At 46.7% G+C, this 106,972-nt stretch overlaps 5 protein-coding genes and 2 non-coding genes across 22 annotated transcripts; 5 read left to right on the forward strand and 2 right to left on the reverse strand.

The window, feature by feature from the left end:
* The first annotated feature begins 1,829 nt into the window (after positions 1-1,829).
* On the forward strand, positions 1,830-24,880 carry PWWP3A (PWWP domain containing 3A, DNA repair factor). Of its 9 annotated transcripts, none has more exons than XM_075902679.1 (16): positions 1,853-1,977; positions 3,711-3,742; positions 4,711-4,768; positions 5,021-5,131; positions 7,008-7,099; positions 8,779-8,849; positions 9,455-10,495; positions 12,707-12,829; positions 13,521-13,591; positions 15,282-15,361; positions 16,014-16,074; positions 16,561-16,636; positions 18,728-18,778; positions 19,464-19,891; positions 20,821-20,909; positions 22,086-24,880. In XM_075902679.1, exons 4-16 carry the CDS (start codon positions 5,075-5,077, stop codon positions 22,171-22,173), a joined length of 2,328 nt encoding a protein of 775 aa, XP_075758794.1. In that variant the 5' UTR covers positions 1,853-1,977; positions 3,711-3,742; positions 4,711-4,768; positions 5,021-5,074; the 3' UTR covers positions 22,174-24,880. The 9 variants fall into 9 exon arrangements, with proteins under 9 accessions (XP_075758798.1, XP_075758794.1, XP_075758799.1 ...); XM_075902678.1 differs by lacking the exon at positions 1,853-1,977 and adding an exon at positions 2,128-2,168; XM_075902684.1 differs by lacking the exon at positions 4,711-4,768.
* A 1,980-nt stretch (positions 24,881-26,860) lies between these two features.
* Positions 26,861-26,933, reverse strand: TRNAF-GAA (transfer RNA phenylalanine (anticodon GAA)). The gene has a single exon. It is a non-coding gene; the product is annotated as a tRNA-Phe (tRNA).
* Positions 26,934-27,550: 617 nt separating this feature from the next.
* Positions 27,551-27,624, forward strand: TRNAN-GUU (transfer RNA asparagine (anticodon GUU)). Its single transcript has one exon. It is a non-coding gene; the product is annotated as a tRNA-Asn (tRNA).
* Positions 27,625-28,130: 506 nt separating this feature from the next.
* On the forward strand, positions 28,131-36,538 carry NDUFS7 (NADH:ubiquinone oxidoreductase core subunit S7). The gene is made up of 8 exons (XM_075902687.1): positions 28,131-28,249; positions 31,394-31,430; positions 31,956-32,024; positions 33,363-33,480; positions 34,212-34,391; positions 34,472-34,518; positions 35,180-35,268; positions 36,348-36,538. The coding sequence occupies exons 1-8, from the start codon at positions 28,234-28,236 to the stop codon at positions 36,443-36,445; spliced, it is 654 nt and encodes a 217-aa protein (XP_075758802.1). The 5' UTR covers positions 28,131-28,233; the 3' UTR covers positions 36,446-36,538.
* Positions 36,539-38,420: 1,882 nt separating this feature from the next.
* GAMT (guanidinoacetate N-methyltransferase) lies at positions 38,421-48,101 on the reverse strand. Its single transcript, XM_075902686.1, has 6 exons — positions 47,799-48,101; positions 44,931-45,076; positions 42,531-42,594; positions 42,291-42,358; positions 40,213-40,323; positions 38,421-39,490 (listed from the first exon to the last, which is right to left on the reverse strand). The coding sequence occupies exons 1-6, from the start codon at positions 47,980-47,982 to the stop codon at positions 39,350-39,352; spliced, it is 714 nt and encodes a 237-aa protein (XP_075758801.1). The 5' UTR covers positions 47,983-48,101; the 3' UTR covers positions 38,421-39,349.
* A 6,561-nt stretch (positions 48,102-54,662) lies between these two features.
* On the forward strand, positions 54,663-92,739 carry DAZAP1 (DAZ associated protein 1). Of its 8 annotated transcripts, XM_075902692.1 has the most exons (14): positions 54,663-54,889; positions 66,462-66,502; positions 67,073-67,239; positions 67,506-67,571; positions 70,316-70,426; positions 74,707-74,755; positions 79,731-79,813; positions 83,604-83,757; positions 85,167-85,196; positions 85,652-85,792; positions 86,651-86,833; positions 87,302-87,364; positions 89,361-89,450; positions 91,744-91,881. In XM_075902692.1, the coding sequence occupies exons 1-13, from the start codon at positions 54,858-54,860 to the stop codon at positions 89,438-89,440; spliced, it is 1,200 nt and encodes a 399-aa protein (XP_075758807.1). In that variant the 5' UTR covers positions 54,663-54,857; the 3' UTR covers positions 89,441-89,450; positions 91,744-91,881. The 8 variants fall into 8 exon arrangements, with proteins under 8 accessions (XP_075758807.1, XP_075758803.1, XP_075758804.1 ...); XM_075902688.1 differs by lacking the exon at positions 89,361-89,450 and having other exon boundaries at positions 91,744-92,739; XM_075902689.1 differs by lacking the exon at positions 89,361-89,450 and having other exon boundaries at positions 70,319-70,426; positions 91,744-92,739.
* Positions 92,740-97,115: 4,376 nt separating this feature from the next.
* RPS15 (ribosomal protein S15) lies at positions 97,116-102,877 on the forward strand. The gene is made up of 4 exons (XM_075902696.1): positions 97,116-97,188; positions 98,635-98,720; positions 100,289-100,523; positions 102,709-102,877. The coding sequence occupies exons 1-4, from the start codon at positions 97,186-97,188 to the stop codon at positions 102,820-102,822; spliced, it is 438 nt and encodes a 145-aa protein (XP_075758811.1). The 5' UTR covers positions 97,116-97,185; the 3' UTR covers positions 102,823-102,877.
* Positions 102,878-106,972: the final 4,095 nt, after the last annotated feature.

The following is a 106,972-nucleotide window of genomic DNA, read 5'->3' on the forward strand; positions in this document are numbered from 1 at the left end:
CTCTCCTGTCACCCATTTCCAGACTCTAACAAACAGGACACCATTCCTGCCCATCCTAATAAGAATTGATGGACCTGTCCTCCATGAATTTATCTAGCTCTTTTCTCAACCCTGTTAAAGTCCTGGCCTTCACAGCATTCTCTGGCATCCTGACATAGACTTGGTAGGCCAGTAATAGAAATGTAGCTGTGTTAGTCTGGTCTAGCTAAAACAAAAAACAGGACTATGTAGCACTTTAAAGACTAACAAGATGGTTTATCAGGTGATGAGCTTTCGTGGGCCAGACCCACTTCCTCAGATCAAATAGTGGAAGAAAATTGGTATGACCATATATACCAAAGGAAACAATCAAAAAAAATGAACACATATGAAAAGGACAAATCAAATTTCAAAACAGAGGGGGCTGGGGTGGGGTGGGGGGGAGGTAAATCCCAGGCCAGAAGTTCTGGGATGGGTTTCCAGGATCCCTGGGGCATTCTGGAAATGGATGACTGAAATTGACTTGATTCTTGTCAGTTTCCTGGCTGCCCACCCCAAAGGTGTGGGATGGGAAATGACCACTCTGGTAAGTTTCATGGGGGGGAGGGAAGAGAGGGAATGGTCATGAAACTGACAAAAAAGGTGTAATTTTCATTAATCTAGTCCATCCTGCTGGTGGAGGGTAAAAAACACGAAACTGACAAGTACTGTGACAATTTCAAGAGTCTAATTTACAGGGAGGCATGAAATTGATAAGGACTGTGTCAGTTTCAGCCTAGCAGGAACATGAAACTGACAAGAATTGCATCAGTTTCACAGTCTATTGCCTGGGGAAGCATGAAACTCTATTAGCCTCATTTCGCATGGGCTCTTTAATTGACAGGGCTTTTTTCCCTTCCCCTCTCCCTTTTTTGTCTGCTTTATATTTGTCCCTCTGTGCCTCTTGCTCCATTCAGCTGTCATCTCAAGAAGTGGGCTATGCCCAGTCTATTCCCTGAGGTGAAGCATGAAACTGACAAGGACCATGTCAGTCTCACTGTCTAGTGGGGAAGCTTGAAACTGTGCCAGTTTACATAAGAACAGTCACACTGGGTCAGACCAAACTTCCATCCAGCCCAGTATCCTGTTGGCTGATAGTGGCCAATACCAGATGCCCTAGAGGGAGGGACATAACATGTCATCCTCACATGATCCTCTCCTGTCATTCATTTCCACATAAACAGAGGCTACAGACACCATCCCTACCCATCCTGATTAATAGCCATTGATGGACCTAACCTCCATGACTCTATACAGCTCTTTTTTGAACCCTGTTAAAGTCCTACTCTTCACCACATCCTCCGGCGAGGAGTTCCACAGGTTGCCGGTGCGCTGAGTGAAGAAAATCTTCCTTTGGTTCGATTTAAGCCTATTGCCTATTCATTTCATTTGGTGACCCCTGGTCCTTCTATTACGGGAACAAGTCAATAACTTTTCCTTATTTACTTTTCCCACACCAGTCGGGATTTTAGAGCCCTCTGGCTCCCCCCCAGCCCCCTCTTTCCTCAAATCCCCATCTTTTTCATCTCTCTTCATACGGGACCGGATCCAAACCCCTCATCGATTTTGTTGCCAAGGCATCTTTTTTGAGAGGAGGCGACCCCATCTGCCCCAGTGCGCAAGATGGCGGCCCCATGGATTTCGACAGAGGCAGTGAGAGCGCACAGCCCACTGGGGACCCGCCCCTCACACCCCCCCCCCCAGCCCATCGCCTCAGGACAGCGCCTCGTGACGCAGCCTCCCAACCGTCCTTTTATCCAGGCACAGTCAGGCGCTGCTGCGTCACTTCCGGACGTGCTGACACCACGACGAGTGGGGAGGGGGGGGGTAGGGCGAGGCGGACCGGAGCCCAAGTCCAGCGGAGGAGGGGCGGGCTCAAAGGAAGACCCGCCTTCTGATTGGCCGCCCGCGCTTTTCCCCGCCTCTCCTCTCCTCGCCGCCTCCGCCCGCGAGCGCCAGGTTGGAAAGCGGACGGGCCCTGGGGTGGGCGGGGCCGCGGCGTGGCGCGCGGAAGAGCTGTTGGGGCGGGGCCAGAACGAGGCTGGATAGGGTGGGCGGGGCCCGGGCGGCTGCGTCCTGCTCACGCTCGCGCGCGGCGGGCGAAGTGGGCGGGGCTGGGTCGCTGAGTCCTGGCTGCGTAGAGCTCTGAGGTAACAGAGGGGGGGGCGGCTTGGTCCTGGGGGGTCTCCAGCTTCCGGGTGGGGTCGCCCGCGGGAGAGGGGCCCTGCAGGGGGGCCCCTCCCCCTTCTCCCGCGCACCCCCAGGGTCCCCCCCAGCATGGGGGTCTGGAGGAATTTGGGGGGGGGCAAACTGCTCATCTTAGGGGGTGTCCCTGACACCCCCTTCTCCTGTGCACCCCCAGGGTCCCCCCCCAGCATGGGGGTCTGGAGGAATTTGGGGGGGGGCAAACTGCTCATCTTAGGGGGTGTCCCTGACCCCCCCTTCTCCTGTGCACCCCCAGGGTCCCCCCCAGCATGGGGGTCTGGAGGAATTTGGGGGGGGCAAACTGCTCATCTTAGGGGGTGTCCCTGACCCCCCCTTCTCCTGTGCACCCCCAGGGTCCCCCCCCAGCATGGGGGTCTGGAGGAATTTGGGGGGGCAAACTGCTCATCTTAGGGGGTGTCCCTGACCCCCCCTTCTCCTGTGCACCCCCAGGGTCCCCCCCCAGCATGGGGGTCTGGAGGAATTGGGGAGGGATGGGGCCCTTCTGAAGGGGGGGGGTCAAATGAGTCAGCCCACCTCAGGAGGTGTCATGGCACTGCCCTCACCCCCCCCTTGCCTGCACCCTCACAAAGGGGGTGTCAGTGGGGGCTCAGCCCCTCTTCCTAGTAAAGCTGGGCTGGGCTGTATGAAGTTTAAAACCCTCCCCTTTCCCTGGGGGGGGGAGACTTTAAAGGGCCCTTTTGTTTTCTCTCCCCTCCCCTCCCCCCAGCTGTCTGACATCAGCTGTCATTCCCTCCCTTAGCCCCCCCCCCCCCCCATCCCCAGGCATTAATTTTCCTGAGGATGGGTTGGGACTTGTGGGGAGGGGTGTCTCTTCTGGCTTGGCACTGTGTTTCCGGGGGGCCAGATTCTGTGCTGGACTCTCGCTCTGCACATGCTCGTCTGGCACTGATGAGGTATATTTGTGGTAGACTGCTGGGCTGAACCTTGTTTCTGTGCAGTAGCCCATGTTTCCTGTGGCAGCTTTTTGGCATGAGTGAAATTTCACTGGAGTACAGCAAAACAAAGGGAGGCAGAATAAAAGTGGAAGCGGCATGTTTGGGTTGTTCTGAGCTAGGAATTAAAGTGCTATTTCTGCTCTAATGTAATGAATATAAAAACAACAAGGAGTCTTGTGGCATCTTAAAGACTTAACAGATTGGGGCATAAGCTTTTGTGGATAAAAACCACTTAGATGCATAGAGTGAATCTGACATGGTTTGTTTTTACCCATGAAAGCTTATGCCTAAATAAATGTTAGTCTGTATCTGCAAGAAAAAAGACATACACGTCTAACCCTCTGAGTCTCGTATGTAGCAATTATATCTTAATTTTTTAGCAAGACTAAAAATAATATAACTTGTTTAGTGCTGATAAGGTGCCTGTGTTTGAGTTAAGAAGTAGGATGTAATCTATCCAAAGGGCAAAATTGCCTCCAGAAAGGGAACACAAAACACAAGGGAGTTATTTGTAAATATCTCACATTTCAGATTACAGTGGCGTTTGTCCTAACTTAAACAAGGTAAGAAGTACAGTATGGTCTCCTTTAGGTTTTACATTTTAAATATGGTAATTACACTTTACTTTTCACTCTTAGCCTTTCACCTGTAGGACCAAAGAACAATATTTCATGTAAATTAAGTCTTCAGCCTTGTAAGTATGTGAACATTCTGGCTCTTAATATGTAATTGATTGAATTTTTCAAGTCTCTAACTAACATGTAAAACATTTTTAATCTGAAAAATTCATATTCTCTAAATAAGCCTCAAAAAAGATTGCCAATTTTGACACAAGTTGCAGGATGTAACAATTTACCTAGAGAAACCTGGGAAGCACTCACTTTGCAATGCTATAAATTAGACTATTTGGGTATTTTGTAGAAATGCTGATTATCAGAATTTGGTAAAAAATCCTTTCCAAATAAGTCAATGGACAAACTAAACAGGTACGCTGTTATCCTCTAGCATGCACTGGACTGCACTGATAATGTTTCCTCTTAATTTTTTTCATCCATGTGCAGAGTAAATGTTATGTGCACCAAGGCATGTGTGCCCACCAGAAGAAACACATGCTCTCAACTGTGGGCGCATTGTTAATCAACGGGGCAGCATTTGAATCTTTCCTGTGTGGCCACCCAAGTGCACAACTTCAGGCTACGTCTAGACTGCAAGCCTCTTTCAAAAAAGAGCATCTAGACTACAGCCAGTCTGGATGCTCTCTTTCAAAAAAGCACAGTTTGCATTACATAGCACCTTTTTTCGAAACAGCACTTTCGAAAAAAGGCGTTATTCCTCGTAAAATGTGGTTTTCCGCGGTCGAAAAAACTGCCGCATTCTTTCGATTTACTTTCGAAAGAATGTAGCAGCAGTCTAGATGCAGGTAAAGATTTTTCGAAAAACGGCCACTTTTTTTCGAAAAATCCCTGAAGTCTAGACACACCCACAGAGAACACTGATAATTGAAATGCCGTTATTTTGTTCTCATTTGTAGGTTCTCACTATTAGATTCCTCAGTACAACAGGACCACTCTAGCAACCTAAAAAACATGGTTAGTGTGTTGCACTAGTCTAGAATGATTTGTACTTTGTACATTAGTATTATCAAGGATAGCTATTAATTCTGAGAAGTGTATGTACAAAGCAAATGGGTGAAATGTAACAGAAATCTACAATATTCAAAAAGCGATAATTGTGTAAGAGTAAATTGTTTTGAGATATTACATGACTCTTACTTCATAAAGTAAATTGAGTTGTAAAAAGACTTATACTTAGAGATCCATGTAATATCAATCGTGTTTCAGAATACACTGAGCCTGGCAGAAGTTACCTTGGGTCATTCTACATGAAGCACGATAATGACAGATCAAGAATATATCCTGTGCAAATGGAAGAACCGTTTATGGCCAGCAAAGGTGAGAGCATTATGCTTACAATATGAATAGGTATAGTAACGAGGAGAAACGTTGTGCAGGTTTTTCTCCCACCCTCAAGATATACAGAAAAGATCATGTGATCATAAGATATGTGATCAAAACCAAAGCAACTTACTCTATTTGAAACTCGCTGTTTGGCGATCACACCAGAAATGAATTACCTAGGCCAAAAGAATTTGGACTGAGAGCAACAAATCTTCCTTAGAAATTATGATTTCCTAGCAGATTTGGGTATAAAAATCAGAAGGATACTCATAAGATGTATTGTTATTAACCTTGTATTCAACAAGAGAGATTTTAATTTGTTCGCTCCTGTCATATCAAGTTTTGCAGGAACTGTGTATGTGCCAAAATAAAGACACTAACATGCCACCATAGTACATGTGATATAAATACAAAATTTTTGTGCACGTTTTCTTTTTAGAGTTTTATTGGGCATAGAAACGGGTTGAGGAAAGGAATACCAGCACTGTTGCATTAGCAAACATATTCTGTGAAATAGTTTTCTTGTATTCACAAGATGCTCCAGACCTATTCACTTCAGATTTCATTCAAAGAGCATGAATCAAAACCAAATGATGATTGGGACAACGAGGAAGAGAAGTTGGCGTCGTGAATATAAAATGCACCTTTTGTGTTGATCTGCTGCAGAAAAGAGCAGACTAAAATAATGTATCAAAATACGCTAAATCAAAGAAAGCGAGTACATTTATCTTAACCTCAATTAGTTTGACCAATCCAAATCTCTGGACTTTCTATGAGTTAGTTGTGGCAGCACAGTTTTCTCTGTGGCTTAGCTGAAATTTCTTTCCAGGCTGATATAAACACATACTATTTTTATTTGAAAATGGTTCAGTCTCTAGACAGGTTAGAAAGCAAATTGGTTCTGTCTGTTTTCAGTTCAGCAAGTGTGAGAAATAACAAGAATAGAAAAAGGCCTTCAGAGGAAAAATATGAAACTTTATGGCCTTTTGACTCTGTTAAAGCTTATACCCTGCTAGGGGACAGACTTGATTGAATAGAATCTTTTCTACGTCCACCTTCTGTGAAATTAGTTTTCTTAAAATAGCCTCTTACAACATTCGTGGAACGTTTGTTTCCATGGGGTGATATGGCATCTTCTAATCAAACATAATTTTTATAAAGTAGGTCCAAATCTATAAACTTTAGCAAATGCTCCTTAAAAAAACAATTACAATTTGAGACAATGCTATCTGTTTTAAGTAAAAGCTAAGACTGATTTTTGGATGCTACTTTGCAAGGCTTCAGGGACATTAGTGCACAGAAGTGGTGCTGCTCTGTTAAATCAGAGGTGGGGAACCTCAGGCACAAGGGCCAGATGCAGCCTCCAGCTAGCCTGGATCTGGCCCTCCTGGCTCAGAGTTCCCCCCAGATTGGGGATCCCATGCTGGTGCTCCAGTTCTCCTGCTGCCCTACTGTGGGGCTGGAGCACACGTCTGCTAGGCTGGGTGCCCTCGGCTCTGGTGTGCGAGAGGCATGTTGGAGTGTCTTTTCCCTTCTCAGGCGAGAGACACGTCACTGAGTGTTTGGAATTTTTGTTTTGCTTCTAAGTTGGGCGTGGCCCCCAACCCCAAGAAGGTGCCCCACCCCTGTGTTAAATGGCTTGACATGCAAATAATGTTAAAAATTACGTGGAGAGGAGGAATACTTAATGTAAAATGGATTTAATTGCATATTATATCAGCTATAGCTAGGACTAGATTCTTCCTTATATCATAGCTATCTGAGTTTCTCCCCATGCTTTCACTTGGAGTGCATGTTCTATCTATGCCATCTTTACTCATATGAAAAATTGTGTGCATGGCTGTAAAAAATGATGCTTTTCTTCATTTAGGTTTTATCCAAAATCAGAACATCCAGAAAACCAGTTGTTTCTAAAGCAAAAGCAGCCTCTTTCAAAGTTGAAATACTTGGCCTGGAAGAACAGTTAAGTACCCTTGTCATTACAGGCAGTCCCTGGGTTATGTACAAGATAGGGACTGTAGGTTTGTTCTTAAGTTGAATTTGTATGTAAGTCGGAACTGGTACATATTGTAGGGGAAACTCTAGCCAAACATTTCTCCAGAGCTCAGTTTTATTCTCCCACACCTCACTTCCCTCAGTCCTTTATTCTCAAGCTGAGGTGTCTGCTGAGAAAAGCCTCTCCACGTCTCCCTACTCTGCTGGGAGGGGTTCTAGCTTTGCGTCTCCCTGGTCTGCTGGGGGGAAGCAGCTAGTGCGGGGTTGCCTCACCACGTTTGTAAGTAGGGATCTGATGTAAGTCGGATCCATGTAACCCGGGGACTGCCTGTAATCCTCTTTTATTTAAGAGTGAAAATGTGGCAAATCTATAATCACTGGTTCCTGAAACTGTCTCTAAAACAAGATAATTGATTTTTAAAGTGTCTTGTGGGATAGGTTTTAAGTGCATAAAACCTTATGACTGTTGAAGAATTGTACTAACATGCCATTCTTAATGTGTTCTAGACTTGGTTTTGAAACCTGTTTCATGATCATTTAAAAGTACCAAAGTCTCCTGATATTTCAGAAGGCAAAAGATAAAGTTTCTTATTTTGTTTACTGCAGAATATATATAATCATTGAAATATTTTAGATTGTGGACTTGATGTATTCTACCTTACCAGTCAAGATCTTCATTCTATTACAGTAAAACTCCATTAGTCCGGCATCCAGTGCTCCGGGACTCCTGATGGTCTGGCACCATCAGGAACCCGGAAGTCCTGGGGCAGCCGGACAGGCTTCCCTCATTCTGCTGCTGCTGAAACTGACCAGCAGCTGAATCGGGGAAGCCAGGAGCAGAGCAGCTGGGGTGCTGCCGGGTTGGTCTCGTAGCGCTGCCCCTCGGGGCTGCGGGACCAACCTGGCAGCACCCCGGCTACTCTTGGGGACGCCTGGGGCAGAGCAGCTGGAGTGCTGCCGGCTTGGTCCCACAGCACCGAGGGGTGGCGCTACGGCACCAACCCAGCAGCACTCCAGCTGCTCTTGGGGACGCCTGGGACAGAGCAGCTGGGGTACTGCCGGGTTGGTCCCGTAGCGCCGTCCTTTGACGCTGCGTGACCAACCCGGCAGTACCCCAGCTGCTCTGTCCCACGTATCCCCAAGAGAAGCTGGAGTGCCGCTGGGTTGGTGCCGTAGCGCCACCCCTCGGCGCTGCAGGACCAACCCGGCAGCACCCTAGCTGCTCTATTGCAGGCATCCCCGGTTCAGCTGCTGCTGAAACTGATCAGCAGCGGCTGAATCAGGGACGCCTGGGGCAGAGCCGGACTATCGTAAGGGGGGGCTATGAGGGGTCTGGGGTGGCATCCCCTTCCACCCCACTCCAGACCCCTCATAGCCCCCCCTTCTGATAGTCCGGCATATCTGATAATCCGGCACCCCCTGGGTCCTAAAGGTGCCGGATTATCGGAAGTTTACTGTATTGTCTTTACGGTCCACGCTAATCAGCAAATTATGCTGGTTTTTTCCTCTCAATGTGATAGTTGTGTTCTGCTAATCAATATCGGTTCCTCAGTATTTTGATTTCTTATGGCCTAAAGAAAACAAAACTTCTTAATGTAATGTCATTACCAATTTAATACTCTAGAATAATTTTACTGTATTTTCAGGACTAATGTGAACAGTACCGACACTGAGCCATTGGAGAAAGAGCACATACAAAGAATTGCCTCTGAATTAGGTGGAGTAATTTTAAAGCTTTAATAATTTTCATGACCAGTAGGAAAGGGTGAAATAGATGGGTGGATAGCTACATACCTGACTCATGCAATTCCCAGTGAGGCTTCCAAAATCAGCAGTGCCGTAACTAGCTAATTTTGCGCCCGAGGTAAGAATATAAAATTGCGCCCCCTCATGATTACATATTCATAGTAGTTATTTTGTAGAAAAAGGGAAAATACATTATTATTATTACCGTATTTTCCGGCGTATAAGACGACTTTTTATGCTAAAAAACATCCCCAAAAAATCGGGGGTCGTCTTATACGCCGGGTATACAGGCAGTCCCCGACTTCCAGGTACTAACGGGGCTTTTCTCGCCCCGGAGGACACGGACTGCAGGACCTCGCGGTCCCGCCGCCCGTGTACTCCGGGGCGAGAAAAGCTGCTCCGCGTCTCCCTGGTCTGCAGACCAGGAAGACGCGGAGTAAAGCCGCAGAGGGGCTCCGGCAGCGGGGCAGCCCAGGCGCTCTGTGATGCACCATGCAAGAGACACTAGAAAAACAGTATGTTATCTTTTTAATACACAAAGGAAAAGTCATTACTTCTTGATATCTCTTTAAGCAGATCAGAAGAATAAGCCTAGGCATCCTGTGGAAGAACTGAAGTATCGCAAAGCTCTTAAAATCGCTCTAGATATTTTGAGTAACTTTCCGAAACAAGTACGGTCTTCAGATGATAGACAGACTACTCGATCAACACAGAAAGAGAATAAAATAACTTCATTACCTTCTTCTGTGACTAGATGTCCAGTATTTTCCCCAAAAATAGAATTGGAAGGAGGTGAATCCTTGAAGGAAAAAAGGGAACAAAAGACACCCAGTCCACAAACTGATACAGAAAAAAACAAACAAAAATGTCAGCTCAGTTCAGAGGAGGCAGCTAAAACATGTGGAAATGGAACAAAATCGTCAGTATCTGAATCTGGGGACTTTTCTAGGACATGGCAGTCAGAAAGCCAGCACTGCAAGACATTTAAATCAAAAGTAAAAACGTTAAAAAAACAGAAAAAAGTAAATTCCGAATTGTTGCAAAAGTCCAAAACAGGAAAAAACGTCTCCCCATTGCTAAAAAAGAATGAGAAAAGTACAAAAGGAAGAAAGAGACCAAGAGATGCGGGTGAACCTTCATCTCCTCGTACTGAATTCCCAGATGATACAGCACGTGCTTTTGTTAGTGAGAGTACCCCAATATCTTCTTCCTGTAATTCTGCCACTTTAATATCAGTTGGAAAAAGACCAAATGTTAGGCGGCTACCCAGAAAGAGATTGCTGGATTTTTCTATTACGTGTGCCTCACCTGAATTGGGGAATAACATCAGTGGCAAGAGTGACTCTCCAGCAAAGAAAATCAAAATTTTAGATGGGAGCAGAGAAACAGTGAATTCAAAGTGTGCTAGCTGGAAACAAAAGACTACTGCAGTTTCACCAACATGCAGAAAAAGGGGATGTATAAGTGGTCCTGAACCTTTATCTGGTGCTTCTGAACACAAAGATTCTTTGGATAGTCCTCTTTCTGAGCTTGAAAAAGAGAATCAGGCTATTTCACACAATCCTGTGAATAAAGCTAAAAACTGTCAGCTACCTGATTTTGATGAAGACGAAGAAGGTAAATGTTTCATTGGGGGAACTAGGACCTTTATGTGACTTGATGCTCAAATACTACCTATTTTTGTGGGAAGTTGCAATAGCTTGGGGAAGGCGTTAACTGAATATGCAGTTTATACCAACATCCACCATGGCCAGTGCCTCTACCCAACCTTTTTATTTAGTTTCCCTGAAATTTAAATATTGGCTAGAAGGAAGGTAGTCCCCTTTGGGGGAAACATCATTTTCTCCATTTAAGCAGTGTTTAGGTTTGAGAGTTATAATGCAGAATCATATACCAGTACTAGCTGTGATTCACCAAATTTTATTTTTTATTTAGCTGTTTTTATTTAGGAAGCTTACAACTCCTATCCATGTAAATATCAGACATAAAACAATAATCATTACAACAGTGAGATTTTAAGAAAAACGTACAGTGGTATAATAATTGGATCTCCCTATTAATAAGCTGTTAAGATGTTCACTGTTGTACCCTTTCAGTACTCGTGATGTCATTTCTACTTCAGTAAATGTTTTAACTTTTAGCTGTGCCAGACAGCTCTCTGTTTTGCAGTTTAGCGTTATAGTGGGAACTTCCAAACCTTCCATTAATTGATAGGATTTTACTGCCCTTTAGTGTTCTGATAGTAACTGATAAGTTTCTTAACACATTTGTTTTGAAGGTTTTAGTTCTTTCGCTGAACAGTTCATATGAAAATCACGCAAGCTTATATTTTAATGCCTAGTCAATTCCTCCTGTAATTCTTCAGTGTTAATTCTTGACTTGTCTCCCATCCTTTTACTTGATGTTTTACTCTTTGAATATCTACAGTTTCTACATCCATTGACAAGTGTACTATTATAAAGAGGCAGATAATACTTGTATCTTGAGCACTCAATTTCACATCTTGCCTTGCTCGCCACTCCTTCGGATTTTGTTTGAATTCCATTTTTCCAGAATTCACAGCTCTAAAGAGCATTAATAAGCCTGTTCTATTTCCAGTTACGAAGTTCATTAAATTAGTGACAAGTGCTTAGATGCTTCCTTCCAATTGCATTTTTTTTCATAGATGGTCTTGGTCAAAGCTGAAGCATAGCTTGCTGTTTTTTTTAAATTTTTTGTACTGTGCAAAAAAGCTGGCTAGTACATGCTTATAGATATATTATCTCTCTCCAGTGTGTGAATCATCACTGAACTTCTTACTTATGGATTAATCTGTATAGATCATGTTGTGTGTTGTAGTAGAATTATGATGCAGATAAGTAGCCACCTCATGGCATCTCCTTATGGCCTCAGGGCGGTCCCTCATGTAGCTCTTCACCTCAGTTTGCCTTCTTGGATCCCCAAATCCACTCTGCACAGGGTTTTTCCCAGTATGGTTGCCATTGGCTTCTGTAGGGTTTAATTTATAAAGTTAAAAACAAAATGCAAAAGTTCTCTCTCCAGCATCTAGTTACAGACAAGACTCCCTTGGTCTGTTCAGAGTCCCTTCTGCTTCTGCAGGCTGCTCCCAGTTCTTCCTAAATGTAGCATTTCCTTTGCGCTCAGGGTCTTCCCTGTAGGTACTCCTCTGTAGTCTTCCATGCTTCCCCCTTATTGCAGCCACTTTCTGCCTGACCCTTCATAGAGAATTGGCAGTCCGCATCCGCTTGGTCCCAGGCTCTTCAGCCCAAGGGCAAGCCATGCTGTATAATATGGCTAAATACCCATGAACTAATTTGCATGCATTTTATATTTGAATAATTATTTCTTCAATACTCATATTGCTACTAGCTTGTCTGTCTAAAATGAGATTAGCTTGTCTGTCTAAAATGTATTCTGTTTCCTTCAATTTAGGCAGCTCATGTGTTTTGACTTTCTCCCTTTCTCTGAGCCATAAGGATTCTTCCTTAGCAAAAGTCCCTCCCCCCTTTCTTTCTTAAAGACTTTTATTGTTTCCAGATACTTGTTTAGAGAAATCTGCTCCTCTCCCCTTCCTAATTTCTTAGGCTCTTAACTCTATTCACTGGCTAGCCTCTGATTTTACACCAATATAAGTTTGATAACTCCATTTGAATTTAATAGAATTATGCCGGTGTGCCTAGGGTAGAATGCACAAGGGCAAATTTTCATAGCTTAATGAATGAAGGTAATGAACTCAGTCATTCAAAACAATCTGAAAAATATCCTAATAGTAATTCTTAATGACCCGAAAAACATGATAAAACAATTCTTATCTCACTTCACTGACAGGATTGGAATCCTCTGATCTGTCTTTGAAGTTTTGCTCTCCAGGAAGTGTGTCTCTTGACTCAACTTTAGTAGATGAGGATGAAGAGGAAGATGAAGAACTTCCTAGTATTCTTTTACGTCAAGGTAAGAAGAGAATGTAACTAGTCTTTGGAAAGAGCTGCTAGTGATGCGATGACTTTTGTCTTTTCCCCTTTCACTGCAGATGTGAGTGAATGTCAGAGGATGTGTATGTTACCCAGTCCCACCATGGAGCTGGAAGTATATACTTTGCGTACTATGCTTCCCTTTAGGCATAGTTCACAAAAAACTTCTATACTTGTTGCTTTGGCTCCCTCATTTAGCCTCGCCAAATCTTTTTCTCTATCTGATCCATATTCCAAAAAATTATAATGTCATTATATAATCAGTGGGGCACTTTGTTCTTGAATACAAAGAACAAAGATTAGGTTACCCATCTTAATTTAAGGCTATTGTATAGGCATTAAGAGAAGGGTGATGAGTGATTTAGGGCCATGGAAAAAAACTCTTATACAAACAGAGATGGAAATGTTAGGCTATTTTACCTTAAAGGTGTAACAACAAAAGGGCATGGTGATAACATACAGAATAATGACCAGTGTAGAGACTAGCTCAGATGCATCTATTCTCCTTGTCTCATAACACAGAAACAATACACAGCACAAAGATATCCTGTTTCTTACTGTAACTTACAAGGTGGTACTTTAGAGACTTACTTGTTCGTGTAGCATCGCTGATGTTCAAATATGACTTGTCTAATTATGTAGTCCAATTAATTTTATTTTTTTTGCCATAGAACCATGTTCAATTGAGCCAGGGATGTTAGTCTGGTGCAAATTGCCAAGATACCCATATTGGCCGGCAGTGGTAAGAACAGCACATTGCTTCTATTTTGAAAATGGGATCTGAGAGTCTGATTCTGAAACCTAAATGGCTTATACTGAGTAATGTTCAGCCCCAACTGACTTCAGGGCGAGTTGAGAACACTCAGTCCTCTTCCCCATGTTGTGTTTGTTCAAAATAAATGCTACCTGAAAGCAGGATAGACTTTTGCTTTCACATGGCAAGGATTGCGGTGCAGATCTGAGCTTGCTAAATGAACTGTGAAGGATTTGTATGCCCCTCTTGTGTATAGAGACCACCTAAAAGAAATTTATCTTTTAAAATATCAAGAATGTCAAAGCTAGACTTCTTTAGTTTAGCTGGAAGAATTTCTTTTGGATGTGTGTGCAGAAGGGTGTTGTGTCAAATGTTTCATTAGTGCTCACTTCCACTAAGTTAAATAGGGCTATGGACAAAAGATGCCACTATTATAGATTCAAAGTGCTCATTAGGCATTTGAATTAAATATTTTGTAATAGAAAACAACCCACTTCCCAAGGCTTTATCTCCCTAGTGAAAATTAATGCTTTGCTAAGCTGCTTATCGGTCTTGATTCTTGTGATGTTTTCCCTCATCCACTAATCACTGTAATATTTCAGGGTAAAGAGAACTTAAATTTTGAATGCAAAAGTGAGCAGGGGCAAAACTATTTTTGTAAAATCTTCTAACACAATCTTTAAATCCCATAAAGTAGAAAAAGGGCAGAACTCCAATATTTTTTTCCCAGAGGTCACCTTTAAGTAAGAGACCGATGTTAAGGATGAAAACTCTTTAGCTGCAAGTTTTGGTCTCTAAAAATAGAGCAATTGCTACAGATTCCTAGAAGGTGATAGTCACATAGGGTACATCTACACTGCGGCACTATTTCAGGATATTTCTGGTATCCTGAAATAGCTATTCCTCATCTTGACAATGCGCCTGTTATTTGAAATCTTTTGAAGTAACGGGTGTGCTATTCCAACGTCCCTGTAAGCCTTGTTCCATGAGGATTAAGGAATGTTTTGGAATAGTGGTTTATTTCAAAATTTGGTGCTGTGTAGACAAATTATCTCAAAATAAGATACACAATTTGCCTAGCTCAAAGTGAGTAGCTTATTTCAAGCAAAGAGTGCAGTGTAGGCTCACCCTCAGAATTTTGTAACGTACGATAAATTCTCCATTGAAACCCATTCTATTAGGTAGTAAAATCTGAGTTCCTCCTTATTCATTGTACTGTTATGTTGCCACTTGTCAAACAGCCAGTATATGGTCCCTCTTATGGCTGTTAATGTCACACTATTCTAATGAAGAAAGAATGACTCATGTACATCATGATGCAGTGTTAACAGTAGCATCCAAAGACAAATAATTCTAAATGATCAGTTACCTACTCTTTAATTTGTAACTTTGATCATGCTACTATACTTTTTTCCAGTGTAAGGCAATAAGGGAATATACTCAGTTAAAAAACCAAACAAACAGGGCCGTGTGCACTCATGCTATTCTTAATGTACACTCATGCTATTCTTAATGTACACATTGTGTTAGCTTTGTTTGCCTATTGGACACTGAGAGTCAAGTTGAATCTGCTTTCTGTAACAGTAATGAAGCAGTGTATAAGGATGCAAGTGGGAATAATGTGATTGCTTTAAGCAATCAAGTTTCTAGTATGTTAACACATCTTTATTTTCAACAGATAAAAAGCGTGAAGCGGAAATATAAGAAAGCAAACGTGCTGCTAATAGAAGGTGGTATGAATGCCAAGAAGGCAAAGGGGTATTTGTTGTTTATATATGTTGATTCTGATTGATTAGTTTCCTAACTTCATTTACCATTTGTTAGAAATTTGCTGTCTTAACCAGAATAGAGGGATTCAGAACATGAATCCTTTTTCTAATACTGAAGCTCAGGGTGGCCAACCATAAAGTAGTTATTAGTTGGTCCATCCTGTTACAACTGCCAACAATCTTTACAGATTTCCATCCCCCCCCCCCTTAAAATGTGCATGGCTTTGTTCAGTGTGTTGCAGAGCATACAGAAGGATACTCAACTTTACAAAAACGCATATGTTGAGTAAAGGTGGATGTACCTGTCCTTATGGATTGGCTTAATTCTGCAAAGCAGCTTCACACTTGCACTTCAGTCTTCATGTGGCCATCTTTATCTCTGGGAGGACCACTAAATATAGCAGTTCTTAAAGCTTGTCAACGTCTCTCCTAAATCGGTTGTCTTGTGCCTAATACGATTTGGTAGCAAACAGTTCTTTGAATATAAACTGGTAGCTCACAAGGATTAAAACTGGTGCAAATTCTATTCTCAAGCTAGTTCTGATTCCTAACATACAGGAAGATGTAGAATTTGAGGGGAAGGAGGGAATATAAGCTTGTCTGCATGCACTGACTATGTTCCTCTTGTTTTGCTCATGCAGTTTCTCAACAGGTCTCAAAAATCTAAAGCACTTTGACTGTGAAGAAAAGCAGAAGCTAACAGTAAGTACAGTAATAAGAAGCAGACTTCACATTTACTTTGTTCAAGACTGCATTCCAGCTGAAAAAAGTTATACAAACAATAGATTTGCAAAAGGACATTTTCATGAAACTGTATTATGGAATAAAGAACAGATAAAAGCCAATGAGTAGTGATTCAGTTTTATTACATCTCTACTAGTTGCAGGATGGGAGAGATCAAAGCTCAGACCATGTTGGCTTTGACTTCTGCAAGCCTTAAGAAATCTTAGGATTCCTCTGTAAAGCAATCCCAAAACCTGGGAACCATTTCTCCCCTTGGAAATAGAAACAAGCAATTTCCTAAGCAAGGTTCATCCATTTTATGATGGCAATGGACACATTAATCAGTTGCAGAATATCACTGACACAATGTCTCCACATTGTTTTTGATTGGATAGGAGAGGAGGAATTATTGAGTTTTTAAAAAAAATCCAACCCCTTGACTTTTTTTATATATATATATTGTAGGACAAAGCCAAAGAGGACTACAGCCAGGAAATCGAGTGGTGCATTAAACTGATTGCTGACTACAGAATTAGAGTAGGTAAGGAAATGGATCAAGGATGCCAGTCATGTCTGTTGGTGTAGCTGAAGCCTTTATTCTTACAGGACACTGTGGTAGAGTAGAAAACTTGAGACCTGGAATTTATTGCCGGCTGAACTTAACTCTTTCTTTTTGAACAGCATTTTGTCCCCCATGTGATAACTATACCTCACTAGATGCTGAGTCTTGACTAATTAGGTGCTTTGTATCCTCAGAAGAAACATATACACCTGATTTTTTTTTTCTAGTTTCTATAATACTAGCAGATTTATTTAGCGTTGCTCAAGACCTTAACTCAATTAAGGTTTTGGGGGAGGGGGTTGGAAAATAAAAGGAAAATGTACGTGCTTAATTTAAATGATTGTATTATTTAAAAATACAGTATTACGTTATGAAGTTAATGTTTGTTGCAGTTTTCTTTAAAAAGGGATTGTTAAAATTTGTCTACTTTTTTTAGTAAATTTTAAAAATGTGAATTTTTATCAAGTGTGTTTTATTTTCTTCATCCCTATAAAATCTTATGATTTGCTATGTTTTAACAAAAAAGGACTATGGTCAGTTTGGTTTCCAATAACATTTTCTTCTAGTTTTCAGACCTTAAGCATTGATTTAGCTGTGCTAAAACAGAGCAGTACTCCAATGTTCTCCATTTTATCTCTTTCCTGTTAGGTTTATTGACAAGTAATCCTATTCCAGGTTCATCCTATTTTTGTGGCTCATTTTGGTTCAATCTTTCAACATTTGCTCATTTGTGTCACTTTTAAGGCCTGTACTTGATTTGGTGATTCTGTCTCTTTTCTGTTTGGTTTTCTGGGATGCAATCCCATTTTCCTGGCACAACCAAACCCTATGTTACTTTATCTTATGATAGAGGGAGCTATATACCAAATTTAGTGGTCCTAACTCTTGCATATAAACGCTCTAAAATATATAGTAGGTAGTAGAACACTTACCTGGCATTGCTTGGATCCTTCAGGGCAAGGGGCTGGAGGGTGCGGGGGGGGGGGGGGGGTGCAGGAGTCAGGATTGGGCACAGGGGGGGCACATGAAAGGAGGCTGAGAGTGTAACGTGTGCAGGAGCTGGCGGGGGCCACCACTGACTGGGTGGGAAACTTATTTCCACTGCTGTTCCTTGCTACCTCAATGGGGTATAGTTGTCCCAGTTCCCATCTCTGGCCATTGGCTGCTCTCCTGTGATTATTACACAATATAACTGTCCCTGCTAGCAGCCCCCTTCCTTTCCATGTCATGGAAAACAATTGCATTCCAGGCATATCCCATTGTCCTAGCACAAGCAAACCCTGATCTTGCTTTGAAGTTATGATAAAAGGAAGCTGCCTAGTAAATGTGATGGTCCTAGCTCTTGCTGTTTAGGAGGAGTTCTTGAACAAATAGATGGACTGGCTCCCTCACTCAGAAAAACTCTCTAATATAGAGTAAATGAAGTCTGCAAGAGAAAATGTACAAAGATTAAAACATTCCTGTTTTGCTCCCCTCCCCACAGTTGTCAGCTGTGTGAGGGTTCTAATTTTGTGGCACCATGTTTTGTGGGCTTCACATGGGCTACTTGTTGTGGGCTGAATACCATGGGACCTGAAAAAATACTTACATAGTCCATCAGAGACCGGCAGATCTTCACAGTGCCTCTTTGAAAAGTAGGTTTCCCCATCGTATCGATGGGGAAGAAGTTGAGGCAAGTGACGTGCTCATGGCTCTCTGCTTTGGCAGTAGACCATTAGGCCACATCCTCAAACAAGTAAGTATTTAAGCTTTGAAATGCTCTGTTGAAAGGTGCTGTGTTACGGGCCATGTGGTGGTTAAATATGTTGAATGTCTTTCATAGGTTGAGGAAGATTAATCTGATAAATATCGTTAGTATCTCCTCAGTTTTAAAATTGGCACACTGTATGGGTATTTCACCAAAATATTTTAATGGTTGAATCATGTCTTGATTTATAGCACCTTAACTTGAGCATATTTCCCTAAAAGCTGTAAAGTTCCTTTAGGTGCAGCCTTTACATAGAAAATCTCAAAAGTTGATTTTTCAGAGGTTCCGATTGGATTGACAAAGATGCCTTTATTTTTTTTCAGGATGTCGTTCTTTTACAGGATCCTTCTTGGAATACTGTGCTGATGATATCAGTAAGTATTGACATGGTGAGGCTGGGTTTTTTCCTCATGTCAGCCAGGTAGAAGTCTTCCTAGACAATCTACCTAATTCTTCAAGTTTTTCTGACAACATGCCGATACTTCAGGGATGCCTAAAACTTATGCTGTTAACTTGCCTTAATTTAACTTCATTTTGGCAATGAAAATCTATTGGTCAGTTTTTATAGCACGTTTTTCAATGCTTATGCAAATGAATAATAGTTGTTTAATGTTGTAGATCAGAAATACCCCATTGCCTCCATCTCTTCCCTTCGGTACGGCCCCCAGAGAAAGGGATGGGGCGTGGGGAAATCCATACTACTCTTGCTAGGCATAGATTGTTCATGTGGTATGTGTTTTTTACTTCACCCAGCCCCACCTCACTGACATCCAGAATCGCACAAACAACATTGTGCTTTATGGGGTGCCTTCATTCTTTGTCAATCTAACAACTGCAGATGAAAACTTGATGCCACAGTAGATTAACCAGTGGCTCACTTCATCATGGGAACTCCTAGGTTCGGAGAACGAATTAATTTCCAAACCACTTCTATCCACATTTCAATTCTTTAGTTTCTTTTCTGGCATAGTAAAGGTTTCTCTTCCTGAATCAGATATTTTTATTTTTCTTCTTTGCATTTATTTGGGTGCAGTTACTTAAGACTGGCTTTTCTTTCAGGCTATCCCGTTAGAAAAGAAGTTAATCAAGGTAGAGTACCAATGTCCTTCCCAAACATCGCAGAAGAAGACCTTGAAGAATCTGTGTCAGAAACTACACCTATCTTGCCTTCCAAGAAAGTTCTTCCTGATAGAACAAGAGCTGCCAGAGACAAAGCCAACTCAAAGATCGTTGACTTCATAGTAAAGACAAAGGGGGCAGAAGAGCATCTTGTGGCTATTCTGAAAAGCAAAAAGCAGTCCAGGTGGCTAAGAGAATTTCTGAATTCAAGTCAGTATATGACCTGTGAGACCTACCTTGAGGATGAAGAACAGTTGGACCTCGTGGTGAATTATTTGCAAGAAGTCTGTCATGAAATAGACACTAGGAAGTTGGATGTAAAAAATGGGGATAGAATAAAATTTATTTTGGATGTCCTTTTACCTGAAGTAAGTAAACATCTTACTACTGTTAGATCTTGGTTCAGAGACTTGCTTAATGTTCTACAGTCATTGAGTGACATTTGAGCAAGGCAAGTTTAAAATCTTAGGTTCTTCGAATTAAGTGCCTGACTCTGGATTTAGGCAACTAAGATTAAAAGTTTCAAAATTATTATTAAATCATGTGTCTGTGCCTTAGCCTTCGGAAGTCAAAACTGTACATTTGGTTCAGCACAGCAATCTGAAAGCTTATATGTATATATTGTAAATATTATTTGAATTTTTTTTCAAATTAGCATTATAGGCTGTCTCCTCGGTGTTGCTATCTTATGGAAAAGTGAGTATGCACACCAGCGTAACGGCAGCACGTTCCATTTTAAAATCATTGTCCAGCATGATTTATTCTGAAACTTCATGTAAGCCCCAATTTAAGTATCAAACACTAAGGTTGTTTTTGACAAACCGTTGATGCATAATAAGAGCACTATGCAATAGCTTCCCTGAGCTTATGTATTTCTGGTGTCTGTGAGAGACACTACTGTCTTCCCTAAAGGTAACAGAATAATGCTAATTATAATTTATTTCTGGAATATTTTTATTCTAATCTGTGCATTTTTAAAAAACTACACAACACAATGTTTCCTAAACTCTTTGAATACATCTATTATGTAGCTTATAAAAAATACTTGAAAATTCCCCTTAAGGAACTTTTCCAACTTCTATAGAAACTAAAGCGTTTCTTTTAAAAGTAAATTTAAACTTCTAGCTCTATGGCTGCAAAAGGTCCATCCACGTGTGTTACAGGAAAGTTTATTTCCTGAATTTGATACCTTTAAATATATACTTGTCAAAAACAGGATGAGCAAAGTTTACTAAATAGGATATAACTTTAAACTGTAATGTTCCACTGGCGTCAATAAACTAAAGTTTTCTTACAGGCCATCATTTATGCAATTTCTGCTGTGGATGATATAGACTACAAGAAAGCAGAGGAAAAGTACATAAAGGGACCATCTGTCAGCAAAAGGTATGGTGGTTTAGTGTAATCTCCAGAATTTTACTTGTCAGATTTTTTGCCTAGAAATTAGCCTGATTTGCTTACTTTTGCACACAAAAAATAGCGCATAGCCCCAACTTCTAGTTCATAAGGAAATAGTAGTCATTAGGTTTTACCTTGCTATTCCCTCAACTTTTGGGGAAAAAATTGCAGTATATTCAGATTTAAAGTAAGATTTTTATGCTCAGCAATTATAACTCAATTTGTCAGTAATTGTAACTCTTTAAAAACCTTAGCCTTTGGCTTTTCATCTGTAACTTAAAAAAAAGGGGGGTGGGGGGGCTGGAGTCTCTGACCCGCTTCACTCCCCTTTGTGCTGAGTGACATAGAAGTTGTAATGTTGCTGCAGCTGTCCAGTTGTGAACTCTGATGGTAGAGCATAATTATTAATTGACATAGCGCCAGTGGAGTGTGCCTTTGCCAGCCTCCTCCCTGGCATAAAGGGACATACCATGGGAGGAAGTGAATTTGGCATGGGGAGGGGACGGAATGAAGCCTCCCTAGGCCAATTCTCTGCTGACATGTGGGCTTTTAGGGACCATATCCCTCTGTCTGACGTTAGAGCAATCTATAGGCTGCTCTAATTTCAGTTGACCATAGGACAGCTTAAGAAGTAGGTTGCGGTAACAGGCTCTGTGGTGCATGATTATCCCTCATGGTGCTGAGTGGATATTGTTGCAGGAAAGAGTGGCCTAAGTGAAATTTCAAAGCCGTCCATATTCAGTTGCAAACTTTTGAAAGAGAAACCGCAACATTTTGTTGAGTACTATGAACATTTCAGAGTTACAAACCACCTCCTTTCCCTAGGTGTTCATAACTGTAATCTGTTTTTAATTACGAAGTAGTTTGTATTTTTACCACATAAAAAAAACCTAAACTTCTAGACAAAATGAAGGCCCAAGATTGCAGGCATTCAAAAATAACTTAGATTCCTATTCTAAATTGCCTACATTTTTAAAATGTGCTTTGACTGACCACTTATGATAGTGAAGCTAGCTTCTTTCATTGTCCAGCTGTTGAAATGATTACATGTTGGAAATATTCCTATTGACAAATGGGTATTTTGTCCTCTGATGTCTTTAAGAAGAAGGTAAGTGTATTTTTAATGAGAGTCTCCGTGCAATGTTCTGTTTCTTTTTCTTTCAGGGAAAGAGAAATATTTGACACAGAGATACTAGAAAAAAAGAAACGGGAACTGCGGAAGACTGATCTCACCCCTGAAGACAGCGTCTAGAAACAGCAGTAGGGATCTTTCAAGTCTGCACTGGGGCTGAATGTATATCATGGAGAACCAATCAATTTTTTTATATAAAATGTGAAATATTTTTACTTTTTTATCAGCATGTAAATATCTTTAGTGGATGGGCTGAGTCTTCAGAATGCTGCGTTCTTCCATATGTTGTACTTTCACACCTTTTGTAAGTTGTGGTTTTTTTGGGGGGGGGTTTCTTCTTTCCCAGTGGAACCTACGGTTGCTTTCCTCAGAGAGGTGTAATGCTGAACTCCCTTTAACATTAGTTTTACATTTTTTATGGACAGATTGCTAGTCAGTTTGACTTCACCCTACCGTACTTGAAATGTACTTTAGAACAGTCTAAGAGAATACATGGTAAATACTTTGTAAGGCTTTTGACATAATTATGTAACTTGTATTTGATTTTTTTTTTTCTGGATTAGCCTTTCAGAATATCTTTGGAAACAAAGGTCATCTCTCAGAGGAACCTGTGGTGATAGAAATGCAGTGTTACAAAATTTAATATAGCCAAGTATTCTTTGGTAGTTTCTTGACTGCTAAATATACCGGGTTTCCGGTATTAAAATGATCAGAGGCTGATTGGCTTTGCTCTACTTTTTAAAACTCGGGGGGAAATAAGAATGCCACGCATTAAAGAGAGCTTCTGTGCTTTGGGTTTCTTTAAGAAGCCAACTTTGAGCTTTTGTGTAAGAGAAGGATTTCCAACACACTAGCATTATTTTGTAATACAACCTGCTCCGTCTCATTTAGAAAGATGAAGGAGTAACTCAATGTGAAGGAATAACTCAATGTGTCCTTGTTTAGCATATTGTGGGTTAATGGAAAGAAACACTTTCTAGGCACACATTGGGTATTTTTATGTCTAACAAATTCAGAAATCAAATCTGCATGAGGTTGTGCCAGCATTAGAGGCAGTTCACATCATGGTATCATAAATTCTTTAGTGTGTGGCAAATAGATTACTGTTGGCTGGCCTACAGTGAAGCTGGCAGATATCCATATTCATTGACAGGATGCTTGTTAATTTGGGATGAGCCAGTCAAAAGATTAGCTATGTATATTCTAGTGATGGTGAGAATCTCTGATCAGGGTGTGGTGTACAGTCTGAACTGATGCATAGTTTGATCCTTGTGAGAAAATGGAATGTAAAATGGAATATTGATTGTGTGTGTGTGTATGTATTATACTCATCTGAATCATTTTTCAAATGACACTAACTGTACTGTATTTTGGGAGTCTATCCTCATTATAGTATAGTGACCTATTTAATAGGTGTATTAAGAATATGAATGTAACAAATGAATGTAAGGATATCATACTAAAATATTACAACTTTTTTTGAAAAAGGGGGTAATGCAGTTTCTATAAACTTTGTCATGGTGTAAAACCTTTAATTACAAACCAGTTGTATAAACATACCTTCAACCTTGCAAAGATCTTGAAAGCTGCTTTTGGCAGACATTAATTACAGATGGAGATTTCTGAGACTTGGTGCTTTCTCCTTACAATGTGCAAACTTCTTATTCAGAAGTGAGATGTAAAAAACCCTAATACAGTCACTGTTACCAGAGAAAATGGGCTACACCAGATGTAGATTTCTTAAAGTTGGAGGGAAGGCTTCTATCACAATGTGATCTTCATTTCCTCTTCTGAAATAAATCATAACCACACATGCACTTTTTATCACTGTTGCCATATTTATAGGACTTCTAAACAATGCTACAATAACTAAAATTCTCGTGTTCTTGAATTACAATCTGAGGAGATGTAACCTCAACAATTCTGATGCCTTATTTTGATGCCTTATTTATATATATCACGCTCTTTCCCCTGTTCATTTTTCCTCTCTCCTTGTCTAATCACATCTTGCAGTAAGATTTTTTTTAAAGTACAAACTAGTACTAATGTCCAGTCTAACTGCACTTTAACCAAGAGTGGATTGTCCTAAAGTAGTGTGTAATGTTGGAGTTTCTTATTTTAATGTGCCTAAGACAATTTAGCCTTGAAAATAATTAAAAACAAAATGGAAACATGATTACATTCAAGAAATCAAAGGCTAGATCGGTTTTTTACTACTATTTTTTTTGGGGGGGGGAAGGGTTATGAGTATGTTAAGGCTGAATTCTGTTCCCGGACCCACATTTGGCTGTTACAGACTTCAGTGAGTGCTGCACATATGTATCCAAAGGGTTAATTGTGTCAGTAGATTTCATTGTGATAACACATTTTTCACTCATGTAGAAAGCACATAGACCACTTCTGTACAATACAGATAAATCTGAAGACCACACTTTAACTTCCATGCTAAGATAGTATATTACATTTAACAGTATACATTCAGTATTCATTTTCTTTTGTGTAGCGTATTTACCTTTCTGTGCTATTCTGTGTGACTTCAGTTTCTTAAATACTAATAAACTGGTACCTGATGAGAGATGAACTCTACAACACTTATTAAAATTAAATTCATGTGTGTCAAATACAGCTGATTGTGCTCAGTAAACAAATTTCTAGGAGCATGTTGTATTGTCCGAAGGTTCCAGCTATGAGTATATCCAATACCATTAAATGTATTTGATACAGTATTTGAGATTAAATATTTTGTTGATATTGTAAGATAAATTGGGTGAATGTCAGAAAGTAGTGACCTCTACTGCAATTTTTAATAAAGCAGAATAACCAAAAATCCTGAATTTTAATGAGCTTATTCATTATAGGTGGGTACAGTTGCAAGCTATCTTGTATTAATAAGTGCACCTTTTGTGAGAATTGAAATATAGCCCTTCCACTATTCTTTCAGAAAAATGATTTCTTTTGAAGTTCCTGAGGACAGGACAAGAATCAATGGGTTTAAATTGCAGCAAGGGAGGTTTAGGTTGGACATTAGGAAAAACTCCCTTAGGGTATGTCTACACTACCCCCCCTAGTCCGAACTAGGGGGGGTAATGTAGTCATACGGAGTTGCAAATGAAGCCCGGGATTTGAATTTCCCGGGCTTCATTTGCATAAAGCCGGACGGCTTAGGCTTCCTAATCCGAACTAGCTAGTCCATGCCGCGTGTAGCCGTGCGGCACGGGGTCCGAACTAGCCGGCATTTAAAAATGGCGCCGTCCGGCTTTATGCAAATGAAGTCCAGGAATTTAACTACTAAAGCGTATATCAACAGAAGACCATTATATTGACTCCTTTTTTTGTTTTGGCTTCACAATTTTAACAAATCAAACAAAAACTGCCACTACAGCACTGGAGTTTACTGAGGTATAAGTACAATCAATGTGAAGATTGTATCTGCAAACTTTTCACCAGCTATTTCAGATCAGGCTCAGATCAGGCTTGTATTCTGTTGTAGCAGCCGGGAGACAGTTAGTCACATGCCCACAAGGCTAAGGAGCCAGCACCTCTGCCCTGGGAGCTAGAAACACTGACACCCTGTACCCGCCTGTTCTGGCCAGCCCATCTGCTTGTGTCTTTCAATGCTTGACACGTTGTGGAGGCCATGTTCAAAGGATCCCATCCCTGGGCCGCCTGTTGAGCCCCACGCAGGGCCGGATGGAGGCAGGGGCGAGCTGGGCAGCTGCCCAGAGCGCCAACCCACAGGGGGCGCCTGATGGCAGCTGTAAGGGGTGCACGGCGTCCCTTACAGCTGCCATCAGGAGCTGCGCGCCTGGCTCCTGCAGTGCCCTTGCCCCCCCGGCTGTGGGGCCCTGCATGACCTGGCACTTGCACCAGCAGCCCAGGCCGGGCTGGGCAGCGTATGCGCTGTGCGTCCCGGGGGTGGGCCCCGGGCTGCATGCCAGCGACCGTGATCGGCCTGCGCATGTGCCGAGCATCCCAGGGGCGCCCGGGCTTTGCGCCAGTGGCTGTGGCTGGCGCGTGTGTGTGCCCTGCACCCCAGAGGCATGCCCATGCACACTGGAGGGGTGGGCCTGCGTATGCACCCTGCGCCCGGGGGCGGTGCCGCATGCCTGGATCGGCTGGCAATGCTCCTAATGCAACTTAATATGCCATTAGCCTTCTTGGCTACAAGGGCACACAGTTGACTCATCCAGCTTCTCATCCACTGTAATCCCCAGGTCCTTTTCTGCAGAACTACTACTTAGCCAGTTGGGCCCCAGCCTGTAACAGTGCACTTGTCCTTGTTGAACCTCAAACCCAAACCACATGGCGGCCGCAAACAAACAGGCTGCAGGCCATGTGTTGAGTAGCCCTAGACTCTAGGGGAAGGTGCCTGTGGCTTTTGGACAGCTCCTGGAGCCCCTGCACCCATCCTCATTCTCTTGGGCTTCTGGCCCTAACCCTAAAGTTCCAAGTGTTCCCAACAACCTAAAGATATTTTATTTCATCTGATGTGTTTTTGCAGAGAGGGGGGATTAACTGCTACAAGTTTTAAGAAAAAGGAGGTGGGTGGTTTTTTTAATCCTTCCCCCCAAAAATCCAACCTCTGGCATGTGTGGCCCTGAGCCAATTTCTGATCTGCAGAAGCCGAACTCAAAGGGGAAATTGCAACAGCCTCTTAGCTTGTGGGGATCAGCAGGTGAAACATTACCTGGGAGCAAACAGCCCCCCAAAACCGCCTGGCCACTCAGCCGGGAACTGGATGAAGTGCATCCGCCCAGCGATATGGAAACTCTAGTAAAACTAATCTCCTAGAAGTAAGGAAAACATCTGCCGAAACCCGGGATCGAACCAGGGACCTTTAGATCTTCAGTCTAACGCTCTCCCAACTGAGCTATTTCGGCTGCTTGTTCTGTGTGCTTGTTCTGCCTTGCCCTGAAATTGAAGATTGATTCTCGTTGGCTTCAGATCATGGGGTTTTGGCTAGAGGGCTCTGGTGTCCGTGCAGCTCATTGCCCGTGTACACAAGGCGGCACGTCCTCCCTGTTACCCCCAGCCATCAGCCTAGCTGTACCAAACACAGGAAGACACTGGCCAGGCCCCCAAGGACCTTAGCCCGGGGAAGCCATGCAGGGCAGGGATGCCTCTGTCCCCGCAGAAAAACGTCAGTGGAATTGACGTGATTACAGATTAATTGAACTGGAGCAACTGCTGTCCTGAAACACGTCAGTGACACCGGCCTCCAGGGTGGGTGGAGAGCGGGTGAGCCTGTCTGCTTGGCTTCGGCAGACCCCTCGGTATTAGCTGCATGGCCCTGCAAGATGCAAGCTCTCTGAGTCGGGGGGGGGGGGCAGCCGAGGTGTCACCTTCAACACCCCCCTCCCCCCCAGCCCTGGAATCAGGCGTGTTGCCTTGTTCTCCAAAATCCCTGAATTCCCAGTCTCTCTCTCTCTCTCTCTCTCTCCCCCCCCTCCCCCCCTTGAAGTTCTTAAGGTGTTGCAGAAATCTCCCGAACAGCTGGGTCTCTGTGGCGCAATCGGTTAGCGCGTTCGGCTGTTAACCGAAAGGTTGGTGGTTCGAGCCCACCCAGGGACGCGGCCGGGATCTTTTTTTGGCTGGGGGAGGCGAGGGAAGAGGGGGGCTGGGGCTGGGGAAGAGGGGGGCTGGGGCTGGGGCGGGGGAAGAGGGGGGCTGGGGCGGGGGAAGAGGGGGGCGGGGGCGGGGCTGGGGCTGGGGAAGAGGGGGGCTGGGGCGGGGCTGGGGAAGAGGGGGGCTGGGGCGATGCAGAGGGAACGGCCGAGGTTGCAAGTGGGGAGCTGGGATTCGGGCAAAGGAAAGAAAAGCCGCTCCCAGGCGGGGGGGGGGGGGGGGGGGCAGGCAGGAGCTGCCCCTGCTCCACGTGGAGCAGGAAAAGGGGCAAATCCCCCCCCCCCCGCAGCCCCGCCCTAGCGCCTTTGCTTTGCACCGCCAGCCCCGCCGGGAAAGCCCCGGGCCCCTTCGTTGCAGGGGCCTGCCCCACCGCCAGTCCGCGCACCCGGCACCCCCACATTTATCCTCCCCCACCCGCCAGGTCCCCTGGGCCCGGCGGAACCCGAGGGGCGGCCCGTGTTTCCCGGCGGGCGGGGACCGGAAGTGGCTGCACCGGGCCCGGGCGGACGGTTTAGGCGGCGCGCGGCCCGGGCGGGCAGAGGTTGGCTGAAGGGGATGGCGGCGCTGGCTGGTGCGTGGGGGCTGCGGCGGGACAGCGCCCCCTGGGGCATGGGGAGCCCGGGCCCGGCTTCTTGCCTGGGAATGGGGGGCGGGGCCAGGCTTCTTGCCTGGGGGGGCCTGGGAATGGGGGGGCGGGGCCAGGCTTCTTGCCTGGGGGGGGCCTGGGAATGGGGGGGCGGGGCCAGGCTTCTTGCCTGGGGGGGGCCTGGGAATGGGGGGGCGGGGCCAGGCTTCTTGCCTGGGGGGGGCCTGGGAATGGGGGGGCGGGGCCAGGCTTCTTGCCTGGGGGGCCTGGGAATGGGGAGCCCGGGCCCGGCTTCTTGCCTGGGAATGGGGGGGCGGGGCCAGGCTTCTTGCCTGGGGGGGCCTGGGAATGGGGGGGCGGGGCCAGGCTTCTTGCCTGGGGGGGGCCTGGGAATGGGGGGCGGGGCCAGGCTTCTTGCCTGGGGGGGGCCTGGGAATGGAGGGGGCGGGGCCAGGCTTCTTGCCTGGGGGGGGCCTGGGAATGGAGGGGGCGGGGCCAGGCTTCTTGCCTGGGGGGGGCCTGGGAATGGAGGGGGCGGGGCCAGGCTTCTTGCCTGGGGGGGGCCTGGGAATGGAGGGGGCGGGGCCAGGCTTCTTGCCTGGGGGGGGCCTGGGAATGGGGGGGTGGGGCCAGGCTTCTTGCCTGGGGGGGGCCTGGGAATGGGGGGGCGGGGCCAGGCTTCTTGCCTGGGGGGGGCTGGGAATATGGGAGGGCGGGGCCAGGCTTCTTGCCTGGGGGGCCTGGGAATGGGGTGCGGGGCCAGGCTTCCTGCCTCGGGGTGGGGCTGGGAATGGGGTACCGGGCAGGGCCAGGCTCTGAAGAAGGGGGGGTGCTCCCTTTTCTCATGGGGGGGAGGGTCCCCCTGTCCAGTGGGCTCGGCCCAACTCTGTGGTGGAAAGATCCCTCCCCTGGCCCCCCAGCTGAGGGGTCTGGGTGGCGGGTCTCCCCGGTGGGGTGTCTGTGTTTGCAGCGGGGAGGACACGGGGAGGGACGGTACCATCTAATCGTCCTTCCATGAGGGCAGGGGACTGGACTTGATCTCCCGAGGTCTCTTCTGGTTCTAATATTCTATGTCTGGGTGACGCGCATTGCAGGACCCGCTTATAAAGAGCCTTGGAACTAGCTCGCCCCTCCCTCCAGCCTGCCTGTGGATTTTGGCAGCGTGACCCACTGGGATCTCGTGGGCACCAGTGCCAGGGACCGCTCGGTGGGGCTTGTCTGACAAACTCACACAGGTGGCAAGTCCTGGGCTGTGGATCAACAGGCTGCAGGGTGCTGCGCAAACCCAGAAAGGCTCTGAACTAGATTGGAGGGAGGGGTGAATGCCAAGCCGGGCTGGGGTTTTCCTACCCCCTCGCTGCACCCATGGGCTTGTAGCTACTTGCATGAGATTATAAACCTCTCATTAGTATACCACTGCAAAGCAAGAGTGTAATGATTCCAGCACAGCCATGCCAAAACTCATATTTTCTCAATAAATTAAACCCTTCCCTTGGTTACTACTCGGTTAAAACAGCAGGGCCCTCAAACATTTATTTATTTGCCATTTCTGCTTTTGCCCTTTAAGGGTTATGGCTTTGCTGCTTGAAATAGGCTCTTGGATTTGTCCCCCACCCCTCAAAAAAACCCAGGCTGTCATCTTTTATCTACTGAGGCCGTGTTTAAAAGTTTTGTGGCCTCCTCCCAGTCTAGCCCTAGAAAAAGGGGGAGTGTTGTGTTACCCTGACACCTATTTGTGACCCCCTAACCCAACTCCCCATTGTAAAACCCAGGCTGAAAAGCCCTGCTTTTGGCCCCGTGTTTGGTTTTGGTGGCAAATGCTTTGAAGAATGGCCACACTTAAATGACTGCTTTAATTTATTTTCATGCTAATAGGGTTATCTTTGTTAAAGTTATTTCTAAACGATCTCCTGCTCTGAGCTTATATTTGGGGGCTAAAGTGCCAGCTTTAAACGGCTCCAAAATATAGGAGATTAGGCACATCAGGGTCGACTAGGAGAATAGTTTGTATCTGTTTTTTTTATTTGTACTGCTGAAGTATCTAGGAGCGCAGTCATGAACCAGGCTGCACTGAACTAGGCCCTGCAGAAACACAGAACAAAAAGAGCTTCCCAGCCTAGAGAGCTGGCAGTCAAAGTCCAAAAGACAAGAAGACTGGGGAGCGCAGAGACCCGATATAACAGTGCTGGCCAGCACGATCAGTGGTAGTTTCCGCAGCCTGGCTCTTGTCAATTTTTTGTAGGGATATGGCAAAGGGGATTTTTCAGGAGGGATTTGAAAGAGCAGAATGAGGTCGCTTTGGTGACGTTTACAGGGAGCGCCTCCCATGAGGGAGGGCCAAATGGATAGGGATACACAGAGACAGAGGCACAATTCACAAAAACAAAATAACAAAACCCAGTTGCTCCACCGTCCCCAAATATTACGCTGCTGTCCCAATCCTGTCGGGGTACTAGGTTGCTGACTTCCACGCATGCTAGTGCTACCTGCTGGCTGTCAGCGTGTGAGGCAGTTTGACCGTGCCAAGGTGGGTAAGCGAGTAATTTTTATTGAACCAGCCTCTGTGGGTGAAAGAGAGAAGCTTTCGCGCTCCACAGAGATCTTCCTCTGGTCTGGGAAACCAGCTAACGAACTGAGTGGGTCACAAGGGAACAAACTGTATAGCATCAGTGGTTAACGCATTTCAAGGGACCGTATAAGTCACTAACCAGTGAATTGTAGGGCATACCGTCGTTTAATGACACTTTGTATTTGGACAGAGGCATGGTATGATTTGCTTCAAGTGCATTGCTCTTCACACACCATTCTGTGTGCGTTTGTTTATCGCTTTGTGTGGTTTCAGGGCTAATGTAGTGGATGAATATGACTTTGGGGAAAATACAGGGGAATGGGTTAGAGTTTGGTGCCTGAAAGATCTGCTTAGTTTTCCAATCCCTGTAGAATTATACCCATTTGAGAATAATGAGGTATGTGGTCAGTTTTAAACCTTCTCTCTGGGGGCTTAGACATGGATGGACACACACAACTGCCTCCACACCCAGTTATCCGCCACTCTGGGTCTTGTGGAGTCCTGTTGCTGCTTTCTTTGAGATTCTGGCTGTTAAACTGCCCTGTGGGTTTTGTTCACAGCTCCTCGCCTGGCCCGGGTTGGGATATTGCTTTTGCGGTAAGTAGCTCCTGGTTGCTTGAGCAGCCGCAGAGATGAAACTTACGTGCATGGGGGGAGAGGGGCGCGATGGATTTAATTATTTTGCTGCTTGAAGCCCTCTACCTGCCATTCTCATACTTCCTGCCAACCCTCTGTCGCTACAGCCCTCTCCCTTCTCTGTATTTCTCCTCAAGTGTGAGTGAGTGGCACAGCTCTGTACGAACAGCAGCGACTGAGGCACAGAGACAGTAAAGCCACGTTCTTAACAGACATTCAGGGAAACAAGCCTGACTTGTCTGATTGTGGTAGGGTTGCTGGAAAATGTTGCCCTGCAGTTAGATGACAGCCCTGGAAGTCAGGGCCCTGTGTCCATTCTCACTCCGCCATGGGCGTTGGGTCATTTCTCCTTTTGTCCATTTACCTGTCTGCCTGGCGCGTTATGCTTCCTGGGGCTGAGCGAGTATCTGTAAGGCAGTGAGGTCTAGGATGGGAAGGACAGTGTTGCTGCCGCACCATGATACTCGGCTGTATTGATTTTTACAGGCCCAGTGCCGGGGCTTCCATTCATGCGCAGTCGCTCCATCAGACGCCAGCGACCGATCATGCTGACAGGTAACCCGGCGCTGCCAGCTGCGTTCTTTAGCTGAGTGGGAGATGGCAGGTGATACACGAAAGGGAGGTTCGTCTGTGGCAGCACATTGCAGTGTATGGACGAAGGAGGCCTGGTTTCTCTCTCTTCCCTTAGCCGGCAGTATTACCTGGCGAGGCGCAGTGTCCTAGAGATGAGCCTGCTGAGTAACCCGAGTGTAATGAAGATCCCAGGGACGTTTCCCTGCCTGGATAGCAGTTTCCATGATATTTGGACTTCTCCCCCTTGTGGAGAGTCTGCTCGTCCGAATAGCATAGAACTCCCTTGGCACTTGGCCGGCTGGGCTCTTCTTAATGGTTAGAACTCTCCAAAACAAAGCTCCATGCCAGTGACGCAAAACCCTCCCCGTCGTGGGTGACAGGAGAGATCACGTGAGGATTACCCATTGTGATCCCTCCCTCTGGGGCCGCTGTCGGCAGACAGGACACTGGGCTAGATGGACCTTTGGACTGTCCCCGTCTGACCGTTCTTATGTCAGCCTCCTGCCTCTCGAGGCAGCTGAGTGATACTTACCAATGTTCTGTGTTTGTGCTACTTTCCCTAAGCCCCTGGACTCCTGGTCTTTAATTTGGGGGTGACCTCTGAGGCTTGTGAAACCGTGGGGGAAAGGGGGGAGGGACAGCTGTGGTATCTGAGCCAGGCATAGTAAGTCCTTTCCCATCCTTCCTTCTGCCCGAGCCAGCAGTATCCCTTGCTCTACCAGGCTGCCTGGATCCCATGCACAGGTCTGCCGGTGCATCCCTGCCCGAACAGTGCCGGTCCCTGCCTTTCCAGCCGTGCCCAGACAGGCTGAGATTTCCTGTGGCTTTTAAACCGGTTTGTCCCAGGGATATAAAATCCCGTTTTATTGGTTAACTGGTTCAGAGCGCCACCCCCCCCCTTCCTGCCCGTTGCAGGTGAGCTGGAGTGACCCCCACCGCTGCCACAGACAAGGGCTGCTCCAGCCGGCCAGCTCGAGCAGCCCCCTGCCTGCAGTGGGATGCAGAAGCCCCTGCCTGGGGCAAGCAGGGAGCTGCTCCAGGCCCTAGTAGTTAATTGGAACTGGTAATCCTCACTCATTAAGGGTGAGGTTAACTGGATAACCATTCACACCCTAGTTGGTCCAGAGGTGACCGCTGAGCCTACCCTCACCCTGATGTGCCGTATTCAGCAGCAGCCACTGGTGTTGAATTGACTCTGAGCAGCTTATTCCAGCCTCTCGGGGGGATCGAGTGTCCTCAAAGCGGGGAGACCTTAATCCGCGACTCTCTTGCTAACGGGAGAGAGCGTAAGCTGGCGTTGTCCGTGCTGTCTGTCCACAGCGCATCCCAGGTCCAGCAAAAGAAGCCGGCCACAGTCCAGAAAACCCCCCTCGTCCCCACCAGCCGGGGAGAGTACGTTGTCACCAAGCTCGATGACCTGATCAACTGGGTGCGGCGGGTGAGTGGTCGGGAGGCCCTTGGCCTGTGAACGGGAACGGGAACGGGTGACTACGGCTCTGGAGTGCTCGCGGGAGGCGGATGGGACAGAGCGGAGGTCACCTTGGAAACATGCGCTGCCCTGCGATGAAATAGGCCAAGTTCCTGCGCTGGAGCCGGGGGGGGGGAGGGGGGGTTGGGCTTCAGAGAGAGGCCCGGCGGGTTTATCTGAGGGCGCTAGAAACTTCCAACGAGTGTCCCCGTGTTCCTCTGTGGTTCCCCTCCTGCCCTGTGTGATCCAGCGACTGTGGCTCTTTATCCATATCCCAGCTATGCCGGCTTGGTTGCCAGCAGGGCTCTTCGGGCGACTCCTTACGCTGAGGTGTCCCTGCTCTGAAGAGTAAGGCTTTGTCCAGCCAAGACTGCGTTGCTCCCTTCTCCCGGGTCCTTGGGCAGTTGATTGTGCACTGGCACCTGCCGCTCTGCCCCAGAAGTGGCTGCATTTCAGTGGTGCTGAGGGTACAGCTTGGGCAGGCTGAGCACCCTGAGTTTGGAAGGATGCGTGTGTAGGCCTTGGAGCAGAGGCCTTGCCTTTCCCTTTGTATGTAAACCCCGCCGCCATCTCTCCCGCTACATGCATAATACACCACGCCCCTTTCCCCCGCAGACCCGCATCCCTTGAAATGCGCCACGCAGCCTGTGCCAGCTCAGTGCCTTTCTGAGCGTTGTTCACTCAGCTCTCTTCCATCTCAGAGCTCCCTGTGGCCGATGACTTTTGGGCTGGCGTGCTGCGCCGTGGAGATGATGCACATGGCGGCGCCTCGCTACGACATGGACCGTTTCGGGGTGGTATTCCGGGCCAGCCCTCGGCAGGCAGACGTCATGATTGTGGCCGGCACCCTGACCAACAAAATGGCCCCCGCCCTTCGAAAGGTATGTCGGGCACCTTGGCACGGGCAGCTTCGTCACTGGGGTGCCAAAGGCCTTCACTGGGAAATCTCTCTCTCCGCCAGGTGTACGAGCAGATGCCTGAACCACGCTACGTGATCTCCATGGGAAGGTAAACTCCAGAGACTTCCCTAGCATCTGACAACTGGCCGGTAGGAAATCTCTTGCCGTTGTCTGTGAACGAAGGGCCCGTTTTGCGCTGAGGTGCTGCGTCGAGACGCCGCACCGTGAATGCAGAAGACTCGAGGCTCTCTCTTGAGGGCCAGGGAACGGTAGAACGTCTCTTCGTCGTAGGGCTCCTCTCTGGGAGTCAGAACTCCAAACGGGGAGCTTTATTTTTACAAGGGAGGGGAGGAGCCACCCGATTCTCCTACCAAACAACCCAAAGGTGGGAAAAAGTGTCCCGCTAGTGTCGCTAATATGTCACTAGCGAAACATGAGCCCGTTCCACCTTCTGCAGAGCCTGAGCGGTGGATCAGAGCTGGCTCTGCCAGTGCAAATAACCACAGTGAGGAGGACGCAGCGATGTCCCCGCCTGTCAGAGAAACCAGGGGTGCAGCATCCCAGGCTCGTCGGGAGGCAGATGCTGGGCTAATGCTGTTAGTTAGGCCACGCTTGGGGTAACTGCTCATGGGACTACTCTGTGCTGCAGCTTTGCTGCTCCAGGACCCCAGCAGGGCCGGCCCACAACATTTGGCACCTGAGGCAGGGAGCTCAATTGATGCTCCCGAGTGGCCTGTCGGATGACACTGAACCCTTCCTCTCTCCTGCAGCTGTGCGAATGGCGGCGGATACTACCACTACTCCTACTCCGTGGTGAGGGGCTGCGACCGCATCGTGCCAGTGGACATCTACGTGCCAGGTAAAAAGCAACTCTCCTCGCCCCCATAGGGTCCCGGAACGCGCCTCAAGCTGGAGCAACCCTTGGCCTAGGATTCTAATCCCTTATGACGCCTGTCCAGTGTGTAGCTGTTTAAGGCCCCTTTGTTTAAGTTTGAAGCTGCCCCACTTAAATGTTCAGGCTTTCGTTACATTGTGCTCCCACAATGACTTGGAAGGGAAATCAAACCCTTGCAGCTTCTCTACAGGCAATTGCAGCCAGTCCAGTCTTTGCAGGGCACAGGGGTATGCCTTGGTCCCCAAGGAAGGCTTTTTCTGTGTCCAGATACCAAGTTATTTAGCAGAAGCAGTTCTGAAATTCATCCAACTTTTCCCAGTGCCTCTCAGTTCTAATGTCTTAGGCCAGGCCTACACTAAAAGGGAAGGTCAAATCAAGATACACAACTCCAGCTCCGTTAATTCCGCAGCTGGAGTCAGCGTACTTTGATTTGAGTTTCCCCTCAGCGGGAGGTCGACGGGAGAAAACGCTGCTATTGGCTTCCCTTACTCCTCACAAGGAGCAGGAGAGTACCGGCTCCTGATGGGGGCGCCCTCTGAGTTCGATTTAGTGGGTCTTAACTAGGCCCACTAAATCAAACTCTGGCAAATCAACCACAGCAGCGTTGATCTTCCGCTGAGAGAAGACATGGCCTTAAAAATACAGGCCTGTCGTCTGTGACGGCTGCTTTTTTTAATGCAGGAGAAAAACGCACGCCCCATTTCTAATTTAACTGTGAGGGCAGTGATGCCCTGGAGCAAACCAGCGCTGTACATCTTCAGAACAAGGCCAGCAGCCTTTCTGGGAGAGATGTTCTCATCAGACACCCCTTACTGGGTTCAGTGCAGGGGTAACTGCCGGCAATTCGCCTACATGATCTCATGGGTCCCTTCACGCCTTAAAACATATTTATTTATGCAGCCTCTGTCTGAGTGGCTCTGCTGCATGTCAGCAACAGCACTGGTGTCTTTAGCCCACCCAGCACAGCTGGCCAGCTGTTCGTTACGTGCGCTAAGGGAGCCCTAGACTGCGCCCAGTTCTTATACTCCATCTCTGTCCCTCAGGCTGCCCGCCCACCGCGGAAGCGTTGCTGTACGGGGTCCTGCAGCTGCAGAAGAAAATCAAGCGGGAGAAGAGAATTCAAATCTGGTACAGGAAATAGCCTCCCTTATTTATGAGCTAGATATTCGCTATTCACTGACAGAGCAATGTATTTGTATCCCCACGCACACGCAATAAAACATGATCCGTTTCATGTGCTCTCTTGGCTTTACCTATTTAAACCCGGGGAGTGAGGGGGGGGGCTGGGGACACTTTGTATTTAGCGTGTCACACCCCCTTGCAACTCACCCAATCTGCTGCCTTCCAGGGATTCTGTGCACCCCCATTAGACCCGATAGGATTCCAAGGACTCTGTTTCTGGGGTTGAACGGTTCATGTGGAGGGGAGAGCATGCCCGCTAGATTATCTGCTGTCGCAAAACAAGTATCTTCTGCCGTCTCCCTCTCTGGCAGGCTCTGGATTTTGACCCATTGGTTGCAGTGGGAATTGCAGGTTCTGGAAATTGGACCCTGTTACATAGTGATGATTTTTGGGTAAAACAGAGTTAACTGTGCAAGCAGGCAAACAAATCAGTGCAAACCAGTTTCTTACCCTGGAGAAGTGGAGGCAGAGACACGGGTGAGTTTCAAATGTGTCACTGAGTCCTGGCTTGATTTCAGCTGGGGGAAGCCCCTCTAAACTCCCGCCTCTTGGACAAGAACAAGATTCAGTTTGCAGAGATGAGATTGCTGCGGGGCGCTTTACCCCTCCGTGCAGATCAGGACTGAGACGTGTCCCCAGCTTTGCCACAAACGGGGTGGTTCATAAATCAGTCCTGAGCCTGTTCTAAACCCAGCGGCCTCCTCTCTATTTCTGTGTATGCGAAATTCGGAGCTTGCGTTGTAGTCAGCAAGTGCACAGAAGCTGACACGGTGCGGCGTAGTGGGGCGGGGGGTCTGCTCTGTAACCTGGGGTTCCCTGCGCTGTGATGTGAGATTCCCACTGACTCACCCTCATGTGGATTGGCCCAGACACCTAGGCCCAGCCTGAGCAGATAACGAGGCTCTTCCCAGGGGGAGAGACGAAGGAAGGGAGGCGGAGACGGCCACCTGGCTGGGGGGCAGGGACTGGGAGCTGGGCAGTTTTTGGCTGGGATGACATGAAGAGAAGAGACTAAGCTAAGTACTGGGCGTTGAGGGGCCTGTGGTCCCCTACCCCAAGGGGTCTAAGGCTGCCCGCCCCTGACTCCTGTAACCACATCACGTCTGTGCTGTGCTGTATCCTGGAGAAACAGTAAATCCCTCTTTATTCTACTGGCTGGCGGAGTCTGTTCTTGCTGCTGCAGGATCAGGGGAACCCCGACTCACCGTCACACCCACCCCTGTTCTAGACCTACCCTTGCCACCCTACATCTCTTCTGCCTTGGCGGTTTACACCTTTCCTGTCTGAGAGCTGAACGTCAGTGGTCACGTCGGCCAACTCGTTAACTCCTGCCCCTTTGATCATCTTTGCTGCTAAGTTCATCCCTCCGGCCTTCAGATTGGTTTTGTGGCTTTTCTCTGAACAACCAGCTCCTCCTAATACTCATGCCTGGAACGGCATCCCAGATGCTGCAGCACCAGAGCCATACAGAGGCTTTACCTCCCCGTCTTGTAGCTATGCCACCGGGGGGCCCTCGGCACTTCTCATGCCTGGCGGTGTCCGTGTTACCTCTTGTCTCAGATTGGAAGCGCAGTGGGGCAGGGACTCTCTTTGCTGTGTGTTTGTGCAGCCCCTAACGCAGTGGGGTCTTGCTCTGTGGGGGGGCTCATAGGCATCCCTGTAACATGCAGGGTTTAGAAGTCTGCATTTATACCCCAGCTTCATTTAGAACCCTGCCCAGTGATTTTATTAAAAGGCCGAAGCCTCTGAAAACGGGACAGGAGCAGAAAGCATCGAGCCAGCTCACACCGCCTACCATCAGGCCCATGGGAGCTGCTGAGGTGTAAATCGATCAGTTGGCTACGCGCACGCCAAGCCATTGGTCAGGAGGAGCAGAGCGCCATTGCAGGGGGATAGAATGGGCATGGAAATAAATTATTGGGACGCCTCGGCTGTAGGTTTCAATCAATTTAATGTCTTTAGTGTTTGCATTAATAGCAAGTCCACCGCATCAGTGTAGATTCATGTGCTGGTAAACTTCCAGGAAAGTCATAAGAATTCATTAGTAAAATCTTAAGAACAGGCTCTTAGCCCTAAAGGTGAGCAGAGATTCCCCTGGGCGTTATCTGAATCTTATTTAATTACACAAATACAAATGTCCGGCGTCCAGAATTAAACTGGGTTGGAGCGAACTTTACGCAGCTTGGCGTGGAGGGTGTTGATTTGGCCTCTGACAAGGCCACTGTTCCACAGGCAACCTCTGGATTTGGAAATCCCTCGGTCAAGTTACCGGCAGCTCCCTCCTGAATTTTACTTGAAGCGACCGTAAAAATAATCTTAAAAATGAAGGTGAAATGCGTCAGATCGCCGCATAGGCCATCTCACAAGGGATCTGCCCTTGGGGCAGGCTTCTTGAACCGAATAGCAGCCTCTTACAGCCATTGATCTCAAAGTATTGGGAGGGTGGGGGCAGGAATGGGATAATTTATGCATTGTAGATGGGGGGAAGTGAGGCACGGAGGGGCAGTGACTTGCTTATAGGCACGGAGGGGCAGAGACTTGCTTATAGGCACGGAGGGGCAGTGACTTGCTTATAGGCACCAGCAGCTCCGTGACAGAGCTGGAAATAGAAGGCAGGAGTCCTGAATTCTAGCACTATACTACAGACCCTCGTTCTAACTTGTCAGCTATACTTCCCCACCACCACCAAAAAAAAAGTCAAATCGATATGTTAATCTTCCCTCCTTAGTACCAACCGCGCGACGAATATTCCCTCCCCTCCCTGGATTGTAAAGTCAGTCCTTGATGGAGTTTTCCCTCCTGCGGGCCGGATTTCTTCTCTCTCTGGCGCAGCAGCGGAGCCGGCGGGCGCGGGGGCGGCGGCTCACTCTTTGAGGATGGTGGGCGTGATCATCTTGTGGAAGGAGTAGTAGCGGCAGTCCTCGGGCGGGATCAGATCCATCACGCTGGTGCTTATGTTCTCCTTCTTGAACCCGGCCTCCATCAGGCGCGGGACTTGAGTCTCCTAAGGTGGGGGAGGGTAAGAGAGCGGTGAGGCCGGAACACCCGGTCCGTCCCGCCGTGACCCTCGATCAACGCGACGCCAGCCCTCCGCGTAACCAGTCTGGTTAAGCTAAAATGACTCTGCCCAGCCACTAAGGTGGCGGCAGCTTTAGAACTGGCCTGGAAAAACACCCATGGACCTCGCGGTGTTGCTGAAGTCAGGCCTGCTAGTGGGGGGGTAAAGGGGGCAACTGCCCCATAGCCTGGAAATTCAAAAGGGCCTGGAGCTCCCGGCCACTGCTACTGGCGCCCCGGGTCCTTTAAGTCTCCACCGGAGCCCTGCGTGGCGCACTCCTGATGGGGCTGAGGGCTGCCTGGGGGAAGCTCGCTCCAGCCCCGCCCTTTCTGCCCGAGGCCCTGCTCCTCCTGGAGGGGCAGAGCTGTTCCTCTGCCTTGCCCATGGGCCCAGTGACTGTCGGCCCCACTAGCTGAAGTACGCCCTTAATTGGGTCCGGCCGAGCACTGATCCTGCCCGCATTACCCCTGCCTGCTAGCTAGCCCGGCCGTCTCGTGGGGGGCATTTCCCAAGGGCTAAGGACCGGCCTGCTCGTAGGTGGCTCTGCACCGGGCCCGCAGACTCCTCTCTGTGTCTGCAAAGCAAATGGCAGGCGCAAAGCTGCGGAGCAGGGACTGCCCCTGCGGCCGCGTTTCCCGGGGGCTTTCCGGGCCTCGGCCCCGCCTCACCTCAAACATCGTCTCGATGTCCGTGTACGTGGTCTTGAGCAGCTCCCCCCAGGAGGTCAGGTTGCAGTAAGTGAGCACACCCCCGGCTTTCAGCAAGCGGAAAGCATGGCCCTGCGGGAGAGGGAGAAAAACGGGAGGCCAAAGGGATTTAGGAGCTTCCCAAACACCGTGCGCCTCTCGGCCCCTCTCTGGGGCAGGAGCCTTCCCTCTGTAGTAGCGGGTTGCCAACCTGGTAATATCCCCAAACCGGACACTGCAGGAGTGTCACACCCTGCCCCGCCTCTTCCCCCAAACCCCCACCTCTGTCCTACCTCTCTCCCTGGGGCCTGCCCCAGCCACGCCGCTCCTCCCCCATCACTCGCTGCTTTTCCCCTCCCCGTCCACAGAGACCAGCCTGCAGAGGGGCTGGGAGCTGCGGCTGCCGGGTGCAGGCAGGAGGTGGCCCCAGCTGAGCGAGTGAACGACAAGCCTTTGGGAGTTCGGTCAGTAGATCCGACTGGCCGCCGTCAGGTCCCCTTTTCGGCTGGACTGTCCAGGCACCTGGCCCTGCTAAGGCCGGGCCTGCGGCCTGGAACAACCTCTCCCAGGTCTCCCCTCGCCCACGCTCCACCTCCTGGAGAGTCTCGCAAAGCTAGGGTGGGCCCCTCTCCCACCTAGCTCTGGCCAAACACGTCGTGCGTGGGAAAGGTGCCGGAGGAGACTGATGCGGGCTTTGTGCAAACTCTCCTACGTCCATGAAACTCTGCGCCCGAAGCAGCCATGGAGAAGCTAATGGCTAATGCAGCGGTGGGGAACCTACAGCCGGGGACCAGACCTGTTGCAGGGAGGAGCCCCGAGCCGCAAGCTGGGGCCAGATCTGACCCACAGGCTCTGCCTGGTATGGGAAGGAAACGGTGCCGCATGCTGCTACTTCCCCAGCCTCTGGAGGCTTTACCCCCACTGCGCCGATTGGCCATAATTGCGGCCAATAGGAGCAGCAGGGGGTGGGGCCTGAAAGCGGCAGGAGCCACGGAGTCATGTGCGCCCCTAGGAGCTGCACCAGGTAAGCAGCCGCCTCATCACCCAGACTCCCACCCCCAGCGCGATCCTGCTCCTACAACACCCACATCCCCACTTCGCTCCTGCCCCCTTCCACTCTCCCAGACCCCCCAACCCGCTCCTGCCCCCTTCCTCCCACCCAGACCCCCCAACCCGCTCCTGCACCCTTCCACTCTCCCAGACCCCCCACCCCGCTCCTGCACCCTTCCTCCCACCCAGACCCCCCAACCCGCTCCTGCCCCCTTCCACTCTCCCAGACCCCCCACCCCGCTCCTGCACCCTTCCTCCCACCCAGACCCCCCAACCCGCTCCTGCACCCTTCCACTCTCCCAGACCCCCCACCCCGCTCCTGCACCCTTCCTCCCACCCAGACCCCCCAACCCGCTCCTGCCCCCTTCCACTCTCCCAGACCCCCAACCCGCTCCTGCCCCCTTCCACTCTCCCAGACCCCCCAACCCGCTCCTGCACCCTTCCTCCCACCCAGACCCCACACACTAAACCTGCTTCCCGGCAGCCCCCTCCCACACCGAACCCCTCGTTTTTTGCTCCCTTAGAGACTGGGGGCCCACAAAATCTACCAGCCTGGGACCCCCTAGGCTTGGGTGTGTAAGGGGAATGTGGGGAGGGTCTTTCTCCTCACTCAGAGGCCATGTCAGTGAGGTATGGGGTGGATTGTTTGCAGTGGGTTTTGCGTCTCTCTTTTGTGCGACTGATTTTTCTGTGGGGCAGCAGCCCCCAACCCAGAAAACGTTCCCCTTCCCAGCCTAGTAAATCTCTTGGGCTGGCTGCCATCCCCGATGAGTCCCGTGTGACTTTGGACGTGGGCTCCAGAGCTATCCTCCCAGCCGCGAGAGGCTGCCTCTGCCTCTGGGGAAGTAACATCCCGACCTGGCCAGGCGACATGTCCTCGGCTGCCAGCGAAAGCCGAGCCGAGAGGGCTCACCCCTGGCCTGAGGAGCCCCAAAAGCCTGGCGCTGCTGCGGGGGCTGGCCACGGGCCGGCAGTGAGAGGGGAGGAGAGCGGCCGCCGCGTCGTCGTACCTGGATAAAGCTGAACTGGTGGGTGTGCCAGGTTTCTGCGGACAGGGGGTAGGTGTCATAGAGGATGCCTGTGCAGGAAACGGATGGAAAGGAGGCATGAGCTGCGCTGGGCTGTTTGGTTGGGCTACAATGCCACCCGGTAGCTGGCCGCCAGATCCAGGGGTGCTCTGGAGGCCTCCTTCCCCACCCCCGGGGTTGCAAAGATCCCTTTGCATTGTCATAGGCATCGGCCTCCCTTACCACTGAAGTGTCCATCCGGCAGAGTCGGCGCCACGTCCTCCCACAGCCCCTTCAAGGGCACGACCTGCGGGGGAGAGAGATGAGAAGAGAGAGAGAGAGAGAGAGAGAGTGAGTGTGTGTGTGTGTGTGTGTGTGTGAGAGAGAGAGAGAGTGAGTGAGTGTGTGTGTGTGTGTGTGAGAGAGAGAGAGAGAGGGGGGGGGGGCTCAAATCCCTCCCTGGTGCAATTTGAGCCCATTTGCTGCAGTGAAAGTTACAAGGGAAGAATCTGGCCTAGGAAAAGTGTGTGGCCGGGGGGGCCAAGGAATCCACACATCAAACTCAGCCCTTGCCTGAGGGACACCCCAGAGCCTCAGGGCGGACGCGGTGCCCCCGTGTGTTAGATTAACTAGAAGCCTCTCCTCCATCAAGAGGACTCTGCTACCTTGTGACTCCTTTTAAAAATGGGTTTATGGTGCAAATTAATGAACAACCTGAGCCGAGGGAACTGGAGCAGCATGGAGCCAGCCTCGCCTGGCTGAGAGTGAATGCTTGGCCTCGCAGGGGGGTGGGGTGCGGCTGGCCTTTTCCTCCGCTTCCAGCTCGGGGAAGTTCTGGGGCTTTTTAACTCGCCAGAGGTCTCCTCTTTGAGCTCAGGGAAATCTAGAGCCGCGTTTCTCAACCAGAGATACGAGTCCCCTTAGGGGTACGCGAGAGAAGTCGGGGGGGGCTTCGTCAACACAACTGAAACTTGGAGAAAACTGAATTTTTGTGTTGTTTTACAGCACTTGATTCTTTTTGTACTTTTTACACCCAAAAATGTCACCCCCTGCCCGGCTACGATTAAGTTGTTGAAACCAGGCCTGCACAACATACGGCCCGAGGGGGAAGAGCGGCTCCGGCGCAAGGAGGTGGGGCGCGAGCCAGAGAGCGGGACGCCGGGAGAAGCCAGGATGCTGGCGTGACGTGGTGTCGTGATGTCACGGCCGGCGACCGCCGGATTCAAAAAGGCTCCGGCAGCCCTGCAACCTGGAAGGCAGAAGCCAGGTAGGAGAGGAGAAGGAGTTTGTGCTGAGGGGAGAGGGCAGGTCAGGAGAATCATAGAATAATAGGACTGGAAGGGACCTCGAGAGGTCATCGAGTCCAGCCCCCCGCCCTCAAGGCAGGACCAAGCTCCACCTACACCATCCCTGACAGATGTCTATCTAACCTGTTCTTAAATATCTCCAGAGAGGGAGATTCCACCACCTCCCTTGGCAATTTATTCCAATATTTGACCACCCTGACAGTTAGGAATTTTTTCCTAATGTCCAATCTAAACCTCCCCTGCTGCACTTTAAGCCCATTACTCCTTGTCCTGTCCTCAGAAACCAAGAGGAACAAATTTTCTCCTTCCTCCTTGTGACACCCTTTTAGATATTTGAAAACCGCTATCATGTCCCCCCTTAATCTTCTTTTTTCCAAACTAAACAAGCCCAGTTCATGAAGCCTGGCTTCATAGGTCATGTTCTCTAGACCTTTAATCATTCTTGTCGCTCTTCTCTGTACCCTTTCCAAGGGGCAGGGTGCAGGAGAGACAAATGCCAGGAGGCCAAGTGGAGAGGTTTGTGTGTGGGGGGGGGGGGTTTGCTCGCCAAAAATGTGTAGCCTGCGTGTTCGCAGAGCCTCCCTACTTGCGACCCGCAGCTGTTTTCTTTGGAGTAATATGGCCCTCGCCGCTTTCCCAGTTGTGCAGGCCTGGTTTAAACAAACGTGTTGCAAAGGTAGAAAAAACTGTGTGTGTCTGAAAACTGTAGGTACTGGGGGAACTTATAATTTTTAAAGGGGTACAGCCACTCCCCGACTTATGAACACACCGACTTACAACCATCCATACTAACAACCAACCTCCCATTAACCCCATTGTACGTATTTTCGAGCTGAGAGCCATCTATGTCAAGTTTTTCGACCAGCGCAGGCAGCGCATTTAAGGGTATTTCCGACTTAAGACCAAATCGAGTTTCGACCAGGTGCTCGGAACGTAACCCGTTCGTAAGTCGGGGACTGCCTGTACTTTATTAAAAAAGGTTGGGAAACACAGATCTAGAGGGTAGGAAGCCTGGCCTAGCCTACAGGCCACCGGGGCAAATCTGTGACCAGGCGCTGACACAGCCTTCTTGTGGGGCTTGGGCAAACCACAGTTCAAACCCGGGCAAACCCACGGCCCAGTGCTTCGGGGAGGGGGAAAAGACAAATCTCTGTAACAGCTGGCTGGCGCGTGGAGTGCGGTGATAAGGGCTGCCAAAGGACACAGCTGCACAGCCAGAGATTAGGAAAAGCTCTTCCCACCCCAGGCCATAGTGTGGCCCTTTGATGCTCCTCTCCCGCCCCCAGTATGAGCGGTAGCTACAAGAATGCTCAGCATCCTTGTCTACAGCTGGTACCTTGTGCGGCTGGCTGGCGGCCCACTCCTGCAGCCGCTGGAAGACGCCCTCGTTGCATTCGATGACCCAGTGCTCCTCGATGTCGAACTCTTCCAGTTTGGTAGCCGCGATGGCCATGCCGAACCCCACTTCCAGCACCCGGCCACCTGGGGAGCAACAGAGTTACAGCTGGCGCTAGCTGGATCCCCTCTCCTGGCACACTTGGCCATGGAGACTGAAAAAGTCTCTCTTACCCCTAGAGGGAACCCTTCCAGGTCAGGGCTGGGTCCTGTTGGTAGCATGTAGAGCAGGACTGGGTGGAATGTGGCCCGGGGGCCGGTTACAGCCCACCTAACGCTTTGATCCGGCTCACCAACTGCATCTGGCCACTTTCTGTTTATTTCCTGCTTCCCTAGCCACCGAATTTCCAGGCGGTGGCTCAGGCAGCAGGATCCTCTTTGAACGGCTCCCGGCTGTGGTGCTACCTCGGCCGGGGTCGAAGCTGCAAGCCTTTTAAATAGCCAGGTGGCTGCCAGGCTACGTGGTCGCGGCGGGGCCTGGCACTGCGAATTCTTTGCTGTGCTTTTAATTCAAAGCCTCCAGCCCCAGAAAACCCGGGGGGAGGGGCTAGTCCTCAGCCCCGCCCCTTCTTCCCAGGCCCCGCCCCTTCCGGGGGGGGAGCCAGCCCACAACCAGGTACCAAAATTCATGAAGTGGCCCCCCTGTGAAAATTATTGCCCACCGCTGAACCTGTCCCATGTCTGCGTGATGCATCCATTCTCAAGCCGGGGAATTAGCAATACGTGAACTTAGAAAAATAAAGGAAGGTCAAGGCGAGCCACGAATCACCACCCAGGGGCCGGCCTAGCCAGCTAACGTAAAGCTGCCTTGGAAAACGGGGTGCAATGATTTGTTAGTCTGGTTTTGTCTGCTCTGGCTCTAACCACATCTCTCCTTCTTCCTCTCCCTTAAGCCCTGCCTCCCGGTTCCTGGGGGCCCGGCCTAGCAGGGTAGAAAACCCAGCAACTGCCCAGGAGGAGAAATGGAGAGGAGGAATCTGAGAACCTCTGGAAGGTTCATGATCCGCATGGACCTCGTAGGATGGACTCAGTGCCCTTGCGTGGGGGGTATAAACTCCTGCCTCTGACCCCCTTTTGCTGGGAAGGGGATGGGCAGTCCTTCCTCCAGCAACCTGCCACCCTGTAAAACCAATGAACCTCTGCCTTCTTTCTCGGGTAACAATTCACTGCTCGTAGAAATGCCCCTAAACCTCCCTCCCGCGCCCCCGTCTGAGAGTTTCGAGCCTCTGCCCTGGTTTCCTGCAGCCTGTGTGAGTCTGTCGTTGGTTTCAATCAGCTTTGGCTCAGACACATTTTTTTCTTAAAGAGTCCAAAGATCAAGACGAGCACTTGAGATCTTTGTAACATCAGCCTCCCCCACACCCCGCCCAGCGCCACCCTGAAGAGCTCCCTTCCCCCTCTCTTGCCCTTCGGGGGACTCAAGCTATTTGGAAACGTCTCTTCTGCACAGCTGCTTACTGCGGCTACTGTTACAGTAGTGCTATTCTTAACCTGGGCTCGAATGGAGCACGTGGGTTTGCCTGGTGCCCGCAGTGAAAATGAGAGAGAAGAGCGAACCCGAAGGAAAACGGACAGATGATTCATGCACCATTGGTGATCTCTTGACTTGAGATTAAAAAGTGACCACAGGCCTGACTTCTCCCCCTGAACCTTATCTTTGAGGCTGTGCTAAATTCACATACAATAGAGGCCTCGGTGTAGCATGAAAGCCCAAAGCCATAATCTGAAATCTCCCTCTCTTGAGACTAACTATTTCGTTAAGTGACCTGGCACACTGTAGTGATGTGCTCAAAACACACGTTTCCCTCTGACTTCCATCTCTCTTTGAATCCCGCAGAGAATCCATTCATAAAGCACGGACCAAGACTCGCTCTAAGTCCCGCTAACCACACAGGAGCAAAGACTTCAGCGGAACTTGCGAAAACCGACATGCTTTCGGCGCGGCGCTCATTGCAAAGAGCTACCGGCTTTCTGCTACGCCGGGAGGAAACGCTTGTTACGTTCTCAGTTCCTTTCGGGGGCTGCAAAGCCCGGCTCCTCTTGATAGAGAAAACAGTTTTCAATTTCTAACAGGCAGCAGCTATCTTTGAACACACTCAGTTGGTGCTGTGAAAACGACAAGGGGACTGTCGACTGAAGCAAGATCCCAACACCCCCCTGCTTCCCGCACATCCCCAGCCATGTCCGCAAACTGCTCTCTATCTCGTGGCTGAGGTGCCCCAGGGGGGTGACCGTTTAACGGATTAACCGGTAACCCTCCCCCTTAATGGGTGAAGTTTACCAGTTAAGGTTAACCGGTGGGGGCTGGAGCAGCGCTCCACTTGCTGCGGGCAGGGGGCTACTCCTGAGACACCCCACTCTCTGGCCGTTAACCAGTTGAACAATATGTCGAACCATATTTAAGACATGAACAGATATTGAAGAGCAGGTTAGACTGGCATCTATCAGGGATGCTGGGTCCGGCCGGGAGGCAGGGGACCGGACTCCATAACCTCTCGAGAGCCCGTCTAGTTCTAGTGTTCTCACCCGTTAGCCGGTAACACAGTGTTTTGCATGCCGGAGCTGCACGCTACCCGGAACGCCGCGCCGCATGGAGTCCCAGCTCCGCTTGCTCACTGGGGCGCCTCTTGGTTCCCAACTGCACCGAAACGTGAGGCTGTTTCACCTTTGGGAAGCTCATCTCGGCAGAGAACAACCAGCAGCCCCGAGAAGGGCAGAAACCGCCTGCAGATAGAATCCCCCCATGGACCCCCAAACTGCTAGCACCTGTCAATGCCCCCGTGCAGACAGCTGGGAGGGACCTACTTACCTTTGGATGCTGCGACCGTAGCCAGAGAGTGCATGTAAGGGGTCTCCCATCTCTCCATCACCGGCTTGCCTAAGATCTCTAAGTGGGTGTCCGTCTGATTGAAGCCAGCTGCTGCCTCCTTCCATGACGGCTTGCAGTTCTCTCCCTGGAGGAAAATAGGCCGAGCCGCCTCCGCGGAGCTCATGGTGCTGCTAGGAGAGTCCCGGCGGAGGAGGGGAGAGGGCGGAAAGGGACCCGGTGAGCGCGCTGGCTTTATATAGGCGAGCCAAGAACAGCTGCGTGTGCAAAGAAGAGCAGAGGCGACTTCTGGGTCAAAGGGATCCCTTTTCTGGGCTCTGAGGCCTGAGCATGCCCAGTGCGTGGGGAGAGGAGATGGGCCGAGATGTGAACCGGGGGGGACATCTGCTGACGCCTGGGAGAAATGCACTGACCCAGGTGGCAAGAAAATCTGTGAGAGCAGGGCGGGCAGGGCCCTTGCTGGACCGCTCTGCCTGGCACATGGGGCTGGCTTGCGCTAGCTGCCCCACGGGGCAGGCAAGGTGCAGGCCACGCCAAAGGAGCCGGAACGCGAACGGCATCCCCGAAACCTGCAGCAAAACCCCTTGGCGCCGAAGCCGGAGGCTACACGGCGTGTCCTAAAGGAGGTACCTGCCTCCGGAGCCAGAGGTCAAGCGTTCTAGCCCCCACCCCACCCCACAAGCTTGGCAGTGGATGGACCTGGCACCCTTGGAACAAATGGGGGGCCCAGCGGGAAAAGTGTGGGCTGACGGGTGGGTAAAAGGCAGCTGAAATTAATGGCTTGAGAGCTGGGGTCTCAAACTCAATTAATCTCAGGGCCGGTGTCAGTCCTCAAAAGCAGGCCACTGGGTACCCCTTTCTGGCAGGGCTATGGGGGGACAGGGGTTTTCAGGCATACCCCTATGTCTCCTGGCCCCAGCCTGGGCTGCTGGCCCACACTCCCCCTGCCCTGGGCACCTCCCCAGCCCTACCAACTGCCCCTGGATGATTTAACACCCCCACCCCACCTCCGGCCATGCAGCAGGGCCAGAGTGGTTTCTGGCTGCTAGCTCCAGCATGTGCCTGGGGCCTGGGGCCTGGGGGAGGTGTGAGCTGTGAAACTTGTAACTCATTTTGTGAAACTGACTAGCGAGCAGTGATGTCAACTCTCACAAGCCTTCTAATAACGGGGGCTTCCCCTCGTCCCTCCCCTCCCCCCCGGAAAGCCCCAGCCATGTTATTAGAATTAACCCAGATCTGAGAACGTCATTCCCTGATGCCTCCTGCCCCACTATCAACGGTGATCGCGCTGACTTAGCAGACTGTGCTTATTTGTTGGTGCCTGGCGCTAGAAGAGCGCGCCAGCCGCCTTCCTCTTTTAAAGGAAGACGTTCTCTCGCGCGGTTTGTGGAGAGCCAAATACAAAGATCCCCAAGTGTTTTTCTTTGATTTCAAGAAGCCATTGTCTGTTGGGCGCTGGGGGAGCTGATGCATGTGTCTTGGGCAAGGGTGGGCAATAATTTCCACAAAGCAGCCACTTAATGAATTTTGGTACCATCACGGGCTAGCTCCACACACCCCCTCCCTGGAAGGGGCGGGGCCTGGAGACTAGCGTTCCCCGGAGTTGTCTGGGGCCAGAGGCTTTGAATTAAAACACAACAAAGGACTCGCAGCTCCCGGCCCCACTGCTATCGCGCTGCCTGGCTGCCGCCTGGGTTTGCGGCTGCTATTTGAAGGGCTCACGGCTCCAGCCCCAGCACCGTGGGCAGGAGCCATTTAAATCGGATCCTGCTGCCCGAGCCACCGCCTGGAAATTCAGTGGCTCGGGCAGCAGGATATACATAGAAAGCGGCCAGGTGCTGTCCGCGGGCTGGATCAAAGTGTTCGGTGGGCCGGATCCAGACCCTGGGCCACATCTTGCTCTGCCCAGGTCTTGGGGTTGGCAGTACAGTGCATGCAAGTTGATAGTGTCTTCCCCTGTGGCCAGGAGCCCAGACACAAACCAGGATCCTACAAAAGAAAGGCAACTGAGTCTTCCCCCTGACATCCCCATGTCCCCCCCTGGGGATGCCCCACCCGCTTACATTGGTGTCCTCATGCTGGGATCCCCCATCCCCATCTGGGGTAACAGAAAGCGGAAGCCAACAGTCCCACATTGAGGGATACCCGCTGTGGCTGGGACCGTGTGGATGCTGGGGGCCTACGTGTCACCGGGAGCCACATGTGTGGGTGAGTCCCTGTGCCCTCCCCTCCACACACACACACATCCGCGTGGGCCTGATTAAATAACTTTTTCAAAATGCTTCACAAGCCAGACTGGGGAAGGGCTCCGTCCGTAGATGTGGCATTTACCAAGGAAATTCCTGTCTCTTCCCCACTCCCATCAGCCACCTTTAACATTGCAGCTTGGTTGGGTAGCACTTCCCTGCCCAGCACATGGACTTATTATCTGTACTGTGTCCAGTGGGCTATGGGCAATTCTCCTCTCTCAAAGCAGAGCTCTCTGTTAGCCTAACCTTACGCCAGGTGCACCTCTTATGCAGTCGTCAGTTTTGTGCAAGAAGTACTACATCAGTTGCAAGCTGGGTGTCTCTGGGCATTGGTCTTTCTCTGTCGCTGTGTCTAGACTGGCATGATTTTCCGGAAATGCTTTTAATGGAAAAGTTTTCCGTTAAAAGCATTTTCAGAACAGAGCATCTAGATTGGCACTGACGCTTTTCTGCAAAAGCACTTTTTCAGCCATTTTCGCGATCGGGGCTTTTTTGTGGAAAACAAATCTGAGCTGTCTACACTGGCCCTTTTGCGCAAAAGGACTTTTGCCTGAACGGGAGCAGAATAGTATTTCCGCAAGAAGCACTGATTTCTTACAGTAGGAAGTCAGTGCTTTTGCAGAAATTCAAGAGGCCAGTGTAGACAGCTGGCAAGTTTTTCTGGAAAAACTGGCCAGTCTAGACACAGCCAGGATGTTTTCATTCTCTTTGCCCTCGCCCATGAGATAAAGTCTGTCCTGCCAGCGTTTACAGAGCTGCTTAACTTTACTACTTGGCAAAGTGAATTCTATGAGCACATCTTTCCAGGATCAGGGATCTGATTTTCATAAGTGCTAAGTACCACAACGCCCCCTAAAACCAGCCAGCGTTTTGGGTGCACAACCCTTCTGCAAATCAAACCCTTAAATATCTTTCTGGGGTTCTGCTAGATGCCCCCACTTTTCTATTATCAGGAGGGCTAGCGGGGCATCCGTGCTGTGTGATTACTTCAGCAGGTGGACAGCTAGATTTCCAAAAGCAAAAAAACCCCACCCTATGTGTGAAATTTCAAATGTCTCACTGTAACCCTCACAAGCAAAATCCTTCCTCCCAAAAGGGAACCGTTTTCACATAAAACTGCCTTAGACTTAATCCAAAACAAGGCAGGGTTCCTCCCAATGATAAGATGTGGCAGGTGTGTGCCAGAGTGTTCAGACAGCTGGGTAGAAATAAATCTGCAGGAATAAAACACTATTACCTAATTGTACAGTGTGTGGGCTTAAATTGCCTTTACTGCCCTCTACGGCCTGAGAGCATGTGTAATTCCATGGGCAAATTAGCAATAAAAAGAGGGGTCTCATTTGATTCATAACCGTCTACAGGCTCCTACTGCTCCCAGACTGGTTGGCTATGTCTAGACTGGCTCCAAATTCCGGAAAAGGGATGCAAAGCAGGTAAGTCAGCATAGGGAAATCCGCGGGGGATTTAAATATCCCCCGCGGATTTAAATAAACATGTCCGACGCTTTTTTTCCGGCCTTGAAAGTAGGAATAAGAGATCCTCTGGAAAAGGGCTTTATTCCGGAGGATCGCACCAGTCTAGACGCTTTTTTTCCGGCTTTTCCCCAAGCCGGAAAAAAAGTGGCGGACATGTTTATTGAAATCCGTGGGGGATATTTAAATCCCCCGCGGATTTCCCTATGCTGACTTACCTGCTTTGCATCCCTTTTCCGGAATTTGGAGCCAGTCTAGACGTAGCCCTAGGGTTCTAATACACAGCAATGGTGCTATATAAATAAAATACTAATACTAAAGTCTAGTTAACAAGGGCAAGGCATGCTTCTGACACTGAAATAAAACCACTTGCTGTCCGCTACCACACCATTAGTTTATTATGCTTTTCCCTTGTGCTACACAGCACACAAGGGCTGTATCTAGACTGCATCCCTTTTCCGTAAAAGGGATGCAAATTAGACTCATGGCAATTGCAAATGAAGCGGGGATTTAAATCCCCCTCGCTTCATTTGCATAAACATGGCTGCCGCTTTTTTCCGGCTCGGAGCTTTGCTGGCAAAAAGCGCCAGTCTAGACGGGGATCTTTCGGAAAATAAAGCCTTTTCCGAAAGATCCCTTATTCCTCTTAAAATAAGGAATATTGTGGCTGCACTGCTGTAGTGCCAGATGCCCTATGCTGACAGAGGGCTTCTCCCACTGGCTTAGTAGTTCACCTCCCCAAGAGACAGTAGGTAAATGGTCGGAAGAATTCTTCTGTCGACCTTTCGCTGTCTACAGGGGGATTAGGTCAATTTAAGTGTGGCACTCAGGGGTGTGGATTTTTCACACACCTGACCGGTGTAGTTCCATTAGTTAGGGATGTAAAATCCCGGTTAATCACTTAATCGTTAGGTTAGCCTAATGTTTAACCAGTTAAGCGGGATCCAGGCTGGGAACCTCTCCAGTCCGGCTGGAGCAGCCCTCAGTCCACAGGGCTCCACTCCATGCTGTAGCTGCAGCTGCCACAGGCTCCTGGCACCCAGGCCCCGCCGGAGTAGCCCTTGTCCATGACACACCCGGGCTCCCCACAGATAGGCTGCTCCAGACGCCCTTCTAGAAAGAGAGATGAGCTGTACCATGTAAGGCATCTTTCATACCAGTGTAACTGTTCCCTCTAGAGAGTGTGCTGGTGCAGTTTGGTTAAAGTTCACACCTCTTTGTGACATAGTGATACCAGGCAGCACAAAAAGTGTGTAGACCAGGCAAAGCCACAGCCACAGCCACACTTACTAACCCAAAGGTCATTCCTGCTCCGCATACAACGCACACCCCCATCACATACCCCATACTAGGCACACGCTCTACACTGCAACTGTGGTGGGGTATCCAGGCACTTCCTACCCTGGGTTTTTTCCCCATTGATGGAGTTAATCCACCTCTCTGAGAAGCTGGAGGCAGGCTGATAGATAGCTAAATGTGCCAACTGTGGATGTCAAGCTGACCTAACAATGGAATTATTATGCAATTTTTTCAAGTCCCTGAGCAGCCTACCTAGACTCAGGACCAGTCTTGGGGGTGGTCCAGGAGGGCCATTTAGCTTGGGTCTCCCACTAAAGAGGGCCTCAAATTTAGACATTTGTTAATCTTTCAACATGTGATAAGTTTCGCAACTTGTTTTTATGCACATCCCTATGAAAGTGACACACTCTCTCAGCTTAGTGGTAGAAAGGTAGCTGTGTTAGTCTGGTGCAGCTGAAACAAAAAACAGGACTGTGTAGCACTTTAAAGACTAACAAGATGGTTTAATAGGTGATGAGCTTTCGTGGGCCAGATCTGAGGAAGTGGGTCTGAGGAAGTGGCTCTGGCCCACGAAAGCTCATCACCTATTAAACCATCTTGTTAGTCTTTACAGTGCTACACAGTCCTGGTTTTTTCCCCTCTCAGCTTAGAGCTCCAGATTCAAGCAAATAGGAGATGTGGTTTGGTAAAAGGCATTTTTGTTCAGTTAACTGATATAGATTTTATCCCACAAAAGAGTTCAAAATGTTCATAAAATATTTAACACAAACAGAGCCGTTCTGATAGCACAGATGATGAAATGTGCTCCCAGCTCCGCTGATGATATAAACACACTGCTGCTGTTGCCGGATCAGCGTCATAGAATCACAGAAGCGTAGAGCCGGAAGAGACCTCAGGAGGTCATCAAGTCCAGGCCCCTGCCCCAAGGCAGGACCAATCTCAACTAAATCAACCCAGCCAGGGCTTTGTCAAGCCTAAACACCTCTAGGGATGGAGACTCTACTACTTGCCTAGGGAACCCATCCCAGTGCTTCACCACCCTCCTAGTGAAATAGTTTTTCCTAATATCCAACCTGGACCTCCCCCACTGCAACTTGTCCTCATTTGTTTTATTTTTACTCTGGCTGATGACCTCCAAAGCTGGAAGTGGCCTCGGGGCTCCTCTTCCTTGCCCAGAATGGTGCATTTTTATGGTGCAATGGGTTTGTTTAGTTTAGAAAAGAGAAGACTGAGGGGGGGACATGAGAGGAGTTTTCAGGCATCTAAAGAGTGTCATAAGGAGGAGGGAGTAAACTTGTTCATCTTGGCCTCTGGGGATAGAACAAGAAGCAATGGGCTTAAACTGCAGCAAGGGAGGGTTAGGTTGCACGTTAGGAAAAGGTTCCTGACTGTCAGGGTGGTGAAACACTGGAATAAATTGCCCAGGGAGGTTGTGGAATCCCCGTCTCTGGAGATATTGAAGAGCAGGTTAGATAAATGTCTATCAGGGATGGTCTAGATGGTGTTTGGTCCTGCCATGAGGGCAGGGGGCTGGACTCGATGACCTCTCGAGGTCCCTTCCAGTCCTAGTGTTCTCTGATTCTCAGACCTGCCCTTGCTGTGCACACCCCCAAGGCTCTCTCCCCTGCATTGGCCTGCTCCCCTTGCACTTGCACCACGCTAACCCACCAGCCGTTCACACCCAAGGCCTCTGGCGCATGCGCTCTTTAGCACTCGCTATTGCGCGTGGCCGGACTACGTTTCCCGGGGTGCGCCGCGCCGACCCGCGCAGGCGCGTCAGCCCGTTTTGCCCGCTCGTGGGGCGCGGCCGCGGAGACCCCGTAGCGGGGCGGGGGGAGGGCGGCGAGGCGGTGCACGCGCAGCGGCGGTTGGCGGGCGGCGCTGAGGGGACGCGGGGGGCCAGGCGCCGCCGTTGCGCAGCTCGGGGAGGGACGCGCAGCCCGTGACCTTCCGCTGCCTGGAGCCGCCGCCTGGGCCTGAGGGAGCCGGGCCCGGCCCGGACGCTGCCACGAGCCGCCGCCATGAACAGCGTGGGAGGCGCCGACGAGATCGGGTGAGGCGGGGGGGGGGGCACCGGCCGTTGGGCGCCCCCGCGGCCGGGCAGTTCCGGGGGGGGCTGGGATACCCGCGGCCGCGCGCCTCTCGGTGGGGGGGGGGGCTCCCCCCCACGTGCCCCCCCCCCCCGCGCCGCAAGGTCACGGGCTCGGAAACCCCGTTCCCGCGGGGGGGGGGGGGGAGCAACCGCTACCTCGTGGGGGGGGGGCGCTTCTCTCGGGGCGTGCGGGCCCCCCCCCAGGCCCGCGCCGCGGGGGATCATGGGACCAGAGCGACTGCGGCAGCCCCGGGCCTGGCTCGGCCTCGCGCGGCCCGAGCAGGAAGGGGGGGGGGAATCTGGCCCGGGCAGCGCGAGGCCTGCGGCCCCCCCCCCGGGGTGAGCGAGACGCCCCCCCCCCCCCAAGGATGGGCTGGTCGGACAAAGACGGAAACGCAAAGTGTCCTTATCCCCCCCCCCCCCGCGCCGGGCCTGCCTGGGAAACTTCCCCGCCACTGACAGCCCCCCCCCCCCCCCCCGCTGCATTGAAAAAAGGAAGCGGGGGGGGGGGGGAGCGAAGTGCCACTGGCCAGGGCTGCTCGGCCTCGTGCTGCGCCGCACATGGCTCCCCCTCTGGAAGATGACCCTTTGTGTTTCCGTTGCTGGGGTAGCGACCGTGTTAAGAATTGCTGGTGAATGGGAGACTGGACAGCAAACCGGAGACTATTTTTACCCCGCACCAGGTTGCCAAGTGTTTCGTTGTAGTCGCCACGTGTGACGGTGGATTTTTCTACCCTCGTAAAGTGTTTGTCCTTGTAAAAACGAAAATAAACATTTAATCATAAATTAAAACCTTACACTACATTGTCCAGAAGTATGCTCCATGACTGGTTCAGCTATTGTAACAAGCATCAAAGGGTTAGCTGTGGTAGTCTGAATCGGCAAGAACAATGAGAAGTCCTGTGGCACCTTATAGACTAATAGATATATTGGAGCATAAGCTTTTGTGGGCAAAGACCCACTTCGTCAGCTATTGTGTGTTTAAGTTCTAAACTATCTCAGAAGTGCAAGAGATGTAATAGTACTGAATGTCTTGAAAATAACATCTAAGTGAATGGCGTTTGCCCCTTGGGTTACGTTTACTGCATTTTCCTGTTCTGAAAGTAGTATTTGTGTGTCCTAAGCCCTATTACTGAAACTAATTTATGAAATGCCCTCCCATGGGAGAGCATTAACAGCTGCCTTTCTCAAAATGTGACTCATTTGTTGCTGTGGAGTTGCATGTTTAAAACAGGCTTATCAATACTGGGCAAAATATTATGCTAACTTACATTCTGGATCATGGGCTTGTTGTGGATTGTAAATTGCTCATAATTTCACTCCTTAATCTTATATTTAAGTGTGGAAGGATCAGATTTTAGTTGGTAAAAATAGTAATCATTAATTTCTTCATCCACTCAAAATGCTTCGGTGAAACAGTTTTAGACCACTTTTTTTCTATCTGCATGTTTCCAACAGATCAACTGTGAAAGTTGGTATGTGTCAATAATTCTGTTGAAAGTTTGAAATACTTATGGTATCACAATATAGAAGTATAAAGAAGTAGGATCAGAAGGATGTTTTGGGTCTGCTGGACTCAAAACATCTAATTTGAGAGTCTGAGAAAGGAGTAGTAGAGTGCTGTTGCGTGTCTTTTGATTATTCTCTTTGACATAGTTTCTATTTTCAAATCTTTTTGCTACTCCTTGTGTCTTGAGATTTATTACTTTAGCTACCTAAACTTCAAACTTACTACCAAATCGTACAGTTCTGATATTCATAGAAGCCTGGCAACCTCACATCTTAAAATAAGACTTCAAATAGTTCACTGTCTTCCCACTGTATTGAGAAAAAGGGTAAGGATAATGAAGAGAGGTGGATTTATACCATACATCATATAGCATTTTAGTTTTGTGAATTGGGATTTGTGGTTGAAAAATATTTAATACCTGAGTCTCTAGTTTCATACTGCTAATAGCCCCCAAGACTCTCCTGACTAATGGTGAAACCTGCTTCTGTTACTTCATACCTTAGTTGTTTTGATTGCCTATATAATTGAAGGAATATGAATGAGTAGTTGACCAGTCAGTTAACTGATAAGCCTAGGCTTATTGGTTAATCTGGTTGACTGCTCAGTTTCCCCCCCCTTATTCCATCTGTATCAGAGGCAGTGGGGTGGAGAGCAGGAGCTGGTGCTGTGAAGCAGCCCCTGTCTGCGGGGGGTCCAGCCCCCTGTGGACAGGGGCTACTGCCAGAGCAGCCTCTGTCCATGGCCAGCATGGGTCACCATGGACAGAGGCTGCTTCAGGGCAGCCTCCCCCCTTCCCCAGCAGCCTGTGTGTCCATGGGGAGCTTGGACCTCCGCAGACAGGGACTGCCGCCAGTCTGTGCTGCTGCCTCTTTATCAGAGGCAATAGCGCTGAGTGTCAGGCAGCCAGTCTGCGGGGGGAGCTGGTTTTTAAACTGGCTCCTCTTGTGAACTGGCTCCCTCCTGGCACCCCATGCTGCTGCCTCTGATACAGAGACAGCAGTACGGGATGGCATGGAGCTCCCTGGGAGTAGGGCTGGATTACATTGGCTGCCAGCCCTGCTCCCAGGGACTATGGAATGGTTGACTACCCGCTAAGAATTCATGCGGTAATCAACTATTCTGTTAACTGATAGCTAACATCTCTAAACTGAAGGGAAAACGACATGGGATTCCATGGCAAATCACATATGTGGATGATATGTTATATACATAAAGCCTGTAATCCCTTGCACTAGCTGGGGCACATAGAGGTTTTATGGACTTTATTCACTGCAGTTACTACTTAAACCACTGAGTCACAGAAAAATGGTGTACTCCTGGAGGACTTTGCAGTCTGCTGAAACTGCATTGAATACATGTCAGCTGTTTTCATCAGCTAGGGTATTAATTGGAGATTATTTAGTTTAATTGTCTTTCAGTTATTATTCAAAGCTTTCACATTTTTGAAAGCTTCAACTGTTGTGTAATATTTCTGTGCATGATTACATAGTTAACACGTTGACTCCAGAGGTGGCTGCCTTTCAGTTGTGGGATGCAGCTGCTGTGTTTGTTATATATTCCTCCTCCACTTATATTGGCCCCATGCAAACTACTGTGGGGTGAGAGATGGAACATGCAAAACTTCAGCTTTGTTTGGGAGCGGTTAGCTTCCTATGGGTTGACTACAGCAGCTCCGTAATGTAAATTGTGGGTTTTTGTGTGTGTTTGAGAAGTACACTTGCACAAGACTTGAACTGATGACAAGAGTTTTACTAACTAATACTCCTTAAATGTTTGTTCAAGCAAACCTGTAAATGGCCAAGCCTCAGCTTGTATGAGACTCATGAGAACAGGTTGATGATGATGTTACAAGCTGAACTTTGCAAGATGAGCAATCCTCTTGCACTATACTTATAAATATTTTGCTTCCATCAGCTTTCTTTTATACGGTCCTTGTATCCTTGTTTTAGGCAGGTTGTTTAACTAGGGTTTACTTTTGCTTAGTATATTAATCCATCCATCACAGAGCCAAAGGGTAAGATTGTCTTGACTTTTGCTGTTCTGTAGTATGCATATAAATAGAAGTACTCTATTTACATACAGCTGCTGTAGTTGACCTTAGGCAACCCTCCTTTTTTGTTTGAATATTTGTCTGAGGTGACTAGAAATAATTTATAATGGAGCTGAAAGGTTTCAGTGGTCATTATCAAGAAGGGGTGCTCCCCGCAGTCAAACAACTAGATTGTCTATCAGAAACCCACAGATGGTATCTTTTTTTTATATTTGATAACTGACCTATAATGGCTGTTGTGTATGGCTGAGAAAAAGCATATTGCAAAGCCAGGGTCCTTAGTTAAAATCATTAGCTTTTCATTTATAGAGGAATTTAATTGTGAATATTTTATTATATAGAACTATCTGATTTCTTTTATCCCCTGTTTCTTTTTATTCCTATTAGGCAGTTTTAGAAATGTTCTTTTCCCAGAATGGGTAGAGCATAGAAAAGAGCAGCGAAAGCTGTTGTGTGTGTCTGTCCCTGTTGAGGGTCCAACTCTAAGGAAGAGTATAGTTCTCATTTTGGCTGCTTTGAAGAGACTGCTAGCAAAACTTTTTGTATTTGCCAATGGACACTTAGATGGAGACAAATTTGCTTCGCCCAGATAACCAAATAGATCAGGGGAGTCTCAACCTTTTTCTTTCTGAGCTTCCCCTTCTTTCCCAACATGCTATAAAAACTCCATAGCCCATGTGTGCCACAATAACTGTGTTTTTGTTGGGTGTTTTTTTGGGGGGGGGTGGGGGTTGTATATAAAAGCCAGCACCAGTGTTATAGGGTAGAAAATAGGTCAACTGCCTGGGTCTAAAGATGCAAATATTCCTTAAAGTTAACTGGTTAAACAATATAATTTTAATCATTTAACCAGTTAACTGGGTCTGGACAGCCACTGTGGGCAGGGACTCCTCCAGCCCTCCACAGGGGTGGGGCTGCTCCAGCTCCGAATATCTGAGTGTAAACGACCTACCATTTAACTGATAAGCAGGGACTCTTAGGTTAACGATGTCAGTTACACTCAACTAAGCCTCCACCATGGCAGTGGAACGGGGCAGACAAGGGCTGGTGGCCCTGCCTCCCGGGGAGACTTAACTGCAGGCCCTGTAATGCAGCTTTGCTGGTGGTAACAAATGGTGGGCATGCCCACTCATTTTTTTCTTATATATACTTTAGACCAGCTTTTCAGCAAGTTGGGGTTTATGGCTATACATACATACATACATACATATGTAAAAACATAGAGAGACTCTCTCTCTCTCTGAGTCTGGCAGGGATATGCTAATTATGGGATCATTCCCACAAACCACTTGAGGTGTGGACATAGTGCTTTCTCTCATAGTCCTGAAAATTATTGTCCTTTGTACACTGGTACTCATTTTCTGGACTGGTTCATGTGAGCTCACCAACAACTGTTCTCCACAACAGATAAGTTTTCTAATGCAGATAAGATTTATATTATTGCTGATCTAGTCCATCAACAAAGCAGTGACTTAAGTCAAATCCCAGATCAATCTAGGTAAATTTTATAATACTGTAAAATTAAATTTTTTTCAATATGTTAATTATTTTTAGACTCTAAACCTAATTTTTAAAGCATTTTTCTTTTGTCATTTGCTGAATGCGTGAGGTAAGCTTGTGAACACGTCAGTGTAAAGTGCATAAAAATACCTAACACAAGAAAAATTAAAATTATAGCTTCAGGAATCAAATTTTAGATTTTTAAGGTTGCAGTCAAGCCTCTTCCTAAACTACAGGCAGTCCCCGGGTTACGTACAAGATAGGGACTGTAGGTTTGTTCTTAAGTTGAATTTGTACTTAAGTCGGAACTGGTGTCCAGATTCAGCTGCTGCTGAAACTGACCAGTGGCTGATTACAGGAAGCCCGAGGCAGAGTTTCTCTGCCCCGGGCTTCCTGGAATCAGCCGCTGATCAGTTTCAACAGCAGCTGAATCTGGACGCCTGGGACAGAGCAACTGGGGCGTTGCCGGGTAGGTCCCCGCAGCACCGCACCTCGGCGCTGCGGGGACCAACCCGGCAGCACCCCAGCTGCTCTGCCCCAGGCGTCCTGATTCAGCTGCTACTGAAACTGACCAGCAGCGGCTGAATCAGGACGCCTGGGGCAGAGCAGCTGGGGTGCTGCCAGGTTGGTCCAGTAGCGCCGCTCCTTGGCTCTGCGGGACTAACTGGCAGCGCCCCAGCTGCTCTACCACAGGCGTCGGCGAGAAAAGCCTGGTCTGCTGGGGGGGGAGCGGGGGTGCACTAGCTGTGCCCCCCCCCCCCAGCAAACCAGGGAGACGTGGGCGGCGGGACCGAGACACGCCGCGGTCCCGCTGCCCGCATCCTCCACGGCTTTGCTCCGCGTCTCCCTGGTCTGCTGGGGGGTGTCCCCCCCCCCCCAGCAGACCAGGGAGACGCGGAGCAAAGCCGTGGAGGATGCGGGCAGCGGGACCGCAGCACGTCTGGGCTGTTCCGCCGCCCGCGTCCTCTGGGGCGAGAAAAGCCCCGTTCGTAAGTACGGATCCGACATAAGTCAGATCCGCGTAACCCGGGGACTGCCTGTACCATACGTCCTTGGAGCTTCTATGTCAAGTGAAATTTGTGCTACTGCTGCTGGTCTTCTCTACAGTAAATTATCCAAAATTCCTGCTACACCTACAACTCTGTAAATTAGCCGCAGCTGAGCTGTTTGGTGCCTTATGGTAGCCATTGTTAGGGAGTAGCTGTTTAATAGAACTAGTTTCTTCTTCATGAAGCATGTGAGAAGGGAGTTGCAACATTTTCTTCTAGGACGGGTGGGGAGCCTCAGTCCTGGGGGCCAGATGTGGCCCCTGGCTTGCCTTGCTGTCCCAGATCAGGCCCCCAAGACTCAGGACCCCCCTCCAGCATTGGGGAGCCTGTGCTGGTATGCCAGCCCCCCCCCCCACCATACCATGGGTCTGGAGCAAACAAAATCTATTACCCTGCCCCCCTCCACCCCACCCTCCCCTTCTATTACCCTGCCCCCCTCCACCCCACCCTCCCCTTCCCGGGCTCTGGTGTGCAAGGGAAATATGGAGAGTGTCTGTCTTTTCTCCCTTTCATTTGGGGGCCACATCAATGAGTGAGGATGTGGTTTGTGGGGTTTTTGGCCCCTGAATGATTTTCTTTGTGGGTCAGTGGCCCTCAAACTCATTAAAGGTTCCTCACCCCTGTTATAGGGTAAGGTAAGCTCATTTTTATCTCTGGGCTGAGAGTGGGAAAGACACAAACTAAGCTTTCTTCTCTCATTGATAGATGCTTTTCTCTGACATCAGATGAGCTGTGGCTCTACGCTGCACTAATATAGCAAAGTGATAAACAAAAACAATAGTATATCCTTGTATCCCTGGAGAGAGATCAGGAAAAACAGGACATTTTCTTAAAGTAGATTGCCCTTTCATATTTGTGTAAACTCAGTTACTAAAATATAACAGGTAGACCTTTCATTAAGCGTGTAGTCAGCCTGTGGAACTCCTTGCCAGAGGAGGCTCTGAAGGCTAGGACTATAATAGAGTTTAAAGAGAAGCTAGATAATTTCATGGAGGTTAGGTCCATAAAAGGCTATTAGCCAGGGGATAAAATGGTGTCCTTGGCCTCTGTCTGTCAGAGGCTGGAGAGGGATGGCAGGAGACAAATCGCTTGATCATTGTCTTCGGTCCACCCTCTCTGGGGCACCTGGTGCTGGCCACTGTCGGCAGACAGGATACTGGGCTAGAAGGACCTTTGGTCTGACCTAGTACGGCCGTTCTTATGTTCTAAGATGCTGCTTCTGAGTGAAAGGGTCAAATGTTGTGATGGCTTTAAAGGATGCACTTTTTGTGTGTGTAGGTTTTTTCTAGAGATATTAAAATTTGTTTGTTTTGTTAAATGGGAGCTGGTGCTTGCGGGGAGCCGGCTTAAACAAATAACTTTTTTTTCTTTTAAACTGTAGCATAAGGTGACATTGTGGGTATGGTTTCACAGTTAGTTCAGTATTAAGGAGCTGTCTGGCGGCTGGTCTCAGTCCTGGAAGTCAGTACTCTGAGGTTCTTGTCCTGTATCTGAGCTGACTTTCGTGATTGTGGCTGGGTCACTTGTAAGCAGGGGTGGGGAACCTTTTTTAGGTCAGGGGCTGCTGACCCACAAAAATCAGTCGGGGGCCATATACAAGTGAGAAGCAAGGTGAGATGCCCCTGTCTGAGAAGGAAAAAGACACTCCCCACAGTCCCCTTGCACACCAGAGTCTGGAGGGCCCAGGCTAGTAGATTTTGTATACTTCAGTTCTGTAGGTAGGTAGGTTGAGGAGCTGGAGCGCCAGTGTGGGTTCCCCAATGCAGGGGGATCCTTGAGCCTCAGGGGCCACATCTAGGCAAGCTGTGGGCCACAGCCAGCCCTCGGTGGTTCTCAGGCAGGAGGTTCCCCACCCCTGGGTTCCTATGAAACACTTCCTTTTTATATCACAGTCTGTTTTGGGTGTTGCATTTAGTATAAACTTATTTCTAGAAACTAAAATAATTTAAGAACTTACAATGAGGCTGATAGTCCATGTTAAGTAATGTTCTGTTTTATCTTGAAGTAGAATTTAGTTCTAAAGGTTTTTTAGAAATGTACTGACCTCAGAGCAAAGTTTACATAATTACTTGGACTGCTGTAGGACCATTCTTTTTTTTAAGTTTGTATTTAGACTATATATTTTTTTATGGGAAAGGCCTCTGCATTCTGTTCTATAATCATGAAGCAGAAATCTTTGCTTTTGCTATTGGTCTTATGTGGAAGGTGCTCAGTATGATAATGGGTGGCAGTATGTAAGAGACTTTTATGCTATGATAAGAGCATGTTTCGGGGAAGAACCAAATTACGCTAAAATTTTTTGGTATCTTGGGGTGTTCTAGCACAGAAGAGGGTTGTTCCACCAAACGTTTCAGAAGTTAGTTACAGAAGAATCTTTTTGTAGATTGACTTTCAGGACTTTGTAAATAGCGGAGCCTAACTTCACAGCTCTCTAATTTGCACCCCAATTAAGTCAGTTTGACAGAGATACGGTCAGGTTAGATTTTTCCCTTGAAGACCAAACAGTAGAAATGTTTCCGTTATTCATGCCAGTACACATTTTAAAGCTAAACTTTCTTCTGCTGTTTTTAACTTGAACTTTGTAGTCACTTTTCCTTTAATTTTATTAACCAATATCCTCTGACAGTAATTAGGGGTCTAATGGTGTAGTTGTTTAACTGGTAAGCAAAAGCTTATAGGTTAATGCTATAGACGACATGCATTCCCACCTCCCCACCCCTCGCCCTTGCCAGTAAATGTTAACAGGCTGGCCAGCAGCCTGGTTTAGTCCCAGCTTGTGCCAGGTCCAGGGCCTACCCCTGCTGCAGCTCTGCATTTAAAGTGTATTAGGTGCTAGGTGGGCAGGAAGCCGGGCTCAGCTCCTGGACTCAGCACGAGTTGGAATTCAGACCCAGACCCAACCCCCACCCCTGGACAGAAGTTGCTGCCACCCTGCACTGCCGGCCTGTCCATCAGAAGCATCAGCGCGGGACGACAAAGCAGCCAGTCCACAAGGGAAGCTGTTTTTTAAACTGGCTCCCCTCGTGGACCAGCTCCCGCCTGGCACCCTGTGCTGCTGCCTCTGATACAGAGGCAGCAGCACGGAGTAGCAGGGGTCTCCTCTGAAGTGGGGCTGGAGCCCACTAGCTGCTGACCCTACACCCGTGGACTATAGAATAGTCGAGTAACTGATAAGAATTCATGAGGTTAATCAACTATTCAATTAACCAATATGTAACATCCCTAACAGTAATAAAAAATGCATCTGACATCCCTAACAGCAGCCAAAAAGCAGCAAAACAGCCAACAAAATATTATTAAAGAGTGATTATTTGCTACTTATGTTTTCTATGTAAGAATTTCGTTATGGATTTTTGGATCTGACTTTGTCCCTTTCTGGTTTTTGGAAGACCAAACACAAGTGGCTGAATCTTCGCTAAAGGACCAACTTGAGCTCTCTGATTTGAGAGTGCGAGAAATTCAGATATTATTCTCCAAGTTTATAATTGGGTCAAAAGAAAAGCTATATACAGAAGTTCCAGGTGATTGAAATTAATGATGCCTGAAATTTTTATTATTGCATCTAGTTCAACATACTTTAAAGTGAAATGTGTCTTTGTTAGTCATGATTCCCATTGGGCTCTTACCATATGGCATTCAAGAAAAAGAGATTTGCTATACTCTCTGTGTGAAAGTATTGTATTGCTTGATATTTGGAAGTTGGTCCAAGGTAATTTCAGTAACTGAGGGTATGTCTACACTACCACCCTAGTTCGAACTAGGGTGGTTAATGTAGGCAACCGGAGTTGCAAATGAAGCCCGGGATTTGAATTTCCCGGGCTTCATTTGCATATTGCCGGGCGCCGCCATTTTTAAATGTCCGCTAGTTCAGACTCCGTGCCCGTGGCTACACGAGGAGTAACGGTAGTTCGGAATAGGAAGCCTAATCCGAACTACCTAGTTCGTGCCGCATGTAGCCGCGGGCACGGAGTCCGAACTAGCGGACATTTAAAAATGGCGGCGCCCGGCAATATGCAAATGAAGCCCGGGGAAATTCAAATCCCGGGCTTCATTTGCAACTCCGGTTGCCTACATTAACCACCCTAGTTTGAACTAGGGTGGTAGTGTAGACGTACCTTGAGACGGAATACATTTTCATAAACCAACCATTTTAAAGATAACCCTTTGAAAAAAGAAAGGTAAAGTGAAATACATTAGAGAACCTGCAGTTCCCATATCCCCTTTGTATTTACAGCATTTACTTATACTTTTGGATATCTCCAGTTACTAAAATCGTCTTATGATTATTAGTTGTCAATCTTAATGATTTTGTATGTTGCATTCAACGTTCAGTGATTAATAGGGTTATTAAAACGGTTCATACTGGTGCTCTCTGAACTTATTCTCAGAGGGCCCTTATAAGACCCTAAGTGCTAACTCAGAACTAAAGTGGTAAATACATCCTTGCTTCTGTTATATTCTCTTAACTAGGGATGCTAAATTTAGATGAATTGGCTAATCAAATAGTCAATGCAATTTTCATCGACTATTTGATTAGTCGATAAGGGCACCTCCACCTTTGAAGTGTAGCAATAGCCTTAGGGCTGTTGCCACGCTTAAAGGCGAAAGCGCTTCGGGGAGTTCGGGGCCAGCAGCAGGAGACTCAGGCAGTCTCCCTCTGGCCTCGTGCTCCCCATGGTGTTTCAAAGCTGCATAGAGCCCAGGGTCAGCTGGGGACTCTGCATCAGGCTCCACATGGTGTTTCAAAGTGGCAGCGCCACATGGAGCCCGGGGTCAGTGAGGGAGTTCCAAGCTGGCCCCGGGCTCCATGCGGCACTGCTGCTTTGAAGCACCCCGTCGACTTCCCCATCCCTCCCTGCATCTTTCTGATAGAGGCAGCAAGGTGGGGAGGTGACTATTTGATTAGTGTGTTGACTATCCAATAAGATAGTTGACTAGCTGTTTGTGTCCCTACTCTGAACCATGGAGATTTTCACAACATGAACAATCCCACTTGGTCCAAAAGAGCAGATAACTAAACGTATTTGGTGTTGTCATCTTTCTTCTGGATATTTGAACATTAGCTAGCTACATGTTTGATCTGACTTCTTTTCTGACATATTTTATATCTGCTATTTCACATGAAAATAAAATATATGCTTGGTAGAAACATGCAATGCTGTTTGGTGCAGAAGAAGTAATACTTCAATATTTTTAAATCTTTCACTGTATCGGTAGTATGTAACATATCTGAAGATAATCTAGCAATAAAAATGGAAACCTAAAATCCATCTTCAATGAGTGACAGGTCTTGAATTCTTTGAACTATGCTAAAATACTATATTAACTAGATGAGAATACAAACAAGTTGTATATGTTTAAGTAGTGCATCATGTTTGATTCACACCTCAGACTTTAACCGTGATATTGTTATCTGAATTACAGAAAGTTGTTTGTGGGTGGCCTAGACTGGAGTACAACACAAGGTAGGTTATATATTCTGCAGCCATTATACCAAAACTTTATGCCTCCTATTTTCTTATAAAGTAATAGAATAGTAACATCTCCGGGGAAAAAATCAACTGAGTCTTTACTCTTTAATACTAATCTTTAACTTTGTTGCTTTTTAATGAATGACCCTACTGGAATTCCTGTAAAGAAACTTTGAAATTTACATTTCTTGTTTGACTGCGTTATTTGTCTTTACGTTATGTCACTTTCATATCTCCTGGACAAGGATATGTAGAAATTTAATTTTCCTTGGTTATAGTGGTTGGTATTAGGCAAAGTTGGATTTGACATCCATTTAAGTGCTGACTCAGAAATAGCTGATTTCTGCTTTGAAAACTAATTTACTGCATTATTTTCTTCCATTGGTGTGAGCGGAAGTAAAACAATGAGCATCTTCTGTTTTCAGATACACTAATATATCCTCTTTAAAATATACAAATCATCGTGCTTTAGCAAATGCATATTAGAAGGTTTAGACATGCCAGTTGTACTAAAAGTTACAATCTTTAATAGCTGATTCTGCTTAATACCATATTTTTCAACAGAAACTCTCCGTAGCTACTTTTCCCAATATGGAGAGGTTGTAGACTGTGTAATAATGAAAGATAAAACAACAAACCAATCTCGAGGGTTTGGATTTGTAAAATTTAAAGATCCCAACTGCGTGGGAACAGTACTGGCCAGCAGACCACATACCTTAGATGGCCGAAATGTAAGTTGACCTGCCGCTTTGGTTTTTGTTATTTAAAGGATGATTAGGCCTTTAATATTTTGAGTGAATTTAAAAGTAATTTGGGTGGTTGTTGGCATATGAATAATTCAAGCTGTTTATTGTCCCTTCCAAAATGTGTAATCTGAGGCTAACTTTTATCAAAAGTGTTTAAGTTTAGAGAATATCGACCACAGCAGCTTTGAATGCATTTATTACAGCAAAATATTTTCCACATTTAGAACTGACCAATTTGGAACTTGTTACAGATTGATCCAAAGCCATGTACACCTCGGGGAATGCAACCAGAAAGAACACGGCCAAAAGAGGGATGGGTAAGGAGAGATCTTAATGTATACTGATGTAGTCTAAGATATTTCTGGCTAGTGGACTATGCTTTTCTCCCCTACCATGAATGTCATATTAGTGTTTCTCTCAGTTCCTGATCTTCTTAGGTAAATTTTAGAAAACTTTTTAACCTTTTGAAACCGAGAGGGAAATGCAGAAGTGTTGGCATAAAACACAGTAAGCTGTTGGTATTAAGACCAAATGTCTTAATTAAAATTGACTACATTTTATATTATGATGTGTGAAATGCTTGTGGTTTTAACTGACACTATGACATACCTACTGACTGCTGCTGGGTATAAAAAAAGCCACAGTATGGAACTGTACTTTAAGAGGAAGCTAGTATGATTGAATGTGGCTAAGAAGATCTCCAGCTATGCAAGGGAAAATAGAGTAGAAATTAAATTGCATGCTTTTGTGAAATTTCAAACAGGCTAAATCTGAATTAGTTTTCAGGTCTGATTTACAAGTGCCAAACATACTGCAGAAATTCTTGAACTAACATACCAGACACTTAGGTAGGGTTTGTTTTGTTTTGTGGGTGTGTGGTTTTTTTGTTTTTTGTTGTTTGTTTTTTCAGAGGTGAGGGAGGGTAAATTAAAAACTTATTTTATGTTCCTTATACTGTTGGTATCAGGCATTTGGTGCCATAGACCACCATCTTTTTATGGAAGAAAATTGAATTGTTGCTCTGTTTAAAGTTCTGGTATATTTTGAACATTTTTTTTCTGAAATCTATTTTATTGATTTCATTTTAGTACTGTTCTATCTCCTGGATTTTTGTATCTAACTGGTAAAGTAGCTGTTTGTCTAGCATCTACTATTTTCCTGTTCTTTTGATAGAATTACTTATAAAATCTGTGAGTGAGCATGCAAGGTACAAAATGAGGATCAAATCTTTGCAGTTATAGCCAAATTCTTGAGAGACTTTTTTTGATTAACCTTTTAAATCAGCTGATTTCCCTTTCAGTTTTCCTTTATAGTTAGGTCCAGAAATGTAATTGTATCTGAGGAACAGTAAATCCTGAACATGAATTTCTTGATGTAAACTGCATCTACTGTGGGGATATGATGAGGCTATTTGGCTTCTACTAGAATAACTTATTTAAAAACACCATTGGTAATACAGATAAATATTTGATATTGGAAATGTTCCCTTTATCTTTCCAGCTCCCGGTTTCTAAGATCATGAAAGGTGCTTATGCTTAGGGGAAGAAAATTAAACAGTTTGTGCTATACTCTAGATCGAGATAGGGAACCTTTTTTGGGTCGGGGGCCACACACAAGTGAGAAGGGAAGCAAAAAAAAAAAAAACCCCAGAAAAACCCCTCACTGACGTAGCCCCCAACTGAAGAGAATGACACTCCCCCACATTCCCCTTACACACCACAGCCTAGGAGGGCCCAGGCTAGTAGATTTTGTGTGCTCCAGCCCCATAGGGCAGATAGCAGGGGGGCTGGAGTGCCAATGCTTGGGGAGGAGGGCCCGAGCCTTGGGGGCCAGATCCAGGCAAGCCAGGGGCCACATTTGGCCCCCAGGGCTTACGTTCCCCACCCGTGTTCTAGGTAAATAAAAGAATCATTGAGCCATTATAAGTAAAATGACTATGAGAATAGATGTGCTTGGGTAAAATTTTCAGGAGGACTTGCATGACTAAGAAGCTTGTGTCCTTTTCACTTGCTTTGTGGTGCCTGCTCTTAAGTGTTCTATCACCTTTTTAACACTGGCCTGGGTTTTCTAAGTCATTTAATCACTTTTGAAAAATTTACCCATAACATCTAAATTGTTAGTGAATAAACTGAAGTAGAAACCATCTGACAACAATTTAGTGCAGCGATCAATGTAAATTCTCTGCTACCCAGTATACCCCTCTATATTCTAATTCCCCAGAATTTTAGAAATTAATGAAAAAGTTACTTTAGTGAAATCTGTTTTACTTGCATTCTTACCTTGATTTCTCAGAATAACATGTTTAACCTTCCACTGATTGTGAACCCAAGTCCAACTGTTTTGTAAATTCATACTTGCTGAAATTGGATATAGTATCAATGATAAGTTTTAACACTTAACATGGGGATTAGGCATGTAAGAGTTATAGCCGTGTAAGAAGGTAACCGGTAAGTGGCTACCTGTACTGCTACACAGCTACTCACGGCTCCCGGGGAACTGCATGCCACCCCATGCTGCTGCCGCATGCCACCTCTGATACAGGTGGGTCCCTTGGAGCAGGGTGGTAGGTGAGAGCTAGTGCACTTAAAAGCAGGCTCTCTGTGTGCACTGGCTCCTGGGGAGCTGGCTGCCACCTCATGTGTAACCATGTAAACGTTGAAATTTTCAAGTGGTTATAAGGTTAATCAGTTACACCCATTTTAACATCCCTAATGGGGATGCTTAGGAACAGTAGAGCTGAGGCCACCTACAGATATTCATAGACCTTCATTAAGAAATAAATGCTCTTAGTTCATTGCCTTCAGTTCTCCATCCTGACGAAGAAAGGGATACTAGTTATAGCTATGCATATCAAATTAATGAATTCAGAGCAGACTTTTGCTCCATTTGAAACAAAATAGGTAGCTTCCAAGTTTGGACTTCAGTTTGAAAAGGTGACTCTTGTGATCCTTGAATGCGGAATGGATTAGAGTTACCCACCTTCATGTGTCAGGGGAGGAAAGGTTATTCTACGATGTTTATCACAGGTCTAATTAATGTTGTTTTATCCCTCTTGATTTAGCAGAAAGGACCCAGAAGTGATAACAGTAAATCTAATAAAATTTTTGTTGGTGGGATCCCTCACAACTGTGGCGAGACTGAGCTCAGGGAATACTTCAAGAAATTCGGAGTGGTGAGTCATTCCTCATCGTAGCCAGCATCATCTGGTTACAAGATCTCTTTCCTCTCTCTTCATTCTGATTTTATTAGGCTGTCAGATTTTAGTTTTAATTTAGGAAAACTGCCACAGCATAGGGATGTAAATGGGTAACCGGTTGACTGGCACCTGGTCTAGCCAGAGCAACCCCTCCAGCCTGACTGGACCCACAGTGCCACAGGCCAGTTGACTGGTTAACATTTTAAATGGAATTTTGCATCCCTTCCACAGAGATGCATTGAAGTGTTTTCTAGTAAAGTATAAATTTTTGTTTATCTTGCAGCACATTTGCCATTTTTCTTAAGTCTCTTGCCCTTGTTATGCAGCTTCCCTGCCTGCTTTGTTTTAACTATTCCTGATGCTTTTCCTTCTCTCCCTTCATCAAAATGGGGGGAATCTTGAATTTAATTATGACTAGAGTGTAAATGACTTGTCACCCTCCTTCAAGCTTTTACTTTTAGTTTACTTTAGTTTGATTATGAAAACTTTCCATTCGATTTTGAAACAGCAGGTACTTCAGTGAACTTGCACCACCACAGGTCTCTGTCCTCTACCAAGTAAGCAAATTGGTGAAAGACTTTCTAGTGATCCAGGGTAATCTATTGACATTGTTTTGGTTTTATGGTACTGTTTAAAAAGTAACTGAGTCTGCAGAATCTCATTTCTAGGGTCATTCATGCAGTTTTTCTTATGCTTTTCTTGACATTTTGCCAGCTTCAGTATTAAATTGATATAGAATGAAGATTTCCAGATATGACCTCATTAAATTCCCATTTATTTCTGTTTTTATTTCCAGATTTTTTTTCTGGAATAGGTAGATTACTAACTGCTAAAAGATTAGTCTATATATTAAGTTCAGTTTAAAATATTGTGGAGTAGTATACATTTTAAATGACTGATCGTATCAGTGTAATAGTCACAATGTCAAAAGCAATGAGATTCTCTATAGCTGTTGGTTGGTCACCCTAACTGTGAAATGGTTTTGTCACCATTTTCACCTATATATCACTTTTCTTTTTTAAGTTCCTTCAGTAGCCCAAAGCATCTGTCTAGCCATCTTTCCCAAGTGGTATTGTGTTTTTCAATGAAAGTTTATTCAAATATTTTTTTAAAAAGATATCAACATCAATGGCTCATAGATGTTTCTTTAGTTTGAAAAACTGCAACAGACTGAGTTACAAATACAAATGGGGAGTGGAATCTATAGTTGTGGAGCATAATTTCTAAAGACTCTTCTCGCAGACTTATGACTTTCCAATTCTGACCTGGATGGCTTGGGAGATAAAGGGTTAAGTTCCATAAGATATAGGAGGCCACAACCTTTGAGTGTAAGTGCCATAAAAGTAAGTAGAAGCACGTTATAGTTCTACAGAATTTGGGGAACCAAGGTAGCAGTCTTAAAACAAGAATTGTATGTGTAGTCATTTAAATACCTAGATTCTGCCTTCTGGGAAAGACAATCAGGGGCACAGAGAATTGTAGGTATCACAGCCTGAAAAACTAAAAGCTAAGATTAAACAAAAAGGCTGGCTCTGATTTTTAAGAGACCCATGGGAATTGTTACTGAACAATTTGACAAGAAGAGCTCAAACCAAAGCTATATTGAACGGACCAGCAGAACAGATGCCATAGTAATATTATGGCTTACTCCCATGCTGCCAAAGGCCTAACCACTCTAAATGACACTAAACCTGAATTAGCAGAGTTTGATGATATACCTTCAAGTGACTGCATCTTTTGTGGTGATCTCCAAAACATGACTGCAGTCTTTCACCAAAGTTGAAGAACAAGACAAATGTGTATCAGACTAATAGATCAATTCAGTTTAACTGGAAAATGGCCATATGAACCGCCTTTACAATTGCTGTTAAAATAAATGGCACCTTTGGGGTTAGTCTGTGCATATCACCTTAATTATGCAGTGAGTTTTATTCTGAAAAATCTGGGGGGCAGTGATTATTTTCAAAGTTAATCACCCCTGAAGCAATACAAATTAACTCTATTTAATAGATGCATATGTTCTGTATGGGGATGTTAAAATGCACGTAACATCTTAGTCTTTAAGGTGCTGCTAGACTGTGTTTAAGTTTTTTCTAGCACTTTATGGTACTTTGGAGACTCTACATCTCAGCGTATTTCAAAATAAATTGGAGATACAGGCAGTCCCCGGGTTACGTACAAGATAGGGACTGTAGGTTTGTTCTTAAGTTGAATCTGTATGTAAGTCGGAACTGGCGTCCAGATTCAGCCACTGCTGAAACTGACCGCCAGTTCTGACTTACATACAAAATCAACTTAAGAACCCCAAGCGTCCCCAAGTCAGCTGCTGCTGAAACTGATCAGCAGCTGATTTCAGGAAGCCCGGGGCAGAGCAACTCTGCCTCGGGCTTCCTGTAGTCAGCGCTGGTCAGTTTCAGCAGCGGCTAAATCAGGACGCCTGGGGCAGAGCAGCTGGGGTGCTGCTGGGTTGCTCCAGTAGTGCCGAGAAGCAGGCTTTTCCGACATAAGTCGGATCCGCGTAAGTCGGGGACTGCCTGTATTAGTTTCAGCGCCTATAAGCTTACATTGAAACTTGCACTGAAAATTGGATTTGTTTAGTACTTTGTAGAATTTAGTCTCGATACAAATTTCTCAATAACTCTTGAGAGGCCAAGTGGCTTTTCCATGGAACACATTTGCCAATATTATCCAAGGAAATATTTTTAGATACTAGTTTTTAGAACTTTTATCCTGTTTACCTGATTTCTTTGAATTCCTCCAACTAAACCATCCCAGTCCTCAAACTTTAGGCTTTCCCTCTGTAAGTTGTATGTGATAACACCTGGGACATAACACCAGTTCTGTGATTTTGGCATTATAATCACTTTCTTATTTAAAACACTCCTGTAGGTTAATCGCTAGCATTACCTACTGGCATAACTTTGCCTGAACATCACAAAAATGTCTTCTCAAGGACATGATACCTCCACAGATATGCATAAGCATGTGTGGAACTGCAAGATGATGCTATACAAAATCTATATTAGTCAGTAAACATAGTTTGGGTTAAGGCTACCTTGTTCAGGATGAGGGTGGAAATGTGTACGATGTGGAAGAAAGGTAGTTCTGAAAAGGGGCATTGAATGACTTAATTGTTTCCTTATTTGTACAGTCTGGTTCAGGGGTGGGCAATATTTTTTGATGGGGTGCCACTCCAAGAATGTGGTAAGTGGTCATGGGCTGCACTTTTCTATTAATGGTGGAGATGCAGGGTCTGGGATGGAAGTTGAGTGCAGAAAGGAGCTTGGGGTAAGGGATTGGGGACAGGAGAGATTCTGGGGTCTGGGAGGGAGTTTGGGTAAGGGAGAGGGATGTGACCTGGAGCAGTAGATTGAGGTGCAGGTTCTGAAAGGAGGGTTTGGGTAAGGGAGTAGATTGTGACCGGAGGTGGGGTGCAGGGTCTGGGAGACAATTGTGACTATTTGCAGAAGTCACGGGGATGCAGAATTATTAGATTGTGAGCTGGGACAGAGGTTCAGGAGAGGGTGTGGGTTGTGAGCTGGGGCAGAGTGTTGAAGTGTGGGAGGGAATGGGGTCCCAGGTTCAGGGTCTGGCTGAGAGGTACTTACTCTCTGTCACTCCCAGCCTGCGGTCTTCAGGCCGGCTCCCTGCCAGCCACAGTCCCACACACTGCTTAAATTGGCCAGCTGCTGGGGCCAGCATGTTCATCTCTGTGGGGCATGTGCCATAGGGATGGGGGGTTTCCATGCACTGCCCCACCCCAATTCATGCTGCACAGAGACTCACAAGCTGTCTCCAACAGCTGGCCGATATGAGCGGCATCTGGGGTTGTTTCAGACTGGGACCACAGGGCATTGGCAGGCCAGAGGATTGTGGCAGGCCAGATGTGGCCCCCGGACTGTATTTTTTTTTTTTTCTGCCTCTGGTCCCGTTGGTGGCATATACAATCAAGCAACCTTGACTCTACTTTGTCAGTGATTTTTTTGGGGGTATAGTTTGTTGCAGTCCTAAGTAAGGAAAAGTGTGGTTATAGTTTAGCTGCTAGGAACAAACAAACTCAATTTAGAATTTTTATAAATGGGACATGTTGGTTTTCACTGGAGTATATTTGCATTGTTCTATGGCAGATCAGTATTGATGAATACATGGGGCATTTAATTGTGCTTTGAGTTGAGTGCTGGAAACCAGCCTGTTCTACTCTGCTTGTAATACTCTCCTGGTAACATAGTTAGTAGAATTTCCCTTCTCTTTTCCAGGTCACTGAAGTTGTAATGATCTATGATGCAGAGAAACAGAGGCCTCGAGGTAAAGGCTGATCTAGTTTGTCCTTGAAATTTCTTCATCCTCTCCTGTAGTCAGATGGCAAACTATTTCACGCCATGAAAAAAGTAGTTGGTGGTTTGTTTGTTTTTTTATACATTTGCCTCAGGAAAAGATTTCACTGGACAAATATCACATAAGCGTAGACGTTTCATACACAGCTTCATTTAGTGTCTTTGAAGTCAGGTGTTACATGTTCATTTTTTGCTGATTCTTTTTATTTGAATATGAACAGTATTGAACATCTGAGTTGAACGTGTGGTTTGATTGAAATTTTTTCAATAGTATTTTAATTTGCCTCAGATTTTTCCCTTGTTTAACGTAAAGGTATGTTAAAGTCTACAGGTGCGTTGTATTCATTTTTGTTATTTGCGGTTCAAATTATCTCTAAACATGGTATTGGAATCAGATCCATCCATTTGTACTTTTGTTTTGATTAAGTGTCTTCACTTGAAATTCAAGAAAAAAGTTTTCTTAAATTACATAAAATTACCTTTAAGAAGTTGTTTGTGTTTGAATGGGGACATATAGTTCCTGCATATTTTTTGTATCTTAAAAAGAAGGCAGTTAATATTTGATAGGCTATATGAGGAAGTCTGTAACCTTTGGTCAAAATATGGAGTAATTTTCATGTCATCCACCTTTCATTGCATTGATCATCTATTTGTTTACTCTTATAGAGGCAATTGTAAAAGTACATGACTTTAAGCACACTGATCACCTTGTAGCATGTGAGACATGCTAGAGAATAGTTTGCCATCTGAACTTTCATTTCTCCTCTGACTCCATTATTAAGAAATATATTCACTTCATATTTATTAAGCTAAGTCAAGTCTTAGTTTTATTTTTAATTTAGACATACATCCTTAGTGGCATATTTAAGTGTTTCATAGTAAGTACAGTGTTAAGTAAGTTCTTTTTTTCTTTTTCTCTCTGTGAATTGTTTAACTGTGATTAACGATATCTCTTTAGATTTCTTCTCTCTAGGTGATAAATTATCACAGAGGTACAGGCCAGTTCCACAGTCAGAGGAGGGGCGGGCTTTGTCTTTATTGGAGTGTAAACGAAGTTTCAATATATTTGTTTTGTTTTTGTCCTGATAATACAGTTTCGCAACTGATCAATTCTCCTTACTTAGAAAACAAATGTATCCAGTTAATAAATGCTGTAGAGCAGCTTATTTTAAATAGCAGAAGCAGTGGAGACCAAGATAAACACCCGATTAAAACTTTCCTGGAGTTTTGAAACCAAAATGTAAAGAAATTATTGCATCATCTGTATCTTTGAAATATTTATCCCCGTCTTACAAACAGAGCATAAAAGGACTAAAATATCATGCACGGCTGGTTTGGATTGATGGCTCTGCTGCTAAAGCTGCACTAAAAAATTAATAGGCTCCCAATCCACTCTGTTACAAGGTAAAGCAAAACTTTAAGGCATCATTCTCTGGGATGAAACCCTGAAAATCCCTCCATTTGAGGGGAGTAATTGTACCCCACAATTCTTTTTGATTTCTCTAACTTAATGACTGAAATCCCTTAGTCCTGTCACTGTCATTGGCTTGCTTTGGTGTTTTTGTTCTCCATTTCTACATCCTCTTCATAACATGGTAACTGCGCAGAGTTTCCAAACATGGCCTCATTAATTCCTCGGAATGCTAGGAAAATTTCCTCAGAGTTTGTATTCAGTCCTGTTTGTACATCCAAGAAAAATTTTCTCCTGCTTGGTATTTTGTTATGTAAAATGCTGTTGTGCTTATACTCTTGTTCTTTTGATTTATCTTCTATTTCTGTGCATTAAATTGCAGGAGCTCACCTATCTGCTCATATTCTTTTCTATCTACGTTATTCTGAATTTTGCCTTGTCTCACATTTTGTACAAATTCCTCAGTACATGCCATTTTACCAAGTCATTGAGGGAGATTAACATTGGCCCTGTTACTCTCCCCTATGGCAATCTGCTACTGTCTCCTTGATGTCCAACTGCTTACTACATGAACACTGAGGGCCAGATCTCCAGCTGATTTAAATCATAGTAGCTATATTGCCTTCTGAGATTCTGGCCCTGGGCTTTCACTAGGGATGCAAGTGCACTTGACAACTCTCTCTCCCTCCTTCTCCCCTGCTGCCTCTATATAAGAGGCAGCAAGGGGGGAGGAGGAGGAGGAGGAGGAGTAAGCAGGAGCTGGTGCTCAGGGGAGCCAGCTTAAAAGCCGATTTTCCCCCAGTACCATTTCTGTGGGGTGAGGTACTGGGAGGCAGAGCCATAACGGTCCCCGAGCCAGCGTAAGCCGGGACTCATGCCAGCTCCAAGAACTACCCCTGCTTTGGCTCTGCAATTTAAATGTGGTAGGAGCCGGGCTGCCTGCAGAGCCTCAGCAGGGGTAGCTCCAGGATCTGGTGCAAGCCAAGGCAGAGCGTTTCCCCTTATTGACCAATTGTACATGATTAGCCAATTACCTGCTTGGTAACATCCTTGGTCTTCACTCCTCAGGTCTGGTCCTTCACTTCACACACACAATCCGATCCTTTCCACATCCCATAACTACTCCTGGCATGGCTTTTTGTGTAGTGCTTTGTCCAGAGCCTTTTGTAAATTTCAAGTAAAATAAAAACACAGCCAACATTACTTCCTAAAAGAAATAATCTTCTTGGTTTGTCATGACTTTCTGTTTTCATGCTGTTTCATTAACTAAACAAACAACTTTTCAGTAGCTCACAGGTTCTTACTGAAACATATTGTGTTAGTCTATGTCTAGTCCAGCAGTAAAATCCTGCCTTCAGAAAAGTTAGAGCAAGTCTTCCAATAGCTATATGTATTGTTTTTTACCCTTTTAAAATGTTGACAGTTCCCCTCTGCTCCTGGAATTCTGTTATCTGTAATATTCTCATTTCTTAAATACCCTTTTTATGGTATGGTGTTTGGGTCTTTAAAAAATTATCCTTGTTTCCTAGAGACTTTTCATGGCATCTGCCTGTTGCCTTTGCTCAGTTTTCTGCAAACAAACTTTAATGGACCATCTCAGTAGTTGGATGGGAATCCTGTGGTTTTTTTCCTCATCTTTTGAAATGGAAAGCTGTAATATTAAACCAGTTTTATAGTAACACAGATTTGAATGTGTCCCCTCTCGACTCTAGTGCTGCTGAGAATTCCAGTTAACTTCAGACAAATATATTGATGAAATGCTGCTTTCAGTTTTGAGGCTGCTTTCATCATAGACCAACAAAACTTCGTTTATACTACCACTTTCTTGTGTGTGGGAAATGCTAAAAGTTTTTTTCCTTTTTTATTTTAATTTTATTTTAGTAATGTCTTTTGCTCTTGTTGCTGACAGCAGAACTTGACCTGCTGGAATCTATTTTGGCCTGTATCTTTGTGTATTTATATATAAACTTCTCTACAATAGGCCTCTTTGGGCTTACCCAATCCAGTTGGATAAGCTTAGAGAGACACTAACTGTTATAGATACTGTATTTCTGTTTAACGCTTTAGAGCAATATATGGCTGCTGTCAGCACTAGCTGCAAAGCAAAATGCAAACCAAGGGGGAAATCTTGGGTTTCAGAAAAGCAGAAATGCATCCATATTCCATATGCTTTTGATGCCGCACCTTGTTTTTTTTTCTTTCTAATTTTACCGCTGTACCCCTTAGCTAATTTAAAGAATGGCAAAACTGTTATATACTGCATGTGTTCTTACCTTTCCTGGGATTTGGTTATTCCACCAGCAGTGAGTGGTTGATGGCATGACTCAGCCTTAATGCTCTGTGAAATTAACCACTACTTTGCCACTTTCTAGGCAGTGTCAGCAGCTACAGCCTAAGCGCAGTGGTTCTCAAACTGTGACTGCAGAGAGCTCCTAGATCACATGATGCAGGTGCAGTCTCCTTTCCAGCTGCTTCTATGGGCATTGGAACCTAGCTACCTATAAAAGCAACTGGATGCTAGGAGAACCAAGTGGAGTTGCTCCATTAGGAGTTGCTGCTATAGATAAGAGGAAATGAGTCACCCTCAGGAACCAAGAGTACCAATGGTAGGGATGTGCAGGGAAAAGGGCTACTGGGGAGCTTATACTGAGCTTGAAAAAGAGGGGAACTAAGCACCAAGGGGAAGAGCTAGCAACAGAAAGATTAGGCAGAAGTGAAATGACGTGCAGGTGACGTAAGTATTTTTTAAGGCAAAATGTGTTATTTTAAACAGCTATATATGTTTAGTTTGTGTAGGCAACTGCTATATTTGGCACAGGAGAGTTATGATTGGAAGGGGTGATGTCCATTAAGTGCTCTTGCTATTAAGATGTACAAAGTTTGAGAATCTCTGACCTAGGCTATTAGTTTCTGAAGCTTATCATTCATCCATGGAGTGGTAAAAATTCTCATGCTTTATCAGCTACATTTCAAAAATTATTTCCTTTAAATTTGTACTGTTTCCCAAGAAAGAAAATAACACCACACCCATCCACCCACACAAACACAATAATTGGAGGGGGATTATTTTGCAGAGTTGGTAACTGTGATAAGTGTAGGTTTTATATAGGTTCTTAATCCTAGGAATATTTTGGATCGAGGATAAGAGCAAAGCTGCCTTATTTTAACCTGCTGTTCCACAAACATTGTTTTTAGACGATGTGGTACAGTAACTTTTAGGATTGTGCTAGTGTTTCTCTCCACCCTTTTAGTGGATGGATTAGATACAAGAAACTAAACAATGATTTAATTGTTTTGGTTTGTAATGTTGCATGTATGAAACAAAGTTGAGGCATTAATTGCCTGATAACTTATAATATAAAAAGTACACACTTCAGTTTACTCAGAAGACTGACTTTTTTTGAGAACTTCGTAACACATGTCTTGGTTATCTGAAGCCCCTGCTTGAACCCTTGGTCCGCCCCTAATACTGTTCATCATCCTGTTTTGTGTCACAACACCCTGCTACCTTGATTCACTCTTCGTCGTTGGCTAGGTTTTGGATTTATTACTTTCGAGGACGAACAATCAGTGGACCAGGCTGTCAACATGCATTTTCACGACATCATGGGCAAAAAAGTGTGTAGTTGTAGTTTTATTTTACCTTAAGACAAAACCAAGTCTTGGGCAATTGGCAATTTCACTGGTGAAATAGAATCAGTAATTTTGATTTAAGCAGGAGAGATCCTGAAAGGTTGAAGGAAAATACAAATTCAGGGCTTTGTCCATGATGATGGGGAAAGTCCCTTGAGTTTGCATAAGCTAATGGATATGAGGGAAACCTCTCCTAAACTTGCCTACCCTATGGGAAGTAAACAGACCTTGAAGGCCTGGGGGTTTGTGTAAGTTATTTAAACATTTCAGATGAGCCTTTGACCATTCAGCTGCTCCATTTGAACAGAATTTATATCTGAATTAACTGACTATATGAATAGACCTGATTTATGCACTGCTAGATGACTGTTCAAGGTTTTCCTTTTTCAGCAGCAGGTATATGAGAGAGTTGTAATTCTCATATGTTTGTAAATCGAGATCCCAGTGAAATCTCTGAGCTGGCTAAGGCTCGGTTTAACATACCTCTCCTTCAGATGTAAATTTAATATTCAAATTTTGAGGTACTTTGAGGGAATCTGCCTTTATAATCCTAAACTTTAAACAACAAAAAAAGGACCATAAAACATCGTGAAGGATTGGTTTTTTAAAAATTGGGTCACTTACTGTGAAACTTTGATACAAACCCACATATTCTATATAGTATTTAACCACAAGGCAGTTAAGTGACCTCTGGTTGTTTCATCTTCATACTGTGTTGTCAGCACAAGGAGGTTTGATAGGTGAGGGATTCTGTCTTTCTACTTCTTTTGATTGTATTAATCAACTGTGAACATTAAAATTCACCCATGGAAAATGTAAAAGTAAAATGAAGTAGTTCCTGAGAGAAATTCCTAAATCTTAGTTTATATTATGAACATCACAGCTTCTAAAGAGGAAGTTGAAAATGAAGCAGAGGAAAATCTGGTAAAATTGAATATATTGCAGCTTTATATGGTGCTTTAAAAAGTCATTGTTTTTAACTATTTAAAGAGTTAATGTCCTATTATTTCTATACACTGCAACCACAGGTACATTAAGCAAAAGAATGGTTTATCAATTAATACAAATGATTAGTCTACATGAATACACTTTTGACTTGGAAGGGGGATCATGTATAACTTTCTTACTGTGAATGGTTGAGTAATCTCATTTGAATCAATGCAGCTACTCACATGAATAAAGTTATGTGTCCATGCAGAATCAGAGGATTGATTATTTGTGGTACCCTTTGTGCATCCATTGCCTTTTCACTGAAATTCCTTTAAACTTTGGAAGAACTACATACCGTATTTTCCGGCGTATAAGACTTTTTATACTAAAAAATATCCCCCAAAAATCGGGGGTCGTCTTATACGCCGGGTATAAACATACTGTAGCTTCGGCTACATACAGAACGTCCCTGTGCTGATACTGTATGTACCGCACTGAGCCAATCCCGGCAAGTGGTGTATTCTATTAATGCATACAAAGCCTGCTCGGATTGGCAAAGGTTGTAATAGTACGCCTCTCTGACTCAGCCAATCCGAGCAGGCTTTGTATGCATTAATAGAATACACCGCTTGCCGGGATTGGCTCAGCGCGGTACATACAGTATCAGCACAGGGACATTCTGTATGTAGCCGAAGCTACAGTATTTTGAAGGATTTTAAGTACCGGTAAGTCAAACCCATTTTAATTAAAATTATTTAAATCAAATCTGATGTTATTAAATGGTGTTGCCTCGGAAGGGGGTGTAGTCTTATACGGCGAATATAGGCCAAAACCTATGTTTTAACTAGAAAATTAGGGGGTCGTCTTATACGCCCAGTCGCCTTATACGCCGGAAAATATGGTAAATTCAATCACAGATTTCAAGGTGAAGAGCCAAGGAATGCCACAGTTATTTTTGTATGGTACTGCAAGTCTGTGGAGAGCCCCCTGTAAGTCTAAAGTGTCACCATCTTTTACGTGAACAATCCTTGAAGTTTTTCAATCAGTTGCTACTCATTCCTAGTGCCACATTAGGCCTCTGTTATATTGTGGTTCCTGAACAGGCTCAGTATCAGAGATTAAATGATTTTCTGGGTCTAAAATGTGCACAAATATATGCAATATTCTCCCTGGTTGTATGAAAGAAACCTAGGCAATTCTGCCTCTTGTGAATGTTTATAGCTTTGGCCATAAGCAGGTCTGGAATTCTCATCGTGATCGTAAAGTTGGTTTGCAGTAGGTTGTCCCAATCTCCAGTTTAGGAGTCTCTCACTTCCAAATACCAGTTTGCAGGTTAGTGAAATTCTGCCATTTAGATAAATGTAACATTGGCTCCACCCTGTCATTGATTATTAATAAATGCTTCAAGATTTCAAAATACTCCTTTTTATAATTAAAAATGCATTGCTGACGTGAATCTGCATCTGTGTGCTGTTACTAAAAGTAAAAATTTAAAATCACAATCAGGACTTTGCTTTTGTAAGCAACAACTGAATTCCCCTCAGGAAAATGAGTTCAGACTCATTAATTTGAGTTCTTTGAGAAATTCCCTTGGTTCCTCTGTAGCAGGGCCTTCAGCTGACAGAGGTTTGGTTACTCTCATGTATAATGTCCTTGGGGCATCTTCAGAAGAAGGGAAGGAGGGAGGCCTTTGTCCTTGTGCTGTGCCAATTTCCTGTTTGTTCTCTAACATGAATGGTTTGAAGACAGATCAGGAAGAATTCTGAATACTTTATTTTCTATACTACTCAGGCCCATTAGTGACTGAGATTTATTTTCTTTGTACTCTGGCACCCATTAACATTAATCATAAAATAAAAAAGACTTTTTAATTCAGCATACATGCATGCTGAGTCTCTCTTAATCAGAAACTGGCTTTTTAAAAAAATTTTGGGAGAGGTTTATGTTGAATGTGGAGCTTATTAAGTAGGTCAGAGGCATTTGGGGCCCTAAGACATTTAATCTTTAAATGAAATAAGTTAAGCACTAAGTCTTATTAACACTTTTTAAAACAGGAAGGTTTTTGTCACTGACTTAACACAGTATGAAGATTTGCTTCTTATTGACTCAATTGTCCATTTTTATTACTTGCATGTTTGTTTACTTTTTTGTTAGATGTAATGTAAGATTCTCTTATCACATCCATTCCCTCTGACATTGTTTGAGTTATGAGATTCTTTAAGCGTTAGCCTGGGGAAGGTAAGTCTTTATCTTCCATTAGACTTTTAAATAAAACCTAAGTAAAAAACCCAAACAAACAAATGTGTGTTTCTCAGGTATGAACAGAGCTGAAATTGCAGGTACATGGGGTGGGTTTAAACTTGTAACTTCCAAATGAACCCCAATCATTCTTGAATGTTAAAGCATTAGTATCCTTTTTCAGAGCAGACTCTTTGCTTGTGGAAAGATCTTTACTAAAAATGTTTTTCTTTTTAAATGTCACAGTGAACATTCAAAAATATTCTAAAGGCTGTTAAGTTTGGGCCTATAAATTTTTAGCGAAGAGCCATTCATTGTAAGAGGGTACTGCTGCTTTAAGATAAGCAAGCAAATCACTAATTAATATAATGCAACAGAAATGGTTTGTAGGACATGTTTTGCTTTAAAATATGTTGATATAGGACTTGCATCTATTGTACCTGAGAAACATTTTTTAAATTACTGGCCTAATTAGTTTTATAATTAAGTATTTAGACATAAGTCATAAGTGCTAAGTGTAGTCTTAAGTGTAATTAAGGGTGTGTGTGAAGGGAAGGGGGGTGTACTAACCTACATCGTCTCCTGAATGGCTATTCTGTTTGTTTAGGTGGAGGTAAAACGTGCAGAACCTCGTGATAGTAAAAGCCAAACTCCAGGGCCACCAGGTGCCAGCCAGTGGGGAAGCCGGATCATGCCAAGTGCTGCCAATGGCTGGGCAGGTCAGCCCCCTCCTACCTGGCAACAAGGATATAGCCCTCAAGGTAAATTTTCTTTTGGGGCCTTCAGAGCACCAGAGTCCCAGGTGTGGTTCCTGCTTTCCTTAAAACTAAAACCAAAGTGTCTGCCACTACCCATGGTTTTGTTATAGACCACATACAACTTGCATTATTCTTTCAGAAGGTAGCATCTCACTAGTGACACAGCCATTTCCAAGTTGAGTGACGCCATCTATGCAGCGACATAAGACAGTCCAGAGTACTCTACATCTGTTTCCCTCATTGTTTGGTTTTAGTGGCATGCTGCAGAAATCAGTGGGTCTTGCTAGCACAAATTCTGTTTCTTCAACATCCCCCGGTCTGTTTAAGTGGGGGTTTTGCTGTCATTGGTTCTTGTGTGGGGAGCGGAAATACCAAATCAGCATGTTTTGTATCATGGGGAGACTGTCATGATGCCACAACTGTGGGAATGTGGGTGGCATGGGACCCTGATTAAATATACTTATGGAACATAGATTTTCAAAGATGAGATGTCTGAAATGAGTTTCAAGAGAAATTACAGATGAAATATGAAATGAAAACAAGCGGTCTTGTGTCTTTTTAGTATTTCATTACTTAGTGTAGCTTGGAAAAGTAACAAGCAGCTCTGTGGTTAGTTGCCAGTGGTGATGCAGGGGAGCACTTCATGCATGTACTTTTCTTGATTGAGCCCTTTGTTTTAGTTTTGAATGCCATTAAAAACCCCAAGATTTTGGAACACAAACATGTTGAATTCATCGAAAGAATGTTTCGTTAACCTGAAGAAATTAGATGGCATGATTGAGTGCCATCTAACAGAATATACAGCCTGCCTTTCTCAGATCTGAGAAGTGACTACCATTGGGAAAGGGAGTGGTGTCACCTCGTCCATTATGCCCCCCAGAGGAGGGCTTACTGTTTCCCCATGGTGCTTATTAACTTGAAAGCTGCAGCTGTGACTTTGATGGTCTGCATGGATTTGCTACTCTGCAAACCTCAGATTGAGAAACTAGATCACTTTCATCTTGGTTATTTGCAGGGAAAGGTATCATTATACTAGTTTGTGGGAGGGATTAAATGCAAAACTGAAAGTAGAAAGTTGAATGTATTTGACACTGAAGTAAATATAAAATGAGGTTGCACTTCAAATAGTTGAATGGTACACCTTATTAGCTTTATATTTGAAACACCTCATATCTATGCCTTCGCCTTTGCAATCCTTAGTCGTCTTAAACAATGTTGTGAAATGTCATTTAATGCTTGAATGTGCTCTGAATGTTGAGTGTAATTTGGGTTTTGAGACTCCTGAGCACTTCTTGCATTAGCTCTTTAATTGATGTAAACACTGAGTTTTCAGAGTTGCATTATATGCTGTTTTTAATAGATCAGTTCCGGTACGCAAGTGGATAAACTATCCTTCTGTTTCATTGTTTTAGGAATGTGGCTACCAACTGGACAGGCAATTGGTAAGTAGCTTACAAAAGTTTGATTGTTTAGTGTATTGTAAGGCCAACTGTTAGAGCAGATGCAAATTGATTTTCAGTGAGAATATATGGCGGATGTAAATTTCTCAAGTGTAGTACTTCTAATCTGGTTTTAAAACTTGACCTCTGAGTTTGTAGTGGAAAAAACAAGGGGCTGACAGTTCTGTTTAGTGTTGGGAGTTAGAATACACCTCCTTGCTGATAATGGCCAATACTGGCCATCAAGAAATTAAATACAAAGAGAACTGTAGAGTTATTTACAGTCAGTTCTCTGAGCATATCCCAAAATCTGCATCCAGAGACAGGATAAGGGTTTTTCGGAGTTTGTTTCCAAAACACTAACAACTCTTTGTACGGTTTGCACTAAGTTTGACTTGTTTTTGCTATGTTTAGTTGAAGTGCCACTTGTTCTCACAACTCTGTATTGGATTTTGTAGGTGGGTATGGACCACCTCCTCCAGGAAGAGGAGCACCACCTCCGCCACCACCTTTTACCTCATACATAGTTTCTACACCTCCAGGAGGATTCCCACCTCCACAAGGGTTCCCACAGGGCTATGGGACCCCTCCACCATTTAGTAAGTGTCCTCCGTGAGTCTCGAACCAGTGATGTGCTGTTGAATGTAAGATTGGGTTTTACTCACTTCTGTTCTGCCTTTGAATTCACAGAAAGGCATAAAACACTGGAATCTTTCACATTTGTTCCACCTGTGGATCCACTCAGATATTTCTGTACTGTAAACAGAAATCAGATTTTAGTTTTTTTAATCCATCAATTCTGACCATACAAGTGATATTCAGAAATACTATAACCTCTCCATTTGTCCGTGTTTTATTTTACTTTTGACCTATCCTTTTAAGAAGTGAGATTCAAACTAGTCTTCAACATGCAGTATTACTAGAGAGACAGGCTCCCTTGAAAATGTTAGCCTATCCTAAACTCTCTTGGAATGTAAATGGGATTTGGATGCCTAACTTTATGCTCCTTTGAAATTTCTGTGCACAATTGGGTTAAAACTGGAAGAAAGGTTCCATTAATTATCCAGAGTTTCTTGACCAGCATTATACACCTGTTCTAATTCTTGTGCTTTGAGGAAGCAGCCTGCCCAAGATTTTTCAGCCTGAAGCTTTTGACAACGTTATTTGGATGGATGAAAGGCATTTGGGGGGATCACTCGCCATGCCTTTCCCTGCTCCCACAATGTGCCTTTTGGTATCTGAGGCATCTCTTAAATGTCTTTAGTTGTGAATAAGATAACTGTAAAAATGATTAAATCAGTCCCTTTAGGTCAGCTGCAGGCAACAAATAATCTCTTCTATAGACACATTATAAAGGGTTTAACAACAAAATGTTAAATTACTTTGAAGCCAGATGAAAAGTCAAAGTGCTTTTGGTCTCTTGTCACAGACTCTATGCTCTGTCTCTTATTTATCAGGTTTTGGATATGGTGCTCCACCTCCTCCACCTGACCAGTTTGCCCCTCCTGGAGTACCCCCTCCACCTGCTACTCCTGGGGCAACACCACTAGCTTTCCCGCCACCACCACCACCATCTCAGGCAACTCAGGACATGAGCAAACCCCCAACTGCTCAGCCAGAATTCCCTTATAGCCAGTTTGGTAAGTAACAGTGTATAAAATACACTCAGAGTGGCAACCTTTCCTCTCAGCCCACAGGTTCTTCTTTCCTTTTATTCATAATGATTTAGTGAAAAATCAGAGTTTCCAGAAGCAGTGCATTAATGCTGACAGCATTTGTACTAATGGTGGGAGTGCCAAAGGGTCCCCAAAACATAATCTGATATCACAATATTGTTTCTTTCCCACCCTGCCTTAAGTATTGCCCATTATCTGGCTCTCTAGAGATTTTTGCAGTGGTGGGATAGATCGCCACTTGCATTCCCCCAAATGCTCAGATTTAAACCCTTTTTTGTTCAGCTCACATAAGAACGGCCATACTGGGTCAGACCAAAAGATCCATCTAGCCCAGTATCCTGTCTGCTGACAGTGGCTAATGCCAGATGATCCAAAGGGAGAGAACCAAAAAGGTAATCATCACATGATCCCTCTCCTGTCACCCATTTACAGACAAACAGATGCTAGGGACACCATTCCTACTCAGCCTGGCTAATAGCAATTTCACACTGCAAGGTATGCTCAGTAGTTCTTCCTTTTCTGTTGAACTGTCTTTGGTTAACAGGGTATCAGTCAAAGGGAATTTTGGCAACCTTGCCTCAAGGAAGATGCACTAGAATTGACACACAGCACTATGAAAAGTGCACTGAAAATGGTTGAGTGATGAGATTTGCATAAGAGGGTGGAGCTCAGAATGGAGAATAGTGGTACTTAGAAGTAGTAACTAATTACTTTAGCATAACAAGGGAATTGACTGAGCCAAAATAAAGAGTATGGCAAAATCTGACCTGCATGCTCATTTTGTACCTGTTCCATAAGACTTGTTGAAACTAACTCAGCTAATTTAAAACAAAAACAGATACTTAGTCTCTGGAGCTCACTGCTGCATGATAAAGAACAATTACTAGGTAAGCTATAGCAAGATGAAAATATAAGTCAAATTCTTGTGCTACTGGTAAAGATGACTAATTGTGGAGCTAAGGAAGGAGTTCTTTCACTTTATCTTTGCACCCAAGCTTTCCATGAGAGCATTGACCAGTTAACTGGGTGGGTGGCTGTGCCTTCTTTGACTATTGGCCATTGTTAACTCCTGAAGGCAGCATACTACACAAGATGAGCCTAAGACTCAAGAATGGTCCCTGCATTTTACCCGCTTTCCCCCTGTGTTTATGCATGCTCTTCCAGTTCTGTGTAAAATACCTGTGGAAGCTGCTAATGTGAAATGTCCATTTCTTAAAGTTCTTTGAACAGATATTTTTTGGACTACAGAAAATCCAAAGTATAAGATTTCCTAATAGGAGGAGATCAGACTTTCATTTGTTCTTGACATGCATAAGGTGAGGATGTTAGAGTTATAGTGGGTTTGGTTAGATATGTTCTTAAGCTTGTGTCCTAGATACAATAGCTGGGATTGAAAATTGCCCCAATTTGACTTTGGTGGAAGGTTTTTTTGTCCTCCCAGAAACATGCCTCTCTTGTGCATGAGGGGAAACATTTAGTGAACAGAATAAAAACTGATGCACGAAAATTTCTTTCTGTCTTGGTAGCTTTAATACCAATAATTAAAATGGATCAAAACAGCGAAGGCATAATTTGATTATATATGAACTTTCCATACCTGGAACTTGACCCTAAAGTTCCTATTGCAAGATTTCTATGTAGAAACATTCAGTTATCATTTTAAAAATCATCACTCAGTTTGGCTGACTAATTTTCAAAACAATTCGGTGAGGGGTAGTTGGGTTGTCTGATGTAAGGAGTATGTAGTACCAGCTGCATCTTTGTATACATCTTGGGAACCATTCCCGCCCCTCCTCTGCCCCCCAGGAATATCTGAAATGCTGGTGGTTTCGTCCTTACAGGTTAATAGATTTTTTTTTTAGAGGAGAAAGGAGGTCAGATAATGTTAAATGCATTAGTAGGTTAGTCTCTTCCACCCCCAGAATTCATGCCAGAAAACAAACTACTTTACAATACTGCACTCACAATGTATGTACGCAGGGATGGAAATATTCAAGTCTGAGGGGTAGCTGTGTTAGTCTGTGTCTGCAAAAATGGGTCCTGTGGCACCTTAGAGACTAACAAATTTATTTTTATATATAAGTATTCAACTTAGTGTATTACCACCCAAGTCAATAACCTCTTCCACGTGTTTATAAAGCTATATTTAAGATCTTTTTAACCTCTTAAGTTCTTTGGAACTTCGTATGTCAATAATACAGCTAGCAGCATTGGTATACAAAAGGCAGTTAACAAGTTTTTTGTATTTTCACTTAAATGCATAGAGTTTATAGACTTTAAAAAGCCATCTAAGTATTTAATCTTTTTGGCATTTGCAGATTCATCTTAGCATCCCAGCATCATAAATGCTGCTATGTTTACAGCTGGGATAAATGTAAACACTTTAGTAAATTAAACTAACAAGGGTGTGTCTCCCTCACCCCCCAAAAATTATATCTCTGTACAGGGCTGCCTTGGGGTTAGTCACCCTGGTCTCCTCATTTCTTACTAGGGCTGGGTACCTATTCTCAAGACCCTTCAGGCTACGCGCCAATACTTTGTTTACACTCTTATGGTCAGGCTGAGCAGTGATATATCCTAGGTAGGTGGAGCCTATTTACAACCAATGCTCTTACTTTATCTGCATTTGGGAAATTAACTTTTGTTTCTTTCGTGGTCTCTTTTCTTTAAGGGTGGGTGAGATAAGTATTGTGTCTTGGAAATGTTTGCTTTTTACAGTCCAAGGATAATCTAGTTTAAATATCTATTAGTTGGCCTAAGAGAAAATGTGGTGTTAGAATATGACTGTGCTGCTGTTCCCTCCCAAATGTGTTCTAGCTGCAAGACTTAGTTTGTCTTGTGTAAGCAAATTTTATTTAGCTACCCTAAGCTACAGAGGCAATATCCCCTGCTACTGTTGACACAACTGACTTCGAAACCAGGTCACTCTAAAGCTGTGTCATTATGGGCAGTGACAGTGCAGACCAATAGCTGGGATAGTTTAATGGAGGAAAGTACACTAAAGCCCCCTCTCCCCTCCCTCTTCCCCCCCCCCCCCCCCCCCAAAAAAAAAAAGGTTGGCTGTTGGTTTGATTGCTGGATTCCTTTATGACCAAGCCACAGTGCTGGTGAGGGTAGTGTGGTTTTTACTCAAGACCCCACCCTTGATCTTTGTGTCAAAAATGGCTGAGTTAGTGTCTTGAGAAATCTTCAAACAGGGAAGCCCATGAAAAAGGCATTTTTTGGGTTCATTAGTGGTAGTTAGGTCCTGTGAGACTGGCAGAGCTTGAAATTGAAATACTGAAGGGATACCAAGAGATTGTTGCTTTGGATTAGCAGAGTTAACACTGCTTTAACTCTGTGCAGAAAAAGTGTTTGAGATCTGCTGAATAATTACTGGATTCTTATCAGAGCTGTCTTGCATAGTGGAATTTCATGCTGATGCCTTTAATGATTGACAGTTGTATTTTAATCACCAGAAAGATAGTTAAGAAATCTAACGTATTTAATAAGGTACTATTTATTCACATCCATTTGCTTCCAGGAATTTAGGGATTTTTTTTTCTCCAAATTGAAAGGGTCTCTGTCTCCTCTGTCATCCTGCTTACTCTAAAACTGTTACACCAAAATCTCTGACCTCAGCCCCAGGATAGAATGTACAGCCTCTTTGACAAGGCAGTGGGAAGCTGTACTAGAAGGTAGAAGTCTCCTGGTTCTGTAGTTTCCTTTAGGTCTCTTTAGGGAAAGGAGACTAGTTGTTACCCTGTCCAAAAGATACTTACAGAATAAATAAGCATCAAGTTAACAGAGGGGAGGCTCACTTTTAGATCTAAAACTAGTAAGCCTAGTAAAAGAATTTAGACTGATGCAGTGGATTGAATAGCAAGGGTACAGGAGGGATGGCTATTCCCATATAACATCCAATTGGTTGCATCCTGTTTTTGCTACATTAGGATGGGCTGCATGCTTAAGTGGTGTGGGAAGCTGATGATAAAATAGCTTTTGCTGTTCTTTTGAGCCTCCTTTGAGAAGAAACTTGCCACACAATTTGCTTATATCATCTGGCTCTGGGCAGTGAGTTAACACCAGAGAAGCGTGTTGGATTTTTATGCCAATTAGCTGAAGTTCCCTTCTAACCACATGACGGATGCAGTGGTGGCAATAACAAGCTTTCTAAATCTGGTCTGTGGGTTGATGGGAGTCCAGTCACCAAGTCCTTTGAAAGGGACACTGCCAACTTGATTTTTAACTGGCTAATTTCAGAAAATACCAGTTTCTCATGTATCTGTGGTCTGACAACTCCTTTTTTAAATTTCCTATAGTTACCTTAGCAGGGGGTCTTTTCAGCAAAGGAAAATTTGGCCATACATGGAAAATTGAAATTGTATTTTTTTTTCAGTTTTTTGTGCAGTCAGTCTTTTACTGACTCTTCAGTTAAAAATGTCAGCTATAGTAACTAGTAGCTATTAATCTTCTCTACTTCTGCTGAAACTGACAGAATACTAGTTTTGCAATACCAACACTTATCTGTTATGGACTAACAGATCCCTCCAACCCGCTTTACAGAAGCCTCTGAACAGCAATAGCAAAACATTTTGGCCACCACCAGCATGGGTAAGATTGGATCTAAAATGAAAAGCGCCATCTCCAGTTATGCATTTAGTCCCTTCTCCTCTGTGCCTTTTATCGTTACTTGTATTTTCTACATGTAAATCTAAATAACTTGATCATATGTAAAGGCGACTACTATATCTGGGTATTAAACCAACACACCATTGTGTGTTCACAAGGCTGTGCATTGGTGTGTGGCATCAGTTTTGAATTGATGCTGTGCTTCTACCTTTGAGCATGTGGATTGTAATAGAAGCTTATTGCAGCTTTTGCTCTTTTCCCAGGTTATGGACAAGATTTGAGTGGTTTTGGACAAGGTTTCTCCGACCCCAGCCAGCAGCCCCCCTCCTATGGAGGCCCCTCAGTGCCACCATCAAGTGGCCCACCTGCAGGAGGAAGCGGTTTTGGACGAGGACAGAACCATAATGTGCAAGGATTTCACCCCTACAGACGCTAGCACGTGCTGGCTATCAGGGAATCCTGTCCACAGTGGGATATCTGGTAGCAGCTGAACCTGGGAATCCTAGACTTCTGAACTTGTGACAATCACATACTTGATGGAGGAAAAAGCTAACAACATTGGGGGAGGGAAATTGGGAGGGGGTATGGCTTTTGAAGGCAAAGCTGTGGGTGTTTGGACTGCAGGTTTTAAATATATTCCTTTCTCTGACCCATCAGCACAAATAAAGAAAATGTCACTGGTTCAAACTACAGGGTTTTAAAAATGTCTTCAGCTTTAATTCAAAACTTCAGGTTTCTTTTTTTGAAATTATTTTTCCTGAGCCTTTGTTTTACCGTATATTGTAAACTTTTATGTTTAAAGAAAAATATATACATTTACAGATTGTGAAATTTTTAAGAGAAATTTTCTACTATGTATGCTGGCTTATTTTTTAATTTAAAACAGGGTTTCCGTTAGCACTATTGGAAGTGATGGTCAGTTCAACCCCTTTACTTCTAACATAGTAGTGGGGCAGTTGGTCCAGAAACTCTGGGAGTTAAAAGAAGAAATCTACTGAGTGTATTTTGCTTTTGTTACCTGACCGTATAGAATGGGTAACAAGGCAGGTGCAGACTTGTTGATGCACAGAGTCACTTATGAAGTACAGCATTTAGATCTGTGCTTCGAGCTCTTTAAATCCTCTGTGGGTTTCATTCGGGGTTAACGGAGGCCTTGTTAAGATGTAGATTTCCCTCAGGCAAAAAAGGTTTAGGTGCATTTTGCACTAACCAGTGATTACCCCTGGTTTGAATAAAGAGAAGTACATTTGGATTAGAAATTCAAGCCTGTCTTCATTTTTTTGTTACACATTTTTCCACATGAATTTGGGTTCTCACGAAAGTTGCTAGATTGGCATCCCTGGAAAAGAAGTCCCTGTGAGTAGATCAGTAGTGCACACTAACCCACTTCCCTCTCTCCTCTCCCTCCCGCCTCAACCAGGACTGCCTAAAAGTGAAAGCATAAAGCACTTCTTGTCATGCCGGTTCAGCCCTTAACACAAGTGGTATGATTGCGTTGATGTAGGATCTGGACTGAGACCATTACATTAATTTCATAGGCTTCTGAAGAATCTCAGTAGCTTTAGTTCTGTAACAGCCTGAGTTGGCTTTGAACTGGTAATCTACAGGTGAAAGACTCAATATAAGATTACAAGTCTCTGAAAACCTCTTCAGTGTCTTACATGTACATGACTCTAAGCAGGAATTGATGCATTACAGAACATTAGTATGCTAAATCGGTGCTATGCTTTAGCCTGGCATTAAGGGTGAGTTCAATTTCAAGATTATCAGGCTGCAAAAGTAATCTTAAATCCTAATGTAGCATGTAAATATGCAAGCTCTTACTTTCAGAGATGAGGTCAGAGTACATAAAGGAGTAAGTGAAGATTATATCCACCTCCTATATTGTCTCCTGGGCTGTCTTTTAATTTCTCATGTGCCCTCATACAAGTCCCTGGTAGTGTTGCTTCTTCATCTTAAGGATCTGCTCTGTGAAAAATCCTCTGCTTCATAATTCCTCTGGAATCAGCTTCACGCTGGTTTGAGCAGGGAGAGCAATTTGCAACCGATTTGGATTTAATCCACTATGTGAGCTCTAGCAGCTTTATCTGAGAGAGTGCTTCAGGGGCAGGTCGTAGGAAGCTAATGAACTGAGGTATCACCCTCGCAGTGCTGGGCTCATATGTGGTTCAGTGTGCAAACTGCATTTAGTGTGAACTTGTAGGTTTGTATGACGCTTCACCCCACCTGCAAGATACTGCCACAAATCTTCTCCTCCACCAGCCACTCTCACTGCGCTCAGATCCTCTCCAAACCCTTTCACCAGCTTCCCTAAACCTCTGTTGAATTTAAGCTTTTTTTTACCTTCAATGCCCCACATCACTTGCCTTCCTCCTACTTGGCCAGTAATGACACCCCTCCACCTTGCCTTTTTTTCTTCAGTAAAGCCTCCTATTTGCAAGAGCTCCTTCCAACCTAATTTTACATGGCCTCCGTGAAGTCCTGCCTACAAACCTTAGTGTTAAAACAGAATGAAATAACTTAAAAACTAATCCAGCACTTCTCAGCTGCTGCCTGATGCACTTTGGTCGGCCATCTTTTGTCTGCTAATTGTGTCGCTCACAAGCCAGGGCAGTGTCTCTTGTTGTTGCATGTTTAGTATCCAGCATGTGTTTAGCATTGTCACCTACACTGGTGAGTTGTACTGCAAAGATAACCAGCACATCTATGGAAGGCTGTGAGTAAGGATAGCAGAGACTGAAAAAGGCACAAGCCTCTGAACACAAGTTAATATTCTGTTAATCCTGGAAAGTTTCACTTGCAGCATTTCATGTCTCTGCTGCTATCTCCTGCCTGTGAGTTATGCTTATAATCTCAATACAAATATAACACACTGTGATACTTACATAGGGAGGAGACAGTTCAAGAAAATCAGGTGGTGAGCCCTGGTGTGGGGGTGTAATTTGGATGCTAAGGTTACCCTGTGATCTTGTCCTTCAATGTCTAATCATGATAGTCACAGAAGGGCTACATTCTTTTTACTAATATATTTTTAATATTCAAGTGGTGTTTGAGGTTATCTGGCTTCTGCGTTCTTTTGCATAACAATGAGAGGCTCAAACATCATCTCACTTGACTATAACTTTTAAAATGATGAAGCCAAGTTCTGCATTGTTTTTTGCATTGTGTAAATACTCTGTCTTTCTGCTTCTTGCACCCATGCACTGCTGCTTGGTTGCCACACTGTATTGTTTGCCTCTGATACTCTTAGACCCTGAATCAAGAGTCCACTTGCTTCTGTTAACTGAGCCTGGCTCTTGATAACTGGGTTAGGCCTAGCATCTTTTTAAATGGGTGAGGCAAGCAAAAAATGTTTTAAAGGAATTTTAAATAGTAGGATAAATGCACAGTGGAAGCAGACTATCCTAGCTCAATGAATAATGTATGAGAGAGGTTAACCAATTTTTTGCCTTCTACAGAGAAGAGTGGCTGCTGTAGCCCCCTCTTACTGAGCCTCCAGCTTTGCAAAGCTGGAGTGACTATGTGAAGTAGGTTTCTGTGCAAATTGGTAGCCGTTCTTGGGGCTGGAAAAGGAGTTTCTGTGATAAATTGATGTACACTGATTCTCAGTGCTAAAGCATGGCCCCTAAAGGTTAAACAGCTGGAGTTCTTATTGTCCAATCACAGTTAAATGGGGAGTGAAAACACCTTGCAGGGGCACTGTGCTCTTGTTGTATTAGTGTCACCAATGCCACCTCAGCAGCACAGCAGGCACAAGCAGAAGATGAACCGGGAAGCTTAAAGCAAAACCTGCCTTATGGCCAGCAATCTGTGCTCACATTCCACTGCCAGGCTGGGGTGGAGAGAGTGCAGAAGTAGCTCTAAATAGTTTGAATTTGAATGCACCTCTAATGACCAGTCAGTCAGGTATTCTGTGACCTACATTAGCTCTCCTTGTCCTCTATAAAGAAAAGCTTTGGAGGCCTAAATTTTCAAGAGGGACTCATGATTTTGGATGTCCAGTTTGAGATCCTTCACAAGGGTGGGAGATTTCAGAGGGGTTGCCAGACACTTCCAGAAATTCAGATGTGTTTTAAGGTGTGTGATTAGTCCCTTCTCAAAGTCTCACCTATGGATTACTGTCGGTGAATAAGATTTCCTTTCCTATTTTAACTTCAACCAATTACTGGAATTTAGTAAAAATGTCACATCTCAATTCGCTGTTAGTCTGGTACAAAGAAGGTGAAATGCTTCCAGTTCAGAATGGTTGGATGTTACATTTGGTCATTTAAACCAGAGCAAAGAGTTTAAAATAGAATCATTGGACTATAGGGGGATCTTGAAAGGACAACTAGCACTCATGGCAGGACTGAGCCATCTGCACCATCCCTAATAGGTGTTTCTCTAACCTGCTCTTAATTGTCTCTAATGATTGATACTCCACGACACACACCCCACCACCACCACCACACTCCCCAGCAATTTTATTCCAGTGCTTAACCACCTTGACAGGAAGTTTTTCCTAATCTCCAACCTAAGCCTCCCTTGACGCAATTTAGCATGGAAGATTTAGGTTGGACGTTAGGGAAAAACTGGTCTGACTTGGAAGCATTGTACACTCATGTTGCGCTGTTGTAATAGGCTGCAACCAGGGGTTGAATAATTGATATCTTAACTCTTCTTTTTTTTATGCTTTTCATCTGTTTTCTGCTGCTTTGTATGTGCAAGCTTGATAGGATACATTGGATTTCTAGACCAGCTTGGCTTTCTGGTTCTCCTGCACTTCAGCTGTTTCGCATTGCAACCTGGCAGGGAAATGCTTTGAATGGCTGGGCAGGTTTTGTTTAATAAACCCTTAAATTTGGGTGCAGTGCAACTCTGCCCAGCAACAGAAATGCTGAATCAACCCGTGCTAAGAACAGAGCCAGAATTTGTCTGCTGCATCATGGCCTAATGCTCATGTATGAGTCACAAGAGTAGCAGGCTGGAGATGCTCCAAACCCTGTAAGTGAGAGAGAGGCTCCAAAGCTGGTTTTGGAGGAACATTTTTATTAGGAAACCTGACCTTTGGGTATGTCTTTGCTCAGGTGTTTGGCAGCTGGGTCTAGAACACAAAGCTCTATGTAATAGGGGGTATCCTTGGTAAGTGCCTAGCTGGGGGCTGTGCGCTAGGTGGGCACCCAGAGGGGACTGAGCTGAGAGTGCCTGGAGCAGGAGGGAGGGAATAAATGAGGCTACCAACAGTCCCTTCTTTTTCCTGTGTGCTGAGTGCAGCAAAAAGCAGCAAGAAATATTTTTGGGGGGGGGGGGAGTATAAATTAATATCAGGAGGAAGAGTGGGGCAGAGGTGCTACACCCGTTTGCCCTCGTGTTGGCAAACCTAGGAATAAGGGGAGGGAAGGGAAGGGGAGTTGGAGGCAGGGGGCAATGGGGGGGCTGGTGCAAGTGAGACCTCGCCTGGGTGAGAGGGGTGGGAAGATGTGGTGCCCTAGGAAGGGGTAGGTGAGCCAAGTAGCTCCTTCAGCCCCATGCTGTGCGAGCAGGAATGGGTGAGACTCACATCCTTCCTTCTCCCATTTTTTGGCAGTGTCGGCCCCTTTAAATCTCAGTGAGGGCGGAAACGCTCCGGTGAAGCAGTAGGGGGCGGGGCCTGACCCGTGCCCTGCTCTCGCGATATCAGGCGCGGCCCGAACGAGATCAGCCCTTTTCGAGGAGACGCGGCCAAGATGGTGGGTGAGAGCGGCATGGGCCGGGGCCCTTAATCCGGCTCCATCCGCTTCGGGGCCGGCTCGGCCGGGTCTCCGGGGCCTGGTACCCCTGTGGGGCGCTGCCCCCTGCCTGCTTGGGGCCATATGGGGGCAGCTAGGCTGGGCCTGGCCTGCGGCGGGGGGCGAAGACTCCCGTCTTCTCCGGAAGTTGGGGGGAGACCCGGGGGGGAGGGGGATGAGGGGAAACCCGGGGGGGGGGCCGAGTGGAGGGTGCATGGGGGGTATGAGGGGAGACCGGGGGGGGCGAGTGGAGGGTGAATTGGGGGGGACCGGGGGGGGCGAGTGGAGGGTGAATTGGGGGGGATGAGGGGGGACCGGGGGGGGCGAGCGGAGGGTGAATTGGGGGGGGGATGAGGGGGGACCCGGGGGGGGCGAGTGGAGGGTGAATTGGGGGGGGATGAGGGGGGACCCGGGGGGGGGCGAGTGGAGGGTGCATTGGGGGAGGTGGAGGATATGGAGGCTAGTGGGGGTGTGTATTGGGGGGGGAGGAGGATACTGGAGCTAGTGGGAGTGCACATTGGAAGAGGGAAGACATGGGGGCGAGTGGAGGGTGCATTGGGGAGAAGGGGGATATGTGGGCGAGAGTGGGGGTGTGCATTAGGGGGAGGAGATGGGGCAAGTGGGGGGGTCTGCATTGGGGAAAAGGGGAAAATAGAGTACATTGGGGGTCATGTGGACAGGGGTTGTGATGGGGTATTTTGGGGGTGCAGGTGAGTGCCTGTGGGGGGAGGTTGCTGTAGGTGTGTGCACGATGTGGTAGGGAAGGTTGCTGTAGACTGTGATTTGGGGGGCTCTGTGTTGAGGGAGCACTGTGTCTTGGGTGCTGGGGCTGTGAGACTGTGTAGAGTATGTGGAGCGTGGTGGTCGTAGGGAAGGGATGCTGTGTTGTGTACCTGTTGTATGGGGTGGGGGTGGCGTTGTAGGGCTGGCATGGTGCTTAATGTGGGGCTGTGGACGGCTGGCAGAGGGTTGTTGGTACTTCAGGTTAACCCGGCTCCAGGTATGTCTAGTGACCAACCTCCTGTAAATATGGAGGTGCCCAGTTAAGCCATGTGAGCGCTTCACCCTTGAGGTGGAGGCTTCTCTGAGACCGTAGGTGCACACGCATGTGTGAAAGAAACCTGGATACGGGTTTCAGTAACGGATTCGTTAGGAATCATGTCACACGGCATCTATACCTGTTCCTCAGGGCCCTTTTACAGAGACTAATGAACTGCCATACACATTCTCTCCCCCCAGTAACATGTCGACAGCAGGCGAGCAATAACTGGGCTGCTTCACCCCCTTTGCTGTTTAGCAGCCCAGTTAGTTGGGGGATCTGTCGCGCCTGCTTAGATGCCTTTAGAATTTGGTGGCCTCATCTGTTGTTTTTGTCACCCCCTCCCCCCTCTGGTTCCTTCAATCCAGGCGGAGGTCGAACAGAAGAAGAAACGAACCTTTAGAAAATTCACCTACCGAGGGGTTGACCTGGATCAGCTGCTCGATATGTCCTAGTAAGAACTGTTCCCTTTTGGCAGCCTTCTCCCCGGTTAACCTAAGCGAGCTGTGAGGCTGTGGTAAGAGATGAAGGCAGGTCTGGTGGGGAAAGCCCAGGACCCGGACTCAAGCTGATGTCTAAATTCTGTTCCTTGCTGTGTGACTCCTGGGCTGGGTTTAATCCTAGAACATGAGGACTGGAAGAGGCCGGGAGAGGTCGAGTCCAGTCCCCTCCCCTCACTGCAGGACCAAGCACTGTCCTAGACTATCCCTGACAGACGTCTGTCTAACCTGCTCTTAAATCTCCAGTGATTCCACAATCCCCCTGGGCAATTTATTCCAGTGTTTCACCACCCCGACAGTGAGGAAGTTTTTCCTGATGTCCAACCTAAACCTCCCTTGCTGCAATTTCAGCTGCAGTTTCTTGTCATATCCTCAGAGGCCAAGGAGAACAATTTTTCTCCTTGCTTGAGACACTCTTATGTCAGGAATATGAGGTGATTTGGGGCCGACTGTATTAAGATTTTTTTCTCACCTCTTGACGTTTAGTGGATCATATTCTAAGACAAGTATCCATTAAGATTAAACTACTTCCTTAATTTGGCTGGAACAGCTTTTTGCTGTTCACTCAGGCAAAAACCTTAGAACAAGTCCCATGCCTTGTTTAGTTTCTCTGCCTGTAAAACAAAAATACTGTCCGCCTTTCTCCCGCAGACTTAATTTCGGGTTAATCCATTAGCATCAGCAGTGTGAGCTGGAATCTTTGGGTTCAGTGACCTGAAGCGGTGTTTTGTCGTCAGCCACTTTGAGCGTTCCGATGAATCTAACATGTTCATTTGCGTCACGTGGCCCAGAATTAAGGGATAAGAGAATGTGGGAAGAGGGGGTGCAAGCAGGAGCCATTTCTTAGCGTTCCTGGGTTCAAAATTGTGCAGGGGACTCCCTAACTCTGAGGGTGCTGGGGGATGGCTACGGAGAGGAGTCAGACACCAGCTTGTGAGAGCAGGGACCAGTCAAAAAATTATGCTTCTGTTTCTCAGGACTTTCCTGTGCCTTGCATTGATTGGCTGCTTGTTCCATCCCCTCAACCTCTTGGCCTCAGCTTTGCTCCATGCCTGCCCCCTCTTTCCTTCGCCTCTGCTTCAGCCTCCCTCACCCCCTTCTCAGTAAACCATCCCTCAGCTGTCACTGACATGACCTTGACGCCACATTGTTTACTCTGCTTGTGGCTGAGTTCGGGCTGTCTTTTCTATTTGGATTGTAAGCGCTTTGGGGCAACGATCATCTACTATTGTGGTTTGTACAGAGCCTAGCACAGCTCTTGACCTGTAGGCAGTACCACAACAGACGTGATTAATAATCAGTACGCGATTCTGCCTCTCACTAGAACGTCCTCGGCAGTACTAAACTAATTCCTGGCTCTTTCCTGGTGGTAAACGAAGGGTAATTCTGCCCCTCCCGCAATTGGCAGAGACACCCATGGGGTCTTACCGCCAGGTCTGGTGTGTTGTGCCTTTCCTCGCCGAATCCAGCTGCTACGCGGAAGCTGCCGCGTCATTGGCTGATCTGCTCTGTGTTGTTGCAGCGAGCAGCTGATGCAGCTGTACAGCGCTCGCCAGCGCAGGCGTCTCAACCGGGGCCTGCGGCGCAAGCAGCATTCCCTCCTGAAGCGCCTTCGCAAGGCCAAAAAGGAGGCCCCTCCCATGGAAAAGCCGGAGGTGGTCAAAACTCACCTGCGCGACATGATCATCCTCCCCGAGATGGTGGGCAGCATGGTCGGCGTGTACAACGGCAAGACCTTCAACCAGGTGGAAATCAAGGTGAGCCGTGAAGGGTTTAAATACTGCCTGGTTCTAGGGTTGGGAGAAGCTATACGGGTGTCTCCAGTTAACCGGTAACAGGTGGGGGCTGGAGAAGTGTCCAGCAGACAGGGGTTGCTCTTGTCTGGAGCAGCCTCTGTCCGCAGCAGGCCCAGACACACTGCAGGTAGGGACTATTCCGGATTCCGGAGCAGCCTCTGTCTGTGGCAGGCCCGGACATCCCGCAGGTAGGGACTATTCCGGATTCCGGAGCAGCCGTTGTCCGTGGGGAGCCTGCACATCTTGCAGACCAGAGCTTGCTTTAGTTAACTGACTGACCAGGATTCTGATACCAGCAGAAACTTCTCCTGCGTGTGTAGGCCCTGTCCCCGCTACACACGAATATTCCTGCACGGCATTGATTGTGCAAGTGTTAAGCCATTTGCTCTGTAAGTTGTGGATCCAGTCGGAGCAGTGGCTTGTTCTGTCTCTGGAGCAGTGTCTTTGTACCTGAGCCTTTCACACCTAGGAAAGATTGTTGCGGGAGCCCTTTTTTAATCAACATTTTGTTAGCATGAGGTGACATCTGCTGCTCCCCCCAACTCCCCTCCCCGTATGCCCTGGGCCAAAGATGTGCAGGAGGTGGCTCGCCCTCTGCTAATTCTGTGAAGGAATTGGTATTGTAGACGGCTGCGCTGTACCAGGGAGGTAGTTGGGAGAAATGGTGAATAAGGATCTTCCGCAGAGCAATAAAAAGTTTGTTCCTAACTTGGTTAGCTGGTGGGTGTTCAGAACATACTGCAGCTTGCAGTGTAGACGCACCTTGGGGGCAGGCCCACCGCACCCCCTTTCCCCTACTTTTGCATGCCTGGTGGTGGCAGAGCTAGGGTTCAGTTACAGAGCCAGGGTGCCGTGCTGCGTGGAGAAATCCGCCTTGCAGGGCTCACGGGAGGTGAAGTAGCCAGCGGGTGCTATGTGACGCGCTCTGGTGTTACAAGACGGCTTTAAACAACTTGCCGACCTGCTTTGGGGTTGAAATCTGAGTCAGCCTGAAACCCCCTTCAGGTGCTTAAGGGAGATTTACCTGCTGGGGCACGCTGATGGGGGAACGCTTGAGTTGTATTCTGGGGGGTGATTTTTTTAAAAGAAATGAAATGGGTGGGAGACACGCAGGCTACTAACTCAGCTGTCTCTCAGACATTTGTAGTAGGGATATGAAGGGTTAACTGGTAAGTCTCACCCTTAACGGATGAGGCTCACCGGTTAAGGTTCACCCATCGGATGTTGGAGCTGCCCATTTGCTTCCTTTTAATTGGTTAGCGGATTAAATAATTTGTCTAACCAGATAACCAATTAACTGGGGTTTTACATCCCTACTTTGCCCGTCATCTTCGGCCATATGTCAGTGTGGATTGTACTTTCCTAAGCATTGCTCAAGTCGAGTTTACACCAGGAGTTCTTTTCCATCCTAGTTAGCTTGGAATGCTTTGCCAGCCAAGGGCTCCTAGTGTGGACGCAACTAATACAAAGTGGTATTAGCCCACCCCAGACAAAACAAGCTTTGCTGGCATACGTGGGTATGCCAGGGATTGCACCCAGACAGACCCAGCCGGGAAGCAGAGAAGTCGGGAGCGTAGACGGAGTCTGATATGAGAGGCCGCAGTGCTGCCTGGGAAGGGGGAAGGAGGGGTGTGTTTGAATGTGGTGAAGAGGAAGATTTGAGACTGGCTTGGGCTAAAAAAATTCATGCTGGTGTTGGAGCCTGTGGATGCAGTGTGTCAGTTCACGCAGGCAGCTTTCTATGAGCGCAGAGACTTGGGAACGTTCTCTCACACTCCCCAGAAACGTTTGTGCGGCTGTCTCGACAGCTGTGGTGATTTGGGAGCCCTCAGTCGGCTGCAGCAATCCCATGCCACTCGGAGCTCGGTCGCAGCAGAAGTGGCTGAAAGCTGGCACGTGCTCATTGCTCTTCCACTGAATTTGGGACCAGAACGAGGGCTGAATGAATTGTATGACCCATTGGCTGCTAATGGCCGGCCCATCTCTACCTGCGCCAGGCATCTGAGAGAGGTGCCTGGGGCTCTTTGGCATGAAATCCAGCTTGTCTTCGGAGGCTCCTCAAGGTCCCTGTTCTAGGCTCTCAGCACCTTGTCACACTAGCCCGGCTCGCCCTCCCCAACAGTCACCTTCTCTTTCTCTCTTGCAGCCCGAGATGATTGGCCACTACCTGGGTGAGTTTTCCATCACTTACAAGCCAGTGAAACACGGCAGGCCTGGTATCGGAGCCACCCACTCGTCTAGGTTCATTCCTCTGAAGTAGATGACGCTTTGGGAAAACGTTTTCTATCTGTAAATAAAAAAAGGCTTCTGACCAACTCTGTGTCTGCGCCCTCTGGGTAGGGCCTTGCGAATTTCCCTTCTGCTTGGGGTGTAGAGCAAAGTCTGGGGATCCGTGGCTAGTGAGTGGGTCGCGGGTCCTTTGTCAGCTCAGTGGGCCGCACATTGGTTGTAACCAAGTCAGTCTCCCAGGACAGGGGAGTGGCTCACGGTGCTTGCACTGCACCTGGAATTCATGGGATGTACTGGTTGAACCGGAGCAGCACTGTGGCTACGGCTATGCTGCTGTTTTTTTCCAGAAGATATGCAAATTGTGCTCGTATTTGCATATCTTCCGAATCTTTTTGTGGAAGAAGTTTTGCCACTATTTGGCCTTGTGTAGACGGGGCCAAATGTCGGAAAAAACCCTCTTTCACATGACCCCTTATTTCTCATAAATCGAGCCTGAGATGGGCTGGAAGAGGCGCGCACGGCTCTCCCAGTCAGTGTTGACTGCACCCCTCCCTTCACGGGCCCTGGCTTTCTGTGTATGTCACTTCAGTGACACCACTAGGAAAAAACTGGATGGAAACCAGCGGGATCTGCACGTAGGCAACGGTAACAACATGTCTGCTGGGCCCCACGCACCACTGCTATAGAGACTCAGTCCAAGGGGGTGTCTGAGTAGCACAAGCTCACTGAAAATGCTTTGTGTTGTGTAACTGGGGGCAAGTCAGGAGGGGACTGACCTGCTGAGGACTGGGTCTAGGGATGTCCCTTCTGGTGAGTAGGCGGGGGAATGGGCTTGTACCCTACTCAGCTTTTTGGGTTTTTCTTTTTAACAAGAAATTCCCAGCCGGTCTTGCCCAAGGGAGCTGGACTGGAAAATGGATGAAATGACACAAGCTGAATGTGAAAGTTGAAAATAGGGGGCAGAGGCCTTACACAGCCTGGACATTTTTACTCCTTCCCGTGACTAATCACAGGGGCTAGTGATGTTCCTGATCAAGAATTGAGACCCTGTCTTCAAAGGTGTGAGAGCCCTTTAGAACCCACCGATCCTGCGAGACTAGAAGTGACGGACTTGGTTCTTAAAAGCCAGGAGTAAAATCCTTTCGCTATGTAATCGAGATTTTACATCCCAACTGTTATCAGTTAAATATTAGGTTAACCTACTAACTGGGATCACGGATGGGAGACCACTCTGGCCCCATCCCCATGTTAGCATATGTTGATCTTGTCTACCTCTGAATATGAATATGCTATTGCTGCCAGTTGGGAAGCTGCTGAACACTTTTTGCTTTGCTGCATCAAGTATGTTTCCCCTCCTGCCATGTACAGCTGCCCCTTGTCACTGCCATGAAGAAGCGGACACAGAGGAATCCAAGGTGGTTACCCCAAACATGTGAAGGGACTTGTAAGATGAGCTGACACACAGAAAAAGACTGAAATTGATTTCCCAAGTGTCCATGACTTTCTGGAAATGTTTCCTGTGTCCTCATAAGCCCCTTTTCACCACTGATGCATCCGAGGGTGCAGAAAAAAAGTCTCACCTGGCATCATCGAAGGGAGACTCCTAAGAGTGTAACACTGAAACGGGCTAGAAATGTGACCGTGCATCTGTTCTTTACGTGGCCTGTTGTGCTGGTTCAGTAATTGTTCTCTGGAGAGGCCCTGAGTCCTTTCCCACTAAAGACAAACAGCTGTAACTAGAAGGGGGAGGGGGGAGCCTTGGTGGGTGTGCCTGAAATGGGAAAGAGAATAACACTGAACAGATGACCCCATAATGAGACTGGTCTAAAGTACCAGGCCCCCAGGCATGCACCCCTCCAGCGAAAGCTTATCCGATTGTCAACGAGTCGCTCCCCCCTTGCAGCCTCTATCACAAAAGGCAGCAAGCGGGCGGAGAGAGGAGGGGGAGCTGTCTTAAAAGCCGGTTCCCTCCAGCTCCATGGGCTGGAGCAGGGGCACAGCGGTGGGATGGGGCAGTTGGAACGCTGCATGGAGTGCAGGCCAGCGAGGAGTCCCCTGCTGGCCCCAGGCTCCATGCAGCTTCTGCTTTGAAATGTACGAGAACACCTGCTAATCCTTATCGGCTAATCCAGTGGTCCCCAACGCGGTGCCCGCGGGTGCCATGGCGCCCACTGGGGCATTTGTGCGCACCTGCCGGCAACCTGGGCCGGCCCGGCGGGAGGCACCGGCCCCAGGCGCGTGACACGCACCGGCACCGGGTGCGCGGCGCTCGGGCGGCCCCAGCCCCGGGGCACACTCGGGCGGCAGCACCGCTGACCCCGGGCCCACGGCACAAGGCGCTCGGGCGGCCCCAGCCCCGGGGCACAATCGGGCGGCAGCACCGCTGACCCCGGGCCCACGGCACAAGGCGCTCGGGCGGCCCCAGCCCCGGGGCACAATCGGGCGGCAGCACCGCTGACCCCGGGCCCACAGCACAAGGCGCTCGGGCGGCCCCAGCCCCGGCCCTGGGGCACATGTCGGCGCTGGGTGCAAGGGCATCCCCATCCCCTGGTGTGCCCCCGGATGCACGGCCCCGTCCCCGGGCACCCAGGAGCCTCTAAAGGTTGGGGACCACTGGACTAATCCAATACCATCGACTATTTGATTAGTTAATCGATATTTAACATCCCTAGTTATAAAAGCGCTTGTGTGTTCAGATCCTGGTTCTTCAGTCCTCCTGCAAAGGCTTCGGTCTCGTCAGTTTTTCCTTCTCTGGTCTAGTAGCGATCAGGTCAAACCGTGTGGCTGGCCGAGCCTGTTGGTTCTGGGCTGGAACCCAAAGTGGGACCAGCTGATCTCCCTCTGCTTGTGGCAGGAGGTGTGTGAATCTAACCTCAAAGACCCAAACAAACGGGGGCCCCTTTCTGGTGTCCTTCCGTTCTCTCGGACGGAGAAATGTTGAGAGTTTCGGGAGCTTCCTCTAAACTACATTTCAAGTTCACGTGGTTTTAAACTCTGGGATTGGAGCAACCGGCCCCCTTTTGCCTTCTGCAGACTACGGAGCTCTCCCTTTGGCCTGTTTCTCTAGCTCTCGCAAGCGGCGTCTGTTCCCCCAACACTACACCTTGGGGGGGGGTTGCCATGAATCCTTCAAGAGCTGACTGTAAGGCTGGTGATGCCCGACTCCTGGTAGAGCTAACCAGCTGCCCTGTTCCTCCCACCGGAGCCCAGAGTGCTGGTCCCCTTTACCCCCCCTACCTAACAGCTCTCCCTGTGGCTGTCAGCTGCCAAGGGCCCCACAATTCTAGAATAGTGTCCCATCCCCCCCTCCCCCCAGCCCTACAATGGTAGGGGGGAGAGCCCCTCCACAGCACTGAACCAGGAAGGGGAGGCAGGGAGTAGGGGCTGCTGGGGGACTTGGACACCCCTGAAAAGATGGCCCTTCTGCATCCAGGCTGAGAGATTATTTATTTGTGTTATGGCAGCAGCTAGGAGCCTTTGCAGTGAAGCTGGGTCCTGGTTAGCCAGGTGCTGTCCGGAGCCAGGACAAAAACCGGCCCTGCCCCAAGGAGACTACAGTGAAATACGGCAAGAGGCGGCACGTTAACCGGGGCTTGGATCGCGGTTTTCTGGGCCGTGTCTTTGTGCGGCTTGGCCTCCATCTACCAGCCCTGCATGTACCCCTCCCGCTGCTCCCCTGCCCACACCACCGCCGCCACCTCGGTGCCTGTCCGTGGGCTCATCACGGCTGCCAGCGATTTACGAGCTCTTTGTTGGCGTTCGCCTCTCGCGGGAAGTCTGGAGGGGGCGCCGGGTCCCTTAGCAGCAGCGTTCCAAAGGGGGGTCTTTGTGGCGGAGTCTAAAACGCCCTTTCAGGCCCATCCAGCTGCGATTTCTGCAATAGCCCCGATTCAGAAAGAGGCCCCCTCCCCTTCCACTCCCCTTGTCCCTGCATGGCTGCCTGGCCAGGCTCTTAAAGAACAGCCGAGGAATTGGAGAGCGTTGACTTTGCCTGGTGTCCTTTGTGCACCAAACCTCATCTCCATATGAATGGCCGGGGACAGGCATTCACTGCTAAGATGCCTCTCTTGCCTTCCCGGTACCACGGCAATGGGCTGATTCCAGGGCGGGGAATCTCTTCTGGGGCCGGGGGCCGCTGACCCACAGAAAAATCAGTTGGCAGGGGCTGCACAAAGGCGAGC

This window comes from Pelodiscus sinensis, chromosome 19 (assembly GCF_049634645.1).
Source record: "Pelodiscus sinensis isolate JC-2024 chromosome 19, ASM4963464v1, whole genome shotgun sequence".
Classification (NCBI taxonomy): Eukaryota; Metazoa; Chordata; order Testudines; family Trionychidae; genus Pelodiscus; species Pelodiscus sinensis.

What these genes read in the sequence shown, in the direction of transcription:
- PWWP3A (XM_075902683.1), top strand. Translation starts at nt 5,075, where the DNA reads ATGACAGATCAAGAATATATCCTGTGCAAATGGAAGAACCGTTTATGG. An exon ending in ACCCATATTGGCCGGCAGTG is followed by an intron (nt 13,592 to 15,281) that starts GTAAGAACAGCA and finishes TATTTTCAACAG; the next exon opens with ATAAAAAGCGTGAAGCGGAA. An exon ending in AAGAAAAGCAGAAGCTAACA is followed by an intron (nt 16,075 to 16,560) that starts GTAAGTACAGTA and finishes TATATATTGTAG; the next exon opens with GACAAAGCCAAAGAGGACTA.
- NDUFS7 (XM_075902687.1), top strand. An exon ending in TGATCAACTGGGTGCGGCGG is followed by an intron (nt 33,481 to 34,211) that starts GTGAGTGGTCGG and finishes CTTCCATCTCAG; the next exon opens with AGCTCCCTGTGGCCGATGAC. An exon ending in TGGCCCCCGCCCTTCGAAAG is followed by an intron (nt 34,392 to 34,471) that starts GTATGTCGGGCA and finishes TCTCTCCGCCAG; the next exon opens with GTGTACGAGCAGATGCCTGA.
- GAMT (XM_075902686.1), bottom strand. Translation starts at nt 47,982, where the DNA reads ATGAGCTCCGCGGAGGCGGCTCGGCCTATTTTCCTCCAGGGAGAGAAC. An exon ending in TACGGTCGCAGCATCCAAAG is followed by an intron (nt 45,077 to 47,798) that starts GTAAGTAGGTCC and finishes GTTGCTCCCCAG; the next exon opens with GTGGCCGGGTGCTGGAAGTG. An exon ending in ACATCGAGACGATGTTTGAG is followed by an intron (nt 39,491 to 40,212) that starts GTGAGGCGGGGC and finishes CCCCCACCTTAG; the next exon opens with GAGACTCAAGTCCCGCGCCT.
- DAZAP1 (XM_075902688.1), top strand. Translation starts at nt 54,858, where the DNA reads ATGAACAGCGTGGGAGGCGCCGACGAGATCGG. An exon ending in TGGGACCCCTCCACCATTTA is followed by an intron (nt 85,793 to 86,650) that starts GTAAGTGTCCTC and finishes CTTATTTATCAG; the next exon opens with GTTTTGGATATGGTGCTCCA. An exon ending in TAGCAATTTCACACTGCAAG is followed by an intron (nt 87,365 to 91,743) that starts GTATGCTCAGTA and finishes CTCTTTTCCCAG; the next exon opens with GTTATGGACAAGATTTGAGT.
- RPS15 (XM_075902696.1), top strand. An exon ending in CAGCTGCTCGATATGTCCTA is followed by an intron (nt 98,721 to 100,288) that starts GTAAGAACTGTT and finishes GTGTTGTTGCAG; the next exon opens with CGAGCAGCTGATGCAGCTGT. An exon ending in TCAACCAGGTGGAAATCAAG is followed by an intron (nt 100,524 to 102,708) that starts GTGAGCCGTGAA and finishes TCTCTCTTGCAG; the next exon opens with CCCGAGATGATTGGCCACTA.